This window comes from Barbus barbus (assembly GCF_936440315.1).
Source record: "Barbus barbus genome assembly, chromosome: 3".
Taxonomy (NCBI): Eukaryota; Metazoa; Chordata; class Actinopteri; order Cypriniformes; family Cyprinidae; genus Barbus; species Barbus barbus.
Genome location: NC_136731.1, coordinates 29,693,003 through 29,797,519, shown reverse-complemented (window position 1 = coordinate 29,797,519; position 104,517 = coordinate 29,693,003). Strand labels below are relative to the sequence as shown.

The 104,517-nt window shown below is 37.6% G+C and overlaps 4 protein-coding genes across 10 annotated transcripts; 3 read left to right on the top strand and 1 right to left on the bottom strand.

Annotated features, from left to right (window-relative positions):
* The first annotated feature begins 639 nt into the window (after positions 1-639).
* On the top strand, positions 640-6,238 carry LOC306859434 (uncharacterized protein). 2 transcript variants are annotated; one of them, XM_079400452.1, is made up of 5 exons: positions 640-783; positions 1,996-2,304; positions 2,972-3,114; positions 3,933-4,040; positions 4,595-6,237. In XM_079400452.1, the coding sequence occupies exons 1-4, from the start codon at positions 714-716 to the stop codon at positions 4,020-4,022; spliced, it is 612 nt and encodes a 203-aa protein (XP_079256578.1). In that variant the 5' UTR covers positions 640-713; the 3' UTR covers positions 4,023-4,040; positions 4,595-6,237. The 2 variants fall into 2 exon arrangements, with proteins under 2 accessions (XP_079256578.1, XP_079256577.1); XM_079400451.1 differs by having other exon boundaries at positions 3,933-6,238.
* Positions 6,239-6,692: 454 nt separating this feature from the next.
* Positions 6,693-85,694, top strand: LOC306856851 (septin-9-like). Of its 6 annotated transcripts, XM_079396356.1 has the most exons (13): positions 7,202-7,333; positions 8,559-8,659; positions 13,724-13,801; positions 37,396-38,076; positions 73,306-73,506; positions 77,151-77,279; positions 77,493-77,574; positions 77,914-78,051; positions 79,923-80,040; positions 81,212-81,307; positions 81,393-81,489; positions 82,224-82,275; positions 84,239-85,688. In XM_079396356.1, the coding sequence occupies exons 4-13, from the start codon at positions 37,515-37,517 to the stop codon at positions 84,369-84,371; spliced, it is 1,608 nt and encodes a 535-aa protein (XP_079252482.1). In that variant the 5' UTR covers positions 7,202-7,333; positions 8,559-8,659; positions 13,724-13,801; positions 37,396-37,514; the 3' UTR covers positions 84,372-85,688. The 6 variants fall into 6 exon arrangements, with proteins under 6 accessions (XP_079252481.1, XP_079252478.1, XP_079252482.1 ...); XM_079396355.1 differs by lacking the exons at positions 7,202-7,333; positions 8,559-8,659 and adding an exon at positions 6,693-6,732; XM_079396352.1 differs by lacking the exon at positions 8,559-8,659 and having other exon boundaries at positions 7,047-7,333.
* A 6,446-nt stretch (positions 85,695-92,140) lies between these two features.
* Positions 92,141-93,336, bottom strand: LOC306860181 (uncharacterized protein). The gene is made up of 2 exons (XM_079401748.1): positions 93,197-93,336; positions 92,141-92,860 (listed from the first exon to the last, which is right to left on the bottom strand). Exons 1-2 carry the CDS (start codon positions 93,255-93,257, stop codon positions 92,286-92,288), a joined length of 636 nt encoding a protein of 211 aa, XP_079257874.1. The 5' UTR covers positions 93,258-93,336; the 3' UTR covers positions 92,141-92,285.
* A 6,547-nt stretch (positions 93,337-99,883) lies between these two features.
* On the top strand, positions 99,884-103,677 carry LOC306858693 (uncharacterized protein; the record flags this gene model as incomplete). Its single annotated transcript, XM_079399338.1, has 4 exons — positions 99,884-99,934; positions 100,010-100,176; positions 101,235-101,312; positions 103,386-103,677. The coding sequence occupies 4 exons, from the start codon at positions 99,884-99,886 to the stop codon at positions 103,675-103,677; spliced, it is 588 nt and encodes a 195-aa protein (XP_079255464.1).
* Positions 103,678-104,517: the final 840 nt, after the last annotated feature.

Here is a 104,517-nt window from a genome sequence, read left to right as displayed (position 1 = left end):
CATTTTATTCCATAACATTACACAGTTTTGGTGCTGTTTTATGTCTGATGATCGTGTTAGATTACATGTGGAAGCATCTGTTGTTTAAGTTTTTTCTTCACTTGTGTTTTTTCCCACCTACCATATAACAGTGAAAACACGGATTCTAGGAGCACAAGTATAGCTCAAATATATTTAGTATAAGTCAACTTATACTAACATTTAGTATGTCACGTATACTTAAATGTCATTTTAAGTATATTTCTGAGAAGTACATAAAGCCCATTTCCGAGAAGTACATAAAAAGTACACTAAAAGTATACTGTCATATTTTTAAGTTTAAAAGAAGTATACTAATAGCACACTTGAATAAACTTCTTTTTTTTTAAGGGACCTAATATTTATAGTGAGTGCATAACTGTCAGCTGAAGTCAGACTGATCCTGAGGACTGTTTGTATCTCTGGTACCTTCACTTCAAATGATAAATTAAATGAATGGAAAAACAAATCTATTAAAAAGAGCAACTTTTGGAAATGTTTTTTTTAAAGTATTGGTGTGACTTCACTCATTTGAGGTTTGCTGACTGAGAGCTCAGTGATATCAGAAGTTGTGGGCTGGATTTCATATTTATATATATACACACACACACACACTTGTGCAGTGCAGAAAGAAGTTGTTTTATTTCCTGTGTTAGACAGAGAACACTGACTAAGATACACTGAAGGCAATAACAATGATGTCTCTGCAAATCATCTTCTTGTTGTTGGTTGTTCTTTGTCTCAGCAACTTTGTTGCAAGTGCAGGTTAGTGCTTTGTGTTTTTACTGTTATACATTTTGGTAATTTGTGTGTTACAAAGCATTGCAGCAGTGTTTGCATTAGTTTAGGTTTGACCTATTTTCAGTCACTTCACAGCCAGGGTTATATATGTGAAGTGGAAATAATCTTTAGACAGTGATACATGAATTTTTGTTATTTCAAATTCAAATTCAAATTCAAATTTTATTTGTCACATACATATACATACGTAGTACGACATGTAGTGAAATATATTGTACGACTGTCCAACAAATTGTCCAACAAAATTAGAAAAACCTCAAGTTTACAAAAATACAAATAGAAAAAGTACAGTAAACATATATACAGAATAAACTAGCAATAAAATAAAATAACAAATAGATATGAGAATAAAAAATAGAATATGATTCTATATAGATTCTATAAAAAGTAAAGTGTATGTCAGTGATAAAGTGTCCGTGTGCTGTGCAGTGCAGTAAAGTGTATAAGTGAGTAAAAGGATACTAAAGACAAAGACAAATGGCATGTAAGTCCCACTCATTTATCCTTTCGTAACCTTCTACAAATTAGTGCAGATTGTACTTGAAAAATGTGCAAAGTGGAAGTGTGGGGTGATGTGATTAGAGTGGAGAGTGGTATTTGTATTTGTATTTGTGAGTGCATCTAAAATGCCTCGTGATGGTTAAAAACTTTACTCACCCCCATGTCATTCCAAACCTCCTTCTGTGAAACATAAAAAAGATATTATGAGAAATGTGTTTTTTCCCCCATTTTGGACAACAGAAGTGAATAATCACCAAAAATGTTTGGTCACCAACATTCTTCAAAATTTCATATTTTATGTTGCACAGAAGAAAGTCAGGTTTGAAACGATGTGAGGGTACAATGACAGAATTTGAATTTTTGGGTGACCTAGCCCTTTAAGGTATAAAAACATGTAAACTATCAATGTCAAAGGTAGTTACAACGTAGCACTTATCTGATATGTAGAAATAAGCAAAATGACTCATAATGCTAAGAAAACACTTGACTTAATGCAGGAATACTCATCATCTACACACTGTCCAGGTGTTGGTTTTGATTTCTGAACTATAGTGCCAGGAACACTTGATTCTTCAATGTTTTATCTCTAAACCTTTTATATCAAACTTAACATCTTAACTTCTGTTTGATTGGATGCTGTGATCTGATCAAGGCTGTTTCTTTAATCGTTTTTAGATGAGATCAAATATAGAGGTGACAATTTCACCATTAAGTGTCCTGCACCTCAGAAAGACGCCCTGGGTGTATATCTGTACAGCAGACGTGAGATCAGCCGACAAGTCTTCTACTACTTTTTCATAAATAATAAATTAACTGTCCATAAAGACTTTGATGAACGTGTTAAAGTCGAATCTGACAACAAGATCCTGACAATAGACATCATTAACCTAAAACTGACAGACACTGGGGCTTACTGGTGCACATGCAATACTGCGTTTGGGATATGTACAATGGATGAGTCCGGTGCTTTTCTTTTGGTGCACGGTGAGTGGAAATTAATGTTTTGTTTATTGAAGTAATTTTCAGTATTTAATTACAGACCATTTAGAATTTACCATAGCTGTATTGATAAGTATGATTTAAGACATAGCCTACAGTACATTACCATTCAAACATTTGGGTTATTTTTGTATGTATGCTTGTGTGTATGCTTTTGTATGTATATTTGAAATAAATTTATGCTTTTATTCAGCAAGGATTCAAAAGTATTAATAAAGATGTTAAAATAAAATATACATTTCAAATAAATGCTGTTCTTTGGAACTTTTAATAATTATCATGGTTTTCACTAAAATATGAAGTAGCACAACCTTTTTCAAGATTGATAATGATAAGGAATGTTTTGTGAGCAGCAAATTAGTATATTTGAATGATTTCTGAAGGATCATGTGACACTGAAGACTGGAATAATGATTCTGAAAATTCAGCTTTGCATCACAGGAATAAAAATAAATAAATTAAATAAATAATAAAATATATTCAAACATGGTCTTGATAGAAAACCAATATTATTTCAATTAAGGTAAAGTTAGTGAGAATCTACAAAAATAATAAATAATGCATAGTTATATTGTTGTAGTTTTGAAGCTGGTGATGCTGCTTTGGCTGAGTACTTTGGCTGTACTGAAGTTATATGTACTTCAATTTGCAGAGCCACTGATCAGTCTGGCTCCTTCCACAAGTAATCCAGAATCGGGTGGCATGAAAGACTTACTGATACCAGTGGGGGCTCTCACAATTGGCAGTGTGCTCTTACTCTTACTCCTTGTGTTTGGAGTGTGGCTAGTGCCCAAGGTGAATGTCATACACCTAAAACTTGTTGCATGTCTGTACATCCGAAGATTATCATGAACTTTGCAAATGCATCACACATATGCAACTTGAACCCCTTTCACACAGAGATTCCGGAAAATACACGGGTAATGTGTTCCGGCAATTATTCCCGGGTCGTTAGATTTGCTGCATTCACACTGCCAGTGATTTTCCGGAATCTGTGCGCGCGTTCACACACAACCCGTAAATGTTCCGGAATGACACGTGACGTCATCATGTGACGTATATAATGCGCCGCGCACCATTTCACTAAACTGGCGAACGAAAAACAAGAAAAAAAAAAAACTAAATTGGCCAACGATTTCAGCTTCAGCGCGGATAGTGAGGGGCTTCGATCGCTGCTTCATTCCAGTTTACACATTTTTCGTTGTGTGAATGTTGATCTGCCTTCAAAACACCTGGTGAAAGAGTCGCATGATAACGCGCGTCATCAGCCTTTACGGCATTTACCCGGCTTTTGTTCACACAGCGCTCGTTCCGGGACTGAACCCGCAATGTTACTAGGTCCCGGAAACAATCCCGGGTCGTGGTTGCGTTCACTCAGAAGGCACTCTGGCAATTTTCCGGCAATGTTCCGGGACTAACGTGCAGTGTGAAAGGGGCTTTGGAAAGTGCAGATTTCAAATTTGTCTGTTGCTGTATTTTGTTTACCTCCAGCCATATGTTTACACACTTAGTGTCTATGACCCATACTTTTGTATTATATATCAAAGAGTAATTTTCCAGAAAATGTGTTTAAAGGTTAATAAAAGCGGAATTATTCCTCTCTTTTGTTCCAGATGAGGAAACTGAGCAGAAGAAGTGAAGAAGAGGAGAAAAAGTGTAACAATGAAGTGTACGAGATCATGACTGTTCACCAAAGGATATAGTGTATATGAGACATTCACGTAAATATCCTATACTGGGTCCAATAGGTGTTTTTTTTTTTTTTGCCAAGCTACTGGAAAAACCACACAAGTTATATATGTGTGTGTGTGTGTGTGTATATATATATATATATACATATATACTGTACACACACACACATATATATATATATATAAACAAAATGTTTTAATACTGTTTTGCATGTTGCTTTGTTGTTTTGACTTCTGCTGCCAGCTCGTTTCCAATAATAGGCCTACATAATGTTAAACAAGACTTCAATTTAAACCTTAAAATAAATAACATTTGAAATCATTTAACCTTTACTTGTAATGTAATGTTTACTCAGTTTGCCATGAGCCACAAAAAGCGTTTTTTTCAGACATGCTGCGACTGACAATAAAACTATTAAAAACACCAAAACCGCAACATAATTACGAAATTAAACTATTGTATTCGTGCGCTGTGATCCAGATCTTCAGAATCCATACGACCGCGAGGAACAAACCCAAATCCAAGCCTTTATTCTGCCATCTTCATCTCCATCCCAAGTAGCGAGTCCAGCAACCGTTAACAGAAAAGCCCGCGCTGACTGACACGCTAGTTACAAATTCAAATGTTGAGTTTCAAACGACAGGTTTTACTGCAGGATAATCGAACGCTCATTGGCTCTCGCCTGCATTCGTCACAGATTGCTACATGCAATGTTTCTGGTGAGGTGCTTTGAATGATGCAAGCACGCGCGCGCGCCTTCACGAGTTCATTCATTGAAAGCGAGTCAGCCAGAGGATCAGAAAATAATCTGGATAACATTTTCAGCGATTAACAACATCAATTCTGCTCTACACCTCACACAAACCGGCTGTATTCCGCCAGAGAAGACTGCGGTTGCAACGCATGGTCATTTGGATTACTTTTGGTAGTGCTTTTGACATGTTTGCAATTAATAAATGATTGTAATTGTATTTTTCTGCCTGTCATTTTTTTCTTATACTGTACATATATAGCTATGTTTAGGTTTAGATGTAGGAGTGGGATTAGCGACTATAAAAACATTTCTAATACTATATTGTTAATAAAATTATTTCCCTGTATATTTCGGTCAATTGCGTTTTATATCATTTTATATTTGCTATAAAATGGGTAGGTTAAGGGGTCTAAAAATCTAAATCGCTTATTGATAAAATGATAAAAATGCATTGATACGAATATCTTGATGATATAAAAGATACGTTTTACGTTTTTTAGCTAAAAATAGCCTACGTATCGATTTGTACTTTATAAACGTTGAAATACGTCTAAATTGTACGTTTTGGTATCAATAAAAACGTACAAAAAATGTACGTTTTGTGCTTGTAAATGTTACTTATTAATACCTAGGCTACGTATAAACATGAGACCAGGCTGATTTATCTTAGCTTTGCATGATTGTTCAAATCCTTTAGCATTAATGAGCGATTCAGTTTTGGCTGTAGTTACTATACATTGATTCTCTCTTATTTTAGCTGTGTTGTCTATGCATTTGTGTATTACATTTTTAATGAATGAATTTGTGTATGTTCTACATATTGTGTAATATAATCCACTGTGGATGTTGCCCTTAAACAGCTTGTGTACATTTTTTGATGACTTCAATGTATAGCTTCAGTAATATACATTTGTACATACATAATATAAATGTGTTGCTTTACAAGAATAATGGCAAATGTATGACAGACAACAGAAAAACAGGATTTGAAAATGTCACCTTGGTTTCAGGCTGTGCTTTTATTTGTCTTGGCTTCTTAATCTGTATTGGGGGCTTGCACAATCTGCTTCGCTGAGAAAAAGCTGCAGACTTCCTCCTGTGGTGAAACACATTTGTGTCAAGACCCTGTGGAGGAAACTTGGCCCTTCTTCAGAGAATCTCACCTTTACTCTCACTTTAGTCCACCAACATGTGCACCTTTTTCAGAGGGCTTTATTTAGATATGAGTAGCGTTTGAAACCTCAAAGTGATAAACACTGCATTTGGGGAAAAACATCTGTGATACTTTTACCAGAAACAAGAGGATGTGTGAGAAAATGTGTGGGTTTTTAAAATGTTTGTCAGAATTAGTCCTAACTACATTTAGTGTAGCATTGTACCTGGGAAATGTCATGCAGTTGTGTCATGAAGTATTTTCTGGAAAACAAAAATAAATCACACATTTGCTGTAATGTTTACTTACAGTGACTGGAAATGTGTAACCAGTGAAAGGTTTTGGTTTTAACAGCACAGGAAACAAGTTCTGGTGTGATGTGTATTGCAATTTCTCAAACCATAGTGACATTTCACACAAGTTCCAAAACATTTTTCAAAACCTTAAACACAAATTTACAGCAAGTGCTTTTTTTAAGCCCTATAGAAAAACCCACTGTGGCATCACAGCTTGACTGGTTCTCACCAGGCGAACACTCATGAGAACATCAGTAGGTTTTGGGAAGTTTCTCAACGTTCCTAGAGTCGCCTCATGCAGTAGCCCCTCACTGCAGAACAAAGATACAGGGGGCGGGGTTGGATCCACATCTAGGGGGTGGAGATGGGTGGGTTCAGGGATCAGGGGGTGGAGACAGGTAGGTTTAGGTATATGTAAGGTGGGAGGAGTTGGATCTGGATCCAACCTCACCCCCTGGATCTTGTGTTCTGCAGTGAGGACCATCTTGCCTCATGGGCCTCTCATGGGTTGTTACTCGGTAAGATTGATTGAAAACTCTTATAAAGTCCTTCAAACAAAAATATCAATGTTTTAAAATCTTAAAAATGTATACAATTTATTAATATTTGATCGCCATATTTGATATTTGTATATTAGATTTTTGCTGTTTCATAAATTGTTTATTGGTTTTATAATTTTGCTTTTTTAACTGTATAACAATTATGTGGAAAAAAACAAATGTGGATCTTTAACTCTTAATGTAAAATATAAAATGTCCTTTTACTTACTAATTTCGCCAAAAATTTACAATTTATGTCCATGTTATTTGTCTGCTACTCTTCCAGTTCGAGCGTCAAACATTCAGGTAGTTTTGTCTCTATCCAAAAGGCGGAGTTATCCACAGGTGTGTGGACAGGTAAAGCTGAAGGTGTATGTGAGTTTAGTTGGTATAGCATAAGGACGATTTAAATACATAGATTTTGATCGTGGTACATGTGCTTTGCGGAGAGCCAGAGAGAGATTCTACGCAGCGATCGATCATATTTCAGATGTTGCAATCTCAGATACTTACCTAATAGACTAAAGTCTACATTCTCAGGATAAAAAGGACCCTATGAACATGAAGAAAACATATTCCGGTGAGTACAGGACCACCGAAAGTTTCATGTCAACAACTGACGTGAAATTTGCTCTTATAAAATAGCAGTAGCCTAAACTTGGATCTTATCATTATGCAAAAGTGAAAGTAAACTTGAAAAGTTAGACTGATAACGACTTCCCAAAATTTCAAATAGCTAAGATGAGAATCTGCTATAGTTTGCCTTGTGTGCATTTTCCATCAGGGTGCGTTAGATAGCCTTACTGACTTCTTTAGATAAACATGTCCAATACTTTCTGACAACCTTCAGGGTCTTGCACAGTTATTTAACCGATGGATTCTTTTCTTAAGAATGCCTTAATTTTAGCATTTTGTGAATTATAACACGACTTTCAGGGAGTTCAACTATACATTCTATAAAAGAACGTTCGCTTTTTAAACCTTTTTTTTTTTTTTTGCTCGCGCGGGATTTGTTGTCTCGTCTGCGCCAAATGCTAGTAATCTAAGAAATGTATATACATATATATGTAAATGTAAATCTATTATAAGTTTAGGCTATGTTTTGTCATGGTTTATCAACACGAACCGCCCAAACTGACCGCAGTGGCGAAGCATCATGCTGTTGTTATGGCTAGTTCCTCTGGCAAACGGTGTTCGTTAGCGTCTTTTTGGGGGGTATGTTTTGGTCCATTTTGGAAATTTAAAATAGGCTATGCTCACTGACTAAACTTGTAGGCTACCCTAATGTAATCATTTACAGAAACGTTTGACACCCCACCCCTCCCCAATTTTAAAAAAAGAAAGCATAAGATATTGTCTGACACCACCAAATCCACCATATTTTTCACCTTTTTAAATGTATTTATATATTAGCATTGTGATAATTATAATATTTTTTGTAATAATTGTAATAATTACTTTTCCTGAACTTGAATACAACGTATGTTTGGGAAGTCACTTTTGGTGAGACCCTAGAAGAAAATGTAGTACATTAATTTCTTGTCCCCACAACGTTACCCACACTATTTCCTCTTCGTTGTGCAATGGAGCCTGCGGCGCTACATAGAGCACCTCCATTGAGAACAGCCGCATGTTTCTTCCCTATAATCTGGACGCATAAGCCGAACTCTCTGTGTACACAATGATTTGGCAGGAATGTAATGTTTCCTCAGGCCTGCCAAAGTCATTGTCACAGCACACCCAACTCCTAGCACACACATGTTGGATCATGTAATCAGTCCTTTTTCTCTTTCCTTCTCTGGCAGCACACAGCGTATGTGATCTCATTCAGAGAATATCCCTCAAGTACAACCTTGGCCTCCACTGCGAGAACAATGATGCTTAAAGGGATAGTTCACCCAAAAATGTAAATTCTGTTATCATTTACTCAGCGTCATGTCATTCCAAACCTGCATGACTTACGTAGATATTTTATCAACTGCTTTTGCCCATAGAAGGAAATTTAATGATGTTGAAACAAAAAAACACAGTGACATACTTCAAAATCTTATTTGTTTTGCAGAAGAAAGGCATACAGATCCAGAATGACATGATTATGATTTTCAACGATCTCTATGAAATCATAAGTTTGATTGATTTATGTATTTCAGAGAATACACAACACTTTGAATTGCGTGTGCATGTGTGCTTTGTCGTGTAACACGCCCTGAGCACTTGAGGTAAATCAGTAACTCACAACGAGAAGCAATCAAACATCAGCACAATAAGACTCTGCTAGACATGTTCACACATAGACGGCGTAAATCACACAGATCATTTATTAATCATGACACACTGTCAGCTCTTTCTTCAACAGTTTAATGCTTGGATGAACTTCTGATTCCTGAACGTTATGAGTCATTTTGTGCCTCCATTTTGTTCTGTTAAGCATTAAGTTTATCTGTGAAAACCAAATTTCTACATGTTGGATTGCATGCTGCACTGTCCATGTGGAATTCTGTAAGAATTAATGCTAAAAAAGATCTCCCATGTCTCATCTGGAAGTGAATCATTTTGAGCGGATGAATGAATCTCTTTGTTAATCCTTTATTTTGGATCCATGCCAAACAGAGCTTACTGAGGCAATAGAGACTCTGCACTATAGCACTTTTTTTTATATATATCAGTATCTGGCTGCTTTTCCTTCACTGCCTCACTCCCCTTTCCTGACCTGCCCTGTCATCACAGTTGAACTGACAGGTGAGTCAGCGGCAACTCAAATCTCCTGTGAAATGAACCCAGGCCGAGAGTGCTTTGAAATTCCTCTTTGCTCCAGAGGCATGTCGACTTGGAGGGCTGATCACAGTCATTTTCAGTACCATGTCACACATTTCACATGTGCTAAAACATCTCCTTTGACAGCACTCGACTTGACTCTGAAATTGACAGATGGTTTGGTCTTTTCCTGCCTCCTCCAAGTCTCCCTGCTTTTGTCTTGATCACTCAAGACTGTTAGTTTAGTGATTACCGAATGCGGACACAGGAATGTCATGGATTGATAATGGGCACTTTGTCTCACAGGGTGTGTACAGCTAAGAATCAGGTGAGGAGATAATTAAAGATTATCTACCGGCACTATCACGTCTTGCAAAGCTATGCATTTCTGCTAGCATCACCTCATAGAAGTGCAAAAATAATGACTATTTTCAAACAAACTTCCCCAAACACTCCCCTGTCTGTTATTGCTCAGTCAAACATATAGCCTCGCCCTAAACTCACACCATTGGTTGAGGGGGTGTTGCTGTCAGGGTGGAATGTTTTGATAGCCAGAGATTTGGAGTGTTTACATTTTTCAGGGGAATCAACCTACAATTGTTTTTACTTGTACAGTAGTTGTTAGTTGGAGAAACATTTTAACAAAGATAAACTGACACATTTAAGCTTTGAAGATCAGATTAAACTTAACTGAAGACACTAAGACACTCTCTTTACTCTGTGCTAAGCCACAATTTTTTTCTGTTCTTTCTTGATGTGCCAGTTTTGATTAGAGTGCTAGTCTACAGAGAAAACAAAAGGCTTTTTCTTTTTCATCTTTAATCTTTCTTTTTCCTCTTCCATGTTATTTATGGTTGTCAACAATGTGTAATGTTTGAAACATGTAATCATAATAATAGTGATTTCAAAATTAACCTCATATTTTCCTTCACAAAGAATAAAACATAATTCATATAGACAGTTAGCATTATATAGTACCTAAATTAGAATCTTAACATGTAAAAATGTATTTATGTTTTATACCTGTATATATGAGTATATATAAATATATATTTTTTAACAATAATCCAATTAAAAAGAATCTGAATTTACTTACTGATGAAGAAAATAGATTTGAAACTGGCAATAATTATACTACAAAATGACAGTAAATAAATAAAGACAGTTGTTGTAAAATAATAAAAAAAGTGGTGGGTCACAGTGCATGTAATGCAACCTACATTTGAGCGTATGCATTTAGCAATACTGGCCTGTTCAGTCATGTCCCAATGTGCAGAGACCCCTCATATTTACACAGAAAACAACTCAAATGATCTCAGCCTTTCTTATCTCTGTAGTGAGTCAATAAAACAGGGGACATTTTCAGGCAGTTCCTAACACAAAAATCCATTTTGTCAGCTTGTCAGTCATGTATGAACTCACCCCGAAGGCAGTTTTTAATTTAATAAATATAGTGTTGCATGATATACACTGTATAGCTGGTACATTATTTCTGTCGCTCAGCCTTTTACCGTCATTGTGTGAATATTTCCTGTAACTTAGCCTGTGGCGTGTTGCATTTCAACACCATTATGCTTTTATCTTTAGACTTGCAGAATTGGGTTTCACAGGGGTTGACAGAAAAAAGTTGTAATGTTATTTTGGATCATGAATGTAAGAAAAAAACGGATTACTAACTCAATCAGCATACATCCTGAGTTTATAATGCTAAATGAACTCAAAGAGGAGATGAAATACTGTAAAAGGTTAGGTGGTGTATGTGGTCGACCAAAGCGCTGAATGTTGCTCTGGGCTTGGTTTATTTAGTCTGAACTGGCAATGTTGTGCTGGAAACAGTATGAGGGCACTGTTCCGCTTAATCGATCCTATGTTACTCTCAGCCTAATTTGATCTGTTAGATTTGCATTGCCATATCTACGTTTGCATGACTGATTTTGTTATATTGGTGATGCATGCCCCTAACAAGAATCTGGCTGGATTAGATGTTAGTCTTTAACAGACATGCCTGTTGATGTTTTATTGGTGCCAAAACATTCAACCACATAACATGTATTCCTCTGCAGGAAGAGTAAACTGACTCAGCGTTTCACCACAGAGTTTCATGAAAGAGTATCTGGCAGGGATTGCCAGAAATGATGGAAAACCTGCACATCTGAATGGAAACAAATTAGAGCTTCGTCACCTGTGAATCACAATAATTGTTATGCTTGTAGGGACTAGCGCAGAGCTGGTTCATCGTTTCCTATGTTAGCGGCACACAGGAAATCAACACTTCAATTTCTTGGTATTAGCAAAATCTCTGACCTGTTAGAGCGAGCATTCACACTGACACAGATAGCAGTATACTCTATCTCAGTGATAAATTCAGAGAAAACGGCAGACAGTTGCGTCAAACTGCTTTAGTTGTGAAAACTTATTAACAAATAATGTTTTTTCTTAACTTGAGTGATTCTTGTATGCATTAAACTGTTCTGTGATCTAAGGGTTTAGTGACGTGTGCTGAGGTTCATGATCATGGTGTCTGGTTTGGGGGATATGTAGATGTTTTCTGTCTCTTGCTTGAAGAAGAATTGAACACATCTGAACATTTTTATTTGCTTCCTAACCCTAATGGATAGAGATTTGGACTTGTAACCCAAAGGTCGCAGGTTCGAGTCTCAGGTCCGGCAGGGATTGTCAGCAGGGAATGTCCAGCGCTCTCTCCACCCTCAATACCACAACTGAGGTGAGACCCTTGAGCAAGGCACTGAACCCCCAACTGCTCCCTGGGCGCCGCAGCAATATGGTTGCCCACTGCTCTGGGTGTGTGTTGACGGTGTGTGTGTGTTCACTGCTGTGTGTGCACTTGGATGGGTTAAATGCAGAGCACAAATTCTGAGTATGGCTTGCATATTTGGCCACACATCACTTCAATTTCACTTCATTTTTTATGTCAGTTTTAAGTCAAGTCAAATCACCTTTATTTATATAGCGCTTTTAACAATACAGATTGTGTCAAAGCACTTAACAGTATCAAATTGGAGGATAGAGTGTCAGTAATGTATAATAATAAGATTAAACACTCAATTTTCAGTTAAAGGCATTTCATTATTGAATTCAGAGATGTCATTGTCTAGCTCAGTTTAGTTAAATAGTATCTGTGAAATCAAATTGACGATAATCACTAGAAATTAAGTGTCCCCAACTGAGCAAGCCAGAGGCGACAGTGGCAAGGAACCAAAACTCCCTCTGTGACAGAATGGAGAAAAAAACCTTGGGAGAAACCAGGCTCAGTCGGAGCTGAAGAGATTAATATTATAATATTATTATTATATTAATATAATATTATGGTTCATTGCAGTTCCATGTTTTGTTCTCAGTTCAGTATCAGAATGAGTAGGCTTGAGATCCCATTTCATCTCTTACTCAAAAAACAATGGGTTAACATTTTTATAGATTGTGATATTATTTTCATGGGAATTAATCCAAGACCATAATGCATCTGGACCTTTCACTTTGGATTTTTTTTTTTCAGAAGGTATGTAAGGCATTACAACTAGTGGTATTATTACAATTGACGATTACAGTTTTTGAGACTTAGGAGCTAAAATTTACTTAATTATCATTAAAATAGAATAATAAAAAAAAGAAATTATTTGGAATTTTTATAATTTTATGAAAATCATCTAAACATACTCGTCTGTGAGTTGAGCCCATCTATGGAAAGGCATGCAGCTTGTTTGATCTTTGTTCTTTATGTGATCACATAGCATCTACCAAGACATACAGCATGACCTACATTGCAGTTCAAACCTGTGCAAACAGGGGACTTCAGTTTGATCTTTATAGTTTGACCTTTAGAGACCTTTAGACTTTCGTGAGATTTAAACACTGCCACTTTGCAAAACTCCAAACTGAATCACTTTTCTTGTATGTTGTCTGATACTTAAACACCCTCCTGGTGATCTTAAGGGTTTTAGTGGCAGCACAGATTTCAAAAGAAGCAGCGTTTGATCTGTCTCTGTGTTTGTGACCCATCTGACTTGATTTTACAAACACATGCGGCACATAATTGAGTGGGCCGAGCCTCATTGCTCTGATGTCTGTTCCCAACACATCTGCTTTCCTCTGCTCCATTTCTTCCGGACAATGTGTCTTATACATCTTGCTCTATATCCTTTCTCATATAATCAGATCATTCTGAAAAGTGTTTCTGTTATGTCTTCTGTATTGACAGGCATTGCGAGGTCCACCAGCGGCAGGCTGAGGCGGCCAGAGAGAGGAGAGGCAACAAGTCCTACTGGTACTGGTTCTGGTAAGTGTTCACATTCACACGCAGGTTTGCTGTTGTTCATTTTTGCGATACACAGATCAGTGGTTGTCCAAAAAGCTGTGCATCCAATCAAACTGTACAATATTTCGCTAGAAGCAGCCAAATTAGGTAGATGCCATCCTGGACAAGAAAAAAAAAAGATCCAGACTACATTACATACAGGAAGGGTTAACACGGTTTATGCTGTACACAGTTTGTTTTGGGTGGTGAATTATTGCCAGATGAAAATTTATTTAATGAAAAAATAATGTAAAAGACATATGAAAGCCATGTTGTTCATTTTATAAGTTAGTCATTTATAATAGAACATTATAAATGTACTTTTTATAATGTAAATAAATTACATTACATTATTAATTACATACATAAATCTAAATACATATTTAAAATATTATTAACATTAAAAGTACTACCACTATTGTTATTATTATTAACAACAACACCAATAATAATAATGATGATGATAATCATAAACATAATAATTTGTTTTTAGTTTTATTTATAGTAGGGCACATACAGCTTCAGTATGGATTGCTAAAAGCATTTGCTGCATCAGACATTAGGCTCTGAATTATGATTGACATTGCTTGTAAATACAGCTGTTTATGTAGTGCTTGAGGATACACATACAGTTAATGGAAAAAAGGCATTTAGTTTCACATTCTTAAACCTGTTCCTTGCTAAAAATATAAAAGAAATTAAATAAATACTTTAAATTTTAATTTAGTGGTATAGCCTGAGAAGCCTTGAGTAGCAACTCCGCAGACACACATAAACATCAGATCTATAGATCTTAATTCATCTTTATACATATTTTATCTTAAAAAGTGACTTCTGAAAATTTGCATCGTGTATGACTGTTGAATGTTAAATCAACAAAAATCATATTAACAACATTTAAGATGTTTTCAATCAACTGAACGATAAAAAATTTTGGTATCGTGTTGGATTGCCAATTGATGTTCAGTGAAATATGGACATATGGAACCAGTAGAGAACATGTCATACTGGTTAAAGATAAATAGACCCAAACATGTGTTTTTGTAACGAGTAACTGAGTTATTAAATGTGTGTGCATGTGTTTTGGGGGACAGTGGTTACAGCAGCTGTCTATTCGGGATATTTTCTGTGTAAGAAGGTATACACAGTATATATATATATATATATATATATATATATATATATATATAGAGAGAGAGAGAGAGAGAGAGAGAGAGAGAGAGAGAGAGAGAGAGAGAGAGAGAGACCTCAAAGAGCAGCACAGTTGTTGTGCATCTGTTGGTGCATTTTTGGAAGCGTTCTCTCTCGCAGTGGACAAAACAAATGACTTCTGATGTTTACATTTGTGGAATTGTGTCTTAGCACATATGCGGTTGTGTGAGCATTTACACCTTGTGTGCGTGTGCGTGTGGTGATATCTCACCACTGAAGCATCCTCTCGCAGCTGGAAGCGCAGTCTGCTTTTGCACTGTCAGCACATCTGAATATGGGGGCTGGTTGAAGATCCAGAGATCTGCTTGACAAACTTCACAAACAAAGCATACACATAAACACATGTTCACAAATGACGCACACAGGAGAAAGAATGCTAATTAAAGCAAATGTTTATTTGTGTGCTGTTCAGGCGGTCTCACATTTAAAGCCCATTTTTACCCTTAAATAAAACAGAAAACCATGTTCCTCACACTGTGTGCGTGTGTGGTTACAGGCATGTGCATGAGCCTGTGAATGTATGCTTTGGTGTGTTCATGTATCAGTCATCAGACAACACAAAAAAGAACCTTTTAGAGAAGAGGCATAAACATAACTGTAATACTACTTTTAAAAATATTTCATTACATTTTTTTGTCTTGCATGTAAAACTTCCTAATTACGATTGTGTGATATAGTAAGATTTTTTCCCACTCAATATATGTTCTATTACATAAAATATTGAAATTCACAATATGTACTGTATACTATAGATATAAACAAGTTATATGTATTACTATTTGTGACCCTGGACCACAAAATCAGTCAGAAGTCGCTGGGGGATATTTGAAGCAATAGCTCAAAATACATTGTATAGGTGAAAATTATTGATTTTTCTTTTATGCCAAAAATCATTAGGATATAAAGATCATGTTCCATGAAGATATTTTGTAAATTTCCTACTGTAAATATATCAAAACCTAAATCTTAATTAGTTTAATTCAAATTCAAATTCAAATTTGATTTGTCACATACATATACATACATAGTACGACATGTAGTGAAATGTATTGTACGACTGTCCAACAAATTGTCCAACAAAATTAAGAAAAACCTCAAGTTTACAAAAATACAAATAGAAATAGAAAAAGTACAGTAAACATATATACAGAAATAAACTAGCAATAAAATAAAATAAAAAATAGATATGAGAATAAAAATAGATATGAAGAATAAAAATAGAATATGATTCTAAATAGATTCTATAAAAAGTAAAGTGTATGTCAGTGATAAAGTGTTGTGTGCTGTGCAGTGCAGTAAAGTGTATAAGTGAGTAAAAGGAATACAAGGAATACTAAAGACAAAAGACAAATGGTATGTAAGTCCCACTCATTTATCCTTACGTAACCTTCTACAAATTAGTGCAGATTGTATTTGAAGTGTGCAAAGTGAAAGTGTGGGGTGATGTGCTTAGAGTGGAGAGAGGTTAAGACTCCGAATGGCCTGCGGGAAGAAGCTCCTCCTCATTCTCTCTGTGTTCGCCTTCATGGAGCGGAAGCGTCTCCCTGAACGCAGCAGAGAAAAGAGAAAAGAGAAAAGTTTATATTTAGTTATTATTAGATTATATGAACATTGTCTATAAAATATATTAAATGTTTAAAATGTTATAAAGTACATATTCTGCATGACCTTAGTCTACATCCCTAATCCTACCCAATATCTAAACGTAACAACTACCTAAATAACTATTAATAAAAAGCAAATTAGGAATTTATTGAGGCAAAAGTCATAGTTAATGGCTTGTTATTAGAGAGAATTGGACCTTAAAGTGTGACCATGATAATATATATATACAGTCCATTAGAAAATGTATTTTTGCATAGCAAATTTGGCCTTGGAAAAAATTTGTGATGGTGAGATTATAAATTTCTCTGACAAACTGTTAACTCTTAAATGGCCTCAGGCATGTGGCTCCATTTACGGTTTTAAGATGTATCGTTTCTATTGACTTTTGGTTACTGACTTGCTGTAGAAAATGTCAACATGTTCTGTCTTTATGTTATGCACTAAACAAATATGACTTGTTGTTGGTTAGAAAGCACATTCTGGCGTCTGTTAGTCATAACAGAGGCTGAATGACTGCTTAAAACAAGAGATATTCATCTAATGTGTGTGTGTAAGATGCCAGAAGTCCTTGAAGCTGTATTTAAAGCACAAGTGTGCTAAGTATCTTTGACTCCTCCAGTGTTATGCTAAGAGCTACACTCTGTGAACATCTATCTATCTATCTATCTATCTATCTATCTATCTATCTATCTATCTATCTATCTATCTATCTATCATAATAATTATATTTTATACCAAAGTTTTTTTTTTTGCAGAAAAATGTAAAGACCTCACAAAAGCAAAAGTTTAATTCAGCGTACAGAATCTTCCAGTGACATCCATATATGTGATATATATATATATATATATGTGTGTGTGTGTGTGTGTGTGTGTGTGTATATATATATATATATATATATATATGTGTGTGTGTGTATATATATATATATATATATATATATATATATATATATATATATATATATATATATATATATATATATATATATATATATATATATATACGTGTGTGTGTGTGTGTGTGTGTGTGTGTGTGTGTGTATATATATATATATATATATATATATATATATATATGTGTGTGTGTGTACACACACACACACATTACAGCCTTTGGGATTTAATAATCACACCACCTGCTCTTTCATATACTAGTCAGTGCTGAATTTTACTCCCATTTGGGCTTGGCAAGTGTCCATTTTGGAATTGTTCAAGGCCATTTCACAATTCATGTGGGTCACTCTTCTCAGGATGAAAAATACAGAATCCACAAAAATTGACAGAAAACGCCATAAATATGGCTAGCAAATGTACTGTGTTAATATTAAATGATTTTCATCATTGATTTAGATTTTTAATTCTGCATTTGACGTCCATTGAATTTTAGTGTTTTAGGATTGAATGCAAATGTCCGTAAAATTTAACGGAAACTGTACTGATAATTTTCTGCCAAGAGATTTTTTCCTACAAATTCTTCCCATCCCTGATTATTTTTTTAACTATTACTTTCAAATATTTACTGATCAAGCCTAGTAATCATTTAAGGCCACATTTCTGAGGATTTTAAACAGCATTGTTGATCTGTAAGCTCATCTGAATTAATATGCCGCTAACAAAGTCTGTAGCTACAGTAAGACTGTGACTCTACCTCCCTTTGAGGTCTATGAAATGTCATGTGTTTGGGAATTTAAGGCTGTGAGTCTGGCAGTGAATGCAAATCTATGAACTCTCTCATAGAGGCAGTATTGTTCCTGTGTTAAGAGGCCTGAGGAGAGAATGCTTTACAAATCACTACTTATCACTACTAGCTCAAGATATCTGTATATTGGCATTTATTGATAAATTTGCTTTATTTTCTGTATTATATAACCAGTATGGATATTATTGATAAATAGCTTGTTTAATTAGAGCTTAATATATTTAATTTTTGCTATACATTTCTGAGTCTGGAGTACCTGATCTGGGCCAGTGTGCTTCTTCACATGTATTTAGGCTCGTCTCCCAGCTGTCTGCTCGCCAGACGACTCTGCAACCCCCCTGAAGAAAAAGCCAAAGGTCAGTCCCACTTCATGAACAAAGATCGTCCTAAATCCACATGCTTTCAGACAGGGGTCTGCATTTGCTCTCGTTGAGCAACACAAAGGAAAACTCAGGAATCTGTGTTGTGTGTCTTGGCCATACTTGAAATTAGGAACGGCAAGCAGCGTATGAAAATGTTTGTCTACGGTCTGAGTCAGTGTTCAGATGTTCGTCTTCGATCACAGGGGTGTGGTGTCGGTCACGTCTACCTCCTCGGCCCATTCTCTCGTGACTCACTAGAGCCCTGAAGAAAATCAGAGGGCAGTCCAGGATTCCACAAGCTGCCGAGAGGAGATATTTTGGGAAGAAACGCTCATATCACATGGTCTTGGGTTTCCATCTTGCACACAATGCTGCCTTAGTGTCAGAGGACGGAGAGAGAGAGAGACTTCGAGACAGACGGACACAAAAGAGAAGACAATAAAAGCAAAAGAGCATGAACGCTCCATATGATCAACACATGGGCATGCCGTAATTCTGCATCCGCTCATTATTGCAGCACACGGGAGACATTAAATCAAGAAGATTGGGGTAGAGTTAAAGAGAGAGGAGGAGAGAGAGAGGGAGGGAAAAGCCAAAGGAGAGCGAGGGAAACCAAACAAGGAGGAGAAAGTGTTGGTGCGCTGGGAGAGAAAGAGGAAGTCCAACAAAAAGGTTGGAAGTGAGACAGGCTACATGTGGCAGAGGAGGGTGTGTGCTTAGCCATGGAGGGGGATAAAATCGCAGGTAAGAGACTGGCACACCACCATCGGGACGCTTCTCCCATGCTGGAGTCTATTTTCCGCTCTTTTAACTTGCTCTATAAGATTTCAGTGGCATTGTTTTTTGCTTTAGCTGGGATTTGTGACTTGTGTCGGATGCAAAAACTTGTGTCTTCACACATGTTTTGTGGTTTAAATTGAATTCTTTTAGCTTCTTTTATGACTTTTCCACCAGACAGAGCATTTATCCTGTACTACGTTTGTCCCTGGTGGCGTTGGTGCTGCAGAGCAGCATGCATTTGTAAGATTTTCCATTGACAGGGCTGGATTTTCCATAGGCTTTGACTGGAAGAGGGAGCCCGCTCATCAGGCTGTGACGACAGCCAATAAATAGAGCTGTGTGTGGAATAAATGCTCTATATCAGTGCTATGGTGTGCTCTGCACTGTCAGCACACAGGCTTTTTGTAAATGTGTCAGGAACTCTCAGAGCTTCTAGATGCCAGAAAATAACAGTGCTGTGCTTCAGCTGTACAGAAAAAAAAAAGTTAATACAGTATATAATGCAAGCCTTTATCTGAGTTGTCACACCTGGTGCCCTGACAGAGAGCCAGTTCCAGGATAAATACATGAGGAATGACCCTTATGATCTCCATGATCTCACAGCACAAGGTCCCAGATCACTTCTGAGATAGTTAGCCATCAGTCCAGGTGGGTCTATAATGGATTTTGCAGGAACTGGGGAAGATAAAAGCAGCAAATCAGCACGATCTTATTAGAAATCAGGTATTTGAATGTTAAATGTGGTTCTAGCATGTGCGCGCACGCACACACACACACAATGTGTGAAGATAATGTTTGAAATGCATCAAAATAAAAATCTAAATTTATGCATTTTAGCAGACAATTTTATAATAAAGTGTCTCACAATACAGGAACTAGACCAATACCACAGAGCCAACAATGGTAATGCATAATGCCAGGTTTATTAGAAAGATAAAAAACGCTAGAGCAGAGGTGAAATGCGAAGATGAGAACTGTGTGTGTGTGTATAAGTGCCTTTGTTTAAGGTTGTGGAGTGGTTAAGTGCCTGCAGAAGAGGCGTGTCTTCTGACACTTATTGAAAGTTGTTAGGCCGATCATTTGACCAGGCAGGAGCAGACTCAGAGAGGGTGAAGGTTTTGGAAAGTGACAGTGACTTGCTGTCATTGAATTTTACAGCTTTAGAGACATGCTAATTTTACGAACATTTACAAATCCTTTTAGGTTTATAGGACGTTGAGTTAATGGATTGAATTGGTTGATTTATATTGTATTTGAGCAATGAAATTAAAAGGCATTCAATAGACATCATTTTTGCTTCCAAATGCGTTTTGAAGGATTAAACTCATTTTGAAAGATTCGATCACTTTACTCAAGCCTAAACTGTAAATTACTCAAATGAATTGTTATAACTGAATCAGAATTTAATCATTTCATTTTTTTGTTGTTGTTGTTGTTTTGCTTGTTTGATGGCATTGAGAAACAATCCTTTAAACCTGCAGTCCGTAACTTTTTTTGGTTAAAAATGATCGGAAATCAATATTTGAGAAAATACATAACCAGCCAGTGTTCAAAACTATCGCCTTACTTTAGCCCGATTCACAACGGTTAGCTTATAATAAAGTTTTCTTATTTGAGTGCTACGGGTAGGTTTTCGCAGGAAATTCGAGCATAGCACTGCGTCATAATTTTTTATAATTATCCGGGCTAGTAGACTATCACATGTGAGGATCCTGCAGGTGGCGGATCGTTTATAGCCTTTTCTCACAGCAGCTAGAATATTAAATTGATCATTTTGATGGCGGATTGTAATCCAGAAAGGATTATGTGTTTATGAAACACATGTGAATGAAATTAAATTATATTCCACTTTTAAATGTGCTTCTGATTACAGATAGCCAACGTAGGATTTTAAATAGAACCAGTTTGAAGGAAGATTAATTTGCGTTTTGGATTAAAATAATTTTAATATGAAATTTGAATGGTATGACAATTAGAGTGTACAGAAATTGAAATCTACACGCTAATACACACTATACTCATAGTCACTCAATGCTTATGATGTTAACAATAATTTGAGAACAAAGTATAACAATGATAATACTTTGCACAGTTAGATGTGATATGAGCTAACTGATCTTTAGATTTAATAACCGTTGGTAGCGAGATTTATTGTAATGCTTTTTTTCCTCAGTTGGTCAGAACAAGCGTGGCAGACTTGTTCAGATGACAATATACAGTGAAAATTCTTATTTGGGTCATATATTCCAAGACATAGGCTTGAATCTGTGATTGCAAAGTACAGTAAATATCCACACTGGTGCAGTGACTGACAACTACACATTCACCTGAAAACATTAGATTCATCCACGCTGCAGCAGTGCCGGAACACCGAATCACAACCCCGCTCACAGAAGATAATTCCGCAAGAAACTGCAATTCCAGGTTTTCAAACAGAGATGGCGACAAAGAGGTAAAAGTTACGGACTGCAGCTTTAAGTACTGTAAATCTATATAATATTGTGACTAAAATGACTGCGACTATACACTTATCTGCATATTATATTTTTTATATTGTCAGGATATGGTTAGGTTTAAGGGTAGGGCTCAAAAATATCTATACAATGTACAAATACAATAGTACAGTATATCAGGGATTTTTGGTGATTTTTTACATTTCTAAATCCTTGTATAGACAAATACTCTAATGTTTCATATTATGTCATTAAGTCCATATTGGCATTGTAGTGTATACTAATTATTACATTACATTAGTGTATACTAATGAGATCAGGCTGGACAAAGAATAGTCTTTCCAAAAAATGGACACACCATTGTACAGTTTTGATAATACCATTGTAATTTTTTCTTAGTCGAAATCTAAGTGGTATAAGAGCAGAGCTGAATGAACAAATTCATTTATAACATTGAATCGCGGCTGTGTAGACGGACGGACAGACTAAAAGAGAGAGAGACTAAGAGGAATGGAAAACAGGAAGTGGTGAATAAGAGAAACAGTGTAAGAATGCACCTTATGCTTTTTAGTTGAACAAGGGTATGACGGGAAAAAAGTGCAGTTTAACGGTTCACAATGTCTTGGTGTCTTAGATCTCATAAAATTTTCACAACCCAAAGTTTTGTCCACTGCAATTTTCGGAGATAACATGAAAGAATTCAGTAGGCCTATTATTTTCATTTGTGTCGAATGAAAAAAACACATCTGCACTGACAACGATGTGTGATGACAGAAAAATTCAGGACTATATACAGCTGACCAAGTAACCATAATGCATTGGTCACAGCATTTAACAGCAATTAATTCCATGAAAACATGCATACACTTGTGCCACTTCCTCAAAAAGCAACAGCATACTTTTACAGCTTTACTTGAATATGCATCATTTAACAAAGAACAACAGTCTGCATGTCACAGTTGACCTTTGTGGCTTCCTTTCTTTTGTATTTTGATCAAGAAAGATAATAGAAAACAAAAGCATCGAACATCATAAAGAATGACAGGGTACACAGCCATTTATAAGTCAAACAATGAAATATGACGATGTGACTGATCTTTTCGAGGGATGGTGTCAGGTCTAGTCTTGTCTAAAAACTGTACTCCTGCTGTATTTTGACTCACTGAACATGTTCTGTGTTGATCAACGTTGTTCTTTTACCCCCACCTCCTCCCATTTTTTATAATTTTTCAAGTATTCGCAGGACTATAAACATTACTCAGTGATGATTCAAATGTGTCAAGTGAATTATATTTTTAAATCAATTAATCTGAAAGAACCACCCAAACAGAAAACTGCCCGTGATTGCACAACAATCAAGACTGAACTTCTAATTCTAATTACTCTCCAGAAGATATTTGTTCTCAAAAGAGACATGTTTGAAGAGAGCGTTTTTAAAGAGTCATCATTTGCAAGTGTTTTTACACTAGCAGCAAATCTGTCTAATTTTTATTTTATTTTTTCATGTTTAATTTCTAGTTTGTACATGTAAGCACATGCAAAGACGTTTCTTATTTGTGAATTAACTCTGATTTTCAAAATTAAAGGACCATTAGAAGATCTAAATGCCAGTGCATGAAAACGTAACCTAATGAAAATAAATAAGTTAAAGCATGATGAAAACATATCCTGTTGACCATATTCATTGGTTTTGTGTGTGACATAATCTCACCTCCAGGGTAAACACCTCTCACGCAATAGTCAGGTGTTGACCCTGCATTTCAAGTGTATATAGCATATGCTCATACTCTGAGGATATATAAATAAACATTATAATTGAATCCTATTATTTATTCTCTGATGAAATTATAAATATACCAAGGGTGTTAAAACTTCATGGACTAACGATAATCACTTTTCTGTCAACAGCCAAAAGAGCAGGCGTTGTCAGCAGTGCCTCACAAAACTACATAAAATCCTTCACACAACGTCAAAACAGGAAGTAAATTGAAGTAACAAGAACCTTCAGCAGGACCCTTTCTGTGTGTGCATACTTAAAATAGAGACGGCCTTCCTGTTTACATGCAAACTTTATCTGCTAAAGGTAGCACACATGCATTTGGAAAGCTCTGATCGGGGTGTGAAGTGAACTTATAAATACTTGGCCACTTTGTAGTAACTAAATAACTAACTAAATAAAAAATAAGATGTATTTCTATACATGTAAACAACTCAGTGGATGTTGAATGGATCATCTATACATTTATTAACTTATTTTAATTTATTTTTCTGAAGTTGCTCTCAATACACATTTCATCCCTAGCCACTTGTCTGAATGAGGATTTTGGCCAAATTTATGTGCCTTTCGAGAACAAAGGTTACAGGTCTGTGCACATTTGACTGCTCGTCTACATTTCTCACCTCAGTATGGAGCGATTTTTGTGCCAATATTTATCAAACAAATCCAGTGTTTTGCAAATAAACACAATCTGCTGAAATGTTGAAAAATTGTATCAATATATATCAATATATATGTATATATGTATATTCTATATCCCGCAATCCAACAGAGGATAAGAGGTACGGAGAATGGATCAGTTTTTATAGGGAAAGACAGCCTAGTTAAATGTTTAGCCATGTCACCTCTGATTTTTTAACTAATCAATCATGTTAACAACTTTACAGCACTTGTTGTGAATTTCACTGACACTGTAGTAGGGTCACTTTGTGAAAATCTAAATCTAAATGGTTAATTATAGATCTAGTAAGACAGAAACTCACCTGTTCCCCGCTCATATTGGTCTGAAAAGGTAAAGAGGTGTTTCAGGTCTCGGGAGACTAGCGTAAATTGACCGACAGCGCCACCTGCTGTTTTGGAAAAGAAAGTTGCTCAGTTGCACATGTGAGAGAATCCGCCTGCACACGTGTGAGAAAATCAGCCTGTCGCATTTGTGAGAAAATCAAGCCAAGTTTCCCCATAAAATGGCAAATGAGTCTCACAGTTGTAACACACAATACATATATTTGTCCATACCTCTGCACTTTCTCTCAAAGAGTTTTGTATTTGAAAATCACTTTGCGTTTGTTTGAAAGTCGAGTTTTTCTTTGCAAAGCAGATTGTGTTTATTTGCAAAACACTGGATTTGTTTGATAAATATTGGCACAAAAATCACTCCATACCTCAGAGTCAAAGAAACACACTGAGAAAGTAAATCTGAGTGGACTCCCTTGGTGTTAGGGAACTTCTCCAGATGTTGTGCTGCTGGAGAGTGTAATGGGGTCCTGGGAGACACCAGTGCAGATAGCCTGACTGGTGATCCGAGGCAGTGTGTAAACATGCAGAGGCTCAGGGAGGAGGAGAAGGACACTGCGGCTATGCTTAGGTACTAAATTCACAGTTCTACAGACAATTCATACACATCTGGAGAACTAGCAACACAAATGTAATGTAAATCACATGCCACTCACAGGTCTCACTAAAATAGAAGCTAATATTCAAGTAATTGCGTATGTGCAGTGTCAGGGATCTCTCTCTCTCTGTGGTATGTCGGTGTGGAATGGGTTATGGCTTCTGACAGCATTTGTTTACATAAGCCTCTTTCAGCCTGGTACAGCTCTCCATAACACAGCATGCGAGATCTCAACGGCTGAAGAAGAATTATGCAAGTGTTATTTCATATCAGTTTTTACATGCAAGTGTTGGTGCTAGAAATGAGATTAGCATTCTTACACGAGTGTCAAATTCCACAACCGTTTGCGTATATTGTGTGTATAACAGCGACATCTAGTGGTTATATTGCTCTTTTATGAATGAGCCATTTCTGTTGAATGAATGTTGTCCAGAATTGTGTGGGTCACAGATGATTTAGAAAAAGTAGTTAGCTATATGCTACAAGCTAAGTATAAGACGCCTCTTATACTTTATACTTACTGCATTTATTTTATCAGAAATAAAGCACATTGTAAATTATATTGCGAAATATTATTTAAATTTAAAATAGCTCCTTTCTATTTGACTATGTTAAAATATAAAATTTATTTCTGAATTTTCAGCATCATTACTGCAGTCTTCAGTGTCACATTATCCTTCAGAAATCACTCCAAATATGGTGATGAAGAATAAATGGTTCATAACACTATAAATGTCGTTGCTGCTTTTGATCAATTTAATTCAGAATAATTCTGAATAAAAGTATTATTTGATTAAAAAAATAACAAAAACCTACTGTTATCACAAACATTTAGGCTACCTTAAAATTCTACTACAAACACAACCTATACAGTAGTGTATTGTCGTCAAACCAGGAATATAAAATTAATTATGCTCCCTTCTGAATAATCTCTTTGAATAATAAGCAAATTACTTAGGACGTCAGGGTGTACATTACTTCATCAGATCAATATATTCATGAGTTAGTCTGACAAGGTTAATCAATATGTCCTTTCTGAAACTTTTCAATCATTCCTATTCCTTTAACAGACTCTCTTCATCTCCTCCCTTACCGGATTTGTGTGGTGTGTGTATATGTGTGTTTGCAAGTCTGTATACAGAAGGCCTGGTGTTTGCATTGGGTATGCCTGAAGAACTGTGAAATCTGCTGTATGATTAGTCGCATACAGCTTGACTTTCCTGTTTTTGTAGGCTCTGGCCCATGACACTTAAGACTTCGGTGCAACACCCTCCATCTCAGTGTTTCCCAACAGTCATAGTGTTACAAACAGTGAGGTTTCCGTCAAAATCCCAACAAACAGTCACATAGCGTCAGCATATCTGCAGTTAGCAGATCAAATCTGTAAACAAAACCAGCTCTTCAACTGTTGCCAGAGCTGATAATGTCTAAATGACATGAAAACGTGTTTAGCAGAAGGTGTGGGGAGAACCACAGCTCTGATGGAGTCCGAGCTGCAGATGAGGTCACTGATTTATGACACCCCATGGCCTCAGCCCATCCTCCCCTCTACAACGAGAAGCGCTGGCGGCCTCAGGCTCAAATTCAGGAAACTACTGAGGAAGCCGCAAGCGCAGACGTGCTCTCCTCAGGGATTGTGATGAAATATATACCGCCGCTGCCCTCCACTTCTAGCAGGGACCGAACTCTTGTGAACTTCTCCGAGCAATACAGATATTTGCGTTATCTCTACTGCGATTGCACGTTCGGGGGCGGGTTGGAAAGTAAAATTTAAGCACTGACTCAAATAACTTTAGAATAATAAGTTAGAAGCCAAGCGACTCAGTCAGAGCGCAAGAGAGAGGGAGGAGAGAGGGAAGGAGTGAGAGAGTGAAAGAGAGCGAGTGGGGGTGGGGGGTTGTCATCGGTTTCTCATTCTGAGGTCTGCTGCGTTCAGAGAGTTGGAGGAAGTGGGAAAACTCAGTTGGGTCCTTTAAGAAAGTCGTGGGCTTGGATCTGGGGACTGCTCCGAACGCTTTCTCTTTTTTTTCTTCCCCTGTTACCTCCTAATTTGGGATTTGTTTGGGAGCTGGAGAGCACAAAGTCTGTGAGAGTTTTGCCTTGCTGGGAAAGGTTGCTTTCATCCCGCAGAGTCAGCTTCAAAATGTCTGATTCCAATGTCAATGCGCATTTGGAGGGAATTATCTCAGACTTTGAAGGTTTGTTTTTATTTCTCTTTATACGATTCTTTGCATTCTATAAAGAAAAAGTTGGTTTTTAAAGTTCAAAACATTCAACAATCATTTGAAACGGCTCTATAACTTTTAAAATGTTCTCTTAAAATGCAAACAGTCAACATAAAGCTGAGTTATTGTCAATATCTTTATATTAGTGTGCGAGTGTGTTTGTCTGGAGTCTCTGTTTCTATAACTGAGTGTGCTGTGGTTGTGTCACGCAGGTCATGTGGCCGTCTAGTGATCTGTGTGTGTGTGTGTGTGTGTGTGTGTGTATTTCTCATACACAGTACGTGCTATTCACTCTTTTCTGTAGGCTGTACACACAAACAGTCATGTATGACAGGAAACGTCCTCACTGTTAACACAAAAGCAGCTTTAACCATCAGCACACTGACCATCATACCTGGCTGTTGTCTGTTCCTCCTGCTCACCTCCCCGAGCGTCACGTCTGTGTTTCTGACTTTCATTTTTTCATCTGTGTGCTCCTGGCATTGATTTGCTCTGTCATCCCCCATTCTCCCTTTCCTCTCTCTTTTTCTCTCTCAACACCTCTCATCCAGCTGCGAGAGACCCTGACAAATGCACACGCCTCTCATACACAAGACGCATTCCCACTTGTCTGGCTTTTTCAGTGTCATCACTTCTCGGAAATGCGTTTTGTGCCAAATATCCAAATATCAGGAGGTTAGAGGACAAGGAACGGCATGCGGGTCAGGGCAGGGTGGTCTTCATATGTCAGCTGATGACCTGGCTCACTCAGACAAGAGGCTTTAACTGTGCACCTGGCTGCTTCTTCATGGATATACACTTTGTCTCAGAGAGAAAGAGATACTTGAATGGATGAGAGAGGGACAGACAGAAAAAAAGCCAGACAGTTTTCTCTGGCTTTGAGCTAAAACTTACAGGTGAACGAAGGAGGAAATTCCACAGAAAGCAGAGAATTCTGTGGGTGCAGAAAATGGCAAGTTTGCCAGAAGTGGAGTTTCATCTCAATTTAGAAGTGTCTTTACGGACCTGAATGGAGCTGTGCTTTTCTGACAAAGCCAAACATTTGACTAAATAGCTAAAGGTCTGGTCCACATTGCAGCATATTGTAGCTAAGAAGAAAAATTCTGTGCAACACTGATAAGCGAATAATTATTTTTATGATATGGGTGATAATAATAGATAGCTGATATCAAAATTCAATACTATTTAATCTATATAAAATGAAAAATAAAGTATTAAAACTAAAATCAGTTGTTTTAAACTCTACAGGTGAATTATGGTGAAGTATGATATATTACATTTAGCAACAGTGTTAATAAATTTTTGGTGCTTTTAAAGATAACTTGAGTAAAAAATAATGGAAATGAGCATAAACAATTAAATATTCAATTTTAAAGGATACAATCACTTAAAAATGTTTAATTTTGGCAAATAACAATATGGTACCAATATATTGTGAACCCCTAATAATGTGTAAATGAACAAACCACAGTTTATTTGTATTTTGTGTGCAATTTAGGGGTGGAGTCATCTGAAATAGACTGGAATTTTTTTTTTACAGGAAAAAAACACTGAAAAAAGCAACTGCATATACAGTTCTGCTTGTGGATATATGTGTACTTACTACTAAGCCAGAAAATCCAGTGAAAGCATGCCAAATCAAGGATTTTTGTTTTGTTTTTTTGAGTAGTATGCAGCAAGCTGTCAGTGAACCATCTGTGGGCGGTCTCAGGCTGAGACTAAACCAATACAGACACATTCAGTGTCATTCATAAGCTAACAGTGAAGTGAGACTACTTAGAAGTTTGGGACAGATAGAAACACATTTGTTTATGTGTTTGTTTTCAGACTACAACAATTCTAGACCAGCCAAGTATTTATGCGTCTCTAAATGGGTCCTGTTGGAGTGCTCTGGATGATCTAAATTGGTACCTTTTGGTCATTTCATGGATACGTCAACTATTTCAGACTTGGACTCATTACATTGCAAACAAATCAGACATCAGGAGGGGAAAAGCACTCTCATTTTACTGTGACCAAACCACTTTCATGTTGTTGCATGTAAAGCTAAATGTTGTCTCTAAAGTCATCATCAAGCGTGGCTATTTACAGAGCTTATAGGCAGGACTGACCACACTATAAAGAGAAGAATGCATTTTATAGTGTGGTTCTGTGCAACGTTACCTCGGGGAGGGAAAAGCGCCTCACAGCTGTATATTCACAAAGTCCATTAGCTTTGGTTAATGGCTAGTAAATAAACAAGCAAATTCTAGGCTAACTTTCACATGGTGATATGGTAATCCTTTAATTATTGCTTAAAAAAAAAAAGAGTTTAGACAGTATGCATTTACCAGCAGGCCTAATTGAAGAACAAGCATAATTTGTCAACCAGCATGTTCTTTTTAATAAAGCGAGATGACTAGAGCAATGTCTTGCTAGTTAAGAATCCTAGTGGGAAAGCAGTGCACAACATATGCTATGTTAGCAATGCTAGATTTCTCATCAGGTTAATGGCTCCCAAAGAAAACCAATGAGATGCTAGCACTGTCCTGCCAATGACCGAACACATAACTTACAGCCTAATGCTGTTTTTACACTTTCAGAGAAGGCTTGTGGTTGGGAACGGAGCAATAAATGACAAATTTATTCAGTGCTGGTCTCCGCACAAGGAAATGGGCTTAATATATTAAGATCATAACTTCTGAAATACATAACTGTACTTTTGAAGTGCGAACATACTGATATACTCCCTGGAAACATGTGCTATGTGCATGTGTTATGTTGAGCAGTCACATGCCCGTGAAGTTTATGGCCATCTGTAACGGAAAGGATATTAAAAGTTCTCATTTATGAAACTTTATGAATGTCCTCAAGCTTATCATAATAAGCCTGACCAGTTAACCCTTGCTAAGCTGTATTACATGTGATGTGTGATAGTTATGAGTGTTGGTTTAACTCTGAGACTAGTTAAGACTGGTTATGATGCACTTACTATCTAAAAAATATTGAAAATCATTTCAAGTAGATGTGTGGATGTGTATGGGAGGGGTGACAGTCTGGTAGGGGAGTTAAAATAGAGAAATGAAAAGTTCATAAAAAGAGAGATAAAAGAGAGTTGCATGAGAAAGAGAGGTTACTGATAACAGTTGGGTCACAACTATTTTCATACCATTTTTCCCAGTCTTGTGATTATTTTTTTGCCTTTCTTATAAATAGCCTTGAAAAGAGATCTGTAATCATTTGGGTTGAATTAACTAGTCAACCTATAGACTAGTTGATTATAGTCGGAAAATACAGTTTTGGTATCTGGCATTAGCTGGTCTAGTAGACCAGCTAAAGCCAGATACCAAAACTGTATAAAAGCTTTACTGTCTTAAAGAAACAAAATCACCCAAAAAATGAAAATTCTGTCATAATTTGCTCACCCTCATGTCATTCCAAACCTGCCTGACTAACTTTTGTTCTGTGGAACCTAAAAGAAGATATTTTGAGAAATGTTGATAACCAAACAGTTCTGATGTCCATTTACTTGTATTGAATGGACAGTAAAAACACTGAAACATTTATCAAAACACCTTTCTATGTTTCATAGAACACATAGAACAGGTCAAACAGGTTTACAACAACGTAAGGGTGAGTAATTAAAATGGTCACTCCACCCCAAAATGAAGATTTTGTCATTAATCACTTACCCCCATGTTGTTCCAAACCCGTAAATGCTTTGGTCGTCTTCGAAACACAATTTGAAAACCGTGAGGCTTGTGACTATGTCCCATTGACTGCCAAGTAAATAACACTGTCAAGGCCCAGAAAAGTATGAAATACTCGCCAGAATAGTCCATTTGCCATCAGTGGTTCAACCGCAACGTTATGAAGTGACGAGAATACTTTTTGTGAGCAAAGAAAAAAAATAACTACTTTATTCAACAATTCGTCTCCTCTGTGTCAGCGTAGTGCCATTTTGGAGAATATCCGCTGGACGCAAACTCCGTATGCTCGTCAATGGGACAGTAACAAGCCCCCTGGTTTTCATCCAAAATATCTTAAATTGTGTTCCGAAGACGAACAAAGCTTTTACGGGTTTGGAACGACATGGGGGTAAGTGATTAATGACACAATTTTCATTTTAGGGTGGAGTATCCATTTAATGTCAGGATTTTCATATTTGGGTAAGATGGTATGCCCAGCTGGTAGCTGATTTGTTGCTGCTATTCCAGTTTAGACCATCTACCTTATTTCAATATACAGCTGCTAACCTGGGGTGTGTTCCCCAAAAGCAACTAGGGTCAAAGTTCCATCATTACAAACAGAGTTCAGTGGAACTTGTGACCATAGTTAGCTAACGGTGCTTTTGGGAAACAAACCCCTAAACTGTATTTTCTAACTCGGTAATCAACTAGTTGCGCCTCAAATACTGTATGCCCTACTGTAGCTACGTATCCATAGTTTTGCACTATTACTCATAACCTGAAATTACACACAATTCAAAACAAAGTGAACCCGGAGCATCGTGCTATAAGCAAACTGCCCTGAAGCTAATCTGTGGGACATGACTGTTTTGCACTGTGATGAATTTGACAGTAGATATACACACATTTGTTTCTCACCTGCATTGCCTCTGCTAACACAGCATTGGACTTGCCTCCACTGCGTATTGAGGTAAACCTCTATTTGTAGTTTAGTTCTGGACACTAATTGATGAGAAGTCATGTGTGTGTATGAGCATATGGTTGTGTGAGAGCAAATGCATCTGTGTGAGTTTGTATGCACATGTTTACTCAAAGCTGCAGCTGTGTGTACTGTGGGAGAGAGAGAGAGAGGGCTCTTATGCGTTTTCGTGCGGCCCATTTCCCACCACAGCCTGAGGCTGCGCCACACAGCTTCCTAACTCTTGCAGATCAGCAAGGCCAAACATATCATTACAGCAGAATCATACTCTCTGTTTGTATCCTGTTGTTTTTGCTGGTACATACCTCAAACACCTCTGATTCTTCTGGCTGGGCAGATGTGACTGTGATAATTACGACAGATTGCTCTTGTCTGAGATTATAGTTGAACTGTTATAATCATTTCTGAACCAAATAGCTATCAAACTACCCACTTTTATTTTAGTTAGTGGAGCTTGGTCAGGGAAGCATCACTATCACAATTGCTCATACTTTGGTTTGCCACTCAAGACACAAACACAATATTAAAATGGACAAAATATCCCATAGATTTACACTGAGAGGACTAGAATAGCAACGACTGAGACTACCTTGCAACAACCCAGAACAGAGCCAATGCATCAGAAATCTAACACTTTTCTACTATATAGGCTAGTATGTGAAAAATAGTATGTGAATAGTATGTCTGTATTCATAGTATTGGAAAACAGTATGACCTACTACTTACAGAGACATTTTTATATATGCATTTGATGAACACACCATGGGGAGAATTAATAAATGGCAGTGAGGCAACAGATCTGATGCCGTAGGTCATATGACCATATCAACATGGTGGATGTAGTACATCCAAATTTCATTCTCACTATCCATAGTCATAGTACACAGAATGTACTTTTTTTAACATTTTTGAAGTAAGTTCAAATTCAAACGTCATACCTACTCAAACAGCATGCAATTTGCATAGCAATGAGGCAAACATCACTTAGAACTCAAGTTTTGTCCCAAATGACGTACTATACATAAAATATGCACCCTACTATCAAGTGTAGGATTTTTAGATTATTTTGTCATCCAGCATCTGAGTCTGACAACCCATCCCCTTTAGTCGTGTTTTTTTTTTTGATGAATGCATCATCTCAGTATTTGTGAAGTGCACTTCTTGTTTGAATTTTTAGGGCAAGCACATTTCTCACACTATTCATACTACAAAATGGCACAGAATGGTGCACAAGTACACAATGCTACTTAAAGGTTTAGTTCACCCAAAAATGAAAATTCTGTCATTAATTACTCACCCTCATGTTGTTCCCATAAGACCTTCATTCATCTTCGGAACACAAATTAAGATATTTTTGATGAAATCTGAGAGCTCTCTGACCCTCCATAGACAGCAACGCAACTACCATGTTCAAGGCCCAGAAAGGCAGTAAGGGCATTGTTAAAATAGTCCATGTGACACCAGTGGTTCAACCGTGATTTTATGAAGCTACGAGAATACTTTTTGTGTGCAAAGAAAACAAACATAATGACTTTATTCATAAATTTTCCCTTCCGTCTCAGTCAAATGTAGTTAATTTATATAGGCCTTTTCTTAAATTTATTTCATTTCAGTGCAGTTTGTGATCTAGATCTTTTAGATAATATCGTTTTTGAAACCACGGGCAGACAGAGGTTTGAAGCTCTCATCAAATGTGTTTAGCCAGCTCACCCTGTCAGAAATACACATGCACCATACTGAAATGAAGATTCTTATGTAAGAGGTCATTTGCTTGTTTTGGCTGTAGTGCACTGTATGGTTTTTATACTGTACTTTATAGAGTCCAAAAGCACAGAGTGATTGGACTACACAGTAAAATCTGCCTGTAATCATTGACTTCCTGTCTGTGAATGAAAAGGTTGTTTGAGGACAAATGCCGAGAGATTAATCCTGTTGTATATCAAACTGTTGTATTATGATTCATCCGTATATGCCTCTATATAACATACAGTGCCAATTATTGCCTGGACTAAAGGAACAAGACAGACAATGTCTCTTCCTGTTTAACACATATTCACAATCATTTTCCGTTGAGCCATAATCCTGCCCAAGGGACTTTGTGTGTGTGTGTGAACTGCTACTAAAGTTTTGTTGATTATGTTTGCTCTAATCAGAGATTGCATAATGCACAGTTATTCAGTGCATGCAGGATTCCTTTTTAATCCAGCCACACTTTGAAATGACAGGAAATGATATCATCAGGGCACAGCTTAAAAGAAAGCCCCCTCTGAAGATGACTCATGAGAAAAATGGTGATTCTCTCCTCTGGCTCGTGAGAAAAAGCAAAGCAGTTCAAAATAAATGTATGTTCTGAACTTGAATTGAGAGTATCACATATCCAATCATAACACCAGTGGTGTAAGGGGAAAAAAACCCATCACTCAACCACTCAAAAATAAAACCAATGCCCGGCAGGCCTCTTTTCCTTAATCAAATGCAAGGGTACTATAAAACAGGACCACTGGCTTCCATCCTTTCCTGCTGAACGGAGGTCAGTTTTCCTGTGTGTTGGAAGAAAATGGATCCATATGTGCTGTGTTATGATAAGCGTGTCACTGAATAGCATGACGTAAAACGCAGAGGTACATAATGGACACCTGCCCTGCTGAAAGATCTGAATTCATACCTGCTCTTAAATGAATAGTTCACCTATATTAACAGATATTTTGAAGCATCTGTCCATAAATGATAGTCAGCAGGGTCCAAAACAATATTGGTCCCCCTTGTACAGAATAATAATAATAATAACAATAAAACCTTCCAAACACAGAGATGTTTTTCAAATTATCTTTTTTGTGTGTGTGTTATATTTTTGGGTGAACTATCCATTTTTTAATGATATCCCCATGTTTTAGTGTGTTTGTTTACATACTGTTATAGTATTTATTCATATTTTCAGTTTTCATTTTAATTATAGCTAATGTTTTAGTATTTTTGTCTTTTTAAAAAATATTTCTATTCAGTATTAATTTATTTTATTTTAGTATCTCATTTATCTTTTTCAAGCTTAATTTTAAGTATTTCTTTATATTGGTTTTATTTCAGATTTAATTCAATACATGAAGTTTTCATGAGCATAAGAATAGAAATAGCCACCTTTAGTCTAGGATCTACAGGGATAGACTCTTAATTTTCCTATTTTGTCCCAGAGCTGGATGCATATCTGATTGCAGCAATCGTTTTATTTCTCATGAATAAAGCTGCCAATAGAACTTCAAACACTGATCCTCTCCCACACTGAACTAAGATCCAGCTGTTAATTGGATGCCTTGAAGTTTGTATGACAAAAAGGCATGATTTGCAAAGGCCCTTTGCATCCATCCAGCATTTATTGGCTCCACAAAAAGAAAATTTTCTAAAATATGATTTCAGAGTTTTTTCAGGGAGATGCCAACAAAAGGTTCCAGTAAGTAGATTGTACTGTTTATTTTGCTAATGTGCCATGGGCACCTATGCCAAATCTTACAAGGCCAAACTGCTGTTTCAGTCATGAAATAGTCACGGAGCTTCAAAACCATGTGCTAAAATAAGCCACTTGGAAAATACTTAACTTACACACGTCCAATATTTTGCCAGCACCAGCTTAAAAATGATGGGATGTTGTTAACAAACAGCAATACCAAGGGGCCATGCCTTTCTACAAGAGAGAGAGAGGGATATGTGGTTTAATGTTTGGACAGACAAACTGGATGGAACAGCAACCACCTGCTCAGAACTTAAAGGCATAGTGCTGCTGTTGGCCATTAATATGACTGCTGTGTCTGTGCATGACTCAAGTGTCTAGAAATTTCCCGGGGATTAGTGCAGACAAATGGCCTGAGTGACCAGGCATGCCATTGTGTGTCTCTTTCTGTCAAGCGCCACATTGCAGTTAATTGAAAAATCGAATCTTAAGGCTGTCCAGCTCCAGTTTCAGAAACTCATCAATGTTTGCACTGTGGGTGAAAACTTTTTTTTTTTTTTTTTGGTCTTGATGCAATGCCAGCAATCTCTCACTGTACTAGGGTCAGAAATGAACAAGGGCTCAAGGCAAAAATGCTGAAATTTACAAAATGCCCCTGATGCATCATATGTAGTGGCAAAAACAGATAGATAGATAGATAGATAGATAGATAGATAGATAGATAGATAGATAGATAGATAGATAGATAGATAGATAGATAGATAGATAGATAGATAGATAGATAGATAGATAGATAGATAGATAGGGGTGATTTATCTGTTTCCTAACAATTTGCCCATTTAGCCTTCTATGAATCTGACAATTAATAAAATGCTATTTACAAATCTGTTTCGTATGTGTGTTGCGCTGTCATAAGTTACCTAAATGTAACTTACTTCAATCAGTCAAATAGGTTCAGTTATCTCTTTCAGCTCCTTCTTTGTTCACTTCAACACGTTAGAAAGAGCGCGTTCTCTGTTTGATGAGACAGCAAACGAATTAAAATCCACCATCACTGCGAGTCAGCCATGTTCAAAAGAGACAGTTCGGGTTTAATGACTCGGCTCCAGCTCGGACCGATTCAATAATGAACCAATTCAGCCGATTCGACTCAAATGAACGAACCGGACGCGTCTAAAACCCATTGCGCTCGAGTCAGGTGAAGGCGGTGTTCATTCAGGCGTGAGCTCTCAAGCTGCAGCTATGTTTATAAAACATTTAAAGCGCGTGAAATCAGGTATTTAAAAAAAAATATAAAACCAAAAATTGTTCTGACTTCAAACAGACAACTACTCTTTATGCTTAGGCCTGCTTTATATCCCCACCGGCGCAAAAGACACTTTAGTAACGTCTTTATGTTACAGAGAGGCCATGCGAACGATATTAACATTTTTTAACCCGGTAGAAAAAGTTAAACATCTTCAAAGTTTCTGTACCAGTGCATTCAGGGAAACACATTCTGTTGATTCTATCAGTCTGCCTTATTTTATTTGTATAAAGGCTTATATTTGTTTAATTATTTAACTCCTATTGTTCTTAGATGGCCTAATTTTGGAAATAATTTTCTGTTATAAAATTGATTTGTTTTAGGTTTAGTTAGCAAATTCTAACTAAACTAAATTCTTTATAGTTATGTTTAAGTACTAATTAATTATCCATTTTTAGAAGTTTGTCTGTTTAAAGCTTTGAAAGTTGCCTGATTTTTATTTATATTTGTTTACAGCACTTAAGAGGTCATTTGAAGTGGAAGAGGACATATCCACAAACCCATCCCCTCTTTCCCGAAGAACAACCAATCCTCTGCGCTCCACCACTTCTTCTGCGAGCAGCCGTTTCCACGACATGAGATCGCTCAACTCCGAGTCCACCTCCAGGCACACTTCAGATTCCTCGTCCAACCAGCGCTCTCCAAAGTCCAGTCTGAGGCGCGTGGAGTTATTGGGGGGCCGCGTCCCAGAGACTGTGTCGCGCAGGACAGAGATCTCCATCGACATCTCCTCCAAGCAAGTGGACAGCTCACCCAGTCCCGGTATCGCCCGCTTCGGCTTAAAGAGACCTGAGGTCTCGCTCCAGAGTAAAGCCACAGATGGGCCTCTTCACAGAAGGGTTGAGGGTAACCACAGCAGACCCCAGGAACCTCCAACACCCCCTAGGAGAGCTGACCCACCAGTATCTGCGTCCCGGATCCCTGACCTGTCCCAGAGGCGAGCAGAGCCTCCCAGCCCTCTTGAGATCTCAGCTCTGACTAGACGGCCTGAGATGCACACTAACAGACAGCTGGACACACCATCTCCTGCAAAGGAGACAGAGAACAGCTTCACCTCCGCAGCCAGCATCACTCCTACCTTCAATGAATACAAAACCCCTCCATCAGTACATGAAGCCCCCCTAAGGCCTCTAGAGAGTAAGTCACATGTGCTTTTTCATTGCTAAATTGCCGTCTGGCTAGATGCCTGCATGATCTGGATCTGATATTTACACTGTGACGTGTTTTATATTCAATAGGGTTTATAAACCTGAGAAAAAGTGTGACCATTTTCACCAATTTTTCTATTTTTTTTATACAGTTTTTCATTACAAATTATGTTATCACCATAGCAATTTGAGTAAAAAAAAAAGTGCATTTTCAGCACTGCTTTCTATAGGTCATCTGTACATTTAAAACAAAGGAGTTCACACGATTTTGCTCTTAATATTTTCTTATTAATTTTGCATCAAAATGTTAATTTGGACAATTTTCAAAAATCATAAAACCTCTTTATTTCCAGATAGGGGTGTGTGATATTGACAAAAAAAAAATTATATCATCTTTGACTTTTTTTTTGGGAGGGGGGGATTTTATCGATAACTATAATTAGGCAGCATTTCGCCAAGTGTGTTTTTGTACTGGTATCCTAGCTGGTGTAGGCCTCGACAGCTTGTCATATTCTGTTCAGTTCAAAGTTGTGACAGAAATTTATATTTTTCAAAAACCGTTTATCTCTGAAGCTTGTTTTATGAGATTGTGCTGGTTTTTATCTTGTGTGAGAACTCTTTTGTAGAGATTTTTAACAGGGTTAAGCCAGATACAGTTTTAGAGTTTTTAGCGAAAATAAATTTTAAAAACCTAATATAATTCTGCTATAAATTTTTCTCGACATAAAAATAGCCACAGAAGCTGGAATGGCGTTATATTTGCCCCCTTACGTTGATTTTACCTTAATAGGGGCATCGACTTTGTAAGCTGGTAATTTTTTTCTAACCTTATAAAATAACCTTAACACAGACTGTTTGGTAACGCTCAGTTTTTTTATGTTATTTTTAAAGTTTGAAAGAAATACTCTTCGAATACTGAAATATGAAATAATATATAAATGATATATATGATTATTTTGAAATAAACTTGTAGGTGGCGGCAAGTCCCTGTCTTATCGAGTCAGTCATTGAATCATTTGTTGTTTGTTTTAATTTTGCTTGGAGATGCATAATGGTTCTGCTCTGGCTTTGTTTGGAATTATTTTTGGTGGCATTCTAATATGCTAAATCAGACAGTGAAAGCATAAACTAAAACTTTTTCATAAATGAGTGACATAACCTTTGAAACCCACTTTATACACAGTCATTTCTTTTGAAATCGAGGTTTGCAGAAGCTTTGTGTTTTGAGAAGCAGGGGCCCATGAGAACGTCTTCTTCCTAACTAAGCACACTTCAGGTTGAGTAGTGATCAAATCACACAGAATCCAGCACATGGTAATGAGAAAAACAGAACATCCTCATAGGGAAGAATGTTGGAGCTGTATCATTGAGTGAGATCAACAGATCTGATGCATTGTTTTAGCACTCGATCAACACTGAGATTATCAGGATTCCTCTTAGGCAGTAATAAAAATATGAAAAGTGCCCATATAACCCCATCTACTGTCTCTCCACTCAGATAGACAGAGTGTCAGGCTGTTTTTGTGATAAAAGTTGCTGTTTTAAGGTTGAATGTAGACTAAGCAATGGCTATTCTTGCACTCGTACTGAAAAGGCCTGTTTTTTTTGGGACAGTATTAGTTCTGAGTGCAACACTGGCTCAGAAACAATATTCCACAGTCATGACTAAAACTGTGCATTGAGCCAATTAGCTTTCTACATTACTCTCAAGATTATAAGGTTCACCCAAAATGAAATCTGTCATTTACTCACCTTCATGCTATTCCAAACTCATAAGACGTTTATTCATCTTTGAAACAGTGGCTTAATCCAAGTCTACTCCTAATCACTTCACATAGTGGATATATTTAATTTATACTTATTTATTCACACATAAACTTTCATAATTGGAAGCTCATCCTCAAAACTCACTGGTTCATGCATCAAGCAAGCACGGCTGACCTTTTGTTTTTAATATGTCAATATTTTGGTTGCATGGCCTTTAAATAAAGGAACAAATCTCTGTTGTGTTTCGAAGACAAATGAAAGTCAAAGATTTGGAATGACATGTGAATCAATGATGACAGATTTAATTTTTGGGTGAACTGTACCTTCACCCAGTACAAAGACTTGCTGTTTCTGGAGCTTATGTTTTCTATGTGTGATCAAGCGCTTCCATTACTAAGCATCTGTTTCTTATTGGTGTTATTGGTCCAAGGTGTCCCCCATCAGATTCCACATTTGCATATGAAAGATAAATAAATCTCTGATGGCTTTTCTCTCCCCTCTGGCACAAGCCTTACGAGTGAGAGCCTTACAGCCTAGCTAAGGGGCTTGTTGGTTTGCGACACGTGTGTTCAGCTGGTGAGTGTGTCTGTCCAGATCTGGAGTTCATAAAATGTGCTGCATAAAAATAGACACCGTTTAAATTTCAGCTTTTACACAGTATACAGAAGACAGCGTGGCAAACTGTGTTGAGAACATGAATGTTTTATCTGTCATCTGATGTGTTTGCCTAGAAATGTTTAATTCACTGCATTGAAAAGAAAAAAATGTGCATGCTTTAGACACAACGTTTTTCTCTATTTTCAGTTTTTGTGAGTGTCGTTGTCCTCCTTTGGCCCTAAAGGATTTTTACTTTTCTTGAGTATGAAATAAGACAGAAACTCTAAGAAATGGAAAACCTTTTCAGGATGTGATCCAGGAAGCCTGCGGCACATTTGGGTTTAATTACTGTTCCTGCACAAGCCCCAGTGTGGATGCAGCGAGCAGAGCCCTGCTAACAAAGCCCAGATAAGGAGAAGCAGAGAGAGATAAAGCACTAAGTGCCAGGCAGAACAAAGTCTCTGTAAAGTGTCTAGATGAGGGGGAAAAAAGAGTGAAAATGAACTGACCTCTGAGTAGGGCTTTTTTTACTTGACACTAGAAAAAAAAACTCCAGTACTACTAATTTAAAGCATGTGTTGCAGTTCAGGAAGTGTGATGTGAATTGTATAACATAATGCATTGATGCATGAGATTCATTTAAAAAAAAAAAAAATTGAAGGTTGAAATTTGAAATCACAGAAATTTGAAATTGTTCTTTAATTTACCTTTAATACGTGTGTATTCATCAAAGATGCACAAAAGTATTTAAAAGGGATAGAACGATTTTTGTTTCAAATAAATAGTTTAATTTCATTCCATCAGTTGTCTATGATTGTGTGTTGTCTTGATTTAGTAGGTTGTACACTAATACATCTGATATTACAATTGTTAATCCAGGTCACACTCTTCATGAGTTTGGAAAAAAGGCTTTAATGTTTCTTTTGATATGTGACCTTTAACAGATGGTGAAGAATGCTTACTCACTAGTTTGTGGTTTATGTCTGTGTTACTCATGAAGAGCATTTATTGGTTTAATGGTGATTGCTTGGTTGTGACCTGTAGGCATGAGAGGGGGTTGAGCTTTCACAATAAACTGAAGAGAATGACACATTCACCAGGTGACCGTTCGTCTGTTTCTGCCATCCTGCTGTATAAATTCCCCCTGTGAATGTTTGTGGGAAAATTCCTTCAGATTCAGATCACCCCAAAAGGAAAGAGTTCTAACACAAAAGCTTTATTTGTCATTGAAAGTTTCATCTTTAACCATTTTGATTGCATGTGCAATGATTAATTTTCCCCCAAATGTTCCCATCTTAAAGTGGATCATCTTTCTTAAAAGTGTGTCTAATAGAAACAATTTCATCTGTAGTGAATAATCTGCCGTGGGAATAGTGCACTGTGAGGTCAGTTTATTCTATAACTTAAAGTGAGGTTATTGGACGTGTCTTTTTTTTCTCTGTTTTTATAGCATGCGTGTTTTTCAGAGAGTTTTCATGTATTAGTCAGAAATAGCATGCCTTTTTGACTAGTCATTGAGAATTTGGTTGGAAGGCCTCCACTGAAGTCACTGTGTGTGAATTTTTCCTTCTCCCTCAACCCTGAGGCTAATGGAAAGTTATATCCCTGTAGGGACTGACTCTTGTCATGCCGGTTTTCTCTTAAATGAGGTGTGACCTCTGATTAGACCCCAGCCAGCTGGACAGACCTCTTGCATTTGTTCTGCTGATACAGGGCCATCAGCAAGCATTTGCAAATTGGATTTGCATATTGCGGGAGATGTTGCGGCATTAGAATTATTGTTTATGGTGTAGATTTAGGCTGTCTGGATCTTGCACTTTTATTTCCAGGAGAATCACTGAGCACTGAGTCTGTTAATTTCATGTGTGTGTGTTTTTGTAACTATCTGCATCTTTTAGCACTGTGGATTTGGACTTTTTTTCATACTCTGAATAGTTTTGGCCACTAAAAATGCCCAACTGTAATTTTTGGCATTTTTCTAAAATTACATTAACTTCTCCAGCAAATTACATAATAAAATTATGTATTGCACATGTTGTGGAAATGGCATTTAAAAAAAACAAAAAAACATTTTGTTAGCTAAATAATAAAATAAAACAAATTAAACATACTTAAAAAATGCACCCTTTTTAGATAATCTGACACAATTACATCTATATTGAAAATGATGCAAATACAAAAATATCCCAAAAAAGACTAACATTAACACTGAATTTTGTCCGAAAAAATTATCTTATGTTTAAGATTACATATCATATCAAACATGGTCTTCATTGACAGCAGAGGTGGGTTGAGTACTCAAAAACTGTACTCAAGTAAAAGTAAAAGTACTTGTAGAAATATTTACTCAAGTAAAAGTAATAGTCTGAATAGTTACTTGAGTAAGAGTAAAAAAGTATCGGATAAAAAAAACTACTCAAGTAGTTAGTTACTAGTTACTTTGGATCATATAGGTACTGAATATAGTCTATTTTTATTTAGATATATAGATTACATTTATGTAATGTGTATGTGCATACACACACACACACACTGAGGGTAACGCAATTTCAATTCTCTGTATGTATGTGCTGTACATGTGGAAGAATTGACAATAAAGCAGACTTGACTTGACACACACACACACACACTGCCGTTCAAATATATATATATATATATATATATATATATATATATATATATATCTTAATGTAATTTATTTCAGTGATGCAAATCAGAATTTTCATCAGCCTTTACCCCAGTCTTCAGAGTCACATAATCCTTCAGAAATCATGTTGATTTATTATCAGTGCTGCTCTTTTTAGCTTTCTATTCATCAAAGAATACTGAACAAAATGTCACAGGTTCCAAAAAATATTAAGCAGCAAAACTGTTTCCAACACTGGTAATAAATCAATATACTATAATGATTTCTGAAGGATCATATGACTCCGAAAACTGGAGTAACAGCTGATGAAAATTCTGATTTGCATCACTGAATTAAATTATATTTTAAAGTAAATTAATTATGTATTATCCTATAACCTCTGACACTGAAACCTCTGAAAACGCCTCACATGACAGCTCTGAACATAACGAAACAAATGCATATTGACGGATCTTCTGTTCTGCAAAATGTAAACAAATGTAGCCTATATTTTTGCAAGCGTAAATATTGTAAAAATATGAATATTAATTGTGTCTAGAACAGGCCGCGCGCCGCTGCGCAGAGCTAACGCGGGTTCCGCGGGTGTTCATTTCATACTCTGTGACAGCTTATTTAATGTATAAATTATACATTGTATTTAATGTAAGGTACATGTACAACAAACTGGTGATGTCATAGTGGTATCGTGGCCTATACCTGTGGAACAGTAGACAGCACACGCGGTGTTCATCTAATAAAAGATCTTCATGTAGCTCTAGCAAACAAGCCTTTGCAGATTTGCTTTCAACTGACTGTAGATCCAGAGCCACATCTTCAGCGCTCTTGATGTTCTTAAACTCTCTGTTATCTGAGTGAGAAGAACCGCTTCAGAGACTCAGCGCATGCGGCAGGGAACTGAACGAATCATTCAAACTGATTCACGAACCGATTCACTGGTTTGCCAACTGGTTTGATAAAGCCTTTAAACAGAATCGACTCAAAAGAATGAATCATTCGCTAATGGGCATCGTTCATTGCCCAGAGAAAAGTAGACTGCGCGTTTGGAATAAACCGAAGCATTTTTAACTTGTATTGCATTAAGATACAGCAACGAGAGGAGAGTCGCCCACAGTAACGAAGTAAAAGTACAGTTTTTTCTCTAAAAATATACTTGAGTAAGAGTAAAAGCACCCATTTTAAAATATACTCAAAGTATTAGTTACCCAAAAAATGTACTCAAGTAAATGTAACTCGTTACTACCCACCTCTGATTGACAGTATTGTCTACTTGATAAAGAAGTCATTTTTTTTAGTTTTAACAAAAATAAACATGGACATAAACGTGCCTGTAGTTGAAGAAACACCCATTTCCTGGAGGAAACATTACAGAAAAGCTCTTTTGCTTTGTTGGCTTTATCAGGAAGTGATCTAAAGTGGAGTTCATATTCTTATACAAACACACACTCGTGCACATTCACACAAGCTTCCTTCCTTGAGCCATCAGCTGTGACTGGTTGACCTTGCTCTATTTCCTTTGGACTCAGCATGGTAAACGGTGCAGAACTGCTCCTGGCATTTGTAGGAGGCTTTTAAATTTGCTCACAGGCGTGTTGAAACTATGGCGATTGTTTGCAACAATCGAGCTGGGGACAGGAAGTGAGAAAGTGTCACAGTTAGGTCATCACTGTCATGCTGCTCTTTGGCACAGAGGCTGAGATGAATAGACAGCTGTTAAAGTGTTGCCAAAGACCTTCCTGCTTCTTAAGAGGTGCTTTAACGATTCAGACATTGTTCAGACGCATTTACCTCCATTTTTACTTAAGAGTGACCTCCATCCTGACTTCAGGAAGTAGTCTGGGCATATCCATGTGTTTTATAAGACCAAAGCACTTTAAATGGCATGCTAATAGTGTGAAGGGTTTTAACGACATTAACTATTAAAGGGATTGTTCGCCCAAAATTCTGTCATCATTTACTCATTCACATGTCATTCCAAATCTGTATGACTTTTTCTTCTGGGGAACTGACCACTATCCATAAATCTGCTGACACATCTAAGTAGTAGAGACCTGCTTATTGTGGCAGAAACCTCTGTCTATGAACCTTTTAAGTCTTTTTAAATGGGATTTTAATCCAAAAACAAGACCAGAATTTGAGGCTGAGTAAACTCTTAATTGAGTTTTGTGGTCATTTTCTTTGGCACTTGATTTTAAATGTTTATCTTAAATTATTATTTTTTTATTTTTTTTGCTTTAGAAACTTGTTTACTTATGGGAAGTGCATACCTCACAAATGATAATGAAGTACAGTATGTACTAAGCCAGTGCGTGGCTGTCGGGAAATATAGTACCATAAAATTGTGTCTTGATGCCGCATCAAAGAACCGTCACAAGCCATAACTCATAGAGGGTTGTGGACAATATTAACCCTGACGACTGTGACATAATATTGTCTATGTGCTCTGATTTAGGACATACAAATCCTAAATCCTTGGACAGATACTGTATAACTGAGATTCAAAATTGATGTAATCGAGTCTGTTTTCCCATACCAACAAAATAGCAAAAATAACAACCTAGGATTATTGGAAATGTGTGCCTTTTCCTACTCCAAAAACATACCAGTTTCGAGCTGAAATGAACACTAGAGGCAGCAAAACATCAACAACTTTTTCTTTTCTTTCTTTTCACACATATTATATTAGCAGATTATCAATTACTAAAATCTTATTTTGTGTGGTTTGTTGCACAATACTGTTATAACCTTAAAGGGCCCCTATTATGGATTTTTGAAAATTACCTTTCATGCAGTGTGTAACACCACTCTAAGTGAAAGAAAACATTCTGCAAAGTTTTAAATCTGAAAGTGCACCGTGTATAAAGTTATTGGCCACTTACACACTGCAAGTTTCAGGAGTGACAACTGTATTTAAATGCGGGAGTGTGTCCCGTAAATTATCGTTCCGTGTGTGTACGGAACAGCAGTCACTCTCGCATTTGTAACCATAGCAACATTTTTGCCATCTTGCGGGAGTGTATAAGAATTTAGTCCTTTGGTATCTGCCATTGTTTGGCTAAAGACTCTTTTTGTCGTCGATTTTAACTAAACTACCGCTGATAGACATGCTGTGTTTTGTTTATGCTCGGGAGGCTGCTATATAGAGCGCTGTGTTGTACTCTTGCAGTGTTGTACTCATATTTACAAGCGCTTTTTGGCATATTGTTTGGTCTTAGCTGATAAAGCTAGGCACTTTATGGAGTTAATAAAGTAGTCTGTTGCGGAAATGAGATGATTTTGGAGGGTTATAATACATAAAGCATTTGGGTGTTTTAGTGCTTTTGTGCTTGTCCTTGTTTTTTTCTTGTTCAGTTCAGTTCCGTACACACTGCATAGAATTCCTGTAGTAAATGCGGTTGTCACTACTATAGTTTAGTGAATTATGTGCGTACACAATGCAATTAAGGAGTCAAAGGTGAACTGACAACGTAATTTAGCTGCAGTGTGAACGTGGCCATTGTCTCTCAAAAGAAAGAGTCGACTCTGATTCATTTAAAAGAGTTGTTTTTAAAATGAATCCCAAACCGTTTCATGTTGACATCAACATGAAACATTAGCATATTGCCCACCCACTTATTGCTCGCACAGACCTGGGGAAACTTGATTTTCACGTTGGTCTGAATGAAAATGCATATTCATTGTTTGCCACTTTTGGAGCATTAAAAATAGCAGTTTCTACGGTGGCTGAGAGAGCTCAACGCGCTGCAAATCTATAAAACACCTGCAAATAAAGAAAACAACTTCCTCAATTTGACAACACACATGCTGCAAATGCTCACAACACAACCAAAGAAATGCACTGCAAATAGAAAAAAAAGCCTGCAAATTAAGAAAAAAATTTCGTCAATTTGACAACGCACATGCTGCAAATGGTTGTTTTGAGCAATTGCAGTGTGTTTCTTTATTTGTTTGTGTTGTGAGCATTTGCACCACCTGCTGTCAAACTGATGAAGATGTTTTCTTGATTTGTTGGTGCTTTGTCAATTTGCATGTGTTTTCTGAAGTTGCAGCGCGTTGAGCTCTCTCAGCCACCATAGGTTTCCCTGGTAACGCTGTGCACAAAGCAGCACTGTGCTCAAAAATGCTGCATTATCAGGCATTACAGATATGATGAAATGGAAATGAAATCAACCAATCGGACCAATCACTGCAGATTAGCATCACGCAAAGGAGGGGTTTGGAAAAATGAATCATGGAACAAATCGTTTGGGAGTCATTTGAAAGTGTTTTTTGACCTTGCATGTCAACCTGTTGATGGGGACTCCCAAAACCAAAATATGAACCTTTCATAACCCATAATAGGGGCACTTTAAAACACTTTGACCATTGTGCATGATTTGTAAACTCATACATTTTAACATTTTTATCGCATAACCAGCTCCATACGTATGGCATTTCTAACATAATAAAATTGCTCGGTATCTCATCTCGTACAGCATTGTATGAGTCACAATAAAAGAGCTCAACGCATCTTAGAAGTATACTAAAGTTTGCTTCAGCAAATCTTTACTCATGTTTGCATTTGTTATTACTAGGTTTAGTGTAGGCCCTTTGTTTTTTCAAACGTAAACAGAACATTTTATCAGTTAAAAGAGTTCAAATGATTCAAAGCTCCAAATGATAGTAGAGTCAGCGCTGAAGCATGTTACTTGACCCGGTGACTTTTTATGAATGGCAGTGAGAATTTTATATTGCTAGTGCTGTCATTAAAATTTGCAACGGTTGTGATGTAATTGTATAATAGGCTGTAGTCTGACACACTACATGTCTGCTGTTATAGTACTGTTTTTAGTTTCGATTCACTGTTAGTGCTAGTTGCGCTGCTCTTGGTTTGAGCCGCTTTAATTTGCATTTGGGAATGCAACATTCATCATTAGAAATTAGGGCTGCACGATATTGGAAAAAAATTACATTGCCATATTTTTTTCCCAACGATATATATTGCGATATTGAGAGCCATCAATCCAGGCTAAAGTCAATAATTACCATTCCATGATATTAATAATTTCACTAATAAGCAAGCTTCATTACAAGTGACAAAAAGGTCACTTAATATTTTATTCCAAAATTAGAACATTTCTGTAAACACAAAAGCAGAACAAATTTTTAAATAAAACAGCAGCTTTACACCAACCCCCCTGATTGGTTTACAACAATATAACTTAATAAATATATTTTTTATAAAACAACTTAAGCATTTTGGTTCACAATCTTTATGTGAGAAATATGTGCGGGATGGTATAACATACCGCCTGTCAAGCGTTCGGATCATTTTCTTAAATCCCTCTTTGGCGACGGTATTTAATAGCAACATATCTTTAGCGATATGAAACGTTATTGCGTCTGTTATTTCTTTCTGTCGTTGAGAGCCTTTCTGGTAAAGTGTCACACTGGCAAAGGCATCACAAATATTTGTTTGTTTTGGTTGACATCCAGATTTGACTTTGTATTCGTCGTAAAGAGCTTTGTGGTGCCGTTTTAAGTGATCAGACAAATTGGTGGTGTTTCCTTGTTTTGTGGCCACAACTTTGACACTCCGTGCAAAGTACCTCATTTTGGTCAACATCCTCCTTTTTGTAGCCGAAATAGTCCCAAATAGATGATTTCGGATCCTCTTCGTCGCGCATTTTTAGCAGTGAATGTTGGCTGTGAGCGTGAGCGGTGAGCAGTGGTCAAGTCGAATAAGTTGTATTTTTTTTTCTAAAAGATCATGTGAGACTGAAAACTGGAGTAATGATGAAGAAAATTCTGCTTTGCATCACAGGAATAACATTACATTTTATAATATATTGAAAACTTTTTAAAATAATATTTCACAAAATTGCTTTGTTTTACTTTATTTTGATCAAATAAAGTCAGCCTTGATGAGCAGAAGATATCTATTTCAAAATCATTAATAATTGTAATGTTTTCAAACTTTTGGCAGGTACAACTCTTTAATAATAACAATTCTATATACTTTACTGTAATATATTGGGGGAAGTCGTGGCCTAATGGTTAGAGAGTCGGACTCGTAATCGAAAGGTTGCGAGTTCGAGCCCCCGGCCGGCAGGGATTGTAGGTGGGGGGAGGGAATGTCCAGCGCTCTCTCCACCCTCAATACCACGACTGAGGTGCCCTTGAGCAAGGCACCGAACCCCCAATTGCCGCAGCATGGCTGCCCACTGCTCCGGGTGTGTGTTCACGGTGTGTGTGTGTGTGTGTGTGTGTGTGCATTTGTTCACTACTCACTGCTGTGTGTGTGCACTTGGATGGGTTAAACGCAGAGCACCAATTTCGAGTATGGGTCACCATACTTGACAATACGTCACGACTTTACTTTACTTTTTTATTATAATATATTATATTGTTATCATGATTATTAAATGCTGCTTTTTATTTTTTACAGGACAATAGGATGTATTATTACAATATAAGATATATATTTTAATGTGCTAAAATATAGAAGAAAAGACACGTTAACTGCAAAAGAATTCAGAATTAATGTGAAGAATTAGGTGAGAAACCATTAGGAACCATTTAGTCTCCAGCACCATCATTTTCCAGAACTGCAACCTTCCTGGAGTTTCCAGAAGGGAATGTGTCAGGTTCTCAGAGACTTTGCTTGGACAAAAAAAATCTTTAAAATGGCCCTCACTTAATAAGAATAACATGCTGAAGTGTTGTGAAACACATGAAGACTGATTTTGTATAGGCTTTATGGACAGATAAGTTGTGAGTGACTCTTGAAGAACCAGCATCACATCCTTTTGTAGGACTGTGTAAACGTAATACAAGTAATATTAATATGTAATTTAAAGCAATTGTTTAATTTAGCTCAAAGGGAATAATTTATGATTTTATAAGGATTTGAACAGAATCAGTGTTACGGCGATTCACTGAACGAGCCGTATACCAAACTCTGCACTGGATATTAAAATACAAAATATAGTGAAAACACTATTAAACAGCATTGTAACTAGATCGGCAGATTAAGACATTAACTTGTGAGCAGAAAACACAAGATACTTCTCTTTTCAATATAAATCAGATTTTATTTATATAAGACATAAACTAATCTAACACATGAACACAAGCATTCACACAGTCACACGTTGAAGAAAGAGAGAAAGTGAGGAAAGGATGAGTTTAAGAGAATGAAAATGTGAAATCCCAAGTTTACAGCAATATGTTCAATTGCATAGACCTGAACAACCATCAATCACTTATTTAACCCTCGCTTTGAGTTTCTCAATGAGGCTAACATTTATGTTAACTGCACCTGATTCAGTTAGAATCTGGAGGTGTACTGTAACGGGGTTGTGTCGTCGTTGCAGACAGGGGGTTCCCCGAAGTGTCTGATTGGTTGAGAGTTCAGTAGTCTTTGAAGTGAGGTCTTGGGCGTTGGCTGAGGATGCGGAGTTGGTCTGGTCGAAGTTTGAAGCGAGTGCAGTCGGAGCTGGACTTTGGAGCAAACTTACATTAGAACACGAAACTCCACGGAAAGAAAAGAAACTAAAGTAAAAGAATAAAAATAAAAGGATGTAACGAGACTAGGTTGGCTTTCTTTCCATCGCGGTAGCAGCTGGCATGTGGGCCAGAGCACGCTCAAAGAGCAGCACGCGGTGGCAAAGTAAGTAAGAGAAATAAAATATGGTGTCCTGAGCTTTTAAACTCGGCTTTCAGACCGTCCCATCTGGATGTCTTGACCAATTAGATACTGTCCTTGCTTGGGAATTGCTTTGCTTCTCCACCAAATCATAAATCAACTTGTTATCTGTTCAGTCAGAGGTCTGAACTTTACAGGCTCTTGCAAAGTATACTTTTTGAGCATGATTTCTATAACAAGACTATGATGTATTTGACAAAGAATTGATTGGGAGAAACATTTAAAGCATGAATTTTCAAACTCATACATACTAAACATGAATACTACCCTTTAAGGCTTAAGCTATTCAGTACTTATTAAAAGCAAGACATACACAATGAGTGATTAAAACATGGATAGTCTATAATATGTGGCTTACAAACATAATATGGGTTCTGCATAGAAATGTCCTTTTAGGATGATTTTATGTGCATATGAAAAATAAAGTCTTTGTATAGTTCTATGGTGAACGGAGGCGTGTTCTTTAGAGAAAGGAATTCAAGTCTGTTTTGTCTTGTATGGGGGAAGACCTGCCCAAGAGAGTCTGTAGCTGGTGATTTCCTATCACAGGTTTACATGTGACGGCCATCTCTTTGAACATCAGTCTTGATTACTTGCAACAAATTTGACAGTCTCCTTCTTGAATTGGAATTATCAATAAGTGTTCTTTTGTCTCAATGTTGCAAGCTGTTTTGTGAAAGAGGTTTGCGGGTTAGGCTTTCTTCAGACTAGCTGGTGCTCGATTCTGGACAGATTTATTACATCCTGTTTCTTGGAGCCTCTCTGAATTCCAGCTCCTCAGGTTTCAATGTTCTGATCGCCTCCTTCACTTTGTCTGATTCAGTCTCTGATATCTTACAACTGTTTGAAGAATTTATCTTTCAGAATCTGGCAGTAAGTTTTGGGAGCTTATTTTAGTTCATCTCCTATCCTGAAAAGTCTGTTTTGCAGGACTGATTAAAAATGAGCTCCTAAAACTTACTGCCATATTCTGGAAGATAAATTCTTCAAACAGTGGCACAAGTGGATGTGATGCTGGTCCTTCAAGAGTCACTCGATCTCAACTTATCTGTCCATAAAGCCTATATATATATTTTTTTTTTAAATCAGTCTTCATGTATTTCACAACACTTCAACATGTTATTCTTATTAAGTGAGGGCCATTTTAAAGAATTTGTCCAAGCAAAGTCTCTGAGAACCTGACACATTCCACTTCTGCAAACTCCAGGAAGGTTCTGGAAAATGATGGTGCTGGAGACTAAATGGTTCCTAATGGTTTCTCACCAAATTCTTCACAATAATTCTTAATTCTTTTGCAGTTAACGTGTCTTTTCTTCTCCACCTGTTTTTTCTGACCGTGCTGACCCAATGAGCATTTAGCTGCCCAATGGTCATGCCTTAACTTTGCTAATTCTATTATTGCATTAGTATTGCATCCTTCTCATGGGCATTTAATAATTTTTTTACTTTTATTCTTGTTCAGTCTCATTTTATCTGTAAAAGAAAACCTGCCTAATAATTCTGCATATCTGAAATAAGTAGTTTTTGACTTTCAGCCTTCATGGACAATTATATATCACTTATAAATGATTAAATACAAAATCAATAGTAGTTAAGATTGATGTGGTTTGGAATTAGTAAAATGTTCTTGGAAAAAAATATGACCAGAATATCAACTTACCTAATAATTCTACACAAACTGTATACACCTAGGATGCATCGAGGGTGAGTAAATCACAGGCTAACTTAAATTTTTAGATGAACTAACCCTTTAAGTACACTAGATGACCATGCAACTTTTCAAGAAGGGCTGAAAGAGTGAGTTCCTGAGAGGAGTGGAATGCTAGGAGCGCTCTTAATTTAACTGTTTGGCACATGCATTCTCCTCAAGAGAGCCCTGCGAATGTCAGTGATGCGATGATCTAGAAATTTCCTGCCTTTTTTCCTGCCTTTTTTGTTGTTTCTTTTTTCTTGTGTGAGAATTTACCGAGGATACTGAGAAACAAAAGAGAACAAGAAAGGGTGATCTGGAGGTTAGCACTGCTCATTGATGCAGCAGTTAATATCATGGTTTGTCAAGCGATCACAGTATCTGACCACATCTGTGCTTTCAGGCCTCTGTGTGTCACATTTTCAGCTGCTTCTCTTCTGCTCTTTGGCCAGAGACGAGTAGATTGAAAATGAAAAGTTGCTTATTATATGTTAGGATTCTTGAACCGTTCGTATTGATCTAATTTTGAGGCTTCACCACATCAGCAAACTTTCCACTAGTCAGACACACTCACTCACTCACTCACTCTCTCTCTCTCTCTCTCTCTCTCTCTCTCTCTCTCTCTCTCTCTCTCTCTCTCTCACACACACACACACACACAGTGTGTTGGATGTTTGAGTTGGCTTTGCTCGGTAGTTATTACTCAGTCCAGAACTATTCCTGTGAATAGTCCCATTTTGTGATAAATTTTTGCGTCTCTCTAAAAAAGGTACTGCCAGCTACATCCACATCGTTCATTTAAACCAACATTAGGCTTAGCCTGGATCCAGATATTAAAGAATAAGTGAAAGAAAATGGAAATGGAGAACCACTTACATGTGAGAGGAAGTAATAAATGCAGGATGTGGTTTTGATGGCTATTATAGGAATTCAGCAGAAATGTGACGGCACACAGAGTCGTGAGCTACGTTATCAAAGTACCTCTGACTTGCTCGCTTTCTCTTTCTCTTTCTCTTTCTCTCTCTCTCTCTCTCTCTCTCTCTCTCTCTCTCTCTCTCTCTCTCTCTCTGCAGCTGCTTTGAGGACCAGTAGGAGTCACTGTTCTACACAAGTCTTACCTTTTTCCGTCAGGTGAAGATATTATTTGACAAACCTGTTTTTGAGATCAGATCTCTGTAATATATGATTCACAGTGGTCTATGGCCACACTGAACTACTTAAATACAAGTAGCTTTTTTCTTTTTACATCTATTACAGTTTTAATGTACATTATGATGCTGTGCAATCATTCAGCCTCATTCTTCTTTATTCAAACACATCTGCTTGTGATGTAGCTTTGGTTCTTGAGCAGTGGTTGAGGACCACTGAAGACAGGCTTGTGACATCACAATACAATAAACAATAAATATGTCTTTGTTTAGGACTGAAAATGTTTCCAGAACTCTGTTTCATGTTGGTTTAAGGAAAATAATAATAGGTACCATTTTGGTACGGTCTGTGGTCTTCGTAAGTCAAAAATCAAGAAGTAACCACTGTGGTAGACTTGTTGTGGTAGAAATTAAAATTTTGACATTCCTTTAACTCCCCCCACGTGTGTGTCCCTCAGGACCATGACACACACACACCGCCCCATGAGGCGCCTGCGCGCTTCATTTGAAATGAACTTTACTGTGGCGGCTTTGAAATGCCAATAGCTAGAGTTTATTTTTCTTTGGTCGCCTTTCCCCCGGTTTCACTCAAACAGTAGGAGTTTACATAGTTTTGATACATGCTGAATCTCTGAGTATGTGTATCTGGATGTTTTCTCTTCGGTCAGCAGTTCTATATTAACTCTTTGATTTGAAGCTTCACTTTGTTTTTTTCTCCCACAGAAAGGGTTGATGCTAAGGTCACTTACTCAGTAGTTTTTGCCTTGGCTTAGATCAGTGGTTTTAAACTGGTTTTGTTTCAGGACCTAGATTTAACAGTAGGAATTAAGTGATGACCCAAATTATTAATAATGAACGTTTTTAAAACATTGAAATGTTTTTATTTTATTTTATTTTATTTTCATAACCCATACAGATCCAACCTGCCATTTCTGCTCGCAATGTATCAGTTGAGAACCAATGGCCTAAAATAGATCTCCGGTCCTGTCCGAGGGAGACTGTTTGAAATGAAAAGCAGTCTAGATGGAGCAGTTTTCTTGTTCACACGTGTCCTCAGGCTCTCTGTGCTGGAGAGAACAAAAGAGCTGGTGTGTGGTGCGGAAGCAAGTGGTGGTTTCTCATCTGCATGAAGCATGCTGCAGTGCTGGACACATGGTGACAAACAAGCCTTTGACTGCGTCTGACTCTGTTTTCTCTAACGGCCTCCTCACCATGACTCTACATTCCCAACAGCTCTGGAAAACAGGGCGGCAGCTGCCCACTGAGGTTTGCTGCTTAATCAGTGTTTCCCATGTAAAAGGTTAAAAAAAAAAAAGATCACCTGGATTTTTGTGCTCTTTTAATGCAATTTGGCATGTTGGTATGTAAATTTTAGGTTGTTTATGTACCATTTGTCAGACTGTCATGAAGTTTATCACAATATATCAGATTCAGTCTCTTCAGGATTTTCGTTGACACTGTGTTGGCTGTCATATCCTCTCTGTGTTAAAGCTAAAGTAAGTGTAAGTGTGTGTGTTTAAAGTTCTAGAAACAACTCTAAGCCATGCGTAGGTTCATTGTCCTGAAAAAATGTAAAGCATGACTCTTTAGTCAGGTCGTGATGTATTTATTTATTTTTTTAATAAAAAAACAAGTATCAGGAACAAATATTGATGTTTTTTACTACGATATGTAAGTTGCAATAATTACAAAGTTTCACTAATTTAATTTAACTCTGTGAGCAAATTTAGTCAAAATTATATAACGATAAATGATAAATGATGAACGACTTGGGCCTTGTGGTTTTGACTGGGGATGAGCATGTACAGCTGGCTCCCCGGCTTTTGTGTCTGGGTCAGAGACCCTCTGTGCCAGCTGTACCCCTCACACCCAGGGCCAGACGGACACGCTGGCATGGGTTGTGACAGCCGCTTGTGGCCATATCGTGTGTCTCTTGGCATCCAGCAGGAATAATGATGTCTGTTCTTATCTGGCTGTCTGCATGTTCTTCAGGGGATAAACTCAATCACAGCAGTGTGAGCCAAGATGTTGACCGGACAAATTAGCACTGGATCCAAGGATGGGGGTCACTGTGCAGTCAGAGGGCTGAGTAGACAGGCGGTTGTAAAGTGATACTGCTGCTGTTTTGTTGTGAAGCATGTTGCGTGATCCGTTATCTGATATAGCTTTTTCTGCATATGTCATGATAATGGGCATTCTCTCAGTGGCCTGCTGTGACATGTCAGAATGCAGATTAATCTTTTTCTTTTGTTCTGAAATGAAAGAGTTGACTACTGCCTAGGGATGCACCTATATTACAATTTTAGCCAATTCGATAATGATTATTAATGTTATTGATAATGATGTTTAATCTTATTTTTATACATTACTGACACTCTATCCTGTTATTTGAATATCCTCGATACTGTTAAGTGCTTTGACACAATTTGTATTGTTAAAAGCGCTATATAAATAAAGGTGACTTGACATGCTCAAAGCATAAAATCTGTGGATGTATTGGCAGTAGCAAGTTTTGGTACTTGCTCTTGTCGCAGCAGCAGATCTATTTCGCCAAGACCAAACACATTAACATTGTCATGTACATTACCACCAAAGCTGGCGCCAGCGCAGCACTGAGGAGGGGGCGGCTGAGGCAACGAAAGGGGCGAAGACGTAGCACAAAGGAATGTGGCCCATTTACGTATTTGTCGGACTGTAAACAAACCTGCCCACTACTACTACAACTATTAGAATACTGGGTTTACACAGATAGTGTTTTGGTCAAAAGATGGGTCAGTGGATTTTCTAGAGACAAGGTCTAGAGACGTGTTTTTAGAAGCTGAGTTTCTTTGAACTTGAGCGCCGTGTTTTAGAATGATGTATTATGCGCAAGAAGCTGCTATAAAGACCTGAGATGAGTGCGGCATTCAAACGCCCATTCAAATACGTCCGTAGCTTTGAAATACAATGGAAAAGTACCGCAGTGTAATGAAAAATGCGTTCTGAGTGAATGCCCTTACTAAAACGTACTTAGCAAATACAGACAGCAGAGTATTGAATAAAACAAAATTGCATAGGTAACAAATTCGAAAATCTGACATCCAGGAAATAATGTCTTAGGCAGCAGTTTTGCCACGAATACAGACAAGTGATTACCACCACAACCACCAGAAATAATTGTCTGCTTTACAATGAAACACAAGCTTATTGCGACCGATTCCCTGACATAACGCATTCATTGCGACCCATTTAACAGATGCATCATTTTAAGTTAGAACAACTTGAACAGCAACAAACAATAACAATACAGCAAAATAATCAACTATGATCATCTAGCCCTCTACTAAACATAAAAAAATGATTTCATTATACCTTTAGCTTGCTCAGTAGTGCTGTATTCTTAATTGAACCACTTGCGTGGGAAGTTTGTGGCTTTTAAAATTAAAATGTGACATTGTGAAACGGACTGTCCTAAATTGTTGCTATAGTAGCATCATATTAATGCTAGAAATCCCTACTGTATTTAAAAAAACCACTATATTTCATATATTCAAATAAAATCTATTTTCACACTCATCTTGAGTGAGGGGGCATTTATGTATTTACACACTGTTTAATGCAGGACATGAATGCGTTTAACCTGCAGTAACAAATGCATAATTGTTTTGATATATTAAAAATAAAACATTGAATACTGATATTTGAAATGAAACATAAACTGATATTTGAAGTCACTGTAAATAAGTCATTGCAATTGAACCGAATCATTCAAACTGTTGATTCATTCAGGAATGAAACACTGTCATGTTGCTCACAGAAGCAAAACAGTGTTGTGGCTGTGTTTGGAATTATTTTTGTCGTTAAAATAGAGGAAAAACAGCTAAAATTGTCTAAACGTAAGTCTCTTAAAGGGCTCATCGGATGCCCATTTTACAGTTGATATGATTCTTTAGGGTCTTAAAGAAAAGTCTATAACATATTTTGGTTAAAATTTCTCAATGGTAGTGTACAAAACACCTTCTTTACCCTGTCAAAATCAGCTCTGTTTTCAGCAAGCCGTTTTTTAGTCCATGTTGCTTTAAATGCTAGTGAGCTCTGCTGACTCCGCCCCTCTCTTCCATGGAGTGACAAGCAGACCATATGTTTTTTTTTTTTTTGACACTATCAAAGATAAACAGATAAACATTAGAACATGAACATGAGAATATAAAGACATGTGAACATATTTTATTTTTTTTACAATAAAAAAAATAAATAAAATAACTAAAAAAGTAACCATATATATGTGTAGATTCTCTATTCGACCGCTCCAGATCACCATAATAATCAATGCTAAAGTACATTTCTATTTTGGCAAATACAAACAACGTGATTATTTTTCATGAGTCCAACATCCAGCCGCACAAGAAAACATGCAATCTAACGGAGACGTGATCAATAAAGGAAGCCGTCTTTCACTATAATAGAGAAAAAACATTTTACATTTAAGTAAGCTTAACCTTGTAGTCTATCTTATTCGTAAAACACACAAAATGACCAATAAAAAAGTTTCGAGCACCAAAAGCAGACCATATTAAATATGTTATCTTTAATTTAAAACATGCGTTTTCCTATATACACACACACGATTGTCCCATAAAGCAAAGGGCAAATAATTTTATCGTATTCCTCAGACGACTAAAATGGTTCACTGCAATAAAACATGCTAACACACAACATTTGAGATTAAACATGTAAGATTTCATGACATTTATGATGTCTACTGTACTCACAGTGATATAGTTATGCTGGCTACCTACAAGGACAGCTAGGGTTTATTACGTTAGCTAACAACAGTTGACTTAACCTTCCAGTGGCGACATTTTACAGTCTATGGTTTTCTCTCCATGGTGGTCATGGGGGTGGTCAACGGAGTTTCTTCTGAAGTCCATCACAACCTCCTTTGTCTTCTCCACATTGAGGGACAGATTGTTAGTGCCACACCATTCAGCCAGCTGTGCCACTTCCTCTCTGTATGTTTACATGCTCATGCACTACAAATCATCCTGCACGGTTCCCCAACCAGCTGCTTGACTCAAAATGTCTCTCTTTGCACATGTACAGTATCTGTGAAGCATTCGCATAGTTTGTATTTTTTATCTTTTATTTTTTAGTTTGTATAGGGTAAATGCTTCCACTGTATGTCCCCACATGTAGCGGAATGACAATAAAGCTCAACTTGAACTTGAACTTGAACATGAAATATGAAATTTAATCGTAAGCTTCGTGAACGGTTTTGGAGAATTTGATGTTTCCCCATACAAAGCGATAGGAGCTGTACTTGGATGCCCGAAAGGCGTTTCAAAGATGGCCGCCGAGTGACATGACTTGTCTTAAAGAGACTTTGGTGGTGTAAACGGAATGGGTCGGGTGACGTCTGGAGCTCTATAGACTGAATCATGCAGTGAAAGAACGCACTGTAAATGTGTACACACACTATTCTAGACTTCACGTAATGTACCCATGCACTTTGTAGGTGTGTTTCGAATGGTTTTTGCAAAATGCTCGATAATGTCAAATCGCACGTCATTAAAACAACAATTACGATGTTATTGCAGACAATATATAGTAGTCAACAAGTGGATCAAATCCTTTCATCAGAGTTGTCCTAAAACCAAAATGCGTTCTTGTCTTAGGACAACTTTGATTAACTTTTTTTGATCCACTTCAAATGTTGACTATTGTATATCGCACACCCCTAGACAACACAATAATAAACTGTTGTAAAAAAATTTACTTTGTTAAAGGCTATACACTAAAGAAATTGGTAGACGTGTGTACAGAGAATTTCTGTGTAAGACTAATACATGCTGGCTGTTTGACAGAAAAAACTTCCAGCAAAATGGAAGCAGAATACACAGTGCTGTTCTTATGATATCTAGTTTACTTGCTACTAAGAGACAAGTGCCAAATATCTTTTAAAGATTTCAGTAACCTGGCAAAGTTTTTGGTAAAACTCCTAAAGTGAATTTATCCTCATCCTGTAGCAGCCCTTTACCTTGCCTACAGTAATGCATATGACCTGCTTCCTCAGCACAGCTCACAGCAGACCCAATTATCAAATGCAGAGTGGTTTATGGTTTTCTGAGACCGTTTGACTTTATATAAAGCAATTGTACTCACTCTGTTTACTCTTGTGGTTTAAGTAGGAAGAAATCTAAATTAACCAGTGGGACCCTGACGTGAGTGAGTAATCCGTGCCAAATCATGAGCTAATAATGATCTGATTCCAAGCTCTTGTTTGTTTCATGTGGACTGGGGTTTCCCACTGCAACAAAGATGCAAATAAATAATTATTTGAGCAGATAATTTAGTTCACTTAAGATGGTTAATAATGTTCCAGTGAAGGAGAAGAATTTTGAACTAGAAGTTAAACCCAATTACTTAAGATAGTAAATCCTGATTGGAATTTGTTTACTAGCTATTCAGGAGTTCAGGTGACTTTGTATTGATAGTTGTTTCTCGATGTGCTCTGTGAGGTGTTTTGATCATAACACAGTCTCAGATGGGCTCATGTATTACATACTCTCACAGTCATGTAAACTGTGCACTTGTGACGACTGTAAAAGTGAAGCCTTAAGACAAATGGTTTGCATTAGTCTAGGAGAAGAATAAATCAGCCCTTCTTTCTCAGCACTGGGGAACAAAGATGGCGCAGCTCCATTGTTTATCTGCTGAAAGACCTCCTAGCAAGGGAACAAATGTCTCGCTCTCCCCTCCAACTTCTTTCTCTCCTTCTGACATCTGCATGCAGGGCTTTCCAGAAACTGAAAAGGGAACATGGTTGCATGTTCACAAGATCTCCTGCTTTCTTATGTTGGAGGAGAGGAGCAGATCTCGATGGGTTCCTACAAGTAGCATCTGTGAAAACTTTGGCAAATGAGTAGGTTTCTTTTTGTATTTGGGGAGAAAATGCTCAAACAATTAAGCAAATGCCTGTGTTGTTCTAGCCACAGGTTTGAGCGGTTTATCTAGTATACGGTCTCCTTTAAATACAGAGTTTGTTGCTTTCACAAGCACTTCATAAGAAAAGCAGAAAGGAGGCTTCCCGAAAAAGTGCAGAGATGCAGAGAGCGAAGGATTTGCGCTCCGAGAACGGGAACGCTGGCTCTTGGAATTGTTGTAAACCCAGCCAAACATCAGAATGGTTTATTTTCGCTCTGTGTTAATAAAAACTGATGTTGAAACTCGAGCCCCCCCCCCTGGTGGGCGAAAGAAGGGAAATGGCTTATTGTCAAGAGCCGCGGCCTGCAATTTATGATGCCCTACATCAGGAGTTGCCATGAATGCTGCCTGTTCAGTTTCATGGTACACGTTTGGAGTGACCACAATAATCTGGCATGTCTGATTCTATGAAATAAACAAGGTTATTATTACTCTTACTCATTTTCCCTCCAACATACAACTTGCAGCATGAGACTAGACATTAAATAGAAATGCACAGTAATTTTCCATTGGCTATTGAAAAGCAGACAGATGGACTCATCGATTAAGAGTGTAATCTAAGCCTCCCTGTACTGTCGATGGATTCTGTAAAAGTTAAGGTGTGGTTTTCTTTCTAAACTCTCAGTGAGGAATAATGTGAGATCTGCTTTTGATTTAGGGACACTGATCGAAAAGCATGTGTGTTTTAGCAGGGTTTGGATCAAGACTAAACAAAAAAAAAAAGATACAGTGGGGTTACAAAATGTATTTATAAATTATTATTAATTATTAGTGTTGGGATCTTGTGCAGGAAATTGGAAGCAAGAAACTTGATTAATGGCCTCAAATAGCGCACAATTTTTAAATCAGTTTCATGCTGGAAATTCTTTAGTTATGTGTTATAATTCATAAAAAAAGTTGTAGAATTGATTTGATTAGTTATGATGTGAATTTCATAAAATCCTAAAGTGTTTTTCATTTCAGTTGTTTATCAATATTGTTTAAGTAAATAATGTGAATATGTATAACATACACACGCGCACTAAAATGAGCTTATAAATCAGCTTATAAAAAAGCTTGTAAATCATACAGAATGAGTTTTGAGGACGTAAAAATGCAGACAGTTTTCTGTACGATAGAATGTATGGTTTGTACAGTATAAAAACCATTACACCTATGGAGAGTCCCCACAAAGATAGTAAACCAGACGTGTGTGTAAATAATATAATCTCTCTCAATTTCTCACTGAATAATTGAGATCCAACAAATTCTTGGAAGAATTGGAAGAACAAAAGCTCGGCTCAGGTAATTCAGAACCCATAAATCATTGGTGCTGGACAATCTAAACTCTTGCTCTGTTTTCTCTCAATTCAGGACTGGGGAGGGATAGACAGGCAGCCGCTTAGCTTTGTGTGTGTGTGTGTGTGCGCACTTTGTCAGGCAGATAGGCCTCCTGCTTTCTTTCTCTCTCTCTTTTTCCTCTGGCCATCTCTTTTCACTGAGTTCTCTGGAGTTACAGAGGGGTGTGGTGAGCTAGTGTCACATGCCACTGTGTAGGTGGAGTCAGAGAGAAGCACAGAGACTCCAGCTGAGGCACACACTGGAGGTTTAAGGCTGAGCAGGGACGAGCAGAGGGTAGGTCAACACACTTTCACTCTTTCTTCCTCTCTTTTTCCTATTCTTTCACTCGATATCTCCCATTGTGTTTGTGTATTGCTGCCTCTTGCTTCTTTACAAGCATTGACTACCATTGTAGAAAAGTTAACTTAAAAACAAGCTGGACTTTTGTGTGTGTATATGTTGGTGTGTCTGTAAATACATGTCTGTATAAGTATGATTTTTCCATGTTCACGTCTGAGACTCGCAGAGGGGCCGTGTTTGTCTGTTTTTGCCTGTTGCTTGTTTTTCATCCTTTATCCCTGTCTGCACCTTCTGTCTTGGCCTTGTAATTAAACGTGTGCAGGTTACAGGGCTGCATGAGACCCAGACACACTAGCCCGGTGTAATTTCACCTCCTCAAAGCCTAATTGTTCCTATAATTTTCCTGTGGGTAGGAGGGTTGTGTGCGTGTGTGTGTGTGTATGTGGGTGTGTATATGTGTGTGTGTGTGTGTGTGTGTGTGTATGTATGTATACACACACACACACATATATACATAGACATATATAAATGTTTTAAAATTCCTGTTAAGACATTACAGTAATGAGAAATTGGGTAAATTTGCTTAATTGACTCAAATAAATATGTAATAACAATGCAAAAAACTTAATCCTAAAAACAGGCTTCGTTTTCTTAAAAATATATTATACAATTTATACTCATTTATATGCCTGCCCACATCCTGCAGGGGACCAGGAGGAAATCCACACACTCTCTTCCCCTCCATCCTGGCCATGTCTGTTATTATCTGTTTGTTTGTGTGTGAAAAGCCCTCAGGTGTTTTTCTCATCCATTTACTTCAGCCCATTTCATTTGCTACCAATGACACTTTCACAGACTTGTCATCATTTGTTGAGGTGTTAGAAATATGATTCTGTTGTCAACAGGTTTGACATACAGCCATAGCTTGATATGAAATAAAGTCACTAACGCTAAAAATAAATAGTTTAGGCCAAGAATCATTAGCGCACACTGTATTGTAGGTGGCCATTTGGAGCATGTCAGAGTCTGTTAGATGTATTGAAAGCCAGAGGTGTTCACTGCTAACAAAGTGAAACCACTTCTGCTGTCTTTCCTACAGTACATTTCGTTCCTCGTTTGGGAGAATCTCCTCATTTTGATGAGTCATCTCAAACTCCTCGCTGCCCTTTCTCTATTTATACAGTCAACATACTCATACTCTCCCAAACCCAGAGCAGCAGACCTCTGAGGGTTTCAGCGCACTACCACTGAAAACTCCACAGGACTTTTAGAAGGATTCTTGTGGGATGGATATGTTTTCCATAATTGGCTTTGTTGGGAATATACAGGAAAGCAGAAACACACACATCATGAATATGTCTGCTAGCATTAAACCCTTTGGTCTTTGGCAGTAATGAAGCGTGGTCACCCTGTACCTTCTGTGGTGAGGAGAGCCACGGTGGTTAAGTGTCATAAATACCTGCCCAGCACATGAGGTTATCACAAACATGCTTTCATAGGCGCTGCTAGTGTCTGTCATCACACCTGTAAAGCCAGTACTGATTTGCAATGCAAAGCATTGCAGTGCCACGAGAGCTAAAATAGAGAGCAGACTACTCCGTACGCTTTGAGATGGTCCTCACTGCAGAACACAAGATCCAGGGGGCATGGTTGGATCTAGATCCAACTCCTCCCACCTTACATATACCTAAACCTACCTGTCTCCACCCCCTGATCCCTGAACCCACCCATCTCCACCCCTAAACCTACCATCTCCACCCCCTAGATGTGGATCCAACCCCACCCCCTGGATCTTTGTTCTGCAGTGAGGGGCTATTGTACGCTTTCAAAACGCTCTCGCGGATGTCAAACACTGATCGATCTGTGCTGCGCCACACCGCTTCTAGTCGAACACCTAGCGCTGCAGGCTTATTGGCTCACTGATGTTGATGAGATTAACCCCTTGGGTATTGAAATTTGGTACCGAACGGCGAGACGTTTTTTGATACTCCATGGGATCGAGCCTAAAAAGTATTGAACTCGATACCCAGCCCTAATTATGAGTGTGAATTATTTAAGTAGCTTTCAAGATAAATAATTAAAGTCACCTTAGATTATTTAAGCGCAAGTAAACATTCATGTTTTCTTGCTTTTCTGGTCTGTTCACGTTGAAGTATTGTCTGGCAGTTTTACTGTATTTGATCACATTGGTCATGAGACCTATTTCAAGGATCAACAACTCGAGAAGGTTTCTGAGCAGATTACTGAACTGATTACAACAGGAATGCTGAGAAATCGCTCGCGTTCTATCTCTCGTGATCTTCACTGATTTTCCCCATTGCAGAAGTGATGTCACTGTGCTGTATTAACTTTGCCTCGATTCCCAGATGTTGCGTTTCTTCTGGTTGTCGTCAAATCCGGTGCTTTCACCTTGAGGTCAGATCCATGATCCATCTTTCAAAGGTCATTCCGGTCATTCCACAGATACACTTTAACTCCTCAAGACTACCATTGGATCATGTGTTAAGAATGCCAGGGACAGATTTCCAGGGTTCCTATCACTCCAGCTATGCTGTATAGGTGGCTCATATCTGTTTAGCCAGAGGAACAGATTGCGGATGACTTCATTTCGACTAAAAGCTTGTTGGCAGAACATCTCCTCTTTGCGCGTTTTAATATTTTGGCAGTCAGGAACGTTAATACGCATACTATAACAATGTTAGGAGTTGGTGAGCTTGTTCATTTCAGTTTCTTCAATTGTAAAAGTGGATGAGCATACCATTTCAGAACGTTTCCTGTTCCATATGGTTTTTCACATAGTCCTTATCGTTCGCTCGCACTTCTGCTGTCCTTTGCCAGTTTGGGAGTACGATATCCCTCACTTCCAGACATTTTTCCATTGTGTGCATGGCACCATCTGCTTTTACAACCCCGAGCATCAGAGGTCATCCTCACCGGCCCAACACTCTGTGGTCTAACACTTTGTGTTTGTGTAGAGTTAACGTCAATTTCCCTTCTGCATTGAACTGCTCTCTGTGGGAGGCCACAGTTTGGTTATTCCCTCTCTCCTTTTGTCTCTCTCTCTCTCTCTTGCTCTCTCTCTCTCTCTCTCTCTCTCTCTCTCTCTCTCTCTCTCTCTCTCTCTCTCTCTCTCTCTCTCTCTCTCTCTCTCTCTCTCTCTCTCGTGTTCTCTTTCTGGAGTTGTTGATCTTCCCTCTCTGACCTTGCTTGAATCGTTCTGTAAGTCTCTAACCGGCTGGATCTTGCCTCCCTGTTTTTTTTTTTTTTTGTAGTTTTCCGGAGCTTAATCATAATCTTTCAGATAATTGTATGCATCTCGTTGTATATTGCATATTCCAGGCAGTACTTTAGTGTTTTTTTTTTTTTCTGGATACATTTACTTCTGAGAAGTAAAGGTTTTTTTTAGCAAAGTGATGGCTCCCCTGAGTAATGGCGTTTTTTTCCCCCCGCAATCTATGAAATGTTAATGGTACCATTTGACAAAAATATAGTGTAGAAGACAAGATATATGAATAATCTTGCCATTTTTTTTTTTCTTGGAATAATGTTGGGGAATGTGTAAGGAGAAGAACAGACATATTGAACGAGTTTGTGACTATTTTTCCAGAGCTCACAGGAAATGTCTTATCAGCTGTAGTCAAGTTATATCTTTTACATACTATATATGCATTTGTTATACAGGTCATGTCTGTCTGGTCATCTGGGGTTCCTCTTCAGTGATGGCTGCTTGATTCTGACAAATCATACAGGTGCTTCGATTAGAGCTAGAGGTGCACCACATATTTGTACTATATTGCTTTTCAACAAGTAGAATAAATAGTGTATAATTTTAGCTCAGGAGTTAACATGAAAATAATGATCGTATCAGTGTTGAACAGAATTTTCCCTACTAACAGACTTAATCCTCTTTGGCTAAATATAATCGGTTAGTCTTGATAGTTAGAAGACCACTCGTGCTTGTAAAGATGCCTTTCTTTACAGATGGCCCAAACAGGAAGTTGCTGCTAATTCATTAAATATGGTCTCACAGCTTGATCTGAGCACTGTGGACTCCGCTTAATCTGGGATGAGACTGTTTCTTTCTGCGTATGCTCTTGCAAATCCTCTGGGGCCGCTTTACAAGTGTCCCACCACGGACACAGTCCATGATTTGCAACCTTTACCTCAGGCTGGGAGGAATAAATCAGTCGTTCAGTCTGACTTCCTCTCTTCGTACTCTTTTTGCTGGCATCTATTTACAAAGCTATTGAATGCTTGGAGACTTGACAGCGTTAGAAGAAAGATGTTTTTTTGCCTGTAATTGAAAACAGAGAGCGATTAATACGTCCAACTCTCGAGTTTCTGATGGAAAGTTTTGTTTTTGTCCGTTGAGATCTTGGGATCTTGTTGGATTGTTTTTAACAAATCACTGTGTTATGCAAAAGGCTAATTTAAAAAATAACATGTAATGTAAACCGTAGTTGCATTTTCACTGTTGTTGATAATAGCTGCTTGTGTTGTTTGTAATGGCAGGAACTGCGATTTGGTTCTCATTACGTCAAAAATGTAAAATGCTGTTCTGATGATGGCTTGGAAACAGATTTGTTATTTGTAGGGATCCCATGTTGGTTAAAAACAAGTCTCGGGGTTCCAACATTCTCCAATCCAGGAAACGGCTATCAGCCACAGCATTGTGTGTTCACCTCTCCTCTCACCCTTACGTTGTTTTGCTCTGCGGGAGTTTCAGTGTTCAGTCGGCCCGTCTAACTGTTATCTCCTCAGGCATGGAGTCTGTTAGCAGTGGAGGCCCCCAAACCTGTCAGTCGACACCGTGTCTGTCATAGCAGTTCACTTAGTGATGACTCAGAGGAATGAGAGAGGATTGCATACATTTTCACTACGGCCTTTGATCTTGAGTTATTAAAGTGCCTTTTTGACATTTTTATGTGTTAATCTGAAAATGAGAAACATCATTTATTCACTGTCAGGTTGCTTTTCTTTAAAATACGAAAGAAATTGTCTGTGCGTGCAAAAAAAAGTTAAGTTTAGGTATTGGGTAGGTTTAAAAGATCTAAAATATGGTCATGCAGAATAATTAACTAATATGTGCTTTATAATTATTAATAAACAGCCAATATGCTAGTAATATGCTTGCTAATAAGCAACTAGTTAATAGTGAGAATAGGTCCTTAAAATAAAGTGTTACAGTCCTTAACATATATTTTTTAATTAAATAAATATCAGCCTGTTCCTCAGACTGAGCTTTATATGTCTATATAGATGACTTTTGTGTAATACACAAGTCTGATGCACTTTTTTTACTTTATGGTACTTTTGTGTCTTTTATGATGCTTGAAAATTCACATTAAAATTTATTAGAATTGCTTGTCATATGCAAGTCAAACCGGTTCTGATTTACATGTGTGTGAATGGTGACAAAATGTATATTTTTGAGTAAAACATTCCTTTAAATTACTGCAGCTGTTTGCACAGAGCCTACAAGTTAAGAAAGCCCATAGTGATAATACCCTTAATATTACAATTAAGAATTGAGGGGAGAATTAAGACTTTAGGGGTTTGTTGCAACCAGGAACTGAAGGTTAGTTTGTCTAATAAATTTCTTTTGGGACATGATCTACACAAGCAGGCTGTAATATTCCATCTTAGCCTTAATTTAATGAGTATTTTGCTCTCTTATAATGGGATTTTAATGTCTTCTTTATGAGGCCACTCTGATTGTGCGCAAGCACCTGTGTTCACAGCTCCTTTTACAGGCATGGATTTCCATTCTGTGTGACAGGCCATGGGGTCAGTTTATTTTTGAGTTGCACAATTTCACTCAGGAAAGACATCGCATGTGGTCCTGGATGAAGGGAAATCATAGATTCGTTGGTCAGCTTTTTTCCTCTGTTGTGACTCTGTCTGTTGTCAGGGAGTTTATACGCTTTCAGTATGTTTCATAGTGATGGCTGATGGGTTTATTCCATTAGATGCTGAAGCTGATCCAAGAACAGATGGGTACAAAAATGTGTCACAGACAAACATTTCTACAAAACAGTTCAGAAGAACTTCTAGTACATTGCCAAGAAATATTTGATAAACTGGCATGATAAGTTCTTCTCTGTATAGGGAAAAAATGAAGTGGAAAAAAGGTTTTGGTTGACTCAAGTGTGTTCAGTGAGGCAAAAACAACCCAATGTTTATGTTTGTTCAGGCTTTGTGCTGTTTGTAGATTCCTTCGTTAATACAGGTGAGCTTTCTAGAGACATCCAGCTATCGTAAAGCACTCTCCTTGATTGAGGGTATTAAGATGCCGGACATTACTGTGAGCCAAAGAGGATCTCCTCCAAATCACCCTTAGGGTAGCAAGTAAATGCTCTTGTCTAGAAGATCCCATTTGTAGATACTAGCTGCACAATGATCCAAATAAAATATCTCATCAACATATTTAAACATGGAACAAATAATTTGATTCTGCATCTTCATTCCATTGCAAAATACTTTTTTTGTTTTATTCAACAAGGTTGCATTAAATTGATCAAAAGAGACAGTAAAGACATTTATAATGTTAAAAAGATTTCTATTTTAATTAAATGCTGTTATTTTAAGCTTTCCATTTATCAAAGAATCCTGAAATAAAATGTATCTCCATCTTTGCAAAAATAGTGAGCAGTACTGTTTTTAAAGTTGCTAGATGTTTCTTGAGTGGCAAATAAGAATGTTTTCTGTAAAATCATGTGACACTGAAGACTGGAGTATTGATGCTGAAAACTTGTATTTTCCATCACAGAATTTAATTATATTTTAAAGATATTAAAACATAACATTTGTTTAATTCTATTTCAAATTATTTATTTATTTTATTGTTTTACTTTTTAATTTCACAATCTTACTGTCTTTATGGTAACACTTTAGAATAACAAACATATTCGCTATTAACTAAGAGGTTTCCCTCAATAAACTCCTAGTTTGTTGCTTATTAATAGTTAATAATGTAGTTGTTAAGTTTAGGTATTGGGTAGGTTTAAAAGATCTAAAATGTGGTCATGCAGAATACGGCATTAATATGTGCTTTATAATTACTAATAAACAGCCAATATGCTAGTAATATGCTTGCTAATAAGCAACTAGTTAATAGTGAGAATAGGTCCTTACTACTGTTACTGTCTTTACTATATTTTTGATCAAATAAATGCAACCTTGGTGGACATAAGAGCATTTTTTTTTTTTTTTTTTTTTCTTTTTTTTTTGAACAGTTTTTTAAAATGAAATGTATTCAGTACTAACATGTGAAATTTGCACATATATACATAATTTACACATATACACATTTAAAATGACGGATGTAAGGGCAGGATGTGTGTATCTATTTTTTGGTCCCACTTTATATTAAGTGGCCGTAGCTACTATGTACTTACATTTAAAATGAATGATTTGGTACAATGCAATTTTTGTGTACATGTTTTTACATTGTACTTATATTTTAAAAATACCTATATGTAATTACATCAGGTAATTAATTTCTATAATTACATTTGTAATTACACTGTTGGCCCATCCCTTACACCTTAACCCACCCTTAAACCTACTCATACCACCAAACCTCTCCCACCTCAATAGAAGCAGAAGTGTTTTGCAATACAATATGAACACAATAAGTACATTGTACTTATTTTTTTTATGTAAGTACATAGTAGTTAAGGCCACTTAATATAAAGTGGGACCTATTTTTTAATGTTTGTAGTTTCTGGTTTGAAGTTTTAGGAGGCGATGTGGAGCTGATTTCTCTGGCCCAGAACTTTTCTGTGGTGGAAATGTGCGAGAAGGCTTTAGATTGGGCTCCAGCACCCTGCTTGCATCTGCCAGGAACTGCTTTCTTTTTTCTTGAAGGCATGTTGTAGTGTATATTAGATCAATTCCTTTGAGTCAGGAATGGGTGTAAATACTGTTCTGGTACTGGAACTGTTTGTCCTTTGTTCCCATTAAGGGAGGTTTGTATATTGGACATTTATGCTTACTGACAATACAGTGGCTTTGGCCAAAGTCAGCATGGCACATTTTGATGCTGCTTTACTTCAGTTTAACTTCTGTTGGCAATGGTATAAAGAGGCTAGAGATGACCTTTTCATTGTAAAGTCTACCACCAAAGTGCTCTTTCAATCTCTGCATTCATCACTTTGTATTTACGCAGGAGGAGGATGTTGAGGCAAATGCCAAGAAGTGAAATGTAAAGGGGAAGGTGATTCCTGCCTTGACCTGACTGAATGTAGAGTAGGAGGGGATGCGAACGGATCTAAATGAACTGAGGGAAGTGGTCTGTTGGTCATTAGAGGTGGAAGCTAGGTGTGTCTCCTCACCAGCTGCAGTGTAACTGCAGTATAAACAGTGTAAGGGAAATATTCATACAGCCTCCTTCATAGGAAAAGTGTTGTAGCCACATGCCTGCCATCTGTTCTCAGAATACTTAATCAGAGCAGAAAGAGCTAGATCAGCTGTCTGAACACAGGAGGAGTCACTCCTCATTCAGGTAAGAGTGATGTTAGGAGCCCTTTTCCATGCTGGAAGGGTGTTTTAGTTGTTCCTCCTGTCATTACGGGTTTGTGTTTCCAGGCTATGCTAACAAAAGGAAGCTCAGAGTGCAATCCTGTCAGCATATATGTACATGGAGATATTTAGATATGTTATACTAAAGACACTGAATAGAACAATTTAGTGAGTGGTACCACATCAGTTATCTCAGAATATTAGTTTGTTTGTTTTTTTTTTTTTGTCCAAGTATCTCTTCATATTGGTTATTTAATTGTACTTGCTTATCTTTAATGTTATCTTTTAATGTTTTGCTCCAATGCTCCAATTCACTTGTAGAACTTAAAGACTTCGATTTTATTTTTAGTGTTTTATTTTAATAATTGTTTGTTTTTATGTATTTAGACATTCATTTATATAGACAAAATGGTACACAATATTAGGAGCTTATATTGGACAGGATTTATGCCATTTGTATCGTTCTTTACTGTATAATTATTTTGTTTATTTGTTTTGGCTACATATTTAAAGAGTAGCGTATTTATTTAGACAAAAGTTTGCCATTTTAATATCTGACAATTATAGAGTATTCAATTATAATATAATATTGTGCATTTTAGTTTTAGTGTTTTTAAACTATTTATTTATTTGTTTTATTTAGACTTTTAATTGGGTGCATGGACATTATATATGACAACATAGTGTATGATTTTAATATCCAGCATTTATTGGTTATTAGTCAGAATTTTAATATCTGTGACTCACTATCTTAGTTTTTAGTATTTTATTTAAAAAAATATTTATATCAATATTTAAATTTTTAGTGTGTTTAGTGTTAGTGCTATTCATATTTATTTGTTTTATTTTAGACGTTATTTTAGACCTTATTTGTAGAGGGGAAAAAACAGTATAACATTTTTATATCTGACATTTATTGGTATTGAACACAACTTTCATATCTGTGCATCAATGTTATAATCAAATGACTGTGCTATGTTGCTTTTCTGCTCTCTGTTTCATTAAAGACGGTTGTCCTTCTCTCTGTCATCACAGTCAAGGTGAGACATAAACATCTCTTTCTACTCACTGGTTCAGTCTTGTCACCCTGTCAACTGTGAACATCCATTCTAAACGTATCAATTACTATTCAGGACAAGTTTCTGTGCTGACGGTTGCCCTGCCGTACCTGTAATGTAATGTAACAAAGGAGAGTCTCTGGGGAAGAGCGGGTCTTTTGTGAAGCTAGGAATCCAGTGGCTATGGGTTTGTTGGCTTGACGCCCTGTCAGGGAGGAGAGAAGCCGATAGGCTTTCTGAATAACTGTACCGAGCCCTGAGAGCTGCTAGTGGATCACGTTACTGACTTGAATAATTTTTAACTGCTTTGTCTGCTGGAAGGACCCACTGATCTATGGGGCTCACTATGGGGCCGCGTGCTTTGAGATGGGGCTCTTTTGACTTCTGTTTGCATCTTCTGCCTAAAACAAAGAAAGTTGTACAAACATCTTGTATTGTTAGCCTGAATGTTCTCTGCTACCAAAATGTTATCATCTCTACATGAGTGTCTTATTACTGATTAAGGGTGTTTCTCACACAAAAGAAGTGCTTCCTGTCTTTGTTCTCATGAAGGAGTCTAATGGAAGTTTCTGTTTTAAATGTTAGGTGTTTCTTATCTAGTTCTTGTGAAGTCACATGTAACACAATCTTGTTATATGGAAGAAAAAATTATTTTTGAATTAAAAAAATAAAATGCTTTTAGCTTAAAATGTATATATTGAGACCTATAATTTAGCATCTGTCATAATGGTGCCTTTTAGACCTGGAGTTGATGAGCATTTCTTATTCCGATAATGTGTGGATATTCCAGTGTGTCTACAGCATGATTGGGTGGAAATCTCGAATTCGGGTTACGTTTAACTTAAGCATTTCTGTAATTTACGGAAATTTAAAAACATTTAAAGAATGCATTCAAACTACTTTGTCATGTCTTGCATTTCCTTTCATTTCAACCCTCAGAAAAGATTAGTAATGAGATTCCAAGTAATTTCTCACATTTCTCAGTCTGTCAGGGTGACGTGATTTATTTATCAGTGCAACCTTGTTACAAATTACTTTCGTAGCTGTTCGACAATACATATGCATTTACACCCTCATTTAAATGTGGTCAAAATCTGTTTCATGTGGTTTCAGCGATCCAGACACAATGCGCCTTGGCTTTCGGTAATGTAATGTAGTGTGATCCCAACCTGATCTTCTTGGTGTCATGAGATTGTTGTGCTCTAAATAATGTCAGTAGACGATTTGGTGAGGGGCTCTTTCACATGATGGATGCATTCGAAGAGAGATGAGAACATTTTTGGCTCAATAATATGCCTCAAATGGATATTTATTTAAATCGAGAAGTAAAAATGTGCTAGCTGGCTCCAGGCTGGAGAAGAGTCCCCTGTTTATCATGTCTATTCTCCAGGTGTATAAAAGCGCATTCTCTCCAAGAGTGTCTATAACAGCTTATAAAATACCCTGCAGTATAATTCTGTTGAGTGCATATGAGCATTAAAACAAAATACCCCATGATATATCTTCTCTTCATGTCTGCAGGGTCAGAGGTCATTTCCAGCTACAGCAGCAGTAGCAGCAGTAGTAGCATCATGGCAGAGTCTGTCATACCAGAGATGCCCCCAGCCATGTGCCTGCAGATGCCCAGTGTCGACTTCAGCTATGTGGGCATCGATGCCATCCTGGAGCAGATGAGGAGGAAGGCCATGAAACAGGGCTTTGAGCTCAACATCATGGTAGTGGGTGAGTCAACATTTCAAGCATTGATCTCTGAGAAATCATTCAGATACGTTTCTATTAAATGCTTGCACTACTATGTGGTACTGCTGGAACAGTAGATGGTTCTTTTTTCTTATAACCCAGTAGCTTTATTTCAGACAAGTCTAAAATTGTATTTTAATTCGATTTTGTGTCATTTTCCCCCCGCATTGGTAATTTCAGTTATATTCAGTTCTGCTATAAAAATACTCTGTAATTTAGAGATTTGGTGAAACTGTTTTTAAAAAAAAAATTAAGTGAAAGTGCCATAAATTATAATTTGAAGCATTGAATTACTTCAACCTTTAATAAAACAATCTTATGATAATCAAAGCTTCAATTTTCCATAACGCTTCCAACCACACACCTACGCGAGGCAATTACACGCAGGCTTTCATAAGCAGTGCTCAATTAAATGCCACCAGCCAGGCTGTTATTTCATGTGCATTTTTATGTTAGTTTTTACATGTTAGTGTGTTCCTGTGTGCGCTTGTTCATGTTTTATCTTTATGCTCATGAGGTTGCATATCTGTTGCAGTTTCTGTTTTTCTGTCTGATAATGAGTTTAATTACATTCACATCTTCAGAAGACGAAGAAAAAAACCTGCTGTAATTAAACTGACATTCATGAACTGATATATTCAATGATTACATAACTGTTCTAGTGCACTGAATGTGTTATTTAGTGTTAGCTTACAGTACATTCTCAGAAATGGTAATAGTCAGCAATACTTGACATGCCACATACAGTACTTTAGGAGACTGAAATATTTGTACTTTGAGATGATGGTTTGATGTAGTGCATTGCTTAATAGTGGTATGACCCTTGTGTTGTTTTGCAAATCATGCTCACAGCCAATTTCATTGGTCTACTCACTCACAGTCACCTGTCAAGAAAATTTCAGACTTCATGAATTCAGCTAAGAGTTCAGAGTGACAAACAGTAATGCTGTCAATCAGGATCGGCTACCAATTCTATACTAACTAGGTTAGGGTTTATTATTTGTTTCAGCATTGAGTAGGCAATCAGAACTGTGATTGACACAACCAGTGAAATCTTTAGAATCAGCTGCAGGTTCCATTTAAATGGTTTGGGGAAAAATGTCATGCATATGTGACCCATGCTGGCAAAATGAGTCAGAATGCGCACATCCTCACTGTATCCTACTTGTTTCATATGCATGAATTCGGTGGCTTCAGCAGCACTTTATAAACAAATGCAAAAACACTGATTTCATTGGCCTTCATAAAATTTACCTCCGTATGACAGCATGCTGTGTGCCATCTTTCTTATTGTTCTTTTGCACATAGGAGTCAGTTCAGGATCGTGATCAGTTTACACTCAAATCTGATATTGGCCAAATTTAAAAAAAAAATGTGAACAGGCAAACATCCAGTTTGATTTTACAGAATTCTGTTGTTTAGCTTTTGAAATTAAGTTGCTGAAGTCTTGAAAATGGGTTAATAACTTGAGACAAGTGGAGTTTGGAATGAGGAAATAAGAATGTAAAGTAAGGAACAATGTGTGTTTTGAGTAATGCGATAGAGCAAAATGTTTAGGGCATACGCAGTCCCTGTATTAAACCTTGAATGATTTATGTAGTGTTTACAAGAGGAAATAATTACGAGCTCCATTGAAGACAGCAAAATGAATCTGTACTTGCGCAAGGCTGCAGCTGGTTTCTCACATGAGGCTCTCTTGGTCAGTGTGGCCAAACCTGCTGTTGACTTAACCCAGTCAGAGCTGAGAGAACCAACCCTCGCCCGTTCCCAGTTGCAGCCCATTTGTTCTGACTCCTGTCTCTCATTCCATCACATTTCCCTGGTGTAAGTGTCAGAAAGTTGAAAAGTGTTGCCTTTGTAGGCAGTATACAGGGAAAGGAAAGCAGCAAGGCACATCTGAATCCAAAGTCAGCGGTGGGATTGGATGACGATGTTTAGAGAGAGAGAATTAGCAGCCCTGCTCCGTGCAGAAAGGAGCAGGCCCTCATTACTACAGTATGATGAGACCAAGGCTGAAGGATGTGAGCTAGCGAGGTTGAAGAAAACCACGGCTAAACACAAGCTCATGTTTGCAAGAGCCAATGAAATGATAGTTTCATTCAAACCTCAGGACAGCTCAAGTGGAAGCATCACTCGTGATGTGTGAATGAAGAAAAGCATATAAACAGTATTCAACATCCTTGGAGATTTTCGTGTTTTGTTGTTTTACATTTATTTATGTAGTCTTTTTGGCAGTGATCAAATAAATAATGTAACTATTTATTTAAAAACAAAAATGCATTTTACCTTTACTCTAGCTTGTGTAATAATATAGATTCTAATTTAAACTTGGCAATTTTTACTAATGAATATTATTGGCTCAATTGTAAGTCTTGTTGTATAAAACCATCTTCTGTGTAATGTAAATGTACATTGTTTCATGTCTAAGTGGAAAAATTATATAAATTTGTTAAAATTGATTGCACTTATTAAAAACAAAATATATGCATAATTATTCACGCCTTTTTAGTTAATCTAGACATCCAACCATGACTTGGTTCATTAATGTTGTTTGTAAGCCATTATTATGTACTGTAGCCTTGTGTTAATGTGCAGGCATCTTCTTTCATTCCCACAGAATGATGTCGCCACCACTGCACTTCACAGTGTGGATGGTGTGTTTGTGATGATGGACAGCGTTTGGCTTGCTCCAAATGGGGTGTTCAGTCTGACAGCCAAATAATGGCTCAATTTTGGTCTCGTGAAACCATAGAAGCTTCTTCCAGCTGGCTACAGAGTCTCCCACATGCCTTCTGGCACTCTGTAGCCGAGATGCCATGTGACATTTTTGAACAGTGGCTTTCTCTTTGCCACTCTCCCATAAAGCTGTAAAGCTGTCTCAGCCACTGAAGCTGAACTCTTTTCAGAGTCTCATTAGTCTCAGTTTTTGAAGAAGATTTGCTGCTCTGCCATGCTCTTTCTGTTTCTTAATGATTGATTTACTGATATACTCAAAGGGATATTTAATAGAGTTTGCCAAATGTAATTATTTTTGTAATTATTTTAGATATTTATATGTTTTCACTTTAACATTAAAGATCAGTAAATCATCAAATGCTAGTGCCATTTTGAAATTTGTGAATATTCTTTTTTCTGTTTCTCACAGTCTGTGCTCTCATGCATCCATCTTACCGTTGGAATAGTACACTACATGACTTAAAATCTGAACAGATTTTAAAACACTGGCCATCATACACTTTCCTATTGTAACAAAAAAGTGGGCATCATACACTAAACCATCAAGAATCACAGACAGCCAGACTTTCAAGTTGTTCTTAACACATCAAACTAGAGCAAAAACGCACCTCGTTGCTGTGAGAAAAATTAACAAATGAAAACAATGTTATAAAATTGGCAAAAAAATGTCAAACATGTTTGTTTTCCTCCAAAGTCTGAAGTTCAAAATCAATAAGAGTCTGTTCCCATCATACATTGTGATTTTTGTGAAATCTGTCAATTCTGACTGACAAAAATCTGTAGATTGGCTCTGACTTTTCAGCAACTAGCATTGACTCATCTAGATCTGTGCAGAATTACTGTAGTGTATTCCAACCTTATGTTGATATGATTGTTGTACATGTGTACAGGTCAGAGTGGTTTGGGGAAGTCCACACTGATGAACACGCTCTTCAAGTCTAAGGTGAGCCGTAAGTCTTTCCTGGGCACGGCTGAGGAAAAGATTCCCAAAACCATCGAGATCAAGTCCATCAGTCATGGTAAAGCTGCAGCTAGATCCATTTTCTGTCATTTGTAATTAATGTGTCTTGTATACATTAATGCATTGCTATCGCCCATACTGATCTTGAGTTCAAAGAGACTAAAATTCACTAGAATTCAATACAATCTTAATTTCTTCAAGCTTAAGTGGACGTGCTTTATTGTGTGTGTTAGTTATTTGATTTAATATTGTCGGGCCATCTTTTACACAGATATCGAGGAGAAAGGAGTTCGAATGAAGCTGACGGTCATAGACACACCAGGGTTTGGTGACCAGATCAACAACAAGAATTGGTAAAGTAGCCTCCAGTTTTGATATGGAGTAAAATGTGCTTAGTTCAGTCAGGTCTTCTTCTGTGAAATATAAATGACAATCTAAAGCAGTTCTGTGAGTGTTGGCCGGTGTAAGTTGTTCTGGGCACGCTCTGAGACCCTCTGTGAAGCAGTGCTTGGAGAACAGCAATCAAACTCTCCAAAATAAACCTGCATGTCAACATCCCTAACCATCAAAGTGATCCTGATCAACACTTCATTGATTGGAAAATCCTGAGAGATCAATATAGTGTTAAACACTCTTAGTCTAAAGATATTTTGAGGATTACAGTTCTCTCTCATTCTATTTCCTTTCAACAGTTGGCAGCCCATAATGAAGTTCATCAATGACCAGTATGAGCAGTACTTGCAGGAAGAGATCAATATTGACAGGAAGAAGAGGATCCCAGACTCACGAGTGCACTGTTGCATATACTTCATACCACCCACAGGACACTGGTTAGTAAATCTACTTCAGAAGTGACTTGAAACAGATCTGTATTTACCTAAAGACTCATGTGAACATAAGTGCACTTTGGATCACTCTAAAGGGCTTGTGTTGCATATAACTCATGTCTTGTAACTAATATCAGTTCTGTTAGCACAAATAAGTGTTGTACATTTCCTGCCTAGTGATTATGTACAATAAAGGGGGAAAACTAGGAATGTCAGGGCCTCCAGAGGGCAGTACAGTTCCTCCTGCAGAATGAGGCGATGCTCAGTGTATAGAAAACCAAGACAAGCATTTTTGCGCATTCAATTTACACTTGAACACACTAACTGTGACCAGATATAAATACCTCCCAAGACTTGTTCTCATGACCTTTTTTAGAAAAAGGAACTGTCTGGGCATTTTTCATTTTAATAATTTTAGCTTTAAAACCTGACCTGCTTGTAAAATTGGTGTTGAGTAAAGTCGCCATACTTATTTTAACAAGGCCTTGTATAACACATTACTGCTTGACCTTTGGCTGGAAGGGCAGGCTTTTAACAATGTGACTCTTACAGAAATATTTAGCAAGCCAAAAAGCATTTTTTCCTTCTTAATTTCAGTATATAGTTCTTTGGGATTTTAAAAGATTTTATAGATTGAAATGCGCTTTGCCCTCCTGAGCAGCTACTGTTTACAACAGGGATTTGTATTCACTGTTTACCATTAGCACATTTCCTTGTTACATCTAATAATATCTCAGTGCCAGATTAGGTGGGTGGTCTGTGCTGTTGTTTCTCTCTGATGGAGAATCATTGTGTACGCTTGTGTTTTTATAGCTGCTATTGGCCAGCATTAGTTTCCAGGCTTTCTGCATTCTTCTTTACATACTGCAGGATAGTTTTAGTGGCCTTTACAGTAAAATGTGTATATGCACATGTACACATGCTCAGTTATCCTGACAGAGGCACGACACACATTAGCCAAGATGCTTTCTGTCTGTCTAACATCTGATAGCGCAGAGTAAATATTAAGAGACTTCTGGACTAAGAAGTGTAAAGCAGACCATCTAAATAGAGTTTATACCCCAACATTGGTCTTCTCTGGGCTTAATCTGTGTCAGCAGAAATACTGTGTAGTATATGACCTGTACATAAGTTTAATAAAAAGGGGGGGGGGGGGGAAATCAAGTATGAAAATATGAATTGAATATTATATATACACACTAGAGGTCTCATGTTTTTGATGAACTGAAATTTCAACATTATTTGAAATAGAAATATTTTGATATTTTGTAATAAATACCTTTACTGCCACTTCTGATCAATTTGAGACATCACTGTATGAGACATTACACCATCCATCTCTCCAACCTATTTTGAAAAAGATCTAAGGACCCTGAGCACACATGCCAACCACACACCCATGGATTTGATGTCTTGATGCTCCAAATCATATGGTGCAGGCCTTTCTGTGGGCCTCTGTGAATGACTGACTGTTTCATGTCCATCCAGCTCTGCAGATGTCACTGCTCAGCAGCTGCATTCTGACTTTGAACAGCTCTGCTAATTAGAGTCAAACAGTCAGCCACAGAGACTACAGACTGAGTCTGCTGCAGTCATGCTGGCAGGACGTTTGTTCGTTTCTAAAAATCTGTGCCTTTTTGTTTTTCACTTTTTTTCCGTTTCACTTTCAAAGCTCTCCTTACACCTCTGTAAAAGCATTGCGTGAATAATCTTTCCATGCCCAAGCATCTTCAGAGTGTGTGTGTGTGTATGTCACATCTCAGGGCATGTGCATTTTTGGTGGTAACTACTCTGGTGGTAGTAACAGGTTTCACTACAGTGCTTTTAAGAAGTGCACTCCATCACATCTCTTTCTCCTTTGTAATTTTCCTCAGTCTTAGGCCTTTGGATGTGGAGTTCATGAGACATCTTAGTAAGGTGGTGAACATCGTTCCTGTCATCGCTAAGGCTGATACCCTGACTCTGGAGGAGAGGGACTTCTTCAAAAAGAAGGTGAAAACTTAAATTTTCTTGAAAATGGCATTAATGTTTTTCAGAACTCTGTTTCAGTGTGCATTTCTAAAAACGTGCCACGTATATCTTTAAAAGATTATTAATTTCCTTTATCGTGGACACTTATTTCTCATTTTTGTGCCAGGCATGTTGTATGAGATGGACTCATACAATGTGGATCTTTGTGCGGCAAGCCCCGATGGAATAATATGAATACCACAAACCAGTGCATTGATGTGTAGTAGAACTAGTACATGCTGTCATGCTGTTATTCTGGCTGTAGCTGGCAAACTGAGTCTTTTTCTTCCCTAAGAGATTTGATTTCCAAGACTGCAGATGTTGGTGTCTCTACAGCTTCTACAGAAACACTACAGCCCTGTCTAAGCACTAATGCAGTTTTATTTACGATATGATGGTGTATTACTTAAGTCATTACTTAAGGCCATGGCAAAAAAAACAAGGACTGTCTTGAAAGTCTCAAACTTATTCTTTGCTTTTGATTATTCTGAAATAAAGCCACAGTGGACTTGTTTATGCCGTTGTAGAGCACTAGTATGAGTCTAAGACATGTGGCATGATGAAGTGTAGGTAAGCAACATCTGTTCTGGGGTTGTTAGTTGCGTTTCACATAGCAGTAAGGAAGCACTTGCCAACTTCAACGGCTCCTTGTGCTTGTGCTGGTGTGCCTCTTACAGGAGGAACACATGCTGTTTGGAGCACAGACATAGGTCTTTCACAGTTTTGGAAAAAGCTCCTGACAGATTCCAAAAGCATTTCTTCTCTAACTAGTTAGGGACAAAAAGCCACACTTATTTTTCAGGAAAAGTATTACATTGATTGCAGTATTGCACAGAATTGATGCATTCAAAAGAAATTTGGTATTTATCCATAATATAAATACGTTGATGTAGTGTTTAGGATATGCAGTATGAGGTTTACGACAGTGACGTTTGACGTTATGACGCACGGGGGTACGCCTGCCGTATTACACTGTGTAAGAACAACAGAGCACTAGCATTAAGCCCACGAGGGACGACGGCTGTCTGTGTAATAACTGTCAAGATATCACAGTAAAGTATACTGAATGCACACGTCTGTTTTCTTGTCAAATACTCAAACGAGAACATCACAGTTATTTTGCTCCTGAAGGACTGTGTCATTTTTTTTATAGATCAGGGAAGAGCTTCGAGCCAATGGGATTGACGTCTACCCACAGAAAGAGTTCGATGAGGATGCAGAGGACAGAATAATCAATGAGAAAATAAGAGTGAGTTTGCGGTACATTCAGAAAAACACCCGTAGTTCATTAAAGAACATGCTGATATTATCTGTTTCTTTCCTCTATCCATTAGGAGATGATTCCTTTCGCAGTAGTAGGAAGTGACCAGGAGTACCAGGTCAATGGGAGAAGACTATTGGGAAGGAAAACAAAATGGGGAACCATTGAAGGTATTGTGACTCTTTGCTCTCTAAACCTCTTTAGAGAAGAGAGAGAGAAAGTGATTATGCAGACTATGCAGACAGCAACATTCCAGAAGCACATCAAGGGAGCTCATTAACCGTAGACACACGGCTATGAGGCAAACATCAGACAGCCTTATCCTCGGTAAATGAGGACCCACTCAGAAGACCATTATGAGTGCGTCATATTGCCTGTGAGTCAGCGCCCTGCTGGACAGTTAAATGCCTTTATCACCGAGCCTCATTGATTGGGACTTCACCATTTCACCGAGTCAAATGACTCTGTAATTATCCTGTAATCTTTCTGAAGAGCTTGACTCCTCTTATTAAAGTCTCTCTTTGAAAACCTTTCATTTCCTGTACTGGATGTCTACTCCGTGGTGGCTTCAATGTTCACTTTCATGGAGTTTGACGTAATCTATAATTCATAAACATTTTTTCACATCCCTGCAGCTGTGGATTTGTCACAGCGAATTTGTCAGGCTCTCAGGGTAATCTTTCTGGAAGGCTTAGGTTTAAATTTAATTACTAGAGATTGAGGTGATTGTCTCATCTCTGTCCACCTCCCCCTGAGTATACCTGCAACAGCTCCACCTAGTGAACAAGTGGTTATTGCTTTATGCAGCTCCAAATGGCTAGAGAGGAAGAACTGAATGGATCTGTTTATTGCTCTTTGCCTTCTGTTTGTAACTCATGTTTCCACTGTGTTTTGGTGTCTATAGTTGAGAATATTGCCCACTGTGAGTTTGCCTACCTGCGGGACCTCCTCATAAGGTCAGTCTGTGTCTGTGGTTAACAAACAGTATTAGAAGTATATAATTGTGGGAAAAAAAGTGTTGTTAATTGTCAAATGTGCAATTTGTAACATACTTTAGATCTTAAAAGTGTGTGTATGTGTATATATATATATATATATATATATATATATATATATATATATATATATATATATATATATATAATATTATTATTATTATTATTATTATTTTTATTATTATTATTTTATTTTTTATTTTTTTTGTACTTCATTTAGGTTTAATTAAGAGTACAAGTTCATGACAGTTTCTTAATACATTTAAAGATGGGGTAAGTGATTTCTGGAAGCCAATATTGATATTTGAAATCACCCAAACAAGCACGCCCCTACCCCAAAAGGGTCTCACCCCTATTTTGATTGCTCCGCCCCACACATACGTAGCCAGGCAACGATTAGTTCTGTGAAGCAAAACCAATGTTACACCCTGTCTACACCGGACGGGAGTAGCGCGACAAAATACTATAGAAGTCATTAGTCATCAGTGATGCTGTCTACACTGGATGCTGCGCAGCGCAACAAATCCCCGACAGAAAACTGCTGCAGCATTCTATTTATGACATACTGACACATATTTCAAATGATTTTCAATGGTCACTTTGCTGATCTGTCCAGTGTAGGCAGACTTTAGCTGTTGTGCAGTGGCGCTTCCGGTGTAGACACGGTTACTAACCTATCGAGAAGAACCAAAGCAACCTCGGCGTCCAATCGCAGGCCTTCCACTCCTTGAGTTCTCTCCAGCACTGGAAAGCTGATCTGATATTTACACGGGTCCTACTTTGTTTTTTATTCGCCATCTATATCTTTCTGTTGCTCGGCTCGGCTGTTCAATGAATGCTCTCTCCTCCACATTGTGAGCAGACACGCCCCTTACTGCTGATTGGCTACAAGTTTGTTTTGGTACTTGGCCCCCGACTCAGTTTTCTAAAGCGTTTTTGAAAAATTACATACCCCACCTTTAAGTGCACTTCAAAAAGTGTGCTTTGCAATGTGTCAAATTTGTTTTATTAAAAGTAGATATTAAATGTTTTAATAATCGTGCTTCATGTTGATTAACATACTAAAAGCACATGTACTTGATTAATAATATTAACTGAAGTGTGTTATTTGACATTTAAATTTAGTATATTTTTGATGTACTAAATTGCAACTTCATTATAAATGTGTTATTACAAATATATTTAAATATGTGACATACGGGTTTCAATAGAAATTACATTCAATTATATTTTAATTTACCATAAATCCTTATCAGGATATTCAACAGTACACTTTAACCATATTTCAAAGACATTATAAATAATTATGAATTTGCATATACTATAAAGGTTATTTTGTCTAAATTAAGTCCTAGTTAAGATGGTCAAAAGGGCATTCTAAAGTTCAGCTAAACGCATTTACTATAAATTGAAACTATAATACATTTTCATTTAATTGAAATTAACATGGATTTTATTGTCAGAAAACATTACTGTATATTGTTTGAATGTATATTATTTATGTAACTAATCCTTTTAAAAGTATGCTAAAGTGTACTTCTTTTTCACAAGTGTACATGTCACTAAATTCTGGATGGTTTATCCAAAAATGTAATTCTGTCATCATTTGCTATTTTCTTGTCTCCCTTGTTTTATCCATACAATGAAAGTCAAAGTCAAAATCTTGTTCAAACATTTTGGAGTCATTGTATGCAAAAAAAAAAAGATTTTTTTTTTTAAATATCTTCTTTTTTGTTCCACAGACAAAAGTAGTTTAAAAATGGGTGTGGACCTTTTTAAGGCTCAGTAAATGATGATTGTCATTTTTGGGCGAACTGTCACTTTAATTCTAAGTGAATGTGTTAGTGACATCTGCATTATTCATTACCCGTCATGCTGAGCTTGTTTTTGGCATTCTAACATGTGATTGGCTCATGTCCTGCAGAACCCACATGCAGAACATTAAAGACATCACCAGCAGCATCCACTACGAGATGTACCGCGTCCGTCGGCTCAACGAGAACAACACCCAAGCCAACGGCCTCGGCGAGCACCACCCGGCCTGCCACGAAATCTAGCTCCCCATCCAAACGACCCCTCCACCCCCATTCCTCACTCCTCTCCAATCCCCAACCCTCCATTCACCTCGCACTCTGTCCCACCCCCTTCCATCAGCCATGGACTGAGGTGAAGAGGTCCATCTAGAGAAGCACATAATGACTTTACCTCTCAGAAACTCCAGCACAGTGCCCTTAAACCCTCACGCCCACTGCATGGGCACTGGAGGGCCAAAGAGGTCAGAAATACAACTGCTAAAGAGCTTCTCCATATGCTGCATGTGTTTGACTTGCTCTGCTGATGCTCCAGGTCTGTGTGCAGAAGTTGATTATGAGGCAGGTTCTGATTGGTCAAGCTGTGCAAAAAGCTGTTCACATGCATCACTCTTCCTTTTGAATTTTACAGGAGATTGCTCAGAAAGCTCCTTTTTATGTGATTTCTGGAAAACTCTCTTAATATTTATGCTTAATTTTGAGCGAGACAAGGATGAGTCATCTTCTGAACCAGAGCTGATGTGGCAGCACCATTATAAAACTACAGGTTATCTGATGCCTTTCCCTCCAAAATGAATACTGGTTGCCTACGGCATTGTGGAGAACCTGTTGTGCCATTGTTCCTGCTATTTGTTTTATCACATCTGTGCAAATAATTACAGGAAAACTGACTCATTGGATCCCTGGTACCATATAAAAACAGTAATGATTGAAATTACAGCTTTGGGATTTGTGTTGGAAAGATTATGCAAACTGAGTAGTATTTATGTCAATTAAATGGGATCGTTATGTACTTATTCAAACGATCTTATTTATTGCAGAATGTGACCTGAACTGGAAACAGAATCGCGGTGGGTTCAACAGGCTTTTAATGAATCATTTAATTTTGTGTATAAACCCGGTACACGGTTTTTATCAGGCAGTATTCAGTGCCGTTTAAACTTCCAGACTGCCTCATTCTCTTCCAGTCATGCCAAATTTGTGGAAATCTGCACCATCTTTTGTCAGTTTAAGTGTCTTGTTTTGTCTTAGTCTTGAGGAAAGGGCCTACAGGAGAGGGAACTTAAAGTGCCTTGAAACTGCCTGCCACATCTGATGAGGAGCCACTTTTAAGAACGGTGAAATTCCTCAGGCTTTGTTCTTGTCTGCAAGCCCCTTTATAAATTCTCGTCATTGGGAAAATATCTTTGTTTTGTCCTGTGCTGTATATTCATAGTGATTAAATTTTTGTATTGGTATTCAGAGTAACACAAATAACTTTGAGATCCTGTTATTTTAAAGAAATAAAGATTTAAATGGTAGATAATTATTTTGACTTTTTTTTTTTTTAGAAATGATTAATTGACTCCTAAATGTGTCTAGACTTTGTAAATGCACACATTTTGTGGTAATGGGAAACATTTAATAATGAGTCCTGTTTTCCACTCCATGATTCATGACCGTTTTTGTGCAACTTTTTCCATCTAGGTGCTAAATTAAATAGTCATTCAGGTTAAATGAACTGCTTTTATTAAAGGCATTTAATTTTGACAATCATTTGACATTTGCTCTTCTAGAAGTATGTGCAAATTGCTTATTTTCTAATTCTATTAACAAGGATATTGTGTATTACAGTAAGTATATCAGAGATACTAATTTGGCTTTCAGCTAATTTTATTTGTATCTGTACGAGTACTGATCATATATATTGCAATGCTCTTTATACCATGATGATGCTATTTAAACAGCCGCTTCATACATAATTTTTTTTTTTTAAAGATTGAAAGATTTACACAACCTCAGACACTTTTATCTTCTGAGACGAACAATAAACACAGTGCATTAACATACAGACATCTGTTTCCACATCCCACTGAGAGAAAATGTGGGAAAACGCCTCTCTCACATAAACATCAGTTCCTTTTCATCCCCTTCCTTCCCCTTACCCATCCTCCCTCCACTTGGTTCACTCAGAATGGTCAATACATGAATGCAAGTAATATTTACAGTCATGTTTGGTATCATTTGAATAGTGGAGGGCGAGTGGTACAATGGTCTCAATCTTACAAAAGTAGACTAAAAGATAATGCATATCTTAAGAGTTAAGATATTTTGATTTCTGTAGAGCATTGGTCTCAAACTCAGTTCCTGGAGGGCCGCAGCTCTGCACAGTTTAGCTCCAACCAGCTCCAAATCACACTTTCTTGGAAGTTTCTAGTGATCCTGAAGAGCTTGATTATCTGGATCAGGTGTGTTTGATTAGGGTTGGAGCTAAGCTGTGCAGAGCTGTGGCCCTCCAGGAATTGAGTTTGAGACCAGTGCTGTAGAGGGTGTCATTCCATGCAAATTACCATCTGTCCCAAAAGGTGTTAATAAGACTTGATCAATACAAATTCAAACTGTTAGTTCCTGTCTCCATTTTGGGGGATGTTTTGTCTTGGGCTGAATACTTAAGGAATCTTGCAAGAAGATCAGGGTGATTCTGCAGCCAGAGTGAGTCAATAGTATGAAGTGTGTCAACATACTTCATACTATGTATTTTTCTAAAAGTCAAGTATGAATCTTACTCTTTGATTCATCTTTGAGAATATGATGTCTTGTATTGATTTAATATCTTTGAATTGGCTATGTAATTGGATAGCCTAATACATTACCTGATTACATCTGATTTTATTCTGACTTATTCTGAGGTTATTGACTCTGTTAAGTCTAAAACACTCAGCTTAGTCTCTGCGCTCAGGTTAGTAACAGACTAAAATGATGTTTTAGAGCTCCGCTTAACACATTGGCATTAATTATGTATACTTAGACCGTAGAGGCTATTGAGTTTTTCCGTTTAGAGCAACAGTGTTTTGTTGACCAACCTAAATTTGGATCAACCTTAACCTCTGGTTATAAGTGAAGTGACATACTGCCAAGTATGGTGACCCATACTCTGAATTCGTGCTCTGCATTTAACCCATCCAGCGTGCACACACACAGCAGTGAACACACACACACCGTGAACACACACCCGGAGCAGTGGGCAGCCATTTATGCTGCGGCGCCCGGGGAGCAATTGGGGGTTCGGTGCCTTGCTCAAGGGCACCTCAGTCGTGGTATTGAGGGCGGAGAGAGCGCTGGACATTCACTCCCCCCACCTACAATCCCTGCCAGCCTGAGACTCGAACCCGCAACCTTTGGATTACGAGTCTGACTCTCTAACCATTAGGCCATGACTTATTACAAATATTGTAATATTATTGTAACTAAGTGTACATGAGAAATCACAGCATGATTATATAAAGTTACATTAGAGGAAGTTAAGTTGGTCAACTTGGTTCTATAGTTGGCTAATGGTCATGACCTCTGGTTAGATGTTCTTACTTTAAGTGTGTACGGATCTATGGGGGCTCAAAGTATTCTGGAATGAGCAAAGAATTGTACGAGCCGTCTAGAATATTAGTCAGTCGCCTCTGTCTAATGACCAAGACTGACAAGTTTGTGAATATGAGATCCGTATACCGGCCAGTATGAGACTCAAGTGTTATAGGAATTAGATTGAGATTCAATACGATTAAAGAGTGAAATAGAATAATCAAATGTGAGAATAATAATACAACCAATTGGCATTTAAACCTAAATTCGAGGTCATCATAAAATGGAATCAGATTTGAATTTAACCTAAATTTAATAACTTTGCGCATCAAAAAGACCGAACACACAAGGAACCTTCATCCGCCATTGGATACCTTCATTGAGCCAATCACGTGGACTCTACAATATCTATTTTGGTGTAACATTCTTTAATTTTCTCTAGGCTATTCTGCTCTTTTTAGCATAGAGATGAGCTTAAATCTGACACTCTTTTGACTTCACACGTATTGGAAGTCTTTAACAAAATATGAGTACATTTTCAGCATCTTTTCATATCTGGGTCAACTATTCTTTTAATAGCTCACCTAAATGAGGATTCTTACAGTAGAGAACAATCCCACCCAAATCACCTGTTACTATCACAGTTACAAAGTTCTTGATTGTCCTGAAATATGATGTAATGTGCATGCTTTGGCCATTTTGTTATAATCATTTAGATGCATGGATTTGATCCTAGCCACCCAGGCTTTTCTAGAAAATATTTTGTACACTGAGGCTGATGATGCACAGGGCAACTTTTTGAGCAACCAGGAAAGACACGGGTCCCATGACCGATCTAAATTATCCAGATAGAAATTGGTTACTCACTTTAAGTGGGTAAGTGTCCAAGAAACGAACTTGTAACCTGAAGATCACGGGTTTGAGTCTCAGGTCCAGCAGGAATTGTCGGTGGGGGGAGTGAATAACCAGCGCTCTCTCCACCCTCAATACCACGACTGAGGTGAGACCTTTGTGCAAGGCACCGAACCCCCAACTGCTCCCCAGGCGCCGCAGCATTGGCTGCCCACAGCTTCATTGGCTGTGTTCATTGCGGTGTGTGTGCACTTGGATGGGTTAAATGCAGAGCACAAATTCCGAGTATGGGTCACCATACTTGCCACACTTCACTTCATTGTGATGTTGCATGTCTGTATTTACTGTATCTCCCTCGCTATCGTCTCAAAATGGAGATATGTTCTTATCACTCTTAAAATGGCGCCCTGTTTTCTCACCTTTAGAGAAACAGATGGTGCCCTGTTTTGCTTGAACCTTATGTCTACACCTCTGCCTCTCAGCTCACAAAACTCTCTTTTCCAGATTCCTTATCTCCTGTTTCCCAGGGAATGAGATGGTGAGGTATCTGTTATCCACTGTGTCTGTTTGCTCTCCCTCCCTCCTGCTCCTCCCTTTGTGTGTGGCAGCACCGCTTTTGCATGTTGCTGTAATTAAATTAATTTAGTTAATTTAGTAACATAGTGTGATTATTAATGTAAATTCCAAATGTACAGAATGTAGCCTATAGAAGGGGTGCAGTTAATAGTCATTATGTTGAGTAGCTACAATTATATGCTGGCCTAACCTTTGTTCAACTCTCATCTTTTATTTTTTCCCCACAATAATCAGCATATGCTCGAGCCATCCTTGAGGTCTCCTTCGTAGTAATTAGAAGAAAGTCGACAGCTCCAATTCTGACGACTCCTCTCTGATCTGCATATGTTAGCGGCTATAAAACCGTGTTAATTAAAACTGCTTATTTCAAAAGAGCTTTTTGTAGGACTCCACTTTAATTAGATGCATTACCTGCCATTTTGTTTTATATCAGTGCTCAGCACTGGCATGGTCGTGGCCACCTGCCGTCAGGCCCCACCTTGCCCCTTGATTACCTCTGCAGGCATCTGTGTGATTTGTTTCAAATTTGTTTTTCTCGTCCTTTCTGCATCACTTCATTTTCCTGTTTTCTTTTTGCCTCTACCTTGCTGCCCCTGTCTGTATCGCTCTCCTTGTGCTTCATGTCAGATGTTCTTGGTTCCTTTCTGTCTGCTGGCTCGATGCCAGGCTCTCAGACATGCAAGGGAGGGGTGCATGCAGCCATATGCAAATCATACTAGCCTTGATTTAGTAGGCAGCAGCAAATTCAATTAAATTTGGTGTGGTGGGTGAGAGAGGTGGTCTGTCAAGTCAAGTGCAATCCTTTTGACACAACATTTTAAAGAAATATTTGAGTTTTTTTTTTTCTTTGTTTTTCCAATAATGCTATTATTTTTTGCATTTTATTTGAATTATTTTTTGGAACATTTATCATTTTGAGATTAAAAATAAGCAAAACTTTGTGATATCAGGTGTCAGGATTTGAAATCAATTGTGTTGCATTTTCATTGCATGCACAGTGTTATTTTACATATTATTACATTGTTTTAATTTTTGTTCCTTTTTTGTTATTTTCACATTATTTAATATAACCTTTTAAAGTATATTTATTAATATTAATTCTTTATATTTTAAGTAAGCACAATTCTGTAATAATAGGAAATCAGAATTTGTAAACAATTGTTGTGCAGTTTATTTCATTTTACATTATCCATTTATTTATTTATTTAAAAAAATATTACTTTTTTGTAAATAGGATCCATTGCACACAGTTTTTTTTTTTTTAAATCACCATTATTTTTGTATTTATTACCAGCATTATATTTTTATTTTTATTCATTATTATTTATTATTTGTTTTATTTTTATTTTACATAAGCAAAATTTTGTAATACTGGGTGTCAAGATTTGAAGTCAATTAGATGTTGTGCATTTCCATTGCACGTGCAATGGTTTAATTATAGACGTAAAACAGCAGAGCAAGAGATTTAGAAACAGATCTAAATCTGTGTTAGTGAGCACTTCTCCTTTGCCGAGAAGTGGAAAGATTATCTCGGCAAAGGAGAAGTGCTCACTAACACAGATTTAGACAGATTTGTGAACAATATTTGCGAGCAATAGGCCTTTTGTGTACATAGAAAAAGTCTTAGATCTTTGAGTTCAGCTCATGAAAAATGGGGGCAAAAACAAAAGTGTTGCATTTATCATTTTGTTCAAAATGTTATGTTTGGACAGCCCTGCCTTATCGGGGACTTTTGCAACTGGCTGCATTCCATATTTTCAGCTTTGTCCTCTAGATGGCTCTCCAATCTCCATCTATGGACAAGACCCAGTGAAGCTCAGTGTGATGTAGTGCGAGCAGTTCCCTTTATAATCCAAGTACACCCGGCTGCAGCCTGCAGATTGAGGCGGGGCTGCACCTGGGGCGGGGCTGCACGTGTCGCCCCGCCCACAATGCTTCTCATTGGTTAGTGGCAAAGTAATGACGTCGACGCCGCGGTAAACAGGAAATGCGGTTGGAAACAATTGGTAGCAATACATAATTATATAAAACAAACCTGTGAACCCGTTAATTACTTATACCTGGTAAATGTATATAGTATTAAACAATACATTGCAAATTTGTTAATCTTTGGAAAACATTTCATTTTATGTACATTTCCAAGCAAGAATCCAATTACTGCTTTTGACTTGTCACATTGCAGTCGCAATGTCAACGAATATAGTTTATTTACAACTTAAGTTTAAGTTATTTCTATTCATGTGTATTGGTCATTTACCACTTACAAGTTATTTATGGTCGTTTTTTATTTTAATTTCAGTATATGCTTTATTGTTACATGTATTATTAACATTTAAATAAAAGTTAAATATTCTCAGCAAGTGTCATGCATTAAGATGTTATTAAAATGAATGGTAACACTTTACAATAAGATTCATTAAACATTAATGTATTAACTAACATGCACTATAACCATGAGCAATACAATTGTTATTGTATTTACTAATCTTTGTTTACATTAGTTATTGAAAATACAGTTGTTTGTTTGTTCATGTTAGTTAACTGTATAAGTGCAGTTCATTATTAGTTCATGTTAACTAATGAACCATATTGTTACCAAATTAATAATTTATGGATTTACTTGATAATGAAAATCTTATGGTAAAAATATCAGCATTGTTTGTATATGAATAACATGCCAAGACAGTTATTTATTTAGGTATGAAACGGTTTAATTCTGATAAAGAAAGGTGAAATTTGTACATCTGTATATAACACATCTTTTTGTACATATAAATGTCTGGTTAAACATGAACATCCTTTACACACTTTCTTCCTTTATTACTTAATCTCCTTTAATCATTAAACCTTCCTTCTTTATACACTTTACTGGCACATGAAACAGCAGTCTGGGTCCTCTATGCTGTCATAGAATCCTCTCAGGTAACCACGCTTCCATTACCGTAAAAACCTGAGCAGGATTTGAACAAGGTTTTACATGTGTTACACTCTTTATTTTCAAAAGGCACCCGCAATTCAGCCTTTGATGTTTCACTCCATTTTCCCCAGTTCACAGCACCTGTATCCAAAAACACACACAAAACAGAACTCTTTCATATGCAACATCTAAGATTATGTTAGCCATGCCAGTGCTTTAGAAAAAGCAAGAAGCAAGATTACTTAAAGTCAACCTTATACTCATGAGGCCTTATGGACCGAGGAAGACTGGGGCTGCGTCTGCTGGACCGAGGAAGACTGAGGCGGCGTCTGCTGGACCGAGGAGGACTGAGGCTGCATCTGCTGGACCGAGGAGGACTGAGGCTGCATCTGCTGGACCGAGGAAGACTGAGGTGGCGTCTGCTGGACCGAGGAGGACTGAGGCTGCATCTGCTGGACCGAGGAGGACTGAGGCTGCATCTGCTGGACCGGGGAAGACTGAGGCGGCGTCTGCTGGACCGAGGAGGACTGAGGCTGCATCTGCTGGACCGAGGAGGACTGAGGCTGCATCTGCTGGACCGGGGAAGACTGAGGCGGCGTCTGCTGGACCGAGGAGGACTGAGGCTGCATCTGCTGGACCGAGGAGGACTGAGGCGGCGTCTGCTGGACCGAGGAGGACTGAGGCGGCGTCTGCTGGGCCGAGGAAGACCGAGGCTGGGTTGGTGGTGAAGCATGGGTGGCAATGTGTTTCAGCAAATTTGCCCGAGTTATTCCAGTCGCTGAACAATAGCAGCAGTGAAAGTGGGACTTTGCCCGACATTTTAAAATGGTGAAATCTGAAAGGGCAAACAAAAGAAAATAAGTTTGTTGAAAATTGCCTAAATTTAACCTTCACTTGTTTGCATTTTGCTCTGGACAGTGGACAGTCGCAAGACAGAATTTTCATCAGCACCATCCATGTGCAAGCACATTTTTTTGTGATTTCAGCAACAAAGACCCATGGTCAATGCGCGGAATGCAGAAAATGAAGTTTACCTGAACCTTAAAATTAAATATTCTTCTACAAATTCACAAGCAATTAAATCCGAAGCATGCACAGTGCATTGCTGGCTGGTTCAGCACCATATTATACTTTAACTAAAGTGAGATAAGCAAAAGACAGTTAAACTCACCATGATGTTGAACTGCCCACTGAAAGTGATTTTTGATGTGATGATACATCAGTTCTGGCATACTGGAGTAACTGCAGAATGGGCACTCACTAGTGCAGCTTTTTAAATACTGCTCACATTCCCCCTTGCTTAACACAGTTTTGTGCATTTCTGCAAGGGGTAATGGCTCTTAAAAGAGCCTTTGGGTTATAAATTGAGGAACAATAAAAAAAGAGGAGAGGTGGAGGGGTGGGGACGACAATGACAAGGATCTGCAAACAGAAGGAAATACAGAGAATCAGTATTAGATATTATTTAGATATTATTATAATAATATCTAAATAATTAACATTTAATCATTTTATTCACAGAAAAACAATAAATTTGTATAGCCATTGTTAATATGAACTTCTCCTATATTACTTCTGCTGGTTCAGTTTTGCCACTGTATTTATTTTTAAGGGGCTTATTTTGGGAACACTATATCAAATTCATAATCCCACTAAAACCACACACTAACTTTCTAATGCTGCCTTCAAGTGCTCTCGTAAACATTGCACATGAACGCCCTCCCATTCCAAAACTTTAATGGGATGAGCTCGTAATTACAACTTCAATAGTGATAATTATTAAATTTCCGATAGAACATGAAGGCAGCATTATGCCATGCTTTTGGGAAACGCAGACCTGGTTATTTAAAAGCAGACCTTTACACCTTGCGTGACATGGTGTAAAGTTATGCGATTTTATTTTGAAACTACTTTACATTTCCTTTTAACAACACACTAAACGGCACTTCAGAATTAAAAATTGTAATTAAACAAATTAGACAAGAGACGTAGCTCGCCTGTACTCACCATGCAGCCAAGAAGAACGTAAATGAAAAAACGCTAGAATCGACATAATGACTTGACACCACTAACCAATGAGAACAGTTGTAGGTGGGACGAGATGTGCAGTCCCACCCCAGGTGCAGCCCCGCCTCGATCTACGTCATTACTTTGCCACTAACCAATGAGAAGCATTGTGGGCGGGGCGACACGTGCAGCCCCGCCCCAGGTGCAGCCCCGCCTCAATCTGCAGGCTGCAGCCGGGTGCTTCTCAACAGATGGCATCTAGCGTTTCTTGTCTCAGTCGTTTGTAAGCTCTTTCAGTAGCTGTGGTCTACTAAAAGACTCAAAGGGATCATGGCTAAAGTGGAGAGAAAAAAGAAGCGGGTTTTTATGAAGTTTTATTCATCCACAGGCATCTTCCCATGCTTTTCTCCTCCTATTATCACTAGGAAAGTAGTCTTACATTGCTTCTCTTGTTGCCCTTTGAATGAAAATGACAACCAAAAGCCACACAATGCGGTATCGTACACTGTAAAAAAAAAAAGTTGACCTAACTCACAAAAATAAGGCAACCTATCACATTCAACTTTTTAAGTTAACTCAACTAGCAACCGACAACTTAAAAACTTTAGTTCATCTAATGAATAAAAGTCAGTTTACTGAGTGTTAAAAGATCTGTTAGAGCAACCAAAGATGTTTTAGCATTTAGCAATGCTAATCTTTTTTAACAATCCTCTTTCTTTTAAATAAATGTTTATTTTCAAAGCCTTCTACATAATACGGGTAGCATTTGTCTCTTAAAACTAAAGGCAAACATTTATGTTAATAGACAAATGTAATTTACAAGTTGCAATGAGATGCACATTTACAGTACCTCAGCACACGATTCTCAACCATGGTGAGGATCAACAAATTTTAAATTAGTAAAATATGAACTCTAATCCACATGACAGCTAACTGACAGTAACAACAGCAGCAGGAGCATAAATTAAGCCAGCAAAATGTAAAACAATGATAATATTTTAGTAATAATTAACATACAATGTTTTCAAACTGCAATGCATGCTGGGAACTTGTGCAATGTTGTTCAATGTAAAATTGTTTGTTCAGATGACTCAGTTTGAAAAGTTGGGAGAACATTTGGATATGTTGTGAATACTTACAACAAATACTTGAGTATCTAAGTAAGGTAAACAAAACAACTTTTGCTAGCGACATGCTTAGAGTATTTTTGTTCAGCTCACACAAAAAATTAAACTGACTTCTCCTACTAAAAATTATTTCAGGCTACTTTTTTACATTGGTTAGTAGAACTTTTCGAAAGTTGGATTTTTTACAGTGTATCAGTATTTTATTTTCTGAGTTGTGTTGCGGGAAAAAGCCAAAGACCTTAGAAATCAGTAGCTCACTGAGTGCAACCATTTGACGTCATTGACACAGAATGTACTGTGCACATAAAATAATGGCGATTTTTTTTTAAAATAACATACATTTTTATGGGTTTTCTATTACATATTTAAATAAGATACATAATTTACGCTATATTAAGCTATACGTGGATACCCGGGGATCCCTTTAAAAGAAGTGATAGAGATTCAAAGGAAAACATAAAATAAATGCTATTTCACAGTCTCTTGTTTGTTTTTTTTATTTTGCTGACAGTCTGTTAGGCAGGCATTTCATTTACATTGCATTAGGTCTATTTCCTGATCCATATAAAAAGTTTTTCCTCATTTAATGGAGCCAATTACTGATTTTGGTAACACTTTAGATTACAGCCCGCAATGTACCGCATAATTTAACAGAATTTACAGCATACCTATTTTGTAACTATAGAGTACCTCCACAGTACCTACTCGTAGGTGTAAGGGAACAATATGCAACATTTGGGGAATAATGGTGTAATAACCTGCGGAATTATAAAGCATTCATACTGTAAGTATTTTATAACTAAAGGGTACCTATTCTGAATTACGTGGTATGTATGACACACAAAGCACAATTTTCTGCGTGAGCATAACTTACAGCTTTACGTTCCTGTAGGTAAACGGAAAAAATGTGCAAAGTTTGGGGGATAAGGGGGTAATGACTTGGAAAACTAAAAGTATTTATACTGTATTTCATATGTAATGTAACTATTCTAAGATTATGTGGTATGCATGACCTACTGTGTTTGGCAACAATATTATGATTTGTAACAAGTTGCTTTATAGTAATAACATAAAATATACAATGCAGTATATTTTACACTACACACTAGGTACATATTGTATTATTACAACATATATCTTACATGACATTGAAACAAATAGTAAACTTTTGTAGACCTATGCTATTGTATAATCTAGTAATTATAATAACGTTAAAACCACCATAGTCGAGATTACTAAAGTATGGGGAAATTTTGTAATGAGTTTCTGCTATGATTTGGTTCAAATTGATATGAAAATTTACCTGATAAAAGAGCATTGCATATGGTCTTGTCAGCAGTGAATCATGTCCGTTGAGGTGCAGTACAGTGGAAAACTAGATTACCTGTTTCCAGCTGCTCCCAGGATATAACATAAATATAACATCATAATACACATTTACCGAATTTATGTTTTTTTGATAGCTGTAGTGCTGTTGGTGCACTTGAGCTTCCGTCTGTGGTTTGAGGCAAGTAGAATAAAATGTACAACATTTTTCTTAAGTACTATGCAAACATACACCCTTGTTATGTGTAGTTACTCTATAAGTGTAACATCCGCGGGCCGTAATCTAAAGCGATGCCTTGTTACCCTCTTATTACGTGTAGTTACTGTATAAGTGTAACAACCTCGGGCTGTAATCTAAAGCGATGCCTTGTTACCCTCTTGTTACGTGTAGTTACTGTGTAAGTGTAACATCCGCGGGCCGTAATCTAAAGCGATGCCTTGTTACCCTCTTATTACGTGTAGTTACTATGTAAGTGTAACATCCGCGGGCTGTAATCTAAAGTGATGCCTTGTTACCCTCTTGTTACGTGTAGTTACTGTGTAACATCCGCGGGCCGTAATCTAAAGCGATGCCTTGTTACCCTCTTGTTACGTGTAGTTACTGTGTAAGTGTAACATCCGTGGGCTGTAATCTAAAGCGATGCCTTGTTACCCTCTTGTTACGTGTAGTTACTGTGTAAGTGTAACATCCGCGGGCCGTAATCTAAAGCGATGCCTTGTTACCCTCTTATTACGTGTAGTTACTGTGTAAGTGTATCATCCGCGGGCTGTAATCTAAAGCGATGCCTTGTTACGTGTAGTTACTGTGTAACATCCGTGGGCTGTAATCTAAAGCGATGCCTTGTTACCCTCTTGTTACGTGTAGTTTCTGTGTAACATCCGCGGGCCGTAATCTAAAGCGATGCCTTGTTACCCTCTTGTTACGTGTAGTTACTGTGTAAGTGTAACATCCGTGGGCTGTAATCTAAAGCGATGCCTTGTTACCCTCTTGTTACGTGTAGTTACTGTGTAAGTGTAACATCCGCGGGCCGTAATCTAAAGCGATCTCTTGCATATGCTTGCAAAGTTGTCCCTGCAGTATATGAGGAAGTAGAAAAGTCCTCCCCCTCTGATGCAGTTTTCACCTGTGATCACAATTAGAGAAAAATAAATAAATAAAAATAAAATTGTTAATACATGTCAAGTTTGCATAATGTAAAGAAGTGTTGCACAAAGTTTATATTTAACCAAATATATAAAATAAGGACTTCTGTGAGGACTCTGTGTAACAGCAATGTTTCAAGGAAAATCTGTAAGAGTTGCCAACACTGTGATACGGTAAAGCAATAAATAATAAAATAAAGGACTGCAAAAATACACAGGTAACTGGAAAATAAAAACAAGAACTTCATAGTACAAGAATATGCGACAGTAAGTAGGTCAACTCCGCTAGATTACCCTCTTGTTACCAACAGCACTACAGCTATAAAAAATATCAATTATACAGTAATTATACGTGTTGTGTATTATGCTGTTATAAATCCTGGGAGGAGCTGGAAGCAGGTAATCTACTTTTCCACTGTATTGCACCTCGACAGAACAGTGCTGGTGAGATGACCATAAGCAATACTCTTCCATCAGGTAAATTTTCATATGGGAATTTCTAAACCAAATCATATCAGAAGCTCATCACATAATTGCCCCATACTTTCAGCTGATTTGTTCAGTAATCTCCATGACCCCACATAAATAACATTAGTGAATAATATAGCTTATATTCTTTAGTAAACTGTGATGAAATTTTATAAAGACTATTGTGGTTTTGAACTTAACTATAATTACTAAATTATACAATACAGTAGTATACAACAGTTTACTATTTGTATCAATGTCATGTAAGATATATGTTGTAATAATACAATAAGTACTACCCAGTACATAGTGTAAAAATATGTTGCATCATATATTTTGTGTTACTACAATAAGGAAAATTGTTCTAAACCATAGTATTGTTGCCTAACACAGTAGGATATAAATACCACGTAATCTTAGAATAGTTACACCTTGCTTATGAAATACTAACAGTGTAAATACTTTTAATTTTCCGAGTCATTACCCCCTTATTCTCCAATTGTTTCAGTTTACCTACATGTGCCTTCAGCTTTAAGTTATGCTGACGTGGAAAATCGCGGACTCTATATACACGTAATTTCAGAATAGGTACCCTTTAGTTATAAAATAGTTACAGTATAAAAGCTTTATAATTGTGCAGGTTATTACCCACTTATTCCCCAAATGTTGCATATTGTTCCCTTATACCTACGAGTAGGTACTGTGGAGGTACACTGTAAATTCTGTTTAATTACGCGGTACATTGCGGGCTGTAATCTAAAGCGTTACACTGATTTCTTATGAAAATATTATTGATTTTCTTTCATTTACACTTCCTTATCAAATTCAAACTGCTGCCTGCTCACATGTAATGAGAAATTGTGCATTTTAAAATTTTAAAGTTGCAAAACTAATGTTAAAAATGGCTTTAAAAATGCTTGTTGTAGTAGGACATGATGCTAACACAGACCATTTTGTTGACTTTACTGAAGAAATATCTGTCCACATGCTGTCCCAACTTTCTAAATAAAGTCTCCTGGGCAAACAATGTACTGTGTTGCATAATTTCTCTCTCTCTCTCTCTCGCTCTCTCAGAGGAAAAGGATTTTGGTTTTAATTCACTTTTTATCTGGCACTGCAAAATTTGTCATTTGGAAAACAATTAAAAATACACTCCTAGGGCAGGACACAATAAGTGTAGTTCCTATATTGTTGGGCTAGACTACTGGTAGAATTTGCTTACTACAAGTTGGTGGACTCTTTACCAAAGTTTGTAGATATCTGGGGTGTTAATGAGGTATTGTGTACTTTATATGAGAACAATGAAATGGTGTTGACTTTTTAAACATGTATGTGAAAAAAAAGTATATGTATTTCTGAACGAAGTGTGAATAATTGTGTAAATCAAGAGAAAATTGCTATAATAAAGATATATTTCAAATTCAAAATTCTCTCTCTCTCTCTCTCTCTCTCTCGCTCTCACACACACACACACACACCCAGAACACATGGACATGGATGATGTGCAATATATAAAAGCCAACTTCCTCATCACCTAGTTTGAAGAGTTGTCTGTCTGTCTGTGGCAACTGACTTTTCTGATCTTCTCCTCTCACTGTTGCTCCTGAACTCCTAAATCTGAGACAACATTATTCTCAGGTAAGTTTTAGGTTAAAGTAAAATGTCACTATAAGAGTTTTATTGTCAAAACTGATGTAAATACTGCTTTCCATTTTTATTTCGAGTGATTTAGTATGTGTGAAATGCTGTTGTGATCTAGATCATCTGAGGGATTTTTCTGAATCAAGATGCTGCTGATCATTGAAGCTCTTCTTCTCATTTTAGCTGCTCTAGGACAGGTAAGCTTGTGTTCTAGTATGAATATTACTGACATGAATACTGATGATTGATTATTATGATTCCTGTTGCTGTAGGATCACAGAGCTGATGCTGTTAAAGGACAGATATTTCCACTGGATATGGCACTGAATTCAGTTGATGATCAATATGACGGATGCACCAGGAAAATGGAACAACTGGTGGAAAGAAAATATCTGAAGAAGGAACTCAATAACTCTAGAACTAATTTTAAAATGGCTTGGCAAGAGGGTGAAAAAAACATTAAGGAGCTAGAAAATAACTTGACGAGGAACCATTCAATTGCCATTTATGTGTATACTGGTGATAAAGTATTTCGTGATTTCAACAATGAAACTCATTACGGTAAACAAAACTACACAACCGATGCATATGAATGGTATTCACTTCACTTTCTGTTAAGAAGCTATACAGATTCTGAAGAAAACAAAAAATACCTGCTATGATACGCAGGGACGGATTACGAACCGGGCCAGCGGGGCCGCTGCCCAGGGGCCCTAGGGGTGCAGGGGGCCCGTGGGGCCCTTAGCCCAAAACAATTTGCAACGCTTATCAACAATGTATTTTCGTTTGTCTATTTTAGAGGGCCTACATTCTTTGATCCTCTGCCTACAAGGGCCCCTGACGCTATAGGGAGGGCGTTTGGCTGCCAAGGGCCCTTGAATTGTGGTGGTTGTGGTGGTGGTGCTGGTGGGGGGGTCGGTGCTTTCAGGGACTTTAAAGGGAAATGGGTGCATGGGAGCCTACTTTTAGAAGGCCCTCTTAGGCCCTCCTATTATAGTCCTGGCTTCTGGCTACCAGGGGGTCCTAGGGAGGATGGGGGCTTTGGGGGCTTTTAGAGGGCCCAGAGGAGGGTGTAGTGTACCTTTAGAGGGCCATCTGATTACAAGGGCCCCTACCATGGGGCCCCTGGCTTCTGGGGGGAGGGGAGGGGGGCGTGTTAACAGCCTTACAGAAGGCCCTCTGACTAGGGAGCGGTAGCATGGTGGGATGGAGGCGGTTAACCTGCCCGCTGAGTGGCCCCCAGACCAGTGTAGCAGTGTAAGAGTTTGACCAGTGTAATCACTCCCAGGGCTGTAGTGGAGGCTAAACGCAAGTAAACACGGTTTACCCACCTCTGAAATTTCAGAATTAGAGTTTACCCACTTCTCAATTGATCTAAATGCACATCATAGTATAGTTTATGCACAAAATGTGATCACAGAATTCGTAGTTCACCCATCTCTTATTTTACCACTACACCCCTGATCACTCCGTTCTGTACGGGGATATGGTACACAGGTGGATTCTGGCATGGGTCAGCTGGACACGGTACACATGTAGTGTGATCACTAACCGTGCCCCAACATGGCTCTCACTGTACGTTCACACCAGGAGAGACCAAAGCGAACACGTCGCCAAGGCCGTTGAAGAAGCGTCGTTGTTGAATTTGCTTTATTCACTTTGTTCGCTCATTGGAATGTTTGATTTAGCCTGTTACCGTGGGGCGTTGGTAAATCTATATATTAGAATTGGTTTTCACCGAACCGCGTCATAACTCATTACATAAGGTTAACTGACTTTTAACTTCTCTTTTTCGCTCTGGTCGCCCAATTCGCTTCGCTGCCAGTGAATTTGCTTTGTTCGGGCCAATTCGCCGACTCTCCATAGAGAAATAATGACTTTCGTCGCTCTGGTCTCTTCTGATGTGAATGTACGTGACATCAATAATGACACTCCAAATAATAAATATTTGAATTAATTTGAGAAAGTTGCTAACAGTTTTTTTCAAATTGAAGAACTTGCAATGCGTAAATCATGGGGAGAGACCTATCTTTTCCCATGGTAATAACCAGGCTGCTGAATAGAAATGGGATGATTAGCAAAAGTGCTTTGATTTAGAGCATGAATTGTATGACATTCAAACTGCATGATCAGTTTGCATTGTTGATTAAAACTGGACAAGTTCTAATATTTTCTGACTTCTGTCTGATGGTTATTTCACTCGATGCTAGAACAGCAGACAGCATGCTGTAGTAGACAGTTGCTACCAGTGGGGATTTCTTTAAGACTGCAAGGGAAGCTCAGCTTCCCCTATAATGTCAAAAAATTAATGGTCAAACATGTACTATTGTGTTAACATTTTATTGATTAAAAATGCGTTAGAACACGTTCATCTCAGAGACGAGTTCGTTCAGAATCAGCTACATATAGCAGGTGACTCGATTTCCTTCTCATATATTCCCGTAGCATCAGTGTATTTGCCTGTTGAAGCCCAGCGTCCATTGACTTCAATGGGGCTGCTTTGAACAGTTTTTTTCAGTGCTTCAAAACTAGACGCTCATTGGATAAATGCTGCGATGTCCCGCCCCCGGACGCTCAGCGTCTCTGGGGGTGAATGGAGGAGTGGGCGGGGCTGGACTCCGGGCTTCTGCGTGATGATTGGAGGGTTTGTCGAAAGACTGCATCTCCTTTTGATTGACAGCGATTGTGTCTTATAAGAAGTCGCTGATGCTGAAGCTATTCGAGCCAGTGTTGCCAACTTAGCGACTTTTCAGACCACCCTAGCGACTTTTCAGACCACCCTAGCGACCTTTTTCAGACCACCCTAGCGACCTTTTTCCCCAAAAGTGACTAGCGACAAATCTAGCGACTTCTTTGACAAACCTTAGCGAGTCTCTGTGATCGCTGGAACTGCCGCAACGGCGCGAGGTCAGCGCGCACGCACCTCTTTCTCTGTTCAGTGAGCGGCTGAGAGGAGCAGCGCGTTCAGTTCAAATAGATATTATGTTGCTTCTCTAATTTTACATGCAAATATAGCCGAAATCACAGCACAGGAATTGTCTTGTCTTATCTGATTTAATCAGACGACGGCTCGATTATAAATTAGGATTTTTGTGCATACTAACTTCTTGGGAGGGAGAGCTGGTTATGTATTCTTAAAGGGCTGCGTTTCAGTCACTAGTTCATATTTATCCCGTTGACTGACAACATAAACAGTAAAATGTATAAAGGAAAACAGTTTTATTGAGAATTTGGCTGCATTAAAATACAGTATGAGCACAGAGAGACAAACAAATGTAAAAGGTAATATGACGCGATGACGTAATGAATATGCTAATTAACGCATGGCGTCTTCTGGCGACATTTAGCGACTTTTCAAACTGGCTTTAGCTACTTTCCATCGAAAGAAGCTGGCAACACTGATTCGAGCTCAGTCCCATAGTACGCCACACTAGTTTGGACCCACAAGTGGCATGATGACGTAACAACTAGCCATCCCAGACAATGCTGGCGTTTGTTTTTTTTTAAGGGGGGGGGGGGCCTCGCGAACGTTTTGCCCAGGGGCCCACACAACCCATAATCCGTCCCTGATGATACTTATCGTGGTACAAACTTTAGATATCATTTTCTCAACACAAAGGTTCGCTTTGGCTCATTTGCATCTTCCAGATTTAATCGTAGCAATACAAAGTTTTTTGGAACTGTATCTTGTTTTGAAATCTACACTTGTGAAGGTGCTGATCTAACAAAATATTCTAAGCTTCCTTGTGAGAGAGAGGTGCTGATTCCTCCATATGAGATGTTTGAAGTCACTGCTGTTAGGACAAAACGAGATGAGAAAGATCTCTGGTGTGATACTGTGTTCACTTTGAAAAGCTCTGGTAAGAGAAGTGACCTCAACTGTGCTCTATTCAAGAAACAAGAAGCCAAGACCATAACAAAATACTATCTTGAGCATTGAATAGTGCTTTAAACTTCCACATGAATCAGTGTAAATAATTGTTTCCTCTCGGTTTAGTTCGATAATCATTCTTTGTCAGAAACCGAGGTGGGTAGAGTACCCAAAAACTGTACTCAAGTAAAAGTAAAAGTACTTGTAGAAATATTTACTCAAGTAAAAGTAAAAGTAATAGTCTGAATAGTTACTTGAGTAAGAGTAAAAAAGTATCGGATAAAAAAACTACTGAAGTAGTTAGTTACTCGCTACTTTGGATCATATACTGAATATAGTCTATTTTTATTTAGATGTATAGATATTTAGGTAAAATTTATATACACACACACACACACACACACACACACACAACTGCCGTTCAAAAGATGTTTTTTTAATGTAATTTATTTCAGTGATGCAAATGAATTTTTATCAGCCTTTAAGCCAGTCTTCAGTGTGACATAATCCTTCAGAAATCATTCCAATATCTTGATTTATTATCAATGCTGTTCTTTTCAGCTTTCTATTCATAAAGGAATTGTGAACAAAATGTCACAGGTTCCAAAAAAAGCAGCAAAACCCTGTTGAAAAAACCAGCATATGCTGGTATAGGTATGTTTTGAAGCATGGGATGCTGGTTTGGGCTGGCTTAAGCTGCTCCTAAAATGGTCTGACCAGTTTAAGACCATGCAGCACATGACCAGCTAAGGACCAGCATAAACCAGCAAAAGACCAGCATAAACCAGCATCACAGCTTCAAAACATAGTAATAAATCAATATATTAGAATGATTGCTGAAGGATCATATGACTCTGAAAACTGGAGTAACAGCTGATAAAAATTCAGATTTGCATCACTGAATTAAAT

What these genes read in the sequence shown, in the direction of transcription:
- LOC306856851 (XM_079396352.1), top strand. Translation starts at nt 7,309, where the DNA reads ATGAACATGAAGAAAACATATTCCG. An exon ending in ATACCACCCACAGGACACTG is followed by an intron (nt 78,052 to 79,922) that starts GTTAGTAAATCT and finishes AATTTTCCTCAG; the next exon opens with TCTTAGGCCTTTGGATGTGG. An exon ending in TAATCAATGAGAAAATAAGA is followed by an intron (nt 81,308 to 81,392) that starts GTGAGTTTGCGG and finishes TCTATCCATTAG; the next exon opens with GAGATGATTCCTTTCGCAGT.
- LOC306860181 (XM_079401748.1), bottom strand. Translation starts at nt 93,257, where the DNA reads ATGCCAGAACTGATGTATCATCACATCAAAAATCACTTTCAGTGGGCA. An exon ending in GTGGGCAGTTCAACATCATG is followed by an intron (nt 92,861 to 93,196) that starts GTGAGTTTAACT and finishes TTGCCCTTTCAG; the next exon opens with ATTTCACCATTTTAAAATGT.
- LOC306859434 (XM_079400451.1), top strand. Translation starts at nt 714, where the DNA reads ATGATGTCTCTGCAAATCATCTTCTTGTTGTTGGTTGTTCTTTGTCTC. An exon ending in CAACTTTGTTGCAAGTGCAG is followed by an intron (nt 784 to 1,995) that starts GTTAGTGCTTTG and finishes AATCGTTTTTAG; the next exon opens with ATGAGATCAAATATAGAGGT. An exon ending in TGCTTTTCTTTTGGTGCACG is followed by an intron (nt 2,305 to 2,971) that starts GTGAGTGGAAAT and finishes TTCAATTTGCAG; the next exon opens with AGCCACTGATCAGTCTGGCT.